General features: G+C 43.6%; 4 pseudogenes across 4 annotated transcripts; all 4 read right to left on the bottom strand.

Annotated features, from left to right (window-relative positions):
- Positions 1 to 35,904: 35,904 nt before the first annotated feature.
- LOC308248264 (protein SPT2 homolog) lies at positions 35,905 to 36,445 on the bottom strand (annotated as a pseudogene). Its single transcript has one exon. The product of its transcript is annotated as a protein SPT2 homolog (transcript).
- An 8,510-nt stretch (positions 36,446 to 44,955) lies between these two features.
- Positions 44,956 to 45,547, bottom strand: LOC308248263 (protein SPT2 homolog; annotated as a pseudogene). Its single transcript has one exon. The product of its transcript is annotated as a protein SPT2 homolog (transcript).
- Positions 45,548 to 54,192: 8,645 nt separating this feature from the next.
- Positions 54,193 to 115,995, bottom strand: LOC308248262 (protein SPT2 homolog; annotated as a pseudogene). The gene is made up of 2 exons: positions 115,423 to 115,995; positions 54,193 to 54,381 (listed from the first exon to the last, which is right to left on the bottom strand). The product of its transcript is annotated as a protein SPT2 homolog (transcript).
- A 90-nt stretch (positions 115,996 to 116,085) lies between these two features.
- Positions 116,086 to 140,304, bottom strand: LOC308248261 (protein SPT2 homolog; annotated as a pseudogene). The gene is made up of 2 exons: positions 139,786 to 140,304; positions 116,086 to 116,866 (listed from the first exon to the last, which is right to left on the bottom strand). The product of its transcript is annotated as a protein SPT2 homolog (transcript).
- Between the last annotated feature and the right edge of the window lie 3,875 nt (positions 140,305 to 144,179).

Here is a 144,179-nt window from a genome sequence, read left to right as displayed (position 1 = left end):
AATAAGCCAGTCAATGAAAGAAAAATACCACATGATCTCACTCATTTAGGGATAATGAAAAACATTATAAACTGATGAACCAAAAGATAGTTACAGAGGCAGTAAAGCATCAAACAGAGTGCCTAATTACAGCGGTAAGGTTAGGGAGAGGTGGGGGAAATAAGAGATCAACTGAAGGACTTGTATGCATGCATATAAGAGTAACCAACGGATGCAAAACATTGGGGGGTGAGGGCAGGTATGGTAGTGGGGTGGGGGGGGGGCAATGGTAAGATATGTACACATATAATACCTTAATAAAAATTTGAAAAAAAAAAAGTAGACTACCAACTTACATGATACACAAGAATAAACTCAAAATGGATAAAAGACCGAAATGTAAGTTGCGAAACCATAAAAATCTTAGAAGAAATGATAGGCAGCAAAACCTCAAGACATCTCTTGTAGCAATATGTTTACCGATACATCTCCTAGGGCAAAAGAAACTAAGGAGAAAATAAACAAATGGAACCATGTCAAAATAAAAAGCCTATGCACAGCAAAAGTAACCATCAATGATATGAAAAGGGAGCCCACTGCATTGGAGAACATATTTGCCAATGATAAATCTGATAAGGGGTTAATTCCAAAAATATATAAGGAACTCATACAACTTAATAAAAGGAAGACAAACAACCCAATTTAAAAATGGGCAAAGGACCTAAACAAAGTAGACATACAAAAGGCCAAGAGACATATGAAAAAGTGCTCAAAGTCACTAATCATCTAAGAGATGCAAATTAAAATGACAATGAGGTGTCACCTCAAACCTGTCAGAATAGCTAGCACTAACAAATCAACAAATGACAAGTGCTGGCGAAGATATGGAGAAAAGGGAACACTGCTGGTGGGAATGCATACTGGTGCAGCTACTGTGCAAAATAGTATGGAGTGTCCTCAGAAAATTAAATATGGAACTGCCATATGAGCCAGTGATCCCATTTCTAGGAATATATTCTAAGAAATCCGAAATACCAATCAGAAAGCATATACCTACACCCCTATGTTCATGGCAGTGCAATTTACAATAGCTAAGATTTGGAAACAGCCTATGTGCCTATGAGTGGATTAAAAACTGTGATACATCTATAGAATGTAGTACTACACAGCTGTAAAAAAGAAAGAACTCTTACCATTTGCAGCAGCATGGATGGACCTGGAGAGCATTATGCTGAGAGGCATAAACCAGTCAGAGAAAGGTAAGTATCACATGATCTCACTCATATGTGGGATCTAATGAACAAAATAAACTGATGAACAAAAATAGATCTGGAGACAAAGAAACATCAAACAGACTGTTAAAACTCAGAGGGAAGGCAGGGGAGGATGGGTGGGTGTGAAGCGATCAACCAAAGAACTTGTATGTATTATATGCCTAACCCATGGACACAGACAATGGAGTGATGAAGGCCTGGTGTGGGGGGTGGGGGCGGGCTGGGAGAGGCCAATGGGGGAAAAAGGGAACATATGTAATACTTTCAACAATAGTGATTTAAAAAACAAACAAATAAATAGTGGAGTTCAGCCTCTCTCTTTGAGAATATTAGTGAAGCTCAAAGGATTAGCAGGCAAGTCTCTTGGACTCTCTCTTAGATAGTCCAAGCAAGGCCCAAGACCGAGGCAGCCTTAGCCCTGGGCCTCTCTCTTACAGAGTTTGAGTAAAGCAAGAGGTAACCCTAGAAGCTAAGCTCCATAGAGACCCTGGCTCCCCAAAGAACTGGGGGAGGCACCATTTCCAGTCTCTGATTGAGGTCCATCTGGGCATCACTGGTGGCTTCCATCCCCTCTTTAGACCAAAGCAGCACTAGCTAAGATGAGCTAATATGTATGGCACGGGCCTGTAATTGCCCTGAAGATAGGCTCTAATTGGTCACCAAGAATTATCTCAGGTGCTAAACCATGGGCTATCAAGTTACCATGCAACCTGAACTATGCATAATGACCTGGGTGTGATGTCTACCATAGGGGTCACAAAGAGGTCATGTACAAGAAGACAACATCAGCTTAAAGTAACCCATACAAGATCGAACCTGGGGGGGATCAAAGCAGTTATAGAGAGGTGTTCCAAATTCCCACCAGCCCTACTGCCAACAATGAATCCTTCTCTCAGCCTAGGCCTGTGGACTCATGGAAGGCTCCATATGACCTTTTGGCAGAGGAAGGAACGTCAAGGCCTGGGTACCAATGATTTTGCATGAATTTGATGACCCACCAGAAAGTGCGCTGCTGCCGCATCGCCGACCCTCTCTGGACATTCGTGAAGGATCGTGGGTAATGAAACATTTACAACAGGTGGATTTGGGGGCTATTCATCTCCACATTCACTTTGCAGGGATGACAAATGTCCAGATGTGTAAGGAGATACTGATTCATGGTGCTGGCCATTATTTTGCAAAAATAGGAACATGAAGGAAACATGATTGGAAGATCCTTCACAATGACATTGGGCATAAGTTTGTTGGACAGTTCTCACTTAATGGGCAAAAGTATACAAGGATATTTGTGTCTCCTATACTATTCCTCACAATAAATTCTCACAGTTGAGTATTTCATTAAACAAGAGGATAAAGTGGCACATTCTATATTTTTCCTCATCTATGGAATATAAAACCACACACAGTAGAAAAAAACAAACAAATAAAATATCTTCTATACAGCCCAAATCATAGTGGTTACAAGAAAAGGAAAAGCCTGAGAAAGGATAAGGATGGTCTTGAAGAAGACAGAGGAGACCACACTTTCCTGGTAAGCACATAACACCGTGTGCCATCTTGTACCATAAACTGGAACAACTGAAATTTATATAATCATGTTAACCATGTTACCCCCCAAATTGTAATAATGAAGTAATATTTAAAGCAACTCTCTTAGTCCCACATGCGCTTAAGAAAAGAGGAGATACTTTTTTCAGGTTTTGAATAACATAAATATATTTTTATTTACCTACCCTTTGTTCAACAAGGGTCAGCTAAGTCATCTGTTGAGACTGAGCAGTAGGTGTGCTGTAGGGTATCAGCCGTCTGATAATTATGGTGGAATCGTGTCTAAGAAAAGAAAAAAGAACAAATAGCTAAGGGTTACCAAGCCCAGCTCTGATCCCAGACTCCTACCAAGCAAGGCAGTTTTTAAGTCCTGGGCTATAGCATCGGTAGGTGGGGAGTGCGGAGCACTATATAGTTGCCCCTGGTTCTATGCATGACTGAAATAACCAGGATGCCAGAATGATCTCCCATAATCATGACTGATGAGTGAGGGCTACTATGAGAGAGTCTAATCAGAAGCCATTAGAACTGCCTGTAACTAGGTAAGTAGTAAATGAAAAGCTGTAACACATACCTGGATGAATAGAAGAGAGTTGTGCCACCAGGAAAGTTTTCAAAGATGCAGGAAGTGCCGATTGCAACACACTCTCAGTAAGCTTTTGATTTGGCTTGTGCAAAAGGAGGAAGAAAAATGAGGAGAAGGAAGAAGAGTGGGAAAGGGAGGAGGAGAAAAATAAATAGAGGAAACAACATAGAAAAGGGTTGTTTATTCACCCAGACTGTAAGTACAGGTGACCTGAGCTGCTGCTGCTGGACCAATGTGGTTACAGTGCAGGCAATGCCTCCTTCTTGTGTTTCATGGTTCAATCTAAGTTGCCTTCCCTCCGCTGGCAAGGCCAGCATATACCTTCATTATCTCATTTCTGGGGTGAGTCAGCTCTACAGCTTTATGCTCTTTGCAGAGGTCTTGAATGTCTTTTCCATCCACAGGATGTACTTCCTACTGGACCTAGTGAGTGGGAACCAACTCTAGACGTGTTAGACTTTTAGAGAGAGAAGTTAAAGAAGAAATCTGACTAAAATTCAGAATTCCTCTCACTCAGTGAAATATTTTTGTGTCCAGTGGTATTCAGCAGGAGAAGTAACTGTTTTGAGGTAGAAAATAATTGCTACCACCCGGCCGGCATGGCTCCATGGTTGAACATTGGCCTGCGAACCAGAGGGTCATGGTTTGATTCCTAGTCAGGGCTCATGCCGGGTTGTGGGCTGGATCTTCAGTGTGGGGCATGCAGAAGGCAGCCAATCGATGATTCTCTCCCATCATTGATGCTTCTCTCTCTCTCTCTCTCTCTCTCTCTCTCTCTCTCTCTCTCTCTCTCTCCCTTTTTTTCTGAGATCAGTGAAAATATATTAAGAAAAAATAATTGCTGTCATCCAGCCCCCGCAGAGACAATATGGAGGCACAGTGCCCAGTACGCCTCTGGATTTTAGAGGCAGTAGATTCCTCAGTGGAGCATGCGACTCTAGCAAATTTATGGAGAGATGATAAGGTCTGCTCCAATGAAGCTGGACCTGTAGAAACACAGGGCACTGAAACAGGTCCAGGCTGCTGTGCAAGCTGTTCTGTGACCGGGTCCATATACCCAGCAGACTTGATGGTCCTCTGAGTATCTCTGGCAGAGAGAGATTCTGTCTGGGACCTTAGAAAGACCTGTGGGTGAAAAAAAGTGTAAATGCTCAAACTTTACAACCAAGGTCTTGAGATCCTCAACAAATAACTATTGTTCTTTTGAGGAACCACTGTGGCCTCCTTTGTGTCAAATTGGGCAAATAAAGTTCTTTTTAAAAAAATATTTTTATTGATTTCAGAGAGGCAGGGAGAGGGAGAGGTAGGAAGAAACATCAATGATGAGAGAGAATCATTGGTTGGCTGCCTCCTGCATGCCCCCTGTTGGGGATCGAGCATGTGCTCTTGACTGGAATTGAACCTGGGACCCTTCAGTCACAGGCTGATGCTCTATCCACTGAGCAAAACCAGCTAGGGTAAAGTTCTTTCTTAATTAGGAAGCCACATGCTTACACCATCAATCCTCATGCAAAATCTTTCCCACCCAGTAAATCAGCATTTAAGAGTTCCCTCTTTTGTCACTTTAGTGTCCAGAATGAGAAAAATAAAGAAGACAACAACACAGGGCAGCAGAAGCCCTCCACGATGTTCTCACCTCCTGAGCCCCAGAGAAACAGCAGGAACTGAGTCAGAAGCTGGCAAACCAGAGCCCCATGTTGCACTGTGCTGCGCAATGCTTGGGAGAAGTAACCCCAGATGCCATGGTCCTTCAGGGGCCTCCAAGTGTCAAGGGAAACATTCCCTTTCTCAGTTCCATGAGCACCACACAGATGGTTTCCAAACGCCCTTCAGCCCTAAGTCACCCTGGTATGAGGGGCAAAGAGGCAGGGGACAGGCCTGTTGCCCCTCAAAATGCACTGAGGTTTGTCTCAAAGGGTTTCTTTGGTTTCAAAGAGGAAAAGTCTAACCATAGGCCTCCAAGTGACCAGGCAACCCAGCTGTCCATTATGACATGGGTATGATGGAACCCATGGAGCCATAAGGTTGGTGACACACAGAATGACTACAACATCCATCTAAAGAGGTTCATACGTGATCTCACCTGGGAGGACTCAGGAAGCTCAGGGAAGTCATGTAAGTGCTGGCCCAGTTGTCCTCGATCCCGCTTGCAGCCTAACTTTGGACTCATGAGAAACTCCTGATGACCTGTTGACAAGGGGCGAAATGATGTGGCCTGGCTTAGCAATAAGCTAGCGTGATCTTGATGACCAAGCAGAGAGTGAGCAGCTGCAGCCAGACAGAGCCCTATAGACATTCCTGAAGGGCAGGGCCCGGTAACCCATCCCAGGGGCCAGAGTTCCCAGCAGGTCACTGTCACTCACTCTGCTTGAACAACAAATGATCTGAGATGCAAGTACATGCTGATTCATGGCTCTGGCCAAAATGTCTACCATAGAGATAGGCAGAAAAGAAGCATGAATGGGAAATTATTCACATTGGAATATGACAGACGCGTGAGGACAGTTTTCACTCAATGGGTACGATATAAGAGATTTTGGTGAACAACTGCAGAGTGCATAGCTACAGCTTGACAGAGGCCCTGTAAGTGTCCTTGAACAACAGGGGTGAGGAAACTATCACAGTGGGCAGCTTCCTGCAGATCACCTGCTCACTCACTGTGCTTGAAGGTCAAATGATCTGACATGACAGCATATGCTGATTCATGGCTCTGCCACTATTTCCCATCAACAGCGAGGGACAGAGGTGTGAGGACAGCTTTCACTCAATGGGCAAAAATATAAAAAGCTATTTGTGCCTCCTATGATGCTTATCACAAAATATCCTTAGAGTGGAGGACTTAATCCAGGGGGTATGTTGGCACATTCTGTATTTTCCCTCATCTATGGAATGTAAAAGCCAGAAGCAAAACAATGCTACAAATAAAATCACTTTTTAGTTTTGGAATAACATGAGTATAATTTTGTTTACTTTCCTTTTGGCAACTAAGGATCAGGTGAAGTCTCTGCTACAACTGGGCAGCAGCAGGTGTACTGTTGGGCGCTAACCATCAGATATTTAAAGAGGAACACTGTCTAAGAAAATCCTTCATTATGAGTTAACACCAAGTTGAGATTCTAGAGTCAAGCCAAATAAGACAATTTCTAATATGTGGTCATAGCATCACTAGATGGAGGAGTGAGGACCACTGTAGCAATCCAATGTGCTTTTTCGTTTCTAGTTTCCATGTCTGTGGTAATGACATCAACGTTCTGAAAATTTTTTGAGTGGTCTGCAACAGCAGACATGGATTGCTTATTTGCTTTACACCCAAGGTCCCAGGTTCAGCTTGAAGATCTTCAGGACATGAGCAGATACTTGTCTAAATGGTTCCAAAACAGATGTGATAGATAAATTGGAAAGATTCATGGTAGAAAGCTGGCAACTGCCAGCTTCCCTGGGTTGGAGAGAGCTGGGCTAGAAGAAACCCTAGAGGCCAAGCTGCATAGGTGTCCTGGATCCCAGACCTGTAGGGCAAAAATGATTGCAGTCTCAGGCTGATGTCCACCTGGGCATCACTGATGGCTTCTATCCCTTCTTTAGCCCAAAGTAGTCTTAGCCAGGAGGGGCAAATATTCAGGGCAATGAGCTGTCATCACACTGAAAATGGACTGAGATTTGTCCCCTTGGTTTGAAAGAAGGAGTGTTTAAAGATGGGTACCCAAGTTTTCATGCTACCTGAATTGTCCATTATGGCCTGGGTGTGGTGTCAAGCATGATCAAACCTGGGAGGACCAAAGCAGTAATATAACCTGTGACCCAATTTACTTCAGTACCAACTTCTATACAATGAATCTATCTTTCAGCCTAGACCTATGGATTCCTATGACCTCAATACAAAGGAAGTAAAGTTGTGGCCTGGATTACTAATGATTATGCATGGTATTGATGGCCAACCAGAAAGTGGACAGCTGCAGCACGACAGACCATCTCTGGACATCTGTGAAGGACAGTGGGTAACAAAACCTTCACAATGGGCAGGGGTTGGGGCAGTTCACCTTATCATTCACTCTGTCCAGCTATGGAAGGAGATACTGATTATGGCTCTGTTTAGTATTTTGCAACATTAGGCAGAGACATTGAAAAGGGCATAATTAGAAGATCCTTCACAAACTTTTTGAGCAAAAGTTTATTGGATGTTCTCACTCAGTGGTCAAAAATATTCAAAGATATTTGTGTCTCATTTAATGCTCATCAGAGTGAAACCTCAAAGTGGAAGATTTCATTACTCAAAAGTATAAAGTGGCAGATTCCATATTTTCCCTCATCAATGGAATGTAGAAACACAAACAAAAGAAACAAAATCTCCTACATACAAATGGAATCATGGTGGTTAAAAAAAGGAAAACATGAGGGAGGACCAGGTGAATAAAAGGGGTCAACTGCCTGGGGACAGAGGAGACAGACATTGGGTGGTGAGCACATAGCTGAGTGTGCTCTGTTGCACTATAAAGTTGTCAAGTGAAGTTTTATAATGTGATTAACCCAAAAATGTAATAATGAAATAATTTTTAAAATAAACTTTGTTAGTCTCATGCTTGCTTAAAAAAATGAAGAGACATTTTTCTGTGTTTGAAAACTATAAACATATTTTTATTTACCTATCATTCATTCAATAAAAATCAGGTGAATAAGCTGTTGAAGCTGGGCAGTAGCAATTGTGCTGGAGAGCACTAACCTTCAGAGAATTAGTGAGGAACTGTGTGTGTCTGAAAAGGAAAGAAATCATGATTAATTGTTGCAAAACCCAGTTTAGATTCCAGGCTCATGCCAAGCAAGGCAATTTCTACACACGGGGCTACAGCATCACTAGATGGAGACATGAGGACTGCTGCGGGAACCCAGCAGGATTCCTACATCCAGTTCCTATGTCTCTGGTGATGACATGCAATCTGAAATAGTTCTGAGTGGTCCCCTCAGCACACATGGACACACTCCTTCTCATCACTTGAGATTGCTTGCTGAACTCATGTCCAGGGCTCCAGCTGCTGCTTGAGGAGCTTCAGGGCATGAATAGCTTATTTCCATGCTTCCAGCCAGATGTGGAAAAACATTGGAAAGTTTCCTGGTAGACACACAAGGGGAATCACTGTGGTGATCTCTCCTGTGGCAACTGCCAGCTTGACTAGATGCCCATCAGAGCAGGACACTCAAGATGAGAGACAAAGTGTGGCCCTTGAAAAAGTGTGCCGCTCTTTGGAAGAACTATGTGAGTTCTCTAATACACAAAAGCAGAAAAATATGAAATAAGTGTGGAATTAATTAATGGTGGAGGGCAATGTTCATAAGAAACATAAATTTGGATGAGGAATAGAGTTTATAACATAAAAAGAAAATCAATCATTTAGTGTTAAATAAACAAGTCTAATTCCAGAGTCCACTCAAGACAATGTCTAAATACTGGGTGGGCTACAGCATCACTAGATGGAGGAGTGAGGGCCGCGGTGAGAATCCAATGGGTTTTTTGGTTGTTGTTTCCATATCTGTGGTGATGACATAGACATTCTGAAAATTCCTGAGTAATCCGCAACAGCAGACAGGGATGGTTTCCCTGGTTTATAGCCAGCACACCTCATTCAGCTTGAAGAGATTCAGGACATGAATAAATCTATTTTCACAATGGCTTCAAGCCAGATCTGAGAAAAAATGGGATGGATCATGGGAGTGTTGTAACCGATATGGGATAAAACTGGAATAATTCAGGATTTGTCAGAGACTGGAGAAATGTGCAAGAGGGAACACATAAGGGTAATAAAGGCAGTGACCTCTCCTGTGGCAGCTGCCACCTTGACTAGACTCAAATCCCCACAGGAAACTAAAGGTGAGGGGAAAGCATGACCTCTGAAGTAGTGTGCTACTCTGTGGAAGAACTATGTGAGTACTGTAACTTACCCAGGAAGAAAGATATACAATGTGTGTGGAAATAATTAATGGTTGAGGACATGTTGAAAGAAACACAAATTTGGATGAGAGGGAACCTATTAATTCAAGTCCACAAGAAAGAATCTGCATTTATATCGGCAGCATGGCTCATTACAAAGGCTCTACAAGTTGATCCACATGGAGAAGCTAGGCCACAAAGGGATGGGTGTAGCTAGTGTGGAGGCCCAGGGAGGAGAGGTTCAAAAAGGAAGGTCACCGGGGTGGATGCCCAGAGGTGCCCTAGGGCTGAGAAGCAGGTAGATCAGTTGACAAGCCCCTTCGAAGACCCAGGGACAGGGGTGTGTGTGGACTTGGCATGAGAACAGTCAGCTAAGATGGGGCAGGCAGATTCCAGACCCATTCTCAGGTTCAAGGGACCTATCAAATGTGTGTGAAGTGGAGAGAGGAGGGATCAAGCCTGCATCACACACTTTTGGCTTCTGTGATTGACAGCTGGTGTCCTTGGATAAGTAGGGAGCTCAGAGGAGCCAGGGAGAGTGGAGGAAGCCTGCAGCCCAGGCAGTGGGCCTAAGGCAGCCGACCTCAGGCCTGAAGCTCAGGAGTGTCAGTGCTAGGGGAGCAGGTGGGTCAGCCCTGCAGAGGGGGCAAGGAGGGAGCTGCCTCCATGGTGCAACACAGGAGTGACAGGAAGCTTTCAATGAGTGTTTGTGGAAGGCATGAGGGAGTGACTAAGGGACTAGCAAGTGTGAGCCATGAAGAGCCGTCCCAGAGGGGAGACAATCATGGGACAGAGGTTGAGAGCTCCAAGGGGTGACTGGCCAGTGTCAGACCCTCCAAACCAAAGGCGCAGGGGAGGAGGCCTGCAGGGGTTGCTGCTCAGTTTGGCTCCAAGCATTGGGGAGGGCAGCTCGCAGAGTGGGCGACTCCCACAGATGCAGGGCCTCGGGAAAGAAGGGGAAAGGAGGCCAGAGGAGGAACCTTACAGAAGGGCTTTGGTGAGGAAGGAAGGGACATGCAGGTGGCAGCTGGACAGGCCACCATGAGATTAAGTCAGGTGGGGATCTTCACATGCCATCCTCCTCCCTCATCTGGCTCATCCTAGTTGAGTAGCCTTGGAAAATCCAAAGGATCATTTTAAGCTGAGCTCCTGCTGTGATATAAATCCCATATCAAAATGGGATTCAACTTATGGGAATATAAAATACACACAAGTCTGGAAAAAGCTACTGCCTGGTAAACAGGAAACCTCGCTTCGCCATTCTCTGACCTCGTGGCCAAGAAAGGTCAGGATTCCAGGGGCCCAGGAGCCTGGGGGGCTGATGTGAGGAACCTGGGGGACTGATGCGGGGAGCCTCGGGGCTGAGGCAGGGAGCCCAGAGCCTGACAATGCTGCCAGTGACAAGCGGCGAGGAAAACTAGGACTCACTTCTACTCCATCTCATTTTATTACAAACCCATCCTTGTGTTCCAGAATCAATGGCTATTTAATACACACCTCAAAGTACTCAGAAAACAGACCATGTTAGCATACCCAATTCTCTCTCAGTACATTAACTCAAAAGGAAAACATATTTATAAAACCCAAATCACCAGGTTTAGTACATCCCAGGAAGAGCCCCTTAGTAAACAACAGGAAACAAAATGCTGTATCAGGAACCCAGCCACCTACACACAGCAGGTGAGATTCCCCAAGAGTAAGATTGCCAATTGATGTAAATATAGGGTGTCCCCCAAAAAAGGTACACACTGTAACAGCTGATAACTTAATTTTCACTCTTTTTCAGGTTTAACTGATTTGAAGAAATGGGTGAAGACAAACTAAGCTTTGAATGAAGAAAATTTCTCCGTGAGGCTTTTTATGGGGATACACAAAAGTTAAAGTTTAGGGTACACAACGCACAACAGTTGAGGAATTGAGGGAAGCTGTTGAAAGAGATGCGCACAAATACCAACCGAAGGAAGGATTCTTGGTGTTTGTGACTCCGTGGCTCGCGTGAGTTCTGGCCCAGGTGCTGCTGATGTTCTGTGTTTCTGTGCACCCTCTGTCCACAGCAGCTCTGGATGCCTGGACTGTGGCCCGCTCTGCACCATACACTTCATCCTGTATGTGTCCCCATAAGAAAGTCCAGAGAATACATCTTTGTTCAGAGCTTAGCCTGGCTTCACCCATTACAACAATTCCATTAGCCCTGAGAAGGAGTGAAAATTGAGTTATCAGCTGTTAAAATGTGTGTACATTTTAGGAGGACACCCTGTAGCACATATATTTTGGGGACACCTTGCAGCACATATATATATCACGAGTGTGTATATCTGTATTTAATATATTAAAGTTGGTTTCTACCCCAGGAAGTCACTCAGAAATACTACTACTCGCCTCTTCTATAGCAGAAGCTGGAGCATGAACTGGCTGAGCAGTTTATCCCCCTTTAGCCCGCAGCCTTGCCGACATGGGAACCTCTGTGGACTTAACTATTTTCTCCCTGCACTTAGCAGGCATTTCATCAATTTTGGGTGCTATTAATTTTATTACCACTATTATTAATATAAAACCACCAGCCTTTTCTCAATATCAAACACCATTATTTGTCTGATGAGTTTTAATTACAATTGTTTTACTCCTGTTCTCTCTCCCAGTCATAGCTGCTGGAATACTAGTAACAGACTGGAACTTAAACACTACTGTTTTTTATCCTGCTGGAGGAGGAGACCCCATTTTATATCAACATTTATTCTGATTTCTTGGTAATCCAGAAGTTTATATCCTTATCTTCCCTGGATTTGGGAGAATAGCTGCGTTCTGTGTTTCTGTGCTCCCTCTGTCCACAGCGGCCCTGGATGCCTGGACGGTGGCCCGCTCTGCACCATACACTTACTTCATGAAGTAGCACATTTGCACTATGGCTTTCCTATGGAAGCTGTACTTGCTATTAAAGGTGGATTGATGCACTGATTTCCCTCATCTTCAGGTTGTACATTAAACACAACTGGACAGCAAAGATCCATTTATTGATTACATTTGTAGTCCTTAATATAACCTTTTTCCCTCAACATTTCTTAGGCTTATCAAAAATACCATGATGCTACTCTGATTACTCAGACACTTATACAACTTGAAATACTGTATCATCTATAAGGTTCATTCATTTCACTAATTACTGTTATACTTACAGTCTTCATGATATGAGAAGCATTTGCGTCTAAATCAGAAGTCTTAATAGTAAAATTACCAACAACTAATCTTGCATGGCTACACAGATGTCCTCCACCTTAGCACACATTTGAAGAGCCTACAGACATAAATCCCAAGAAAGAAAGGAAGGAATCAAGACCTCTTAAATTGATTTCAAGCCAATGTCATAGGCATACTGTCTTTCTCTAAAATTGAGATATTAGTAAAATTTATATAACTTTGTCAAAATTAAATTATAAGTGGAACCCCTATATATCTCTATGACACATTCATTTTAACTAGGCTTTCAAGACACACCATCATCAGTTATGGAAGAATTATCACACTTCCAGGATCAGACCTTAATTATTGTTTTCCTAATTAGCTCTCTTGTACTATACATTATTTCACTTATATTGACATTGTAGATGCACAAGAAGTAGAAACTATCGGAACAATTCTACCAGCTACTATTCTAATTACAATTGCCCTACCTATGAATTCTTTATATAATAGACAAAATTTACAACCCTTCTATAACTATTAAAACAATAGGCCCCCGATGGTACTGAAGCAATGAATATACAGATTATGAAGACCTTAATTTTGACTCAAACATAATCCCCACATCTGACCTAAACCCAGAGAGCTCGGCCTTCTAGAGGTTGATAACCAAGTAGTATTGCCTATAGAGATTACAATTTGAATATTAATCTCATCCAAAGATGTACTACACTCATGAGCTATCCCTCCACTAGGTTTAAAAGCAGATGCTATTCTGGGCCCTGCCCAAATCAAACAACACTCCTATCCACCCGACATGGCTTATATTACGGGGAGTGCTCTGAAATCTGTGGATCTATCATAGTTTTATGCCAATCATTCTTCAAATAATCCCACTAAAATATTTCAAAAATGATCATCCTCCTTACTATAATTTCATTAAGAAGCTAATTAGCATTAACCTTTTAAGTTGGAGATTGGAAGTTTAAACCTTCTTTCTCTCTTTCTTAAATCTTTATTGTTGAAAATATTACATATGTCCCTTTTTATTTTTAACCTATTAATGATATGCCTCAATGAGATACATCAACTTATTTATCACAATTTTATCAATAATTCTTAGATTATTAATAACTAGAGGCCCAGTGCATGAAATTCGTGCACTGGGTGGGCGGTGTCCCTCATCCCATCCTGCACCCTCTCCAATCTGGGACCCCTTGGGGGATGTCTGACTGCCGGTTTGGGCCCAATCTCTCGGGCCTAAACCGACAGTTGGACATCCCTCTCACAATCTGGGACTGCTGGCTCGTAACTGCTCACCTGCCAGCCTGCCTGATTGCCCCTAACCGCTTCTGCCTGCCAGCCTGATTAACACCTAACTGCTCCCCTGCTGGCCCAATTGCCCCCAACTGCCCTCTCCTGCCGGCCTGATCTTGCCCCCAATGTCCCTCCCCTTCCAGCCTGATCTCGCCCCCAACTGCTCTCCCCTGCCAGCCTGATCACCCCTAACTGCCTCTGCCTGCCTGATCACTCCTAACTGCCCTCCTTTGCCGGCCAATTTGGTTCTGATTGGTCAGTTTCTATGCCAGTCAGCGTCAAAAACTCCACCTCCTACGCAGCCATTGGCTCCTCACAATTCTCCCAGATTTGGTTCTGATTGGTCAGTTTCTATGCCAGTCATCATCTCTGGGCCTATCTCCAGGCCTGATCATAGAGGCACGGCTGATTATCAGCCGCCCCAGGCTGCTGGTGAGCAGCTGAACTGCTGACCTCTGAGAGAGAGAGAGAGAGAGGCTTGGCTGCTGTCGAGGGAGGGAGAGAGAAGCAGGGTGAGCTGCCACTGCTGATCAGCCCCGCCTCTCTCTCTCTGAGAGGTAAGCAGTTCAGCCCACTCACCTGCTGCGTGCGCAGCCTAGTGAATGGTCAAGCCTCCCAGTTGTTGTGGATGTGACGGACCCAGGGTTTTTATATATTAGGATAATACAACTTAAAATTTCAAAACACTTACTATTCAAACCAAGAACCTCGAACAACTAAATCGCTAAAACTTTCAACCCTTTGAGAAACTAAATGAACTCAAATCTATTTGCCTCTTTCATTACACCTATGATAATAGGTTTACCCTTTGTCATTTTAATTATATTTCCAAATATGCTCTTTCCATCAACTACATAGCTTATATTAATAACCTCCTAGTTGCAATTCAACAATGACTTATTCACTTAACAACAACACAAATATTAATTCATAGTAAAAAGGGCCACACTTGAAAGCTTATATTAATCTTACTAATTATATGTTTTGGCTTAACAAACATTAGATCTTTTAGCCCATTCGTTTACTCCTTCTGCTCAACTCTCAATGAATCTTGGAATAGCTTTCCCTCTACTAGTATGAGCTCACAGTAATTTTTGGCTTTTGACATGAAACCAAAGCACACTTGCACACTTTTTACTACGAGGAACCCCAATTCCCTTTATCTCCATATTAGCAATCCTCAAAACAATCAGTCTATTCATGCAACCAATAGTACTAGCAGTACAACTGACAGCCAACATTACTGCAGATCACCTACTTATCCACTTAATGGGAGAGCAACCCCAGCTGTAATAAGCATTAGTATAACCAGCGCCCTCATGACATTGATTGTTCTTATCCTATTAACTATTCTAGAATTTGCGAGTAACGCTAATTAAAGCTTATGTATTTACCTTACTGGTTAGTCTTCATATTCATGACAATGGTTAGTGACCCACAAAATGCACACATACCACATAGTCAACTCAAGCCCCTTATGACTTACAGGAGCCCTATCAGCCCTCGTCATAACAGCAGGCTTAGTTATATGATTTCACTTTAACTCACCATTATTATTAACTGTAGACCTGGTTACTAATATATTAACCATTTACCAGTGATGATGAGATATTGTTTGAGACAGCACATTTTAAGGCCATCATACACCAATTGTACAAGAAGGACTCCATTACAACATTTTTTTTTTTTATTTATCGTCTCGGAAGTATTTTTCTTTTCAGGATTTTTCTGGGCTTTCTATCATTCAAAGCTAGTCCATACTCCAGAACTAGGTGATTATTGATCCCCATCAGGCATCAATCCTCTTAATCCCTTAGAAGTACCTCATCTACATACATCTGCTCTGGCACCTCTCTCACTTCAGCTCATTATAGTTTAATATTAGGGAGTTGCAAGAACATGGTTCAAGCACTATTCATTATGATTTGTGTAGCCTTGTACTTCACATTACTTCAAACCTCAGAATATCACAAAACATAATTTTCTATCTCAGACGGTGTCTACAGGTCAACGTCCTTTATAGCCACAGGCTTTATTGGCTCTACCTTCCTTATTGTATGCCTCCTACAACAACTAAAATTCCATGTCACATCACATCATTTTGGATTTGAAGCTGCTGCCTGATAATGACACTTTGTAGATGTCATATGACTACTCTTATATGTCCCTATTTATCGATGAGGATCCTATTCTTTTGGTATTAATTAGTACAACTGACTTCCAATTAGTTTGTTTTGGTAAAATCCAAAAAAGAATAATTACCCTTGTACTTACTTTATTTATCAATACTAGCATCTTTACTTGTAATAATCACATTTTATCTTCCCCAAACAAATGTTTATGCCAAAAAAATCAAGCCCTTATGAATGTGGTTTTGACCCAAGAAATGCTAAAGGGGCTGTTGTAAAAAGAAGAAATAGAAAGAGAAGGAGGAACACAGGCTTAAAGAATAAAAATGGCAACGAACAAGTACCTATCAAGTACCTTAAATGTAAATGGATTAAATGCTCCAATCAAAAGACACAGGGTAGCTAAATGAATACAAAAACATGACCTATATATATGCTGTCTACAACAGACCCACCTTAGAAAAAAGGACTCACACAAACTGAAAGTGAAGACATGGGAAAAAAATTTCAGGAAAATAGAAATGAAAATAAAGCTGGGGTAGCAATACTCATATCTGACAAAATAGACTTCAAAGTGAAGGCCATAATAAGAGATAATGAAGGCCCCTTCATAACACTAGGGGATTGATACAACAAGAAAATATAACTCTGGTAAACATGTATGCACTCAATACAGAAGCACCCGAATACATAAAAAAACTCCTGGATGAGATCAATAGTAATACAATCATAGTAGGGGACTTTAACACCCCACTGACATCACAGGATAGATATTCTAGACAAAAACAATCAATAAGGAAATAGCGACCTTAAGTGACACACTAGATCAGATGGAATTAATTGACATTTTCAGGACATTTCATTCTAAAGCTAAAGAATATACACTCTTCTCAAGTGCACATGGGACATTTTCAAAGACAGGCCACATGTTAGGACACAAGCTAAGTCTCTACAAATTCAAGAATATTGAAATCATATCAAGCATCTTCTCAGACCACAATGGCATGAAATTAAAAATCAACTACAATAAAAACACTCAAAAACAATCAAACACATGTAGACGAAATAGCATGCTATTAAATAATAAATGGGCTACCACAGAGATCAAAGAAGAAATAAAACACATACTGGAAACAAATGAAAGTGAACACACAACAAACCCAAATCTATGGGACACAGCAAAAGCAGCCTTGAGAGGGAGGTTCATAGCACTACTGGCCAACCTCAAAAAAAAAAAAAGAAGAAAGAAAGAAAGAAAGAAAGAAAGAAAGAAAGAAAGAAAGAAAGAAAGAAAGAAAGAAAAACTTGTAATCAGTTATATAACCCTAAAACTTAAAGAATTAAAAAGAGAACAACAAGAAAAGACCAGAGTAAGTAGAAGGAAGGAAATACTAAAGATCACAGTAGAAATAAATGACATAGAGACTAAAACAAAACAAAACAAACAAACAAAAGATCAATAAAACCAAGAGCTGGTTCTTTGAAAGGATAAACAAGATTGATGAACCTTTAGCCAGAATCATCAAGAAAGAAAGAGAGAGAGCCCAAATAAATAAAATCAGAAATGAAAGAGGTGAATTAACCACTGACCCCACATAAATACAAAGAATCATAAAAAATACTATGAATGCCTTTATTCCAAAGTAATGGACAACCTGGACAAAATGGACATATTCCTAGAAAAATTCCAATCTTCCAAAACTCAATCAGGAAGAATCAGAAAATTCTGATAGGCCAATAATGACTGATGAAATTGAAGCAATAATAATAATAATAATAATAATAATAATAATAAAACTTCCAGAAAACAGAAGCACTGGCCCAAATTGCTTCACAGGGGAGTTTTAGCAAACATTCTAAGAACTCCTCAAACTATTGCAAAAAATTCAAGAAGAAGGAACACTTCAAAGCTCTTTCTATGAGACCAGCATTAACTTAATTCCAAAACCAGATAAAGACACTGCAGAGAAAGAGAACTACAGACCAATATCCCTGATGAACATAGATGTTAAAATCCTCAACAAAATATTAGCAAATTGGATCCAGCAATGAATCACAAAGATCATACACCATGACCAAGTGGGATTTTTCCACTTGGGTATGGAAGCTGGTACAATATTCACAAATCAATAAACGTGTTGCATCACATAAATAGATTGCAAGACAAAAATCACATGATCTTATCAATCGATGCAGAAAAGGCATTTAACAAAATCCACCACCATTTCTTGATAAAAACTCTTGGCAAAGTGAGAGTAGAGGGATCATATCTCAACATAATAAAAGCAATATATGACAAGCTTACATCATACTCAATGAAAAAAAACTAAAACCATTTTTCCTAAGAACAGGAACAAGACATGGATGCCCTCTTTCACCACTCTTGTTCAACATAGTATTAGAAGCCCTAACCATAGCGATTAGACAATAAAAAGAAATAAAAGACATCTAAATGGGAAAGGAGAAAATAAACTGTCATTATTCACAGTTGACATGATACTGTACATAGAAAACCCTAAAGACTCCATCAAAAAATAACTAGATTCAATACATAAATTCAGAAATGTAGCAGAATACAAAATTAACACCCAGAAAGCAATGGCATTTTTATACACCAACAATGAACTCTCACAAAGAAAGAGCAAGAAAACAATCCCATTTACCAAAATATTTTTTAACAAAAAATTAAGATAATTAGGAATAAACTTAACCAAGGAGGTAAAAGACCTGTACTAAGAAAACTATAGGATATTGAAAAAAGAGATAAGGAAGATATAAACAAGTGGAAGAATATACCATGTTCATGGATTGGTAGAGTCAACATATTAAAATGTTCATACTACCCAAAGCAATCTATAGATCCAATGCAATTCCTATTAAAATACCAAATACCTATTAAAATACAAGGAAAGTGAAAGAGAAACAGCACTAGCCCTGGCCTGGCTGTTCCACTGCCCCCTCTGCCCCCCCCCCCCCCCCCCCCCACTGCAGGCAGGAGCAGCACCTCTCCAGTACTAATTACTTTTAAAACTCTTTTTGTAAAGAGAGAGATTAAATTTTGGAGGTATTTCAGGAACCATTGGAATAACTTACGTCATTTTTCAGTCAACTAAAAACTCTCTTAAATTTTAAATTTGAAAAGGTTGTAAAACAAGCTTCTGTAATAATAAAAGCTTAATATGCTAATTAGACCAGATGTCCTTCCAGACAACCTTCCGGATGAACACAAGGCTGCAAGGGAAGCCTGGGTTCCAGGTGCCAGAAGGAAGCCAGTGCCGACAGCTGGGGGAAGAAAGGCCTACTCTTGTATGAATTTTGTGCATGGGGCCTCTAGTAATTATTATGATATACATTTTTTTAAAAAATATATTTTATTGATATTTCACAGAGAGGAAAGGAGAGGGATAGAGTGTTAGAAACATCGATGAGAGAGAAACATCGATCAGCTGCCTCCTGCACACCTCCCACTGGGGATGTGCCAGCAACCAAGGTACATGCCCTTGACTGGAATCGAACCTGGGACCCTTCAGTCCGCAGGCCAATGCTCTATCCACTGAGCCAAACCGGTTTCGGCAATTATGATATACATTTTGTAAAAACTGGGTAAGACATCAGTTAAACTTTAAAATAGTGTTAGTATTAAATATTTTATCCAGACTGCAAGATTTTCTTTAATTTACATAAGTATTTAATTTTTTTTTAGGCCAGTGAATGATTATATCTTGTAATGCCATTTGGAGAGAGAAAATGCACAACACATAATAAGATGAATACATATAATACAAATGCTACAGACCATATACATAATTCAAGAGTAATTCACCTTTTTTCCTTAAATATATATTTCCATATTTTTTAATCCTCACCTGAGCAGCGAGGATTTTTTTTCCCATTGATTTTTAGAGAATGGGAGAAGTGAAGGGGGGAGAGAGGGAAACATCAATGTGACAGAGACACATCTATTGGTTGCCTCCCACACATGCCCTGACTGAAAGTGGGATCCAACCTGCAGCCCAGGTACATGCCCTTGACTGGAAATCAAACCTGCAACCCTCTGATGCATAGGACAATGCTGTAACCACTGAGCACACCAGACATGACTGTATTTTCATTTTTTAAATTAAAAGTAATTTAATGCATGAGAATTTTTAATGTTTGGAAACCTCAATTTTCAATGATAGTGAAACATTAAGCAACCAATATTTCCTACAACTTTTATTAACATATTTTAGTATTTTAAATTTAGGCACCCAGAGACCACTGCAATATGGCCATTTTAAAATGAGATTTCTAGTGAGATCTTGCTATTTCTGTAAAGCAATTACCAGTAACAGGATTTCTTTCAGGAGTATTAATTAATGAGAGCTGGGCTCCGGAAGTTTCTGGCCTTGGAGGCACAATTTCCCATATTAATTGTAGTGGGTTTTTTGTTTGAACATTGGCAGTCTGAGTAAATTCTGTAGGGAGGTAATGTAGTGGGTCAAAGTCTGCTGCTTATGAGTACCATGAGGCTCTTAGTCCTCAAGTGGCATTCAACCTTCTTACATGCCTTGGTTTCTCTCCCTGGCTATCTCATACAGCTGTGAGTGAGGATTCGGACCAGTAGGTGACCAACCTTTATACGGGCATCCCTGGATGAGTCAATTTCTTAATTGCAGTTGAGTTGGAGGTTCCCTATAGGGACCCTACACATCGTGAGGTATGACCTCTGACACCTCCATAAAGATTCTTACTCATCTCAGAGCATCTGAGATTCGGGCTGGAGGGAGGACGTGCCCCTTATCTTCAGAGCTGAATGAGTTCAGCTCTCATTTATACTGCAAGGGCATTTGCTCAGATTCTCAGAAAGCAATTCCAATGGAAAAGGCAAATTTAAATACCAGCCAACCATTTTTCCTCCTGTCTCACCTTGTAGCCTGGGTTCTGTTAACCCTTAACCTTGTCAGGTTAGCATTGTGGCCCATTTTCATCCACATAGTGAAACAAAGGGAGGGATTAAAATAGAAGAAACAAGATCAAGGGGGCGGTGGAGACAGGTTCAAGGGATTAGCCTGGGACAAGCTGCTGCTGCCCACTGATCCCCTGGTAGCAAGTCTCATAGGGACCTTTAGAGCTTAGGAGAAACAAAGTAAAAGTAGGAATTAAGAGAAGGGAATACAAGGTGTAAGGAACAACACACACCTTTGTCTTAAGGGTTTTACCTGTTTTATTTGTTTGATTTTTTAAATATGATTTTATTGATTTCAGAGAGAGAGGAAAAAAGAGAGAAACATCATTGATGTGAGAGATATATCAATCAGTTGCCTCTTGTTGAACCCACAACCTGGACATGTGTCCAAACCTGGAATTGAACAGGTGACCTGTTGCTGCATGGGACAACATTCAGTGAAGGTAGTCACAATGGCCAGGACAAATATTTTACCTGGTGTTTAACAGTGGCAATTTTAGAGGAGGCCTCAATGGAATATCTCAATAGAATATTCATCAACTCTCCAGGTGTGTCATTTGATATGCTGATGAATTACAATGAATGTACACAGTGATGTGGGTCATTCTCTGATCAGTTTCACCTTAAAAATGTCACTGGAAAGGGATTTGAACCAACATGGGTCTGCTGGGCATGGTCTGGAAGATGTACCCCATTTGCTCCTAAGCATCCTAGGTTAGGGAAGATAAGTTCTTGTGATTTAGTAGTTGTGCCTATAAATTACTAGGCCCTGTTAGAGTCTCAGATTTCCCATTCCACTTGTCAAGGAATTTTCCTAGCTTTTCAATAACATGCCTCAACTCTATAAACTTGGGGACTCTTGTTAGTATAGAACTCAACACAATGACCATCAGTTGACAGACACTAGACACCAGAGCCAAAATCAGGACCCCAAACACACACCCTGGACTCCAGAAGCTGTACCCTACAGCAACTACAAACCAAAAGCTGGACCCCGGCCCTGGGACTCAAACTCGAAGCGATTCCCCTGACTCAAGCATACTATGCAGCACAAAAGCCAGAAACCAGATGCCAGAGACTGACAGCTAATTCTGAAGACCAGATTCCATACACCAGAATCTGAATCTATAGCTGCACTTGGACTCCACACAAGAACTGCGGACACAAAGTCATACCCAAAGAGACCCAAAACGCCAGACACACAGCCAAATACATATTTGATCCGAAACCACAGACCCTGGACATATAACAGGGATCTTTAACTAAGACGCCATAGCCACAATGTGGAGTTAGAGACAGACAGCAGACCTCAGTTGTCAGATGCCAGATGCATGAACTGAACCAGATCCTCATGTTGTACACAAATCCATGATTCCATAAAGGGAACCCATGTCACTCTAAGCCCAAGCAGCTAGTTTCACAAATACTTTTTGTATGCCAATGTGAATGTATAAGAGGAAAAAGTACCTTGCAGACCTTCAAAATTCTACCAAACCCTGCAGTACTACACACAAAAGGCTAACAGAATGAAAAAATAATAATAATGCTTACCTTTGCTGGCAGGTATCCATGATCTCTTGGCTGTAGTGGTGTCAGAAGTTAACCATGTCACAGCTCATAATTTCACAAGGCCGGCTCTTATTTACCTCATACCTTATAAATTCTAACAACTGGGTTAATAACCAAATTGACATGATCAAATTAACAAGACATGTACAACGCTTAATCCATGCACAAGGAAAACTCACATACAAATGAATTCCAAAGACAATGACGTAATATTAGGAACAGAAAATGTTGGAAAATGGAGAAACAGGGTCTTAGATTGTAGAGGTGAAATGGGTAATATTTAGGAAAAGTACAGGCTATGTGGCATGTTAGTTTTAGTTAGGTAATCCCAAAAACTGTATGATGAGGGGGGTAAGATTGGCATATCAAGAAACTCCTGGTAGCCTGGCTGGTGTGGCTCAGTGGTTGAGCATCAACCCATGAACCAGGAGTTCATGGTTTGATTCCCTGTTAGTGCACATGCCCAGCTTGTGGGCTTGATCCCCAGTGTGGGGTGTGCAGGAAGCAGCCGATCTCCCATCATTGTTTCTATCTCTCCCTCTCCCTTCTTCTCTGAAATCAATAAAAAAATATATTTTAAAGAAACTCCTGACCTTCCCCACACACAGACAGCACCTTTACTCAGTGTGTGCTCTACCCTCAGGCTCCCCACAGAGCTGTCACACAGCACATGCCCTACCCTGAGCCCAGGTCAGAGCTCCTGGTGTGACCTGGTATGCCCAGCCACAGGTCACAAGACCATGCTGCATGTGCGAGAGGGTCCTAGGGCGCCATCCTGCCTTGAGTGCTGGGGCTGCAGAGTGAATTGCATGCCACAGGGCTCTGGGTCCTCATGGGGAGTTGCACGCCAGAGGAACTGTGTATGCACCCCCACCACCCCGAGAATCTGAAGTGAACAACTGAAGGACTAGAATCATGGGAGAAGGGAGTACAATTCAGAGCAGATGATAAAGGCACACCCAGCCTCTGGTCAAGCGAGTCCCAGATCACTGGACCACTAGGGGATTCAACCCCTTGGATCCCAAGCAGGGAGTCCAGGGCCAGGAAGAGGAGACAGCAAAAAGGAGGAGACAAAGAAAAACCCCCAAAAGATAGAAAAGGAGAAATCACCAGAAAAGGAACTAAATGAAATGGAGGCAAGCAATATGTCAGAGAAATAATTCAGAGTAAGGGTCATGCAGTTCCTAAACCGACTGGATGAGAAAATTACCAACATAGGTAAGAATCAAGAAAAAAATGAAGAATGATATAGCTAAAATAAAAAACAACAATGGAAGGTTTCACTAGTAGACTAGAAAAAACAAAGGACCGAATCAGTGAGTTAGAAGACAGGGTTTAAAACATATCCAATCAGAACAGCAATTAAAGAAAAACTTTTAGAAATCAGGAGAAGAGCCTAAGGGAGATTTGGGACAACATGAAATGAAGCAACATCTAAATAATAAGGGTATCAGAAGGAGAGGAAGAGGAGCAAGGATTAGAAAACCTATTTGAAGAAATAATGACAGAAAACTTCACTAACTTGGGGAAGAAAAAAGTCACACAAACAAAGAGAGTCCCAAAGAAGATGAACCCAAAAAGACCCACACCAAGACACATCATAATTACAATGGTAATTGTTAGTGACAAAGAGAGAATCTTAAAGGCTGCAAGAGAGAAAGGAGTTACCAACAAGGGATCTCCCATTAGACTATCAACTTACTTCCCAACAGAAACACGTCCGGCCAGAAGGGAATGGAATGAAGTATACAAAGTGATACAAAGCAAGGGAATGACTTCAAGAATACTCTTTCCAGTGAGGCTATCATTTAAATTAAAAGGGAAATCAGGAGCTTCACAGACAAGAAAAGGCTAAGGAAATTTATTACTATCAAGCCAGTAATGCAAGAAATGCTAAAGGGACTGGCATAAAAAGAAGAAATAGGAAGAGAAGAAGGAACATATGCCTAAAAATTAAAATTGCTACAAACAAGTGCTTATCAATAATAACCTTAAACATTGATGGATTAAATGCTCCAATCAAAAGACATCAAGTGGCTGAATAGAAAGAAAACATGACCCATACATATGCTGTCTACAAGAGACCTACCTCAGAACAAGGGACTCACAATACTGAAAGTGAAGGAATGAAAGAAATTTTTTTTCAGGCACATGGAAATGAATTAAAAAAAGCTGGGGTAGCAATACTTATATATCACAAAATAGACCTCAAAGTGAATGCCATAACAAAAGATAAGGAAGGCTACTTCATAATACTAAAGGGATTGGTACAACAAGAGTATATAACTCTGGTAAACATATATACACCCAATGCAGGAGCATCCAAATACATAAAAAACTTCTGGAAGATATTAAGGGAGAAATCCACAGCAATACATTCATAGTAGTGAACTTTAATATCGCATTGACAACACTGGATAAATCTAGACAAAAAATCAACAAAGAAACAGCAATCTAAAGGACTCACTAGATCAGTTGGAATTAATTGACATCTTCAGAACATTTCACCCCAAAGCCACAGAATATACATTCTTCTCAAGTGCACATGGGACATTTTCATAGACCACATATTAGGACATAGGCTAAGTCTCTACAAATTCAAGAAGACTGAAATCATATCAAGAATCTTCTCAGATCAGGATGGCATAAAATTAGAAATCAACTACAATAAAAACAATTCTATAAAAATTGAACACTTGGAGACTAAATAGCATGTTATTAAACAATGATTGGGTTACCAAAGAGATCAAATAAGAAGTTAAAAACATCCTGGAAACAAATGACAATGAAAACACAACAATCCAAAAATGATGGGACACATTGAAAGCATTCGGGAGAAGGAAGTTCATAGCACTACAGGTCTACCTCAGAAAACAAGAAAAACAGGTAATAAATTATCTAACCTTACAACTTAAAGAATTAAAAAGAGAGCAACATGAAAGGCCCAGAGTAATCAGAAGGAAGGAGATAATAAACATCAGAGCAGAAATAAATGGCATAGAGGAAAAAAAGCTCAATAAAACCAAGAGCAATTTCTTTGAAAAGATACACAAGATTGTTGAATTTCTAGCGAGGACCACCTAGAAGTAAAGAGAGATTGCCCAAATAAACAAAATCAGAAATGAAAGAAGTGAAGTAATAACCAACCCCACAGAAATATAAAGGACTGTAAAAAAATACTATAAACAACTCCATTACAACAAACTGGACAACCTAGAGGAAATGGACATGTTCCTAGAAAAGTACCATCTTTCAAACCTCAATCAGGAAGAATAAAAAAATCTGAAAAGGCCAATAACTATGGAGGAAATTGAAGCAGTCATCAAAAACCTTCCAGCAAACAAAAGCCCTGAGCTGGACAGTTTCACAGGGGAGTTTTACCAAACATTCAAAGAACTAAAATTACCCTCCTCAGACTATTCCAAAAAAATTCAAGAGGAAGGAACACTTCCAAGCTTTTTCTATGTAGCCAGCATTACCCTAATCCCAAAAGCAGATAAAGACACCCCAAAGAAAGAGAATTACAGGCTAATATCCCTGATGAACATAGATACTAATATACTCAACAAAATTCTAGCAAATTGGATCCAGCGTTACATTCAAAAGATCATACACCATGACCAAGTGGGATTTATTCCAGGGATGCAAGGCTAGTATAATACCCACAAATCAATCAACGTGATACATCACATATACAAATTGAGAGACAAAAATCACCAAGTCATATCAATTGATGTAGAAAAAACACTTGACAAAATCCAACAACCTTTCTTGATAAAACTCTCAGCTAAGTGGGAATCGAGGGATCATACCTCAACATAATAAGGGCCCTATGACAAACCTACAGCCAACAGCATACTCAGAGGGCAAAAACTAAAACCATTTCCCCTAAGGACAGGAACAAGACAGGGATACCCACTTTCACCACTCATGTTCCACATAGAACTGAAAGTGCTAACCATAGCCATCATACAAGAAGAAAAATTAAAAGGCATCCACGTAGCCGAAACCGGTTTGGCTCAGTGGATAGAGCGTCGGCCTGCGGACTGAAGGGTCCCAGGTTCGATTCCGGTTGAGGGCATGTACCTTGGTTGCGGGCACACCCCCAGTGGGAGGTGTGCAGGAGGCAGCTGATCGATGTTTCTCTCTCATCGATGTTTCTAGCTCTCTATCCCTCTCCCTTTCTCTCTGTAAAATATCAATAAAAAAATATATTAAAGATAGACACAGCTGATCCTCACAGCCAACTGGCCTGCAGGTCAATTCCTCCCCGTGATACCAACAACAATCAAGACTTAACTACAACAAGGCTGTACACACAGTCCACAAAGGGGTGCACCAAGAGTGTCCACCTCAGGTTAACTGGGGAGGCAGACCCACTGGGCCATATAGGAAACCTAGCACACAAAGCTACTCTACCAACTCAGCAAAGCAGTGAAAAATGGGGAGACGAAGAAACAGATCACAAACGAAAGAAATGGAGGAAAACAAACGACTGGATATAGAATTCAAAACCACGGTTATAAGGCTCTTCAAGAATATCCTAGAAAAGGCCGATAAATACAACGAGACCCTCGAAGATATGAAAAAGGACCAACTAGAAATTAAACATACACTGACTGAAATAAAAAATATTATACAGAGACCCAACAGCAAACTAGAGGAACGCAAGAATCAAGTCAAAGATTTGAAATACAAAGAAGCAAAAAACACTCAACCGGAAAAGCAAAAAAAAGAAAAAAGAATTCAAAAAGTTGAAAATAGTGTAAGAAGCCTCTGGGACAACTTTAAGCGTACCAACATCAGAATTATGGGGGTGCCAGAAGAAGAGAGAGAGCAAGATACTGAAAACCTATTTGAAGAAATAATGACAGAAAACTTCCCCCACCTGGTGAAAGAAATAGACTTACAAGTCCAGGAAGCGCACAGAACCCCAAACAAAAGGAATCCAAAGAGGACCACACCAAGACACATCATAATTAAAATGCCAAGAGCAAAAGACAAAGAGAGAATATTAAAAGCAGCAAGAGAAAAACAGTTAATTACCTACAAGGGAGCACCCATACGACTGTCAGCTGATTTCTCAACAGAAACTATGCAGGCCAGAAGGGAGTGGCAAGAAATATTCAAAGTGATGAACAGCAAGAACCTACAACCAAGACTACTCTACCCAGCAAAGCTATTATTCAGCATGGAAGGTCAGTTAAAGAGCTTCACAGATAAGAAAAAGCTAAAGGAGTTCATCACCACCAAACCAGTATTATATGAAATGCTGAAAGGTATTCTTTAAGATGAGGAAGAACAAAAAAGTAAAGAGAAAAATTATGAACAACAAATACATATCTATCAACAAGTGAACCTAAAAATCAAGTGAATTAAAAATTTGAGGAACAGAATAAACTGGTGAATATAATAAAATCAGGGGCATAGAAAGGGAGTGGACTGATAATTCTCAGGGGGAAAGGGGAATGGGGGGTGCAAGAAGAGACTGGACAAAAATCGTACACCTATGGATGAGGACAGTGTGGGGGGAGGTAAGGGCAAAGGGTGGGGTGGGAACCAGGTGGAGGGGAGAAAAAAAATATATATATATATATTAAAAAAAATAATAATAAAATAAAATAAAATAAAATAAAATAAAAGGCATCCACGTTGCCAAAGAAGAAGTAAAACTGTCATTATTCACAGATGACACTTCTATTATAGAGAAAGGTCAAATAGCAATATTAAAATATTTCCTCTACTTAATTCCCTTTCAATGTGCATGAATTTCATGCACCAGGCCACTAGTTGTAAAAAAAAAAAAAAATTACTATGAACAACTCTATTCCAACAAACTAGACAACCTAGAGGAAACGGACATATTCCTAGAAAAATACAAGATTCCAAAACTCAATCAGGAAGAATCTAAAAATCTCAATAGGCTGATAACTATGGAGGAAATTGAAGCAGTCATCAAAAAGCTTCCCGCAAACAAAAGCCCAGGTCCAAGTGGCTTCACAGGGGAGTTTTACCAAACATTCAAAGAAGAACTAAAACCAATCCTCCTCAGAGTATTCCAAAAAATTAAAGAGGAAGCAACACTTCCAAGCTCATTCTATGAAGCCAACATTACCCTAATACCAAAACCAGATAAAGACACCACAAAGAAAGAGAATTATAGGCCAATATCCCTCATGAATATAGATGCCAAAATCCTCTACAAAATTGTAACAAACTAGACCCAGCATTACATCAGAAAAATTCATATATCATGACCAAGTAGGATTTATCCCAGGGATGCAAGGATAGTACAATATCCACAAATCAATAAACATAATACATCATACAAACAAATTGAGAGATAAAAATCACATAGTCATATCAATTGATGCAGAAAAAGCTTTTGACAAAATCTAACACTCTTTCTTGATAAAAACCCTCAGCAAAGTGGGAATAGAGGGATCATACATCAACATAATAAAAGCCTTCCTTATAAGACAAACCTCAGCCAACAGCATACTCAATGGGCAAAAACTAGAACCATTTCCCCTAAGAACAGGAACAAGACATGGATGCGCACTGTCACCACTCCTGTTCCACATAGTACCAGAAGTGCTAGTCATAGCAATTAGACAACAAGAAGAAATAAAAGATATCCAAATTGGAAAAGAATACATAAAACTGCAATTATTCACAGGTGACATGATGCTGTACGTAAAAAAACCCAAACACTCCATAAAAATTATTAGACTTAATAAATGAATTTGGCAATGTAGCAGGATACAAAATTAATGCCAAGAAATTTATGGAATTTTTATACACCAATAGTGAACTTACAGAAAGAGAGGTTTAAAAAATCCCATTTACCATTGCACCAAAAACATTAAGATACCTAGGAATAAACTTAACTGAGGAGGTAAAAGACCTGTACTCAGAAAACTACAGGACACTGAATAAAGAGATAGAGGAAGACATAAACAGATGGAAGAACATACCATAGAATCAACATCATTAAAATGTCCATACTACCCAAAGCAATCTATAGATTCAATGCACTCCCCATTAAAATGCCAATGGCATAGTTCACAGTCCTAAAACGAACTATCCAAAAATTCATCTGGGAAAAAAAAAAGACTCCAAATAGCTGCAGCAATCCTGAGAAAGAAGAACAAAGTAGGAGGGATCTCAATACCAGATATCAAGCTGTATTACAAACTTACTGCTCTCAAAACTCCCTGGTACTGATACAAGAACAGACATATAGATCAATGAAACAGAACAGAGAACCCAGAAATGGACCCAAGCCATTATGTTCAATTAATATTTGACAAAGGAAGCAAGAGCATACAATGGAGTCAAAACAGTCTCTTCAATAAATGGTTGGGGAAATTGGACAGATAAATGCAATAAAATGAAACTAGACCACCAACTTACATCATACACAAAAATAAACTCAAAATGGATAAAGGACTTAAATGTAAGATAGGAAACCATAAAAATATTAGAGGAATCCACAGGCAGCCATATCTCAGACATATGCCAAAGCAATATCTTCACTGATATAGCCCCTAGGGCAATGAAAACTAAAGAGAAAATAAACAAATGGGACTACATCAAAATAAAAAGCTTCTGCACAATAAAAGAAATCATCAAGAAAACAACGAGAAAGCCCACTGCATGGAAGAACATATTTGCCAATGTTATCACTGATAAGAGTTTAATCTCCAACATTTACAGGGAACTCATACAAATTAACCAAAGGAAGACAAACAACCCAATCAAAAAATGAGCAACAGATCTAAATAGATATTTTTCATAGGAGGACAGAAGGAAGGCCAAGAGACATATGAAAACATGCTAAAAGTCACTAATCATCCGAGAGATGCAAATCAAAACGACAATGAGGTACCATCTCACACCTGTCAGAATGGCAATCATCAAAAAGTCAACAAATGACAAGTGTTGTCAGGATGCAGAGAAAAAGGAACCCTCATGCACTGCTGGTGATAATACAGACTGGTGCAGCCACTGTGGAGAACAGTATGGAGTTTCCTCAAAAAACTAAAAATGGAACTGCCATTTGACCCAGTGATCCCACTTCTAGGACTATATTCCAGGAAACTAGAAACACCAGTCAGAAAGAATATATGCACCCCTATGTTCATAGCAGAACAATTTACAATAGCTAAGATGTGAAACAGCCTAAGTGCCCATCAGCAGGTATGTGGATTAAAAAACTGCGGTACATCTACACAATGGAATACTATACTGCTGTAAAAAGGAAGGGACTCCTACCATTTGCAACAGCATGGATGGTCCTGAAGAGAAAGATAAATATCACATTATCTCACTCACTTGTGAAATATAATGAACAACATAAACTGATGAACAAAAATAGATCCAGAGACTTAGAAGCATCGAACAGACCATCTAACCTCAGAGGGAAGGCAGGGGAGGGTGGGAGGGTGAGGTAAGAGATGACCAAAGGACTTGTATGTGTGCATAACGAATGGACAAAGACAATAGGGAGTGAGGGCATGTGCTGAGGGGGTGGGAGCAGCCAGGGAGAGGCCAATTGGGGAAATGGAGACATATGTAATACTTCAAACAATAAAGAATTTTAAAAAATTAAAAGAAACCTCTGGTAAAGTTCTCTTCTTACACCAGTGTTTTCCAACTAAATCTTTTAGAAAGGAATGGGAGACAATTTTTATTTCTTAACAATGAGCTTAAAATCAGTACATCCAATGTAAAATTTTGGTACTCTTTGAAACTTTATTTATTTATTTGTTTATTTTCTCTTGATACGCATGAATTTAGCTTTTGTTTAATTGCCATTAATTGCTAAGGAATTTTAAGATAAAAATACAAAGTCATTAACATCAAGAGACACAAGGACACTTTGGATTCCAAAATATCTTTATGATGGGGGAGTGAGGGGAACCTCACGTGTCACTTGCTTAGTTTTTAAACTATTACTCTTTCAATTCTAATCTTTGAATAAAATATTTTTTCTACAATATAAAATGACTTTTTCGATAAAAATCAGCACAGTAACATTGTCTATTTTACAATAAATCTGAAAGGAAAATTTGGAAAATAATATTCTTACACCATATAACATAACTTGTTTTTTTACTTGAAATTTTTTTGTTAATTGTCTAATCACCTAAATCAGTGAATAAGAATGCTCAGCTTCCAATCCACAAATAAAGAATACAATATAATTTATTCTACATTTTACTTCAAAGTCACAGAGATGAGTAAGATTTTTGACTGTTAGCAAAAAAATCAATATGAACTTTTGTTTCTTCATCATATAAGCAAGTATTCAGACATTTTGGGAGTACATGTCTATCACCATTTCCTGAACAAAGATTTTAAAAAATATATGGTAATACTGATTTTCAGAGAGGGAGGAAGGGAAAGGGAGAGAGAGGGTGAAACATTGATGAGATTGAGATATCACTTCAATTGGCAGCCTCCTGCATGCCCCTTTCTGGGGATTGAACCCACAACCCTGGCATGTGCCCTGACCAGGAATCAAACCAGCAGCCTCTTGGTGCCTGAGAGAATACTCAATCCACTGAGCCACACCAGCCAGGCCGAACTGAAGTTTAACAATTAAACTAAAGTAACTTATTCTCAACTGAATGATTATGTCAATGAATGAGGACCAATCTACTAATTTATCTTGTGGGTGTAAAACTTTTATTTAAAGTTTCAAAGGTGGGAATGCAGCATTGGACTTGTAAGGATATGGGCTGCTTGAGGAAGGTGGCAGGCAGACCGCCTGGGACAGCGCCGGAATTGGTCGTGCTGAGTAGAGGTAGGAAAGAGGCGGCCAGCCAGTTCATTTGGCTGCAGCTGGCCATTTGGTAAGATGCGCTTTCATTCCCCTTTGAGAGCTGGCCCATTTTATCCAGTTTGGTCAACATGGATTTCAGGGAAATTCTCATGATAGCTTCTAAAGGACAAGGAGCCAACAGCATACTGAAAAGGTATAGTTTGGCAGTGGGTCCTCCCCAAAAAGACCCCAAAGTTAAGGGTGTCCAATCAGCATCATATAGGATGACATCCATCCTATCTAATAAAAGAGTGATATGCAAAATGACCGTACCTCCGCTATGCCCACAAGCCACGCCCACCAGCCAATCAGGAGTGAGTATGCAAATTAACGCAACCAAGATGGCTGCGGCCACAGAGAGAGCAGGAAGCTTGGGTTTCCCTGGCAATGGAGGAAGCCAAGCTTTCCTGCAGACCCTGGCCAGCCCCAGCCTCTGCTCAAGGCTACAAAGTTTCAGTTATAGAAGATAAATAAATCCCAGATACCAGGGCCTCTGCTTGGGTTGCCCGGGGGCATGGCTGGCCTGCAAACCACCACAGGCCCCTCACCCAGGCTGCCCCATACCCCAAGAGAACCCCCACCCTGATCCGGGACACCCTTCAGGGCAAACCAGCCGGCCCCCACCCGTGCACCAGGCCTCTATCCTATCTAATAAAAAAGTAATGTGCAAATTGACCATCACTCCAACACACAAGATGGCTGCCCCCATGTGGTCAAAGATGACTGCCCCCATGTGGACACAAGATGTCCGCCACAAGATGGCCAGCAGGGGAGGGCAGTTGGGAGGGACCAGGTCTGCAAGGGAGGGCAGTTGAGGGCGATCAAGCCTGCAGGGGAGGGCAGTTAGGGCTGGCAGAGGAGGGAAGTTGGGGGTGATGGGGTCGGCAGGGAATGGCAGTTGGGGGGGACCCAGGCCTGCAAGAAAGAGCAGTTAGGGGTGACCAGGCCTGCAGGGGAGGGCAGTTAGGGGTAAACAGACTGGCAGGGGAGCAGTTAGGCATCAATCAGGCTGGCAGGGGAGTGGTTAGGGGCAATCAGGAAGGCAGGCAGGCGAGCAGTTGGGAGCCAGCAGTCCTGGATTGTGAGAGGGATGTCCTACCAGGATCAGGCCTAAACGGGCAGTCGAACATCTCTCAAGGGGTCCCAGATTGGAGAGGGTGCAAGCTGAGCTGATGGACACACACACCCCTGTAAGAATTTCATGCACCGGGCCTCTAGTATAATTATAAAGCCTACTCTTCATTTTCAAGTTCTCAATCCAAATATATAGACTAGAACAGGTCACTTTATTACTGACAACATTCATGGAAGGGCCAGATTCCTCATAAAAACACAAAATAAGTTTGATTGGGAGCTGGCCATTGCCCTACTCACCCATCAACAGAATTATGGAAGTCAAGAGGCAATATTTTTTCCTTTTTAAAATAGCAAAGGAACAAAAGAAGATTGGCTGTCTGTTGAGTGGGCCCCACATTAGAGTGCATAGCTCATCAGGATCAAAGCTGGCACCTGTGAGCAGTTAACTTCCTAAGAGCACTCACTGGGCATTATGTCATCTGCACTACAGCTTTCACCGTGGAAGGTATTTGAAAATACTTTATGCTCAAAATATACACTGAGTGGCTAGATTATTATGATCTCTAAATGCATAATAATCTGGTCACTCAGTGTATATCCTATATTATAAAAAGCTAATATGCAAATCGTCCCCTTGACCAGCAGGCAGGCCAGCCAACCACCCATGTCCCCTCCCCTAGCCAGGCTGGCTGGACCCCACCCATGGACAAATTCATGCACTCACTGGGCCATATATATGAGTGTGTGTGTGTGTGTGTGTGTGTGTGTGTGTGTGTGTGTATGTATATATATATACTAGAGGCCCAGTGCATGAAATTCTTGCATGGGGGGGTGTGTCCCTCAGCCCAGCCTGCACCCTCTCCAATCATGGACCCTTCGAGGAATGTCCGACTGCCCGTTTAGGCCAGAACCTAGGATCAGGCCTAAGTGGGCAATCAGACATCCCCCTCACAATCCAGGACTGCTGCTCCCAACTGCTAGCCTGCCTGCTTTTCTGATTGCCCCTAACCGCTTCTACCTGCCAGCCTGATCACCCCCTAACTGCTCCCCTGCCAGCCTGTTTGCCCCTCACTGCCCTCCCCTGCAGGCCTGGGTCCTGCCCAACTGCCATTCCCTGCCAACACCGTCACCCCCAACTTCCCTCCTCTGCCGGCCTGGTCACCCCCAACTGCCCTCCCCTGCTGGCCATCTTGTGGTGGCCATCTTGTGTCCACATGGGGGCAATCATCTTTGACCATATGGGGGCAGCCATCTTGTGTATTAGAGTGATGGTCAATTTGCATATTATTCTTTTATTAGATAGGATTAGATAGCATAGAGGCCTGGTGCATGGGTGGGGGCTGGCTGGTTTGCCCTGAAGGTTGTCTCGGATCAGGGTGGGGGTTCTCTTGGGCTGTGGGGCAGCCTGGGTGAGGGGACTGTGGTGGTTTGCAGGCTGGCCACGGCCCCCGGTGACCCAAGCGGAGGCCCTGGTATCTGGGATTTATTTATCTTCTATAATTGAAACTTTGTAGCCTTGAGTGGAGGCCAAGGCAGGCCAGGGCTGCAGAAACTTGGCTTCCTCCATCGTCAGGGGCAACTCAAGCATCCTGCTCTCTCCAGCTCCGAGGCTGCCGCCATTTTTGTTGGGATTTATTTATCTTCTATAATTGAAACTTTGTAGCCTTGAGTGAATGCCTGGGCCAGCCAGGGCAAGCAGAAAGATTGGCTTCCTCTGTTGCTGGGGAAACCCAAGCCTCCTGCTCTCTCTGTGGCTGCAGCCATCTTGGTTGGGTTAATTTGTATACTCGCTTTTGATTGGCTGTTGGGCATGGCTTGTGGGAATAGCGGAGGTATGGTCAATTTGAATATTACTCTTTTATTAGATAGGATATATATATATATATATATATACACTGAGTGGCCAGAAAATTATGCATTCAGAGATCATAATAATCTGGCCTCTCAGTGTATAGTATCCATTCCTTGTCCTCGAGGATCCAAGTATCTATACTAATAAAAACCTTGGTGGCACTCGCATGTGACATTGCCACAAGATGGCTGCCACAAGATGGCAAAGTGCACAGAGGAAGTGAGGCCCAGCAGCAATTTCGTGTGGTGAGGCCTGGGGGGTCCCAGCATCTCCTCCACTTCACGCAGAGCAGGCGGGTCCCGGTGGAGAAGGCAGGTTGTGCCCAGGGAGGGCAGTTGGGGGGAATCAGGCCGGCAGGGGAGTGGTTAGGGGGTGATCAGGCTGGCAGGCAGAAGTGGTTAGGGGCAATCAGGCAGGCAGGCAGGTAGGAAGGCAAGTGGTTACGAGCCAGCAGTCCTGGATTGTGAGAGGGATGTCCAACTGCCGGCGTAGGCCCGATCCTGTACATCCCCCAAGGGGTCCCAGATTGGAGAGAGTGCAGTCCGGGCTGAGGGACACCTTCCCCCACCCCTGTGCACGAATTTCATGCACTGGGCCACTAGTAAATCTAAAATGGTAATGGGCTTCTTCAGTGCAAAGGCAGGACTTCTTTGCAGTAGAGTGTCTCCAGTGTTTCACAAAAGTAAATAAAAGCAGCAGCTAACGTCTTTTCAGCTTCTTGACCACTCCGCATTTTGTTGCTTCTTCCTCCCATCTCATTTCCTCTAAGTCATCTTGCATACCTGGTCTTAAACTCTTTGCTTCTTCATCTTTGTATTTTTTTTTCATCATAGCCAAAGAATATGCTTAGATATTTCTTCCTGAGATTCTCCTTCATCTTTGATAAAATCTTCCATTTTGGAGTCATAGTTCTCATCTTCCTCCTTTTCATATTCTCACTGTCTTTTGTAACCACCATGGAAGGGAAACCCTTGAGAACGTTGGGCAGATCTGTAGCCAGCTCCATTCATCTGTTCATTGGTGGGCCGGGTAATGATATTCTTAGAAGATATTGTTTCTGAGACAAAAGTGCATTTGGGCTTATGGGGGGATCTAAGCTACTAACTATTCACCCAGGTCCCAAGCTGCTCACTGGTCTTCTAGGGCCTGAACTGCTGACAGTCTGTCCAGCTGAAACTGTGCCACTTACTGATTGCCCAGAGCCACTGACTGACCGCTTGGGGGGCACTGAGCCACTCATTGGTCGTCGGTTATGTGGATTGTGCACAGGCCACCACCCAGAGTCACCAGAACTGACCACTGACTTCCTAGAACCACCTGAGCCACTGATGGGTCATCCAGAGCCACCTGTACTGCTGACTGTCCTTCCAGGAGGATTTAAGTCACTGGCTGGCCTCTTGGTCCCACTGATTGATCGCTCAGGTCCTGAGCTGGAGCTGCCATTCTGGTGCCTGGGCATGGAGCCAGAACTAACCATAGGCTGAAGACTCCCTGTGATGGGCTGCCCAGGAGCTGGGCTGGAGCTGCTGCCTGACGGCCTGACACTTGGACTCTTAGCCTTATGTGGGGAGACCAAAAGTCCAGGTCTGGAATGGCTAGGATAGAGAGGAGATTTTTGGCTGTGTGCTCAGTAACAGATTTCTGAGTCCCTTCAGCAGAAGTCTTTGGAACACTTGGTGAAAAGGTGCTCAGTGGGTCTTTCCAGCCCCATTGAAAACAGGCCTGTCATGGTCCTTCTGAAGTGAGGCTTGGGAACAGTTGCTAGATCCTACTTTGGTCCTCTCTCCTGGCATGGATTTGGATGAAAACAAACCTAAATGTTTCTTATTATCTGTGTGGGGTCTGGAATTATTCTCAGCATGAGGAAGGGGAGTACCTTTGGAAGAAGGATGCTTGTCCCTGGAAACTCTGCTAGGTATTGTGCCCATACTTTCAGTATGAGAAGGCACCATTTTGGTCAGAGGTAGTCCTGCATCTGCTTCAGACTTCTTTTTCATATGTCTTCATTCAAGAAGTTTTCACTCCCTAAGTTCTTGTGCAATCATAGGCCACTTTTCTGTGTGTTTTTTTTTTTCACTACCTTGATTTCCACTGGTTCATACTGTTGGAAGCTAGCCATTGTCTTCCCTATCAGAAAAGTGTAAACAAGGAATGCAGAAGGCTCATCAACCTTGAGCTCTGGCAAGGGCCAAAGCTATGCACTGATTGTTTAGTTGAGACAATGGTGGCTCAAGCAATTTCCTGACGAAATAGACTCAAAGATTTCTTTACTAATATTTACTGGCCTTTAAGATAGTCTTTCTGTTACCAGAATTGCCTGCCTGACTAAGGGCAATATGTGTATCTAAAATTGAATAAAAGGCTGGCAGGGCCTTGGCACCAGTGAACTCCTTGCCCTTGCATTGGACTCTCTGCCTGGCCCCCCATTATTTCCCAATTATTATTTCTTGTCTTGTCTCATCATTTGACCACGGCCATTCTCCAGATCCCAAACCCTGAGCCATGCGGGATGTGGACTCTCACATCTGGCACCTTGAATGATGGATGTCTGGAAAAGAAGATTTGCCTGGAGCACAGAAACTAAGTTTCACCAGCAAGGTGGGGAAAAAGAATTCACTGGGTAGGTGGGGAAATTTGCCGCGTGCAAAGCCCACAGCCAGCTGCAGAAGTCGAGATCTGTAAGTAGGGTGGGAATATCTTTTTTTAGCCTGGCTAATAGGGCAGAATTTGTCAAAAGGGGAGAAGCTTTATTGTAGACTTTTGATTTGCATGCTTAAGGATAAAGGAATTAAAGTGTCAGAAGGTATTCTCTTACAGTTTTTGCATATTATTATAGAACATAATCCCTGGTTTCCTGAAGAAGGTACATTAGATGTTGAATGTTGGGAAAGAGTTAGTCAGAACTTGAAAGAACCTCAGCAGCAGGGGAAAAATTTGCCTCCAAATTGTTTCTCCTTGTGGAACATGGTATTGCATTTGCTAGAGCCTTCTAGAAAAACAAAAGAGGATAAAACCCCTCCCCTTGCACCTTCCACTCCTAAAGTGGAGCAAAAAGAAAAATTGGAAGAATGGCCTTCATGGCCCCCTCCACCTCCATGTCCTAATCCTGAAACATTTAATTCACCATTAATAGAATCACCTATGCAAAGAGCTATCCGAGAAGGATTAAAGGACATGACAGTGGAGGACCAACTTGCTTTTGCTGTTATACAAGTATCTGACCCACAGCTCCTGAACCATATAATAAGACAGATGAAAAATTTTATTTTAAAATGATAAAGGCCTTGCATGAAAGCATAGTCCAGAATGGTCCTATAACTCTTTTACTGGAGAAATTATGACTAATATTTCTGAAGCATTCTTAGCTCCTTATGATTGGTATTCTCTGGCTCACGGAGGAGATTATTTACTATGGAAGGGAGAATTTTTGGAGAAATGTCAGGAGCAAGCCCATGCAAACTGCGGGCTAAATGCTCAAATAACTTATGAAATGCTGACAGGACTGGGACAATATAATGACATGCAAAATCAGCTAAATTATGTGCAACAGGCGTATGAGCAAATTAGACTTTGTGGAAGAAGAGCTTGGTGGGCTTTACCATCAAAAGGGGACCCTGAGGGAGCTTTTAGTAAATGTATGCAGGGGCCTACAGAGTCATTTTCTGACTTTATGGCTTGCCTCACTAAAGCAGTGAGATGACAGATTCAACATGAAACAGCAGGAGACATTTTAATTCAGCAATTAGCTTATGAAAATGCCAATGCTGATTGTAAGAAATGCCTGACGCCTCTGAGAAAAAATAGTACCATTACAGAAATGATTCGAGCATGTCAGAATGTGGGGTCAGGCACTTTTCAAGCAAACTTACTCGCTGTCACTGTAACAGTGGGGAATAAAAGGTGTTATAATTGTGGAAGAACAGAACATTTTAAAAAAGAATGTAAGCAACCAAGAAGGACACAAGGTGGTGATCTAGGGAAAGGCGTGAGCATTCTGCCTCCCAATTCAATCAACACAGATTGAACTCTCTGTGTCCTAGAAGTCAGAAGGGAAACCATTGGGTTGGTTAATGTAGATCGAAATTTCATAAAAATGGGCAGCCATTAGATCAAGACGTAGAGAATGGCCAACCGCAGGGAAACGGCCCCCCCACCCCATATCAATAGGGGAAATTTGCCCTGCAAGGCCCACAGTGGACTCCCTCATCTGAGCCACTCCAGGGAGCGCAGGCTTAGTTTTTAACAGTACTATAGCGGTCACTTTGACCCCTGATATGGTTCAGCAAGCTGTTCCAACTGGAATCTGGGGACCTGTGCCACCAAGAACTTTAGGATTAATCTTAGGGAGAAGTGGAAAAACTCTGAAAGGACTAACTGTTCTGCCTGGAGTCGTAGATTCAGACTGTTGAGGGAGAAATTAAGGTAATATTAGAATGTAATCATACTATGCAAATTACTTCAGGACAAAGAATTGCTCAGATACTACTTGTACTTTTTATTCAGCAAGGTGAAGCTATAAATAGGAAAAGAGGAACACAAGGATTTGGAAGTTCAGATATCTATTGAATACATGAAATTAGCAAAACCTATCCTATGATTAAGAATAGAGAGAAAATAGTTTAAAGGTTTAAGAGACACTGGAGTGGATGTCAGCATTATCAGCAAAGAATTCTGGTCTCCAAGTTGGTCCATGGTAGAAGCTATAAGCTCTATCATGGGGGTCAGAGTTCCTGATAATACACAATGCAGTGCTGCAGTGTTAAGGTGGCAAGGTGAAGAAGGACAGACAGGATGGTTTCAGCCTTACATAGTCTCTGGGATTGCAGTCAACTTATGGGGCTGGGATGTTTTAGAACGTTTACGAGCTTGTATTATTACCAGCAAAGGACAGCAGTTAATAACTCAGATGGGATATTAGACTGGTCAAAGCTTAGGAAAAAATAATCAGGGAATTAAAGAGCCCATCCAAGCCAAAGGAAACCCAGGAAGATGAAGATTAGGATATCAACCTTTTGAGGAATGGTTACTGCTCAATCTCCTCACCCTCATGCAGATCCTATACAATGAAAAGATGATAGACCTATATGGCTGGATCAGTGGCCATTAACCAAGGAGAAATTAGGTCATATTCATGAATTAATACAAGAACAAATAGAGCGTAGAGCCTTCCAATATTCCTTGGAATACACCTATATCTACTCTACCTAAGAAGGCAGCAGGAAAATGGCAATTGTTACATGATCTTAGAGCGGTTAACACTACTATGCATACCATGGAAGCTTTACAACCTGGACTCCCAGCGCCTTTGCAAATCCCTCTAGATTGGTCTCTTACAGTAGTAGATCTTAAGGATTGTTTCTTCACCATTCCCTTGGCACCTCAAGATAAACAGAGATTTGCATTTTCAGTGCCAGCTATTAATAATATAAAACCCATGAAAAGATATCAATGGAAAGTTTTGCCTCAAGGAATGGCCAATGGCCCCACCTAGTGTCAAAAATATGTAGCTCAAGCTGTTCAGCCTTTAAGGGACAAATATTCCCAATGTTACATTTTTCATTACATGGATGACTTGCTCTTAGCAAGTCCATGGGAAGAGCAGACTTTGGCGATGTAAAAATTGCTCCAGAAAAGGTACAGAAAGAAACGCCTTTCAAATATCTGGGAACCATAATGGAAAACCAACGTATTAGGCCTCAAATGGTGGAAATAAGATTGCCTTAAAACTTTAACTGACTTTCAAAAAGTATTAGGGGACATTAACTGGTTAAGACCTTATCTGAAAATCTCTACAGGAGAAATGACAAATTTATTTAATATACCTACGGGTGACTCTAATCTTTCCTCATCCTGAACATTAACAGATGAAGCTAGGAAGGAGTTGCTAAGAATTGAGCAGACAATCTCCTCAGCCCAAGTAGCATGGGTAGAGCCTGAATTGCCTTTATTGGGACAGATTAACCCTACTGCAAATAGTCCCACTGGAGTCATCTTCCAAAAAACTCTCCTGCTATTATTGAATGGGTCCACCTAGGGCATCAATCCTCTAAAACTGCAGTTAATATATAGAACTTATGGCTCAGTTGATACCTCAACTTAGAAAGCACTGCGGGCAGCTTAGAGGAGAAGAACCCCAATGCATTTACCTTCCCCTCACTGGGAAGCAATTAGAAATATTATTTCAAACTGATTTGAATTGGCAAATTGGACTAAGTGGATACTCAGGGGAACTTAGTTGTCACCTATTAAAAGACAAATTACTACAATTTTTATATTATACCCCCTTATTATACCAAAAAATACTAGGCAGGAACCTATTCCTGGAGCACTAACTGTTTTTACTGATGGATCATCGAATGGTAAAGCTGCCTATCATACAATGAATTCAGACTGAGTCGGACTGACCAGTCATACTTCTGTACAAAGAATTGAATTAGAGGCTATTAAGGTTGCATTGCAGGATTTCCAAGAGCTTGTTAATATTATCTCTGGCTCTTCTTATGCTGCAGGCCTAGTGAATAGAATTGAAACTGCTCAGTTAAAATGGCTCAGTGTCCAAAGTTTATTTTTTACAATTTAAACAAGTTCAGCAGATTGTACACTCACATCAGGGCTCACAGTGTATTACCTGGCCGGCTAACAAAAGGAAATGCACATGCTGATCAATTGGTTGCTGTATTAAAACAGGCTTCAGAATCTCATCAACCTGCCAAAATGTTGTTCAAACAATTCTCGATCACTCCACAGCAGACAAAACAGATTATCAGAGAATGTTCCACTTGCGTATTACATCTGCCTCAAGGGTCTAATACAGGAATTAACTCTTGAGAATTGATAAGGGAACATATCTAGCAAATGGATGTAACACATTATACTCCTTTTGGACACCTTGGGGCATTGCATGTCTCTGTATATACCTTTTCAAAGGGCCTATGGGCTACTGCATGTACAGGGGAAATGGCAAAACAGGTTATTAATCATTGCCTAGCTGCTTTTGCCGTCATGGCCATTACAAAAATCATTAAAACTGACAATGGACCAGCTTACACAAACTGTCATTTCCAGCAATTTTGTAAAAAGTGGAAAATTCAGCACATTACATGAATACCATACAATTCGCAGGGACAGGCAATTATAGAACGCCAGCATCATAGGCTAAAATCCCAACTTGAAAAACAGAAAAGGGGGATATGCAGAAATCGCCTGTAGGTAGACTACACTAAGCCTTAATTACTTTAAATGTTTTCACTTGTGATGCCGATGGCAAGACACCCATGGAAATAAACTGGTGTCAGAATAAGCCAAAGGAAAATGGCCTGGTTAAATGGAAAGATCCCAAGTCTGGTTTATGGAAGGGCCCCAACCCCCTGTTAACATTTGGTCAAGGCTACGCTTGTATATTTCCAGAAAATGTCTCAAAGCCCATGTGGATTCCCACAAGAAATATTAAACTTCAACATGGATCCGAGGGAGGAACTGGCCAGGTTAATGAGGACCTTGCACCTGGAGCCATGCCTTACAGCTGCAGACAATCGACTACCAGAGCCGCAGATAGCAGCAGCCCCAAGCAACCCACTGAAGATAAGGAATGGGAGGAGAATGAGACAAATAGCCCAGAGGTCACCTGCGGGATGGTGAAGAAGATGGTCCAGAAAGCTGAGAGAATTTGTGAGGAGACCAGAACCCCAAGAACGTCTGAGAACGTCTTTCTTGCCCTGCTAGCAGTCATCAGCTGTGCGGTAATGCTACCGGGGTAAATGGGGAAGTATTTTGGACTTATGTTCCTGACCCTCCATGGGTAAGACACCTTACGTGGGCTGATCCCCCGCCTAATGTAGTCACCAATAACACCAAACACCTTGGTCACCCAGGAGGACCACGGGTGGGGCAAGGAAGTATATGGGCAAAGTATAATCACATGGGTATCACCACCTAGCTTCCCTTTTGTATGACACAGAACCAAACCACAGCTCCTTTGTGTGTAAAATTAAAAAGAGGCTTCTGGCTAACATGGACACCAAAGGAGGGGGAAGCAAAAGCCCAAATACATCTACTATCACTACTTGCTCTGGGGAGAGGTGCAGAAAATGTAACTTTACTAAAACACCCCCCCACACACTAAGCCGTTATGTAAAAAGTCTTATGAATGGCACCCCACCAAGGAAGAAATTAATTGGCAAGACTGTTATAGTGACCACCCCACCAGCAGCAAACTTAATAACAGTTTTTTTCTTTGTGGATTGGAGCCCCTATGGGTTTGCATATAGTAACAATCGCACCCTAAAATGGAAGGGGAATGCATCCTATCTATATGTTGAAGCTAATCACTCCATTTCATGGCATGGGGGAGGATTTGTTGGATCTCAGTTTCAACATGACAGTTGGCCCCTAAAAAATACATAATGGAAATTACCTGCTGCACTTGCACCTATTAAATAGTATAGTTTTAACTATAGCTCAAATAATTCTATTCGTACCTTATGGGGAACTCCCAATAAGACAGTATTTGCCACCGCCTGTGTGTTTGATCCGTTTGTACTCCTCTCAGGCCCCATCCAGATGCACCTTAATATTACAAGCCATCTGTATGAGGTGTCATGCGCAGGCTGCACACTATCCCATTGTATTAATTTTACATTCCAAAAGGATTCCCTCATGATTTTAAAACAACAGGCTTTCGCTTAGTTTCCTACTCACCTAACCGAGCCTTGGGAATCTCATCAAACCTACTAACTGTTACATGATCTGGTAAAAATCTTAAAAAGACGAAAAAGATTTCCTGGAATGTTAATTGCAGGACTCTTTGCCCTCGTAACATTACTTACTTCTGTGGGCATTGCTGCTTCATCCATGGTACAAAATGTTCAAACTTCTCAGTTTGTACAACCGGTCTATACAAAAAAGAATTGATAGCCAGTTTGAGATAGAATTATCACCATTAAAGTCTACAGTCTTGTGGATGGGTGATAAAATCCACAGCTTAGAGCAAAGAATATCTTTGTAGTGTCATTATAATTTTTCCCAGATTTGTGTTACACACCCCCCCCCATTCCCTATTGGGAATCAATAAAAAAAATCACCTTGGTGCTTGGGGTAAAGATAACACAACCCTTGATATTTTAGAATTACAACAGCATATTGTACAATTATGCCAGACAAACTTATAAACTAATTCCTTAGATGCCTGGCAGAAATTTTAAAAAGACATGAACGAATTTAATCTCTTCCACTGGATCTCCTTACATTTGTCTCTCAGCATAACCACTATTGCTTGTCTCATTTTTATTCATATGTTTATTTCTAGTCTGCAGATGTGGAATGAAGAGTCTTAAAAGGACTTGAACCCTTCAGGTGGCATTCACTTTTCAACATTTATTAAGAAAAAGAGAAGGGGGAGATGTTGGAAGCTACCCATTGCCTTCCCTATCAGAAAAGTGTAAACAAGGAATGCAGAAGGCTCGTGACCCTTGAGCTCTGGCATGGGCCAAAGCTATGCACTGATTGTTTAGTTGAGACAATGCTGGCTCAAGCAATTTCCTGACCATATAGTCTCAAAGTAAATCTTTACTAATATTTACTGACCTTTAAGATAGTCTGTCTGTTACCAGAGTTGCCTGCCTAAGGGCAATATGTGTATCTAAAATTGAATAAAAGGCTGTCAGGGCCTGGGCACCAGTGAAGTCCTTGCTCTTGCATTGGACTCCGAGTGGCCCCCATTATTTTCAAATTATTATTTCTTGTCTTGTCTCATCATTTGCCCACAGCCCTTCTGCAGATCCCAAACCCAGAACCTAGCGGGATATGGACTCTCACATCATACTGCTTTTTCACAGCCAGCCTGAGTAGGTCAGTGATGTTCATGATGGTGGGGCACTTTTAAGGGGGACCTTTGGTTTACTTTCAACTTTGGGAGGAGGTTCTTGCTCTGATGCTGCTTGATTGTATTCTAAGAATTCTTCCATTTCATACTCTTGGTCTGTTCCCTGACTAGTGGCTTTCCATTGCCTGTCTTTTCTTTAACTTTTCCTCAACAGGAATCCCATTTAACCATGGAAATTGTCCTTTGTCCTCTTGGCCATAGCTCTTGCTTTCTTCGCATGTTCTAGCTCAATTCACTTTTTCACTAGTTCTTCTTTTCTCCTTTTTTTTTTTTTTTTTTTCTCTAAGGCTGTTTGTCTGAGCTCCTCCACTTTTCTTCTGAGAAAAGCTTGTATGCTGCTGATTGGACACCCTTAACTTTGGGGTCTTTTTTGGGTGGACCCACTGCCAAACTATACCTTTTTGGTATGCTGTTGGCTCTTTGTCCTTTAGAAGCTATCATGAGAATTTCCCTGAAATCCATGTTGACCAAACTGGATAAAATGGGACGGCTCTCAGAGGGGAATGAAAGCGCATCTTACCAAGTGGCCAGCTGCAGCCAAATGAACTGGCTGGCCACCTCTTTCCTACCTCTACTCAGCACGACCAATTCTGGCGCTGTCCCAGGCGGTCTGCCTGTCCCCTTCCTCAAGCAGCCTATATCCTTACAAGTCCAATGCTGCGCTCCCACCTTTGAAACTTTAAATAAAAGTTTTACATCCACAAGATAAATTAGTAGGTTGTTCCGCATTCATTGACATAATCATTCAGTTGAGAATAAGTTACTTCAGCTTAATTGTTAAATCTCAGTTCAGCCTGGCTGGTGTGGCTCAGTGGATTGAGTATTCTCTCAGGCACCAAGAGGCTGCTGGTTCAATTCCTGGTCAGGGCACATGCCAGGGTTGTGGGTTCAATCCCCAGAAGGGGGCATGCAGGAGGCTGCTGATTGAAGTGATATCTCTATCTCATCAATGTTTCAGTCTCTCTCTCCCTTTCCCTTCCTCCCTCTCTGAAAATCAGTATTACCATTTATTTTTTAAAATCTTTGTTCAGGAAATGGTGATAGACATGTACTCCCAAAATGTCTGAATACTTGCTTATATGGTGAAGAAACAAAAGTTCATATTGATTTCTTTTGCTAACAATCAATAATCTTACTCATTTCACTTTTTTTAATTTATTTCAGAGAGAAAGAGAGATAACATGCATATAAATACATATCCTTTAAAACAGTACATGAAATATATAATCAAAGAAAATGTACAATGGCAACAAAACATAAGATGCCTAGGAATGATCTTAACAAAAATGTGCACAATCTGTATAAATAAAATTTTTAAATGCTACCCAATAACTGACACTTGAACAACTGGACAGTAACATCGTATTCTTGGGTAAAAAACAACAACAAACCATAATGATGTCAATCTCCCAATGTTGATTATAAATTTATTATGATTTGATTAAAATATCAGCAAGATTTTTAAGACCAAAACAAGCTCATTTAAGTTCACATGTTCAAATGAAAAACATAAAAGAAAATTCTGGCCTGGCCAGCATGGCTCAGCGGTTGACCCATTAATAAGGAGGTTACAGTTTGATTCCTGGTCAGGTCACATGTCCTGATTGCAGGCTTAATCTCCCTAGTGGGGAGCATGCAGGAGACAGCTGATCGATGATTCTCTCGCATCATTGATGTTTCTCTGTCTCCCTCTCTTTCCTCTCTGAAATTAATAAAAATATTTTAAATAAAATTCTAAAAAAAATGAATGAATAAAAGCTACCCAAACAGATAGAATAATGTATCTACACTAATAAAAGAGTAAGATGCAAATTGACCATACCTTTTGATGCCCACCAGCCAATCAGGAGTGAGTATGCAAATTAACCCAACAAAGATGGCGGGTTAATTTGCAGGCGCTGAGCAGCCAGGGGTGGGGCACGACACTTGCATCATTGTCATGGCGACAATGCAGGTGTTCTGCACTGCCCCAGCCACTCCGGGCAACTGGGCAGTGTGGCAAGGCAGAAAGGCGGCTCCAAGCCAGAGCAAAAAGGCGGCTCCAGAGCGAAGGCAGTGCTGGCAGCCATGGTAAGGAAGGCCCATTCTTGCACAAATCTTCATGCATCAGGCCTCTAGTTGTGTTATAAAGCTACAGTAATTAAAAAACTTGGATAATGTCCTGTGAATAGATAAACTGATAGAACAGAAAACAAAGTCCAGTAATAGACTCAAATACATATGGAAATTTGGTAAAACAAAAGTATCTCCTTAGATCAGTGGGAAAATATGCATTATATAATAAAGAGTGTTGGAACAACTGAATGGTGAAAATTATTGAACCAAAAATTAACTCATTTTACTCATAACTAATATAAAAACTGAAAGCTACCGAAAACCTAAGGGTACAAAGATATCAAAAGTGAGAGAACGGAAAAAAATATATTAAGCGAATATAAACCAAATAAAAAGTATATGATAACACAGGAGACTTGAAGGCAAAAAGCATTACTATAAATAAAGAGCACTTCATATGAATAATTGCATTTTACCAGGAATATCCAAATTCACAAGCACTTCATAACATGAAATCAAAGTACATAGAAGAGACCTACAAGGGAAACTAGTTACATTTGTAATCGTAATAAGTTTAACGCACCTCTCTCATTCAGAGACAGAGCATACCTCTTTCAGAACCAATAGCCTCACACAAAGACTTCAGTAAGAATGTAAAACACTTCAACAACCTGAGCAGCAAACTGCATTCAACAATCAGATAACCCACTGTACCCAACAACCTTTCCTGCTGAAAGGCACTAAGGTATTATTCCCTAGTTGCACATGCATACAAATCCTTTGGTTGATCTCTTCCCTTCCCCCCACCCTCCCCTGCCTTTGCTCTGAGGTTGGATGGTCTGTTTGATGCTTCTAAGTCTCTGAATTTATTTTTGTTCATCAGTTTATTTTGTTCATTATATTCCACAAATAAGTGAGATCATGTGATATTTATCTTTCTCTGACTGGCTTATTTCACTCAGCATAATGCTCTCCAGGCCCATTCATGCTATTGTGAATGGTAAGAGTTTTCTTTTTTTACAGCTACATAGCATTCCATTTTGTAAATGTACCATAGTTTTCTAATCCACTCATCTGTTGATGGGCTGTTAGGCTGTTTCCAAATCTTAGCTATTGTAAATTGTGCTGTTGTGAACATAAGGGTGCATATAATTTTTCTGATTGGTGTTTCTGATTTCTTGGGATATAGTCCTAGAAGTGGGATTACTGGGTCAAATGGGAGTTTCATATTTAAGTTTTTTAGGAAATTCTATACTGTTTTCCACAGTGGCTGCACCAGTCTGCATTCCCACCAGCAGTGCACGAGGGTTCCTTTTTCTCCACATCCTTGCCAGCACTTGTCTTTTCTTGATTGGTTGATGATAAGAAAGTTCTTAGTTTTAAAAGTTCTGAAATACACTCCTAAATAGCATTTCATTTAGCTCTTAGAGATGCTCCACTATAGCCACCCCCTTGTCCTGCTGACCTGCACTGACCTACTCCCAAGATGCACACGAGATGGCAGTGGAGGAGCATTTCAATTATTTTTCAAGTGAACCTGCTGGACTATGAAGCAGGTATAAACTAACTTCAAAGAATTGAAATTATACACAATATGTTTCTTGTTGTCATTGTAGTTAATTCAAAAATCAGGAACTGAAGTACCTAGAAACTCCTGAGCCTCTAGTTTATAAATAATAAGCTAGACTGTTGTGATAGCAACACAAGTTTTCCCTTTGCTCACCAAGGCTGGTCTCTTAGACTAAAGAGAATAAAAATTCTTCCTAATTTTTTAGCCCAGAGTGGCTCCTTTCATAATCTGCACCTCTTCCTGTGCAATCCCAGCAGTTCTGAGAAAGGGAAACCCTAACGCTTGGGGTCCCTGGAATCTACCTGAGCCTGGTTCTAAGATTTACAAGCAATGTTCTTTTGAACACAGAACAGATTTCTCAGGGTTTTTATTTTGTAACTTGGAAAAAAAAACCCTTTTTTTTGGTTGATCCACAACCTGAGGATATTTTCTCCATTGATCTTTTAGAGAGTGGAAGGGAGGGAGGGAGCAGGAAAAAGAGAGAAAAATCAATATGAGGGAGACACATCAATTGGTTGCCTTTTGTACTCATGGGGTATCAAACCTGCAACCCAGGTACATGCCCTTGACTGGGAATAAAACCTGCAACTCTTCCCAGTGCGGGCTGACCCTCTAACCACGGAACAACACCGGTCAGGCCAAATTCTCCTATTTTATAGTGTAGTTCATTCATTGCTGACAGTCCAAGCCTCAGCACCTTGGCTCTGCCTCCAGAGAGACTGTAAGATGGGACCACGCAGCTCAGGTAAGCAGTGCACTCCAGAATTCTGGTGTTCAGCCTGCAGTATATGCTCATTAAAAGTGTTCCCTCAGGAAATGCTCACTAATGGCTACCCCATCTCTCAAATCAGAAAAAATCCTGCTGGTTGTCCTGTATCTGTGACCTGCGGTTTGCCCCATGTCCCAACACTACTTATTTTATAAAGTACATTTTCACAACTGATCTAAGGAGACATCTTTATCTTACAAAATTTACTGACAGATTTCGGTAACTTACTAAACCTTATATTCTGTTCAATTAATTCACATACAAATGAATGTGAAAAACAATGAGGAAACATTTGGTATATAAAACACTTTGGGACATGGTAGAGTGAAGCATAATAGTAATTCCTCCTCTGGAAAACCTGCTATTTGAAATTCTCTGCTATTTTTAGATAGTCCCTTGCTCTGTAAGTCAACTCTGTCATTTTTAGATGGTCTCTTATTCTGTAAAATAACTTTGCTTTTTAGCTTAAATAATAGGAAAGATAAACTTAACTGCCTGACCTTCCAAGCTAGCCATCCAACGTAAGGGGCTGATACAATGATACTGATATATACTCCTATACCAGGTGTCTGTATAGATATGATATGTACTCAAGGTTACAAGTTGTCTGTATAGATATGACAGGTGTTTGTTAGATATGATATATACTCAAGGTTACAAGCTGTCTGCAAAAAAACCTTACACAGAGACCTAGAATGATATAATAAGGGAATACTCCTTCCTGTGATTGTTCAGAATTTGACAGAGGTATTCTGCTCTGAACCTGTGCGAAATAAAGATGACTCCTAACTAATTGACCCATTATGGTGATTTGTCTAGCTCGCTGATTTATGATCCAACATTTGGAGGCCCCAGCAAGATAAGAGACAGGTGCCTACCGGCACCTGGTATCAGATGCCTGGATGGACGGCCTCGCCTGCCTGGCTACTAGGCCATGAGGATTTCTAAGGGGAGGTACCACCTGATGAAGTACCAGGGCCCTGGAGACGCTTCTTGGTGGTCTTGACAGCCAGACAAGGGACACCTGACATGCCACTACATTCTTTATGAGTCATCAGAAAGAAAGCTGCCTGAGGTGAGTGAATTCAAATTCCACCTGTTGACCTGGCAGCAAGCCTTTGGCCACCTGAGCACTTTTAGGTGCTCACTGGGCCAAGCCCAACCACTGGGGTTCGTCACCACTTCTGGCTTTCCACGTGGCCCCTCCAATTGATGATGTCGGAATTTCTGGCCGGTCCCCGGGCCCCAAACCCTTGTCCACTAGAGCAGTTCAGGCTGTCCATGTGGCCCTGCACCTTGATGACGTCACCACTTCTGGCTGGTCCCTGGGCCAAGTCCTTATCCACTTGAGCACTTTTGGCTGTCCACGTGCCCCCTCCCCCTTGATGACGTCAACACTTCCTGCTGGCCCTTGGGGCCCAAACCCTTATCCACCTGAGCACTTCTGGCTGTCCCAATGGCCCCTCCCCGTTGAGGATGGCAGCACTTCTGGCCCAACATCGGGCACCAACCCTTATCCACCTGAGCGTTTCTGGCTGTCCATGTGGCCTCTTCCCCTTGATGACGTCAGCACTTCAGGCTGGTCACCGAACCTCAAGCCCTTGTCCACCAGAGCATTTCTGGATGCTCACCTGGGCCAGACCATATCCTTGGTCACCTCAGCATTTCTGGCTGTCCACCTGGCCCCACCCCATTGATGACATAAACACTTCCTGCTGGTCCTTGGACCCCAAGCCCTTATCCACCTGAGCACTTTTGGCTGTCCCAGTGGCCCCTCCCGCTTGTTGACAGTAGCACTTCTGGGCCAACATCGGGCACCAAGCCCTTATTCACCTTAGCGTTTCTGGCTGTCCATGTGGCATCTCCCCCTTGATGACATCAGCACTTTAGGCTGGTCACCGAACCTCAATCCAATGTCTACCAGAGTACTTCTGGCTGCTCACCTGGGCCAGCACATATCCTTGGTCACCTCAGCACTTCCAGCTGTCAAACTGGCCCCTCCCCATTGATGATATGAACACTTTAAACTAGTTACCGGCCCCAACCCTAGTTCATGTGACTATTTCGCACTGTTTCCCAGGCCCTTGTTTGCTTCACCAATGAGTCACAGAGGCTGGCTACTTAGTTACTAAGAAGAGGGGTGACTTCCCAATCTCTGGAAGTTGGCTTCAGGGCTTAACACCCGAAGCCCCAGGTCACCTTGTGCTCACGGATTGCCTCTTTCCTGGTGGGAGAGTGGCAAGCAGGAAACCAACAGCACTCCTTTAAGAGAACCCTGGATGTCCATGAGGCCAGGGATCCCCCATGCTCCCCAACATGGGGGCATCTCACCCTGGAGTGACCTGTGACTATGACAGCCCTGCCTATGGGCATTGAAATCTGGGAAACAGCAGGGTTGAGGCCCTGAAAACCTTTTCCAAACTGGGAAAAAAGACCTGCCCCCGCCAATGGTCACTTAAATTTCATAGCAAACTGAGGGCCAGCTTTTTGCTGTCCTTCCGTTAGGAGAGCTACCTTCTCACTGCCTTCCAGAGTATGGACCACAGGACGTTCGGCAGTTTCCGACCTCTTGGGATCCTTCAATGTATTCTCCTGGCTCTAATAGCGTTTACACTTGACCACTTTCAGCTATTGACCTGGCAGCAAGCCCTGGTTTACCTGAAGATTTCTGGCTGTTCACTGAGACAAGCCCAACCACTTGGCCTCCTTACCACTTCTGGCTGTCCATGAGGCCCCTGCCCCTTGGTAACGTCAACACTACAGGCAGGTCCCCGGGCCACAAACCCATAACGAACTGAGCACTTCAGACTCTACACGTGGCCCCTCCCCCGTGATGATGTCAGCATTTCCTGCTGGTCCCCGGTCCCCTAGCCTTAATCCACCAGAGCAATTCCAGCTGTTCACCTGGGCCTGACCATATCCTTGGTCACCTCAGCACTTCTGACTGTCCACCTGGCGCCTCTCCATTGAGGATATGAACACTTTAAACTGGTTACCATGTCCCAACCCTTGTTCATGTGACTATTTCCCGCCGCTCCCCAGGCCCTTGTTCGCCTCATCAATGAACCACACTGACTGGCGCTTAGCTCATAAGAAAAGGGGTGAAAGTTGGCTTAAGGGCTTAACACCCACAGCCTCAGGTAATTTCTGCTCACAGACTGCCTCTTCCCCAGTGGAATTGTGGCCAGCAGTGCGCCCCCAGCACTCCTTTAAGACAACCCTGGATGTCCAGGAGGCCGGGATTCCCCATGATCCCCAACATGGGGGCATCTCACCCTGCATTGGCCTGCGACTCTGACAGCCCTGCATATGGGCTTTGAAATCCAGGAAACAGCAGTGTTGAGACCCTGAAAACCCTTTCGAAACTGGGGAAAAGACCAGCCCCCTCCATGGTCACTTAAATTTCGTAGGGAACTGAGGGCCAACTTTTTCTATATTTCTGGGGAACTGTCCTTCTGAGAGGAGAGCTACCTTCTCGCTGCCTTCCAGAGTATGGACCACAGGAAGTTCGGCAGTCTCCGACCTCTTGGGATCCTCCAATGTATTCTCCTGGCTCTATCAGCCTTTACACTTGACCACTTCCAGCTGTTGACCTGGCAGCAAGCCCTGGTCTACCTGAGGATTTCTGGCTGTTCTCTGGGACAAGCCCAACCACTCGGCCTCGATATCAATTCTGGCCGTCCACGTGACCCCTACCCTTGATGACCTCAGCAGTCTCAGGTGGTAGTAGGTCCCAAAATCTTAACCACCTGAACACCTCAGGCTGTCCATGTGCCCCTCCCCCTTGATGATGTCAGCAATTCTGGCGGGTCCCAGGGCCACTAACCCATAACCACCTGAGCACTCCAGCCTCTACACGTGGCCACTCCCTCGAGATGACGTCAGCACTTTGTGCTGGTCCCCGGTCACAAAGCCTTTACCCACCAGAGCACTTCTGGCTGTTCACCTGGGCCTGACTATATCCTTGGTCACCTCAGTCCTTATGCCTGTCCACCTAGCACATCCCCACTGATGATATGAACACTTTAAACTGGTTAACAGGTCCCAACCCTTTTTCATGTGACTATTTCCCCCTGTACCCCAGGCCCTTGTTCGCCTCACCAATGAGCCACAGTGGCTGACTCTTAGCTAGTAAGAACAGGGGTGATTTCCCAATCTCTGGAGTTGGCTTAAGGGCCTAACACCCAAAGCCACAGGTAACCTTCTGCTCACAGACTGCCTCTTTCCCAGTGGGATGGTGGCCAGCAGCGCGCCGCAGTACTCCTTTAAGACAACCCTGGGTGTCCATGAGGCCAGGGATCCCCCATGCTTCCCAACACGGGGGCATCTCACCCTGCAGTGACCTGCTACTCTGACAGTCCTGCATATGGGCTTTGAAATCCGGGAGACAGCAGTGTTGAGGCCATGAAAACCCTATATAAACTGGGAACAAAGACCTGACCCGTCCATGGTCACTTAAATTTTGTAATGAACTGAGGGCCAACTTTTTACTTAATTCCTTGGGAACTATCCTTCCGTGAGGACTGGTACCTTCCCGCTGCCTTCCAGAGTATAAACCACAGGAAGTTGGGGAGTTTCCGACCTCTTGGGATCCTCCATTGCATGCACCTGGCACCACTAGCTTTTACAATTGACCACTTCCAGCTGTTGACCTGGCAGTAACCCCTGGTCTACCTGAGGATTTCTGGCTCTTTACTGGACAAGCCCAACCACTCAGCCTCGTTTCCACTTCTGGCTGTCCATGTAGCCCCTCTCCTTGATGACGTAGGCAGTCTCATCTGGTCCTGGGCCCCAAAATCTTAACCACCAGAACACTTCAGGCTTTCCACATGTCCCCTCCCCTTTCATGAAGTCAGAACTTTTGGCCAGTACCGGGGTCCCAATCCCATAATCAACTGAGTACTACAGCCTTTCAATGAGGAACTCAACCTTTATGACGTCAGCACTTCCGGAGGGTCCCCAGGTCACAACCCATAACCATGTCAGCACTTCAGCCTCTACACATGGCCCCTCTCTCGTGATGACATCAGCACTTCCTGGTGGTCCCCGGTCCTCAAGCCTTTACCCACCAGAGCATTTCCGGCTGTTCCCCTGGGCCTGACTATTCCTTGGTCACCTGAGCCCTTCTGACTGTCCACCTGGCACCTTCCCATTGATGACATGAACACTTTAAACTGGTTACCGGGTCCCAACCCTTGTTCATGTGACTATTTCCTCCTGTTCCCCAGGCCCGTGGTCGCCTCACAAAGGAGCCAAACTGGCTGGCGCTTAGCTCATAAGAACAGGGGTTATTTCCCAATCTCTAGAAGTTGGCTTAAGGGCCTAACACCCAAAACCTCAGGTAAACTTTTGTTCACAGACTGCCTATTCCCCGGTGGGATGGTGTCCAGCAGCGCGCCCCTAGCACTCCTTTCAGACAACCCAGAGCGTCCATGAGGCCAGCGATCCCCCAAGCTCTCCAACATAGGTGCATCTCACCCTGCAGTTACCTGTGACTCTGACAGCCCTGCAAATGGGATTTGAAATATGGGAAACAACAGTGTTGAAACCCTGAAAACGCTTTCCAAACTGGGAGCAAAGGCCTAGCCCTCAATGGTCACTTAAATTTTGTAGGGAACTGAGGGCCAGCTTTTTGCTTAATTCCTGGGGAAATGTCCTTCCATGAGGAGAGCTACATTCCTGATGCCTTCCAGAGTATGGACCACAGGAAGTTCGGCAGTTTCCGACCTATTGGGATTTTCCAGTGTATTCTCCTGGCTCTACCAGACTTTACACTTGACCACTTCCAGCTGTTGACCTGGCAGCAGGCCTGGTCTACCTGAGGTTTTCTGACTGCTCACTGGTACAAGCCCAACCACTCGGTCTCGTTACCACTTCTGGCTGTCAATGTGGCCCCACCCCTTGATGACGTCAGCAGTCTCAGCTGGTCCTGGGCCCCAAAATCTTAACCACCTGAACACCTTGGGCTGTCCACGTGGAACCTCCCCCATGATGACGTCATCACTTCTGGCCAGTACCTGGACACAAACCCATAACCACCTGAGCACTACAGCCTCTACACGTGCCCCGCACCACCTCCCCCCTTAAATGACATCAGCACTTCCTATCGGTACACGATACCCAACCCTTAATCCACCAGAGCACTTCCGGCTGTTCACCTAGGCCTCACCATATCCTTGGTCACCTCAGCAATTTTGACTGTCCACCTGGCGCCTCTCCATTGATGATATGAACACTTTAAACTGGTTATTGGGTCCCAACCCTTGTTCATTTGACTATTTCCCACTGTTCCTTAGGCCCTTTTTCACCTCACCAATGAGCCACACTGGCTGGCTAGTTATCTCTTAAGAAGAGGGCTTATTTCCCAATCTCTGGAAGTTGGCTTAAGGGCCTAACACCAACAGCCCCAGGTAAACTTCTGCTCACAGACTGCCTCTTTCCCGGTGGAATGGTGGCCAGCAGTGCGCCCCCAGCACTCCTTTAAGACAACCCTTGGTTTCCATGAGGCCGGGATCTCCCATGCCCCCAAACACGGGGTCATCTCACCCTGCAGTGACTTGCGACTCTGAAAGCCCTGCATATGGGCTTTGAAATCCAGGAAACAGCAGTGTTGAGGCCCTGAAAACCCTTTCCAAACTGAGAGAAAAGACCAGCACCCTACATGGTCAGTTAAGTTCGTAGCTAACTGAGAGCCAGCTTTTTGCTTAATTCCTGGGGAATTGTCCTTCCGTGAAGAGAGCTACCTTCTCGCTGCCTTCCAGAGTATGGACCACAGGAAGTTCGGCAGTCTCCGACCTCTTGGGATCCTCCAATGTATTCTCCTGGCTCTATCAGCCTTTACACTTGACCACTTCCAGTTGTTGACCTGGCAGCAAGCCCTGGTCTACCTGAGGATTTCTGGCTGTTCTCTAGGACAAGCCCAACCACTCGGCCTCGATATCAATTCTGGCTGTCCACGTGACCCCTACCCTTGATGACCTCAGCAGTCTCAGGTGGTAGTAGGTCCCAAAATCTTAACCACCTGAACACCTCAGGCTGTCCATGTGGCCCCTCCCCCTTGATGATGTCAGCAATTCCGGCGGGTCACAGGGCCACTAACCCATAACCACCTGAGCACTCCAGCCTCTACACGTGGCCACTCCCTCGAGATGACGTCAGCACTTTGTGCTGGTCCCCGGTCACAAAGCCTTTACCCACCAGAGCACTTCTGGCTGTTCACCTGGGCCTGACTATATCCTTGGTCACCTCAGCCCTTCTGCCTGTCCACCTAGCACATCCCCATTGATGATATGAACACTTTAAACTGGTTAACAGGTCCCAACCCTTTTTCATGTGACTATTTCCCCCTGTACCCCAGGCCCTTGTTCGCCTCACCAATGAGCCACAGTGGCTGACTCTTAGCTCGTAAGAACAGGGGTGATTTCCCAATCTCTGGAGTTGACTTAAGGGCCTAACATCCAAAGCCCCAGTTAACCTTCTGCTCACAGATTGCCTATTCCCCGGTGGGACGGTGGCCAGCAGTATGCCCCCAGCAACCTTTAAGACAACCCTGGGTGTCCATGAGGCCGGGATCCCCCATGCTCCCAAACACGGGGTCAACTAACCCTGCAGTGACCTGCTACTCTGACAGCCCTGCCTATGGGCTTTGAAATCCAGGAAACAGCAGTGTTGAGGCCCTGAAAACCCTTTGCAAACTGAGAGAAAAGACCAGCACCCTACATGGTCACTTAAGTTCGTAGCTAACTGAGAGCCAGCTTTTTGCTTAATTCCTTGGGAATTGTCCTTCCGTGAGAAGAGCTACCTTCTCGCTGCCATCCAGAGTATGGACCACAGGACATTTGGCAATTTCGGAACTCTTAGGATCCTCAATGTATTCTCCTGGCTCTCCCAGCCTTTACACTTGACCACTTCCAGCTGTTGACCTGGCAACAAGGCCTGGTTTCCCTGGGGATTTCTGGCTGTTCTCTGGGACAAGCCCAACCACTCGGCCTCGTTATCACCTCTGGCTGTCCACGTGGCCCCTCCCCTTGATGACCTCAGCAGTCTCAGCTGGTTCTAGGTCCCAAAATCTTAATCAGCTGAACACCTCAGGCTGCCCACGTGGCCCCTCCCACTTGATGACATCAGCAATTCTGGCCTATACAGGGGCCACAATCCCATAATCAACCGAGCACTTAAGCCTTTCGATGTGGCCACTCCCCCTTGATTATGTCAGCACTTCCGGCAGGTGCCCGGGCCACAAACCCATAACCAACTGACCACTTCAGCCTCTAGACGTGGCCCCTCCCTCGTGATGAAGTCAGCAGTTCCTGCAGGTCCCCGGTCCCCAAGCTTTTACCGAGCAGAGCACTTCCGGCTGTTCACCTGAGCATGACCATGTCCTTGGTCACCTCAGCACTTCTAACTGTCCACATGGCATCTCCCTATTGATGATATGAACACTTTAAACTGCTTAGCGGGTTCCAACCCTTGTTCATGTGACTATTTCCCGCTGTACCAGAGGCCGTTGTTCGCCTCACTAATGAGCCACAGTGGCTGGCTATAAACTGCTAAGAACAGGGGTGATTTCCCAATCTCTGGAGTTGGCTTAAGGGCTAACACCCATAGCCCCAGGTAACCTTCTGCTCACAGATTGCCTATATCCCGGTGGGACGGTGGCCAGCAGTATGACCCCAGCACCCTTTAAGACAACCCTGGGTGTCCATGAGGCCGGGTTCCCCCATGCTCCCCATCCCGGGGTCAACTAACCCTGCAGTGACCTGCTACACTGACAGCCCTGCCTATGGGCTCTGACACCAAGAAAACAGCATTGCTGAGGCCCTGAAAACCCTTTCCAAACTGGGAACAAAGACCTGACCCCTCCATGGTCACTTAAATTTCGTAGCGAACTGAGGGCCAGATTTTTACTTAATTCCTGGGGAACTCTCCTTCCGTGAGGACAGAGACCTTCTCGCTGCATTCCAGAGTATAAACCACAGGACGTTTGGGAGTTTCCGTCCTCTTGGGATTCTCCAATGCATTCCCCTGGCTCTACCAGCCTTTACATTTGAACACTTCCAGCTGTTGGCCTGGCAGCAAGCCCTGATATACCTGAGGATTTCTGGCTATTCACCAGGACAAGCCCGACCACTCGGCCTCCTTTCCACTGGCTGTCATTGCGGCCCCTCCCCTTGATGATGTCAGATGACTAAGCTGGTTCTAGGTCCCAAAATCTTAAGCAGCTAAACACTTCAGGCTGTCTACGTGGCCCTCCTTCTTGATGACGTCAGCACTTCTGGCCTGTACCAGGGCCACAATCCCATAACCAGCTGAGCACTTCAGCCTCCCGATGTGGCCCCTTCCCCTTGATGACGTCAGCACTTTCGGCTGGTCCCCGGGCCACAAACCCATAAACACCTGAGCACCTCAGCCTCTACACGTGGCCCCTTCCCCGTGATTACGTCTGCACTTCCTGCCGGTCCCGGATCCCCAACTTTTTATCCATCACAGCACTTCCAGCTGTTCACCTGGGCCTTACCATATCCTTGGTCATCTCAGCCCTTCGGACTGCCTCCTGGCAACTCCCGATTGATGATATGAACACTTTAAACTGGTTACTGAGTCCCAACCCTTGTTCATGTGACAATTTCCTGCTGTTCCCCAGGCCCTTGGTCGCCTCACAAAGGAGCCAAACTGGCTGGCCCTAAGCTCATAAGAACAGGGGTGATTTTCCTATCTCTGGAAGTTGGCTTAAGGGCCTAACACCCACAACGTCAGGTAAACTTTTGTTCACAGACTGCCTCTTCTCCGGTGCAATGGTGTCCAGCAGCGCGCCCCCAGCACTCCTTTCAGACAACCCAGAGTGTCCAGGAGGCCAGGGATCCACCAAGCTCTCCAAAATGGGGGCATCTCACCCTGCAGTTACCTGTGACTCTGACAGCCCTGCCAATGTGATTTGAAATATGGAAAACCACAGTGTTGAAACCCTGAAAACCCTTTCCAAACTGGGAGCAAAGGCCTGGCCCTCAATGGTCACTTAAATTTTATAGGGAACTGAGGGCCAGCTTTTCCCTTAATCCCTGGGGAAATGTCCTTCCATGAGGAGAGCTACATTCCTGATGCCTTCCAGAGTATGGACCACAGGAAGTTCGGTAGTTTCCGACCTCTTGGGATCCTCCAGTGTATTCTCCTGGCTCTATCAGCCTTTTCACTTGACCACTTCCAGCTGTTGACCTGGCATCAGGCCTGGTCTACCTGAGGTTTTCTGACTGTTCACTGGGACAAGCCCAACGACTCGGTCTCGTTACCACTTCTGGCTGTCAAGGTGGCCCCTCCCCTTGATGACGTCAGCAGTCTCAGCTGGTCTTGGGCCCCAAAATCTTAACCACCTGAACACCTTGGGTTGTCCACGTGAACCTCCCCCATGATGACGTCATCACTTCTGGCCAGTACCCGGATGCAAACCCATAACCACCTGAGCACTACAGCCTCTACATGTGCCGTGCCCCCCCCACCCCTGTGAATGGCATCAGCACTTCTTATCAGTGCACGATCCCCAACCTTTAATCCACCAGAGCACTTCCGGCTGTTCACCTGGGCCTCACCATATCCTTGGTCACCTCAGCAGTTCTGTCTGTCCACGTGGCGCTTCCCCCTTGATGACATGAACACTTTAAACTGGTTATCGGGTCTCAACCCTTGTTCATTTCACTATTTCCCACTGTTCCTTAGGCTCTTGTTCACCTCACCAATGAGCCACACTGGCTGGCTACTTAACTCTTAAGAAGAGGGCTGATTTCCCAGTCTCTGGAAGTTGGCTTAAGGGCCTAACACCCACAGACCCAGGTAATCTTCTGCTCACAGTCTGCCTCTTTTATGGTGGGATGTTGGCCAGCACTTTGATCCCAGCACTCCTTTAAGATAACTCTCGGTTTCCATGAGGCCGTGATCCCCCATGACCCCAAACACGGGGTAATCTCACCCTGCAGTGACCTGCGACTCTGACAGCCCTGCATATGGGCTTTGATATCTGGGTAACAGCAGTGTTGAGGCCTTAAAAACCCTTTCCAAACTTGGAGAAAACACCAGCACCCTTCATGGTCACTTAAAATTCGTAGCGGACTGAGAGCCAGCTTTTGGCTTAATTCCTGGGGAATTGTTCTTCCGTGAGGAGAGCTAGCTTCTCGCTGCCATCCAGAATATGGACCACAGGAAGTTCGGCAGTCTCCGAACTCTTGGGATCCTCAATGTATTCTCCTGGCTCTCCCACCTTTCCATTTGACCACTTCCAGCTGTTGGCCTAGAAGCAAGCCCTGGTCTGCCTGAGGATATCTGGCTGTTCTCTGGGACAAGCCCAACCACTCGGCCTCGTTATCACCTCTGGCTGTCCACGTGGCCCCTCCCCTTGATGACCTCAGCAGTCTCAGCTGGTTCTAGGTCCCAAAATCTTAAGCAGCCGAACACAACAGGCTGTCCACGTGGCACCTCCCCCTTGATGATGTCAGCACATCTGGCCTGTACCCGGGCCACAATACCATAATCAACTGAGCACTTCAGACTTTCGATGTGGCCCCTCCCCCTTGATGATGACAACACTTCCAGCAGGTGCCCGGGCCACAAACCCATAACCAACTGAGCCGTTCAACCTCTACACGTGGCCCCTCCCTTGTGATGACTTCCTGCGGGTCCCCAGTCCCCAAGCTTTGACCCACCAGAGCACTTCCGGCTGTTCACCTGGGCCTGACTATATCCTTGGTCACCTCAGCCCTTCTGACTGTACACCTGTCATCTCCCTGTTGATGATATGAACACTTTAAACTGGTTACCGAGTCCCAACCCTTGTTCACGTGACTATTTCCCGTTGTACTGCAGGCCGTTGTTCGCCTCACCAATGAGCCACAGTGGCTGGCTATTTACTCCAAAGAACAGGGGTGATTTCCCAATCTCTGGAGTTGGCTTAAGGGCCTAACACCCACAACCTCAGGAAACCTTCTGCTCACAGACTGCCTCTTCCCCAGTGGTATGGTGGCCAGCAGCATGCCCCCAGCACTCTTTTCATACAACCCTGTGTGTCCATAAGGCCAGCGATACCCCATGCTCCCCAACTGGGTCGCATCTCCTCCTGCAGTGACCTGCGACTCTGTCAGCCCTGCTTATGGACTTTGAAATCTGGGAAACAGCAGTGTTGAGGCCCTGAAAACCCTTTCCAGATTGGGAGCAAAGACCTGCCCCCTCAATGGTCACCTAAATTTCGTAGCGAACTGAGGGCCAGCTTTTTGCTTAATTCCTGGTGTACTGTCCTTCCATGAGGACAGCTATGTTCTAGCTGCCTTCTGGGGTATGGACCACATAAAGTAGGGGAGTTTCCGAACTCTTGGGATCCTGCAATCCATTCACCTGGCATCACCAGCCTTTACAATTGACCACTTCCAGCTGTTGACCTAGCAGGAAGCCCTGGTCTACCAGAGGATTTCTGGCTCTTTACTGGGACAAGCCCAACCACTTGACCTCGTTTCCACTTCTGTCTGCCCACGTGGCTCCTCCCCCTTGATGACGTCAGCATTTCCTGGGCAATCCCCGGGCCCCAAAGATATAAACAGGTGAGCACTTCAGTCTGTACACGTAGCCCCTCCCATTGATGACATCAGCAATTCCCTCTGGTCTCCGATCCCCAATCCCTTATCCATCAGACAACTTTCGGCTGTTCAGCTGGGCCTGACCATATGCTTATTCACCTCAGCCCTTCTGACTGTGCAACAGGCACCTCCCCATTGATGATATGAACACTTTAAACTGGTTACCTGGTCCCAACCCTTGTTCATTTAGCTATTTCCCACTGTTCCCCAGGCCCTTATTCACCTCACTAATGAGCCACACTGGCTGGCTACTTATCTCTTAAGAAGAGGGGTGATTTCCCAATCTCTGCAAGTTGGCTTAAGGGCCTAACACCAACAGCCCCAGGTAAACTTCTGCTCACAGACTGCCTCTTTCCCGGTGGAATGGTGGCCAGCAGTGCGCCCCCAGCACTCCTTTAAGACAACCCTGGGTGTCCATGTGGCCGGGATCCCCCATACTCCCCAACATGAAGGCATCTCACCCTGCAGTGACCTGCGACTCTGACAGCCTGTTATATGGGTTTTGAAATTCGGAAAACAGCAGTGTTGAGGGCCTAAAAACACTTTACAAACTGGGAAAAAATCCAAGCCCCCTCCATGTTCACTTTAATTTCCTAGCGAACTGAGGGCCCAGTAAGCCCTGCATATGGACTTTGAAATCCGGGAAACAGCAGTGTTGAGGCCCTGAAAACCATTTCCAAAATGGGAGAAAAGACCAGCACCCTCCATCGTCACTTAAATTTCATAGCGAACTGAGAGCCAGCTTGTTTCTTAATTCCTGGGGAACTGTCCTTCTGTGAGGTGAATACGAATGTATTCTCCTGGCTCTACCAGCCTTTACACTTGACCACTTCCAGCTGTTGACCTGGCAGCAAGCCCTGGTCTACCTAAAGATTTCTGGATGTTTTCTAGGCCAAGCCCAACACCTCCGCCTCATTATCACTTCTGGCTGTCCACGTGGCCCCTCCCCTTGATGACCTCAGCAGTCTCAGCTGGTACTAGGCCCCAAAATCTAAACCAACAGAACACCTCAGGCTGTCCACCTGGCCCCTCCCCCTTGATGACGTAAGCACTTCCGGCAGTTACCTGGGCTACAAACCCATAACCACCTGAGCACTTCAGCCTCTAAACGTGGCCCCTCCCATGTGATGATGTCAGCACTTCCCTCTAGACCCTGGTCCCCAAGCCTTTACCCACCAGAGTACTTCCGGCTATTCACCTGGGTCTGACTATATCCTTGGTCACCTCAGCCCCTCTCATTGTCCACCAGGCACCTCCCCATTGATGACATGAACACTTTAAACTGGTTACCATGTCCCATCCCTTGTTCATGTGACTATTTCCCCCTGTACTCCAGGCCCTTGTTCGCCTCACCAATGAGCCACAGTGGCTGGCTCTTATTTCCTAAGAACAGGGGAGACCTCCCAATCTCTGGATTTGGCTTAAGGGCCTAACACCCAAAGCCCCAGGAAACCTGCTCACAGACTGCCTCTTCCCCGGAGGGATGGTAGCCAGCAGCGAGCCGCAGTACTCCTTTAAGTCAACCCTGGGTGTCCATGAGACCAGGCATCCGCCATGCTCCCCAACACGGGGGCATCTCACCCTGCAGTGACCCGCGACTCTGACAGCCCTGCTTATGGACTTTGAAATCTGGGAAACAGCAGTGTTGAGGCCCTGAAAACCCTTTACAAACTGGGAGCAAATACCTGACCCCTAAATGGTCATTTAAATTTTGTAGCAAACTGAGGGCCAGCTTTTTACTTAATTCCTGGGGAACTGTTCTTCCGTGAGGACAGGTACCTTCTCTCTGCCTTCCAGAGTATAAACCACAGGAAGTTGGGGAGTATCCGACCTCTTGTATCCTCCAATGCATTCCCTTCGCTCTACCAGCCTTTATACTTGACCACTTCCAGTTGTTGACCTAGGAGGAAGCCCTGGCCTACCTGAGGATTTCTGGTTGTTCATTGGGACAAGCACAACCACTCAGCCTCGTTTCCACATCTGGCTGCCCACATGGCCCGCACCCTTGATGACGTCAGCAGTCTCAGCTGGTCCTAGGCCCCAAAATCTTAAACACCTGAACACGTAGGGGTGTCCACGTGGCCCCTCCTCCTTGATGACATCAGCACTTCCAGCGGGTCCCTGGGCCCCAAATCAATAATCACCTGAGCACTTCAGCCTCTACACGTGGCCCCTCCCCCGTGATAACCTCAGCACTTCCTGCCGGTCTCTGGTCCCCAAGCCTTTACCCACCAGAGCACTTCCGGCTGTTCACATGGGCCTGAAAATATCTTGATGACCCCAGCCCTTCTCACTGTCCACCAGGCACCTCCCCATTGATGATATGAACACTTTAAACTGGTTACCATGTCCCATCCCTTGTTCATGTGACTATTTCCCCCTGTACTCCAGGCCCTTGTTCGCCTCACCAATGAGCCACACTGGCTGGCTCTTAGCTCCTAAGAACAGGGGTGATTTCCCAATCTCTGGATTTGGCTTAAGGGCCTAACACCCAAAGCCCCAGGTAACCTTCTGCTCACAGACTGCCTCTTCCCCGGTGGGATGGTGGCCAGCAGCGAGCCTCAGTACTCCTTTACGTCAACCATGGGTGTCCTTGAGGCCAGCCATCCCCCATGCTCCCCAACATGGGGGCATCTCACCATGCAGTGACCTGTGACTCTCAAAGCCCTGCATATGGGCTTTGAAATCTGGGAAACAGCAGTGTTGAGGCCCTGAAAACCCTTTCCAAACTGGGAGCAACGACCTGACCCCTCCATGGTCATTTAAATTTTGTAGGGAACTGAGGGCCAGCTTTTTAATTAATTCCTGGGGAACTCTCCTTCCATGAGGACAGTTACCTTCTCGCTGCCTTCCAGAGTATAACCTCAGGAAGTAGGGAGTTTCCGACCTCTTGGAATCCTCCATTGCATGCACCTGGCACCACCAGCCTTTACAATTGACCACTTCCAGTTGTATAACTGACAGAAAGCCCTGGTCTACCTGTAGATTTCTGGCTCTTTACTGGGACAAGCCGAAGCACTCAACCTCGTTTCCACTTCTGGCTGTCCACGTGGCCCCTCTCCTTGAGGACGTCAGCAGTCTCATCTGTTACTGGGCCTCAAAACCTTAACCAACAGAACACTTCAGGCTGTCCACGTGACCCCTCCCCCTTGATGACATCAGCATTTCCGGGCAATCCCCGGGCCCCAAAATATAACCACGTGAGCACTTGAGTCTGTACACGTGGCCTCTACACAGTGATGACATCAGCAATTCCCTCCGGTCCCTGATCTCCAATCCCTTATCCACCAGACAACTTCTGGCTGTTCACTTGGGTCTGACCATATCCTTGGTCACCTCAGTTCTTCTGACTGTCCACCTGGAACCTCCTCATTGATGATATGAACACTTTAAACTGGATACCGGGTCCCAACCCTTGTTCATGTCAAGATTTACCCCTTTACCCCAGGCCCTTGTTCGCCTCACCAATGAGCCACAGTGGCTGGCTTTTAGCTCCTAAGACCAGAGGTGATTTCCCAATCTCTGGGGTTGGCTTAAGGGCCTAAACACCCACAACTCCAGGTAACCTTCTGCTCGCAAACTGCCTCTTCCCCGGAGAAATGGTGGCCAGCAGTGCGCCCCCAGCACTCCTTTAAGATAACCCTGGGTGTCCATGTGGCCGGGATCCCCCATGCTCCCCAACATGGGGGCATCTCACCCTGCAGTGACCTGCGACTCTGACAGCCCTTTATATGGGTTTTGAAATCCAGGAAACAGCAGTGTTGAGGCCCTGAAAACACTTTCCAAACTGGGAGAAAAGACCAGCCCCCTCATGTTCACTTTAATTTCGTAGCTAACTGAGGGCTTGGTAAGCCCTGCATATGGACTTGAAATCCGGGAAACAGCAGTGTTGAGGCCCTGAAAACCATTTCCAAAATGGGAGAAAAGACCAGCACCCTCCATCGTCACTTAAATTTCATAGCGAACTGAGAGCCAGCTTTTTTCTTAATTCCTGGGGAACTGTCCTTCCATGAGGAGATTACGAATATATTCTCCTGGCTCTACCAGCCTTTACAATTGACCACTTCCAGCTGTTGACCTGGCAGCAAGACCTGGTCTACCTAAGGATTTCTGGATGCTCTCTTGGCCAGGCCAACCACTCCGCCTCATTATCACTTCTGGCTGTCCACATGGCCCCTCCCCTTGATGACCTCAGCAGTCTCAGCTGGTACTAGGCCCCAAAATCTAAACCACCAGAACACCTCAGGCTGTCCACGTGGCCCCTCCCCCTTTATGACATCAGCACTTCTGTCCAGTACCCAGGCTCCAATCCAATAACCACCTGAGCACTTCAGCCTCTCGGTGTGGCCCCTACCCCAGGGAGGACGTCAGCACATCCAGCGGGTCCCCGGGCCAAAAACCCATAACCACTTGAGCACTTCAGCCTCTAAACGTGGCCCCTCCCATGTGATGATGTCAGCACTTCCCTCTAGACCCTGGTCCCCAAGCCTTTACCCACCAGAGTACTTCCAGCTATTCACCTGGGTCTGACTATATCCTTGGTCACCTCAGCCCTTATGACTGTCCACCTGCCACCTCCCCACTGATGATATGAATACTTTAAACTGGTTACCGGGTCCCAACCCTTGTTCATGTGACTATTTCCCCCTGTACCGCAGGCCCTTGTTCGCCTTACCACTGAGCCACACTGGCTGGCTCTTAGCTCTTAAGAGCAGGGGTGATTTCCCAATCTCTGGAGTTGGCTTAAGGGCCTAACACCCAAATCCACAGGTAACCTTCTCCTCTCAGACTGCCACTTCCCCGGTGGGATGGTGGCCAGCAGTGGGCCCTCAGCACTCCTTTAAGACAACTCTGGGTGTCCATGAGACCAGGGATCCCCCATGCTCCCCAACATGGGGACTTCTCACCCTGCAGTGACCTGCAACTCTGACAGCCCTGCATATGGGCTTTGAAATCTCCTAAACAGCAGTGTTGTGGCCCTGAAAACCCTTTACAAACTGGGAGCAAATACCTGACCCCTAAATGGTCACTTAAATTTTGTAGCAAACTGAGGGCCAGCTTTTTACTTAATTCCTGGGGAACTGTTCTTCCGTGAGGACAGGTACCTTCTCTCTGCCTTCCAAAGTATAAACCACAGGAAGTTGGGGAGTATCCGACCTATTGTATCCTCCAATGCATTCCCTTCGCTCTACCAGCCTTTACACTTGACCACTTCCAGTTGTTGACCTAGGAGGAAGCCCTGGCCTACCTGAGGATTTCTGGTTGTTCACTGGGACAAGCCCAACCAATCGGCCTTGTTACCACTTCTGGCTGTCCACATGGCCCGCCCCTTGATGACGTCAGCAGTCTCAGATGGTCCAAGGCCCCAAAATCTTAACCACCTGAACACGTAGGGGTGTCCACGTGGCCCCTCCTCCTTGATGACATCAGCACTTCCAGCGGGTCCCCGGGCCCCAAATCAATAATCACCTGAGCACTTCAGCCTCTACACGTGGCCCCTGCCCCGTAGACACGTCAGCACTTCCTGCCGGTCCCTGGTCCCCAAGCCTTTATCCACCAGAGCACTTTCGGCTGTTCACCTGGGCCTGACCATATCCTTAGTCACCTCAGCTCTTCTGACTGTCCACCTGGCACCTCCCCATTGATGATATAAACACTTTAAACTGGTTACCTTGTCCCAACCCTTGTTCATGTGACTATTTCCCGCTGTTCCCCAGGCCCTTATCTGCCTCTCCAATGAACCACACTGGCTGGCGCTTAGCTCATAAGAAAAGGGGTGATTTACCGATCTCTGGAAGTTGGCTTAACACCCACAGCCTCAGGAAAACTTCTGCTCACAGACTGCCTCTTCCCCAGTGGTATGGTGGCCAGCATCGTGCCCCCAGCACTCTTTTCATACAACCCTGTGTGTCCATAAGGCCAGCGATACCCCATGCTCCCTAACTGAGGCGCATCTCACCCTGCAGTGACCAGCGACTCTGACAACCCTGCTTATGGACTTTGAAATCTGAGAAACAGCAGTGTTGAGGCCCCGAAAACCCTTTCCAAATTGGAAACAAAGACCTGCCCCCTCAATGGTCACCTAAATTTCGTAGCGAACTGAGGGCCAGCTTTTTGCTTAATTCCTGGTGTACTGTCCTTCCATGAGGACCACTATGTTCTAGCTGCCTTCCAGGGTATGGACCACAGAAAGTAGGGGAGTTTCCGAACTTTTGGGATCCTCCAATCCATTCACCTGGCATCACCAGCCTTTACAGTTGACCACGTCCAGCGGTTGACCCAGCAGGAAGCCCTGGTCTACCTGAGGATTTTTGGCTCTTTACTGGGACAAGCCGAACCACTCGACCTCATTATCACTTCTGGCTTTTCACGTGGCCCCTCCCCTTGACGACCTCAGCAGTCTCAGGTGGACATAGGCCCTAAAATCTCAACCACCAGAACACCTCAGGCTGTCCACCTGGCCCCTCCCCCTTGATGATGTAAGCACTTCCGGCAGTTACCTGGGCCACAAACCCATAACCACCTGAGAACTTCAGCCTCTAAATGTGGCCCCTCCCTCGTGATGACATAAGCACTTCCTGCTGGACCCCGGTCCCCAAGCCTTTACCCACCAGAGCACTTCCGGCTGTTCACCTGAGCCTGACTATATCCTTGGTCACCTCAGCCCTTCTCACTGTCCACCAGGCACCTCCCCATTGATTATATGAACACTTTAAACTGGTTACCATGTCCCATCCCTTGTTCACTCCTTTAAGACAACCCATATGGCCGGGATCCCCCATGCTTCCCAACATGGGGGCATCTCACCCTGCAGTGACCTGCGACTCTGACAGCCCTTTATATGGGTTTTGAAATCCAGGAAACAACAGTGTTGATGCCCTGAAAACACTTTCCAAACAGGGAAAAAAGACCAGCCCCCTCCATGTTCACTTTAATTTCGTAGCGAACTGAGGGCACGGTAAGCCCTGCATATGGACTTGAAATCCGGGAAACAGCAGTGTTGAGGCCCTGAAAACCATTTCCAAAATGGGAGAAAAGACCAGCACCCTCCATCATCAATTAAATTTCATAGCGAACTGAGAGCCAGCTTGTTTCTTAATTCCTGGGGAACTGTCCTTCCGTGAGGAGAGTACGAATATATTCTCCTGGCTCTACCAGCCTTTACACTTGACCACTTCCAGCTGTTGACCTGGCAGCAAGACCTGGTCTACCTAAGGATTTCTGGATGTTCTCTGGGCCAAGCCCAACCACTCTGCCTCATTATCACTTCTGGCTGTCCACGTGGCCCCTCCCCTTGATGACCTCAGCAGTCTCAGCTGGTACTAGGCCCCAAAATCTAAATCATCAGAACACCTCAGGCTCTCCACGTGGCCCCTCCCCCTTGATGAGGTAAGCACTTCCGGCAGTTACCTGGGCCACAAACCCATAACCACCTGAGCACTTCAGCCTCTAAATGTGGCCCCTCCCTCGTAATTATGTCAGCACTTCCCTCTAGACCCCGGTCCCCAAGCCTTTACCCACCAGAGCACTTCCGGCTGTTCACCTGGGCCTGACTATATCCTTGGTCACCTCAGCCCTTCTCACTGTCCACCAGGCACCTCCCCATTGATGATATGAACACTTTAAACTGGTTACCATGTCCCATCCCTTGTTCATGTGAATATTTCCCCCTGTACTCCAGGCCCTTGTTCGCCTCACCAATGAGCCACAGTGGCTGGCTCTTAGCTCCTAAGAACAGGGGTGATTTCCCAATCTCTGGATTTGGCTTAAGGGCCTAACACCCAAAGCCCCAGGTAACCTTCTGCTCACAGACTGCCTCTTCCCCGGTGGGATGGTGGCCAGCAGCGAGCCACAGTACTCCTTTAAGTCAACCCTGGGTGTCCATGAGGCCAGCCATCCCCCATGCTCCCCAACACGGGGGCATCTCACCCTGCAGTGACCCGCGACTCTGACAGCCCTGCTTATGGACTTTGAAATCTGGGAAACAGCAGTGTTGAGGCCCTGAAAACCCTTCCCAAACTGGGAGCAACGACCTGACCCCTCCATAGTCATTTAAATTTTGTAGGGAACTGAGGGCCAGCTTTTTAATTAATTCCTGGGGAACTCTCCTTCCATGAGGACAGGTACCTTCTAACTGCGGTCCAGAGTATGGACCACAGGAAGTTCGGGAGTTCTGACCTCTTGGGATTCTCCAATGCATTCACCTGGCTCTGTGAGCCTTTACACTTAACCACTGCCAGCTGTTGACCATGCAGGAAGCCCTGGTCTGCCTGAGGATTTCTGGCTGTTCCTAGGACAAGCCCAAACACTGGGCCTCGTTACCACTTCTGGCTGTCCACGTGTCCCCTCCCCTTGATGATGTCAAAAGTCTCAGCATGTCCTGGGCCCCAAATTATTAACCTGCGACTCTGACAGCCCTTTATATGGGTTTTGAAATCTGGGAAACAGCAATGTTGTGGCCCTGAAAACCCATTCCAAACTGGGAGCAAAGACCTTACCTGTGCATGGTCACTTAAATTTCATAGCGAACTGAGGGCCGGCTTTTTGCTTACTTCCTGGGGAATGTCCTTCTTACAGGACTGGTACCTTCTAACTGAGGTCCAGAGTATGGACCACAGGAAGTTCGCGAGTTTCTGAACTCTTGGAATCCTCCAATGCATTCACCTGGGCCGGTGGGTGTTAGGCCTCCAATTCATTCACCTGGCTCTTCCAGCCTTTACACTTGACCACTTCCAGCTGTTGGCCTGGCAGAAAGCCCTGGTCAACCTGAGGATTTCTGGCTGTACCCTGGGACAATCCCAAGCACTTGGACTCATTACAACTTCTGGCAGTCCATGTGGCCCCTCCATGTCGAAGAAGTCAGCACTCCCTGCCGTTACCCGGGCCCCAAACCCTTACCCACCATAGCACTTTAGGCTGTCCATGTGGCCCCTCCCCCATGATAACTTCAGCACTTCTGGCAGGTTCCCGGTCCAAAAGCCCTCATCCAATAGAGCACCTCCTGCTGTTCACCTAGGCCAGACCATATCCTTGGTCACCTCAGCACTTCCGACTCTCCACCTTGCCCCTCCCCATTGATGATATGAACATTTTAAACTGGATACCGGGTTCCAACCCTTGTTCATGTGAATATTTCCCACTGTTCCCCAGGCCGTTGTTCGCCTCACCAATGAGCCACACTGGCTGGCTACTTATCTCCTAAGAAGAGGGGTGACTTCCCAATCTCTGGAAGTCAGCTTAAGGACCTCACACCCACAGCCCCAGTTCACCTTCTGCTCACAGACTACCTCTTCCCCGGTGGGAGGGTGGCAAGCAGGGAGCCTCCAGCACTCCTTTGAGACAACACTGGGCATGCATGAGGCCAGGGATCACACATGCTGCCCAAAATGGGGGCATCTCACCCTGGAGTGACCCGCACCTCTGAAAGCCCTGCCTATGGGCTTTGAAATCCCGGAAACAGCAGTGTTGATGCTCTGAAAACCCTTGCCTTATGGGGAGCAAAGACCTGCCCCCACCATGGTCACTTAAATTTCGAAACGAACTGAGGGCCAGCTTTTTGCTTAATTCCTAGGGAACTTCAATTGGAGAGGACAGGTACCTTCTCGCGGACTTCCAGAGTAAGGACCACTGGAAGATGGGGACTTTCGGAACTCTTGGAAACTCTAATGCATTCACCTAGCTCTAGCAGCCTTACATTTGAGCAGTTCCAGCTGTTGACCTGGCAGCAAGCCCTGGTGTACCTCAGGATTTCTGGCTGTTCACTGGGACAAGCCCAACCACTCGGACTCGTTACCACTTCTGGCTGTCCACGTGGCCCCTCCCCTTCATGACGTCACAGTCTCACCTGGTCCTGGGCCCCAAAATCTTAACAACATGAAACTTCGGGCTTTCCACGTGGCCCCTCCCCCTTGATGACGTCAGCACTCCCTGCTGGTCCCCGGTCCCCAAGCCATTATCCACCAGAGCACCTCCAGCTGTTCACCTGGCCCAGACCATATCCTTGGTCACCTCAGCACTTCCGACTCTCCATCAGGCGCCTCCCCATTGACTATATGAACACTTTAAACTGGTTACCGGGTCCCAATCCTTGTTCATGTGACTATTTCCCGCTGTTCCCCAGGCCCTTTTTGGCCTCAACAATGAGCCACACTGGCTGGCTACTTAGCTCCTGAAAAGAGGGGTGATTTCCCTATCTCTGGAAGTTGGCTTAAGGGCCTAAAACCCACAGCCCCAGGTAACCTTCTGCTCACAGACTGCCTATTCCTCGGTTTGATTGTGGCCAGCAGAGCACCACCAGTACTCTTTTAATACAACCCTTGGCATACATGAGGCCAGGGATCCCCCAAATTCACCAACATGGGGACATCTCACCCTGCAGTGACCTACGACTCTGACAGCCCTGCATATAGACTTTGAAATCCGGGAAACAATAGTGTTGAGGCCCTGAAAACCCTTTCCAAACTGGGAGCAAAGACCTTACCTGTTCATGGTCATTTAAATTTTGTAGCGAACTGAGGGCCGGCTTTTTGCTTACTTTCTGAGGAATGTCCTTCTTAGAGGACTGGTACCTTCTAACTGAGGTCCAGAGTATGGACCACAGGAAGTTCAGGATTTTCTGACCTCTTGGAATCCTCCAATGCATTCACCTGGGCCGGGGGGTGTTAGGCCTCCAATGCATTCACCTGGCTCTACCAGCCTTTACACTTGACCACTTCCAGCTATTGGCCTGGCAGCAAGCCCAGGTCTACCTGAGGATTTCTGGCTGTTCACTGGGACAATCCCAAGCACTCGGACTCATTACAACTTCTGGCAGTCCACGTGGCCCCTCCACGTCGAAGAAGTCAGCACTCCCTGCCGTTACCCAGGCCCCAAACCCTTACCCACCATAGCACTTCAGGCTGTCCATGTGGCCCCACCCCATGATGACTTCAGCACTTCTGGCAGGTCCCCGGTCCAAAAGCCCTTATCCAATAGAGCACTTCCTGCTGTTCACCTGGGCCAGACCATATCCTTAGTCACCTCAGCACTTCCGACTCTCCACCTTGCCCCTCCCCATTGATGATATGAACACTTTAAACTGGTTACCGGGTTCCAACCCTTGATAATGTGACTATTTCCCACTGTTCCCCAGGCCCTTTTCTGCCTCACCAATGAGCCACACAGGCTGGCTACTTATCTCCTAAGAAGAGGGGTGACTTCCCAATCTCTGGAAGTCGGCTTACAGACCTCACACCCACAGCCCCAGGTAAACTCTGCTCACAGACTACCTCTTCCTCGGTGGGAGAGTGGCAAGCAGGGAGCCTCCAGCACTCCTTTGAGACAACACTGGGCGTGCATGAGGCCAGGGATTCCCCATGTTGGCCAACATCGGGGCATCTCACCCTGCAGTGACCTAAGACTCTGACAGCCCTGCATATGGTCTTTGAAATCTGGGGAACAGCAGTGTTGAGGCCCTGAAAACCCTTTCCAAACTGGTAGCAAAGACCTGCCCCCTAAATTTCAAAACGAACTGAGGGCCAGCTTTTTGCTTAATTCCTGGGGAACGTCCTTCCGAGAGGACAGGTACCTACTCAATGCCGTCCAGAATAAGGACCACAGGAAGAAGGGGACTTTTCGAACTCTTGGAAACTCTAATGCATTCACCTAGCTCTACCAGCCTTACATTTTAGCAGTTCCAGCTATTGACCTGGCAGCAAGCCCTTGTGTACCTCAGGATTTCTGACTGTTCACTGGGACAAGCCCAACCACTCAGACTGGTTACCACTTCTGGCTGTCCACGTGGCCCCTCCCCTTCATGATGTCAGCAGTCTCAGGTGGTCCCTGGCATTAAATCTTAACCACCTGAACACTTTGGGCTGTCCACATGGCCTCTCCCCCTTGATGACTTCAGCACATCGTCAGGTCCCTGGTCCCCAAGCCCTTGTCCACCACAGCATTTCCGGCTGTTCACCTGGGCCAGACCATATCCTTGGTCACCTCAGCACATCCAACTCTCCACCTCGGCCCTCCCCGTTGATGATATGAACACTTTGAACTGGTTAACACGCCCCAACCCTTGTTCATGTGACTATTTCCCGCTGTTCCCCAGGCCCGTTTTTGCCTCACCATTGAGCCACACTGGCTGGCTACTTAGCTCCTAAGAAAAGGGGTGACTTCCCAATCTCTGGAATTTGGCTTAATGGCCTAACACCCACAGCCCCATTCACCTTCTGCTCACAGACTGCCTCTTCCCCGGTGGGAGAGTGGCCAGCAGGGAGCCACCAGCACTCCCTTAAGAAAACACTTGGCGTCCATAAGGACAGGGATCACCCATGCTGCCCAACATAATGGCATCTCACCATGGAGAGACCTGCGACTCTGACAGCCCTGCCGATGGGTTATGAAATCTGAAAAACAGCACTGTTGAGGCCCTAAAAACCCTCGATACTGGGAGCAAAGTCCTGACACTAAGGTTCTACAAAGGTATTCCCAGAGTTTCATACACATTCCTTGACATTTCCCTGGTCTGTCATTTTTACCTGTGAGAGTTTTAACATTTTCATATGGGTGTCTGAGCCCTATGAAATAGAATGTTAAAGTGTTTAACCAACCTTATTTCAAAAACACCAACTCATTTAGACTAAGTTAGAAATGTTACCAGTATGAAACTCAGTTCTCAGCTCTTTGAACATGATTTCCCAGTAACTAAACAGTTTCCTTCAGATATTAAAACTCTTTGAACATGTATTCCTAGTGTATGAAGCACATTCCTAAATATTTTCCTCATCTATCATAGTTAATTCACAGTGTAATATCGAATTTTGTCCAGTGATTCAAGCTCATTCATTGTGAATTCCAAATGTTTATACACCATAACCCTAACCCTAACCCTAACCCTAAACCTAACTCAACACTAACCCTATACCTGACCCTAGCCCTAACAAAAACCGTAACCCTAATATTAGTCCTAACCCTAGCCCTAATTCTAGCCTTAACCCTAACCCAAATCCTAGCCCTAACACTAGACTGAACATTAGCCCTAGCCCTAAGCCTAACCCTAACCCTAACAATGACCCGAGCCCTAACCCTATTCCTAACCTTAAACCTAACCCTAACCCTAACCTAGCCCTAAACCTAACCCTAGTCCTAGCCCTAACCATAACCCTAACTCTAACCCTTTCCCTAACCTTAACCCTACCCTAATACTAGCCCTAAACCTAGCCCTAACCCTAACCCTAACGCTAACCGTAATCCTAGCCATAAACTGAACACTAACCTTAACCCTAACCCTAACCCTAACCCTAACCCTAACCCTAGCCGAATCCCTAGCCCTAGCTCTAGCCCTAACCCTAACCCTAAAGGTAGCCATATCCCTAGCCCTAGCCCTAGCCCTAACCCTAACCCTAACCCTAACCCTAGCCCTAACACTAACCCTAATACTAGCCCTAAAACTAGTCCTAACCCTAGCCTTAACCCTAACCATAACCCTAACCCTACCACTAACCCTAACACTAACCCTAACCCTAGGACAACCCTAACCCTAAACCTAATCCTAACCCTAACCCTAACCCTAGGACAACCCTAACCCTAAAACTAATCCTAACTCTAACCATATCCCTAAACCTAATAAAAGCCCTAAACCTAGCCCTAACACTAGCCCTAACCATAACCCTAATACTAGCCCTAATCCAAGTCTTAACCGTACCCTTAAACCTAAGTCTAACCCTAACCCTAACCCTAACCCTAGCCCTAAACCTAGAGCTAACCTTAGCCTGAACCTTAGCCCTAACCCTAGCCCTAACCCTAAACCTAATTCTAACCCTAACCCTAACCCTAATAAAAACCATAAACCTAGCCCTAACCCTACTCCTAACCCTAACCCTAATACTAGCCCCAAACCAGCCCTAACCCTGGCCTTAACCCTAACCCTTACCCCAACCCTAATCCTAACCCTGGCCCTATCCCTAGCCCTAGGTCTAGCCCTAACCCTAACCCTAAAGGTAGCCATAGCCCTAGCCCAAGCCCTGGCCCTAACCCTAACCCTAACCCTAGCCCTAACCCTAACCCTAATACTAGCCTTAACCCTACCCCTAACCATAGGCTAACCCAAACCCTAAACCTAATACTAGCCCTAAACCTAGCCCTAATGCTGGCCTTAACCCTAAACCTAAACCTAACCCTAACCCGACCCCTAAACCTAGCCTTAAACCTAGCCGTAACCATAACCCTAATGCTAACCCTAACCCTAATCCTAGCCCTAACCCTAGCCTTAACCCTAACCCTCAACGTAACCCTAGCCTTAACCACAAAGCTAACCCTAATCCTTACCCGAAGCCTAACACTAACCCTAACCCTAACCCCTGCCCAAACCCTATTCCTAACCTTAAAACTAACCACAACCATTAACCCTAAACCGAGCCCTAACCCCTCAATCTAGCCCTCGCACTAACCCTAACCCAAGGACAACCCTAACCCTAACCTAGCCCTAACCCTAACCCTAATGCTAACCCTAACCCTAACCCTAGCCCTAACCCTAGCCTTAACCCTAACCCTCAACGTAACCCTAGCCTTAACCATAAAGCTAACCCTAATCCTTACCTGAAGCCTAACACTAACCCTAACCCTAACCCCTGCCCAAACCCTATTCCTAACCTTAAAACTAACCATAACCATTAACCCTAAACCGAGCCCTAACCCCTCGATCTAGCCCTCGCCCTAACCCTAACCCTAACCCTACCCCTAACACTAGCCCTAACCCTAACCCTAATACTAGCCCTAATCCGAGTCCTAACCGTACCCTTAAACCTAAGCCTAACCCTAACCCTAACCCTAACCTTAGCCCTAACTTTAACCTAATGTTAACCCTAACCCTAGTCCTAACCCTAGCCCTAACCCTAAACCTAACATTAACCTTAATGATAACCCTAACACTAATACTAGCCCTAAACCTAGTCCTAACCCTAGCCTTAACCCTAACCCGAACCCTAACCCTAACCCTAACCCTAGGACAACCCTAACCCTAAACCTAGCCCTAACCCTAACCCTATGCTAACCCTAACCCTAATACTAGCCCTATACGTAGTCCTAACCCTAGCATTAACCCTAACCCGAACCCTAACCCTAACCCTAACCCTAATCCTAACCTTAGTACAACCCTAAGCCTAAACCTAGCCTTAACCCTAACCCTAATGCTAACCCTAACCCTAATCCTAGCCCTAACCCTAGCCTTAACCCTAACCCTCAATGTAACCCTAGCCTTAACCACAAAGCTAACCCTAATCCTTACCCGAAGCCTAACACTAACCCTAACCCTAACCCCTGCCCAAACCCTATTCCTAACCTTAAAACTAACCATAACCATTAACCCTAAACCGAGCCCTAACAACTCGATCTAGCCCTCGCCCTAACCCTAACCCTAACCCTACCCCTAACACTAGCCCTAACCCTAACCCTAATACTAGCTCTAACCCAAGCCCTAACTGTAGCCTTAAACCTAACCCTAACCCTAATACTAACCCTAGCCATAAACCTAGAGATAACTTTAGCCTGAACCTTAGCCCTAACCCTAGCCGTAACCCTAAACCTAATACTAGCCCTAAACCTAGCCATAATGCTGGCCTTAACCCTAAACCTAACCCTAACCCTAACCCCAGCCCTAACCCTAACCTTACTGTAATGCAAATACTAGCCCTATCGCAAGTTCTAAACCTAGCCTTAAACTTAACCCTAACCCTAGCCCTATCCCAAACCCTAACCCTAATCCTAACCCTAGCCCTAACCCTAACCCTAGGCCAACCCTAACCCTAACCTTAGCCATGGCTCTAACCCTAGCCCTAGCCCTAGCCAAACCCTAACGCTAACCCTAACCCTAACCCTAACCCTAACTCTAAACTGTCATATCAGCTGTGTGAAAATAACTATTTAAGCTATGTGAGCCCTAAGAAAATGAATGTTAAAATGTTTAACCAACCTTCTTTCAAAAACGCCAACTCACTGAGACTGAATTATGAATGTAACGAGTATCCAAATCAGTTCTCTACTCTTTGAACACGATAACCCAGTGATTAAACAGTGTCCATCAGTTATTACATCTCTAGAAACAGGTATACCTAGTGTATCAAGTACATTCTTAAATATTTCCCTAGTCCATCATTGTGAATTCTCAGAGTTGGATTGACTTTTTCCGATGATTCAGGCTCATTCATTGTGAATTCCAAGTGGTTATACAGGGTTTTTCCATATATACCAGATCTTTTCACTGTTGTCCAGTGTTTCAAGCTCCTTCATTGTGAATTCCAAGTATGTATACAGCGTTTTTCCATATATACCAGCTCTTTTAACGTGAGTGATTACTATTTTAAAGACTATCCTACCTTTCACAGCTCTTGGAATACAAATTCTAAGTATTTCAACAGTGCACTAGAGGTATTAATGTTCTACAAACGTATTCCAAGGGTTTCGTACACATTCCTAGACATTTCCCAGGTCTGTCATTTTTAGCTGTGAGAGTTTTAACATTTTCGTACAAGTATCTGAGCCCTATGCGATAAAATATTTAAGTGTTTAACCAACCTTCTTTCAAAAACACCACTCATTTAGACTAAATTATAAATGTTACCAGTATCCAATTCAGTTCTCAGCTCTTTGAACACGATTTCCCAGTGACTAAACAGTTTCCTTCAGATATTAAATCTCTTTGAACATGTATTCCTAGTGTAGGAAGCACATTCCTAAATATTTCCCTAGTCTATCATTGTGAATTCTCAGTGTTAGATTCAATTTTGTTCAGTGATTCAAGCTCATTCATTGAGAATTCCAAATGTTTATATACGATAAACCTAACCTTAACCCTAACCCTAACCCTTAACCCTACCACTAAACCTAACTTTTGCCCTAACCATAGCCCTAGGCCTAACCCTAAACCTAACCCTAACCCTAACCCTGACCTTAGCCCTAACTTTAACCTAATGTTAACCCTAACCCTAGTCCTAACCCTAGCCCTAACCCTAAACCTAACCCTAACCCTAACCCTAGCTCTAACATAACCCTAAATCTAATACTAGCCCTAACCCTAGCCCTACCCCTAGCCTTAACCCTAACCCTAACCCTAACCCTAGCCCTAACCCTAGCCATAGCACTAGCCCTAACCCTAACCCTAACACTAACCCTAGCCCTAAACTTAACCTAACCATAACCCTAACCCAAGCCTTAACCCTAGCCCTAACCCTAACTTGTCATATCAGCTGTATGAAAATAACTTTTTAAGGTATGTGAGCCCTAAGAAAATGAATGTTAAAATGTATAAACAACCTTCGTTCAAAAACACCAACTATTGAGACTGTATTATAAATGTACCCATTATAAAAATCATTTCTCTATTTTTTGAACACGATTTTCCAATGATTAAACAGTGTGCATCACATATTATGGCTCTATGAACAGGTTACGTAGTGTTTCAAGTACATTCCTAAATATTTCCCTTGTCTATCATTGTGAATTCTGTGTTGGATTGACTTTTTTCCTGGGATTCAGGCTCATTCATGGTTAATTCCAAGTGTTTATACAGCGTTTTTCCATATATACCAGCTCTTTTAACGTGAGTGATTACTATTTTAAAGACTATTCTACCTTTCACAGCACTTGGTATGCAAATTCACAGAATTTCAATAGTGCACTAGAGGTACTAAGGTTCTACATATGTATTCCTAGTGCTTCAGAGACATTCCTAGACATTTCCCTGTTCTGTCATTTTGATCTCTGAGAGTTGTAACATTTTCATACAGGTATCTGAGACCTATGAGATAGAATGTTTAAGTGTTTAACCAACCTTCTTTCAAAAACACCAACTCATTTAGACTAACATATAAATGTAACCAGTATCCAAATCAGGTCTCAGCTCTTTGAACATGATTTCATAGTGACTAAACAATTTCCTTCAGATATTAAAACTCTTTGAACATGTACTCCTAGTTATATGAAGCACATTCCTAAATATTTCCCTAGTCTATCCTAATGAATTCTCAGTGTTAGATTCAATTTTGTCCAGTGATTCCAGCCAATTCATTGAGAATTACAAATGTTTAAATATGATAACCCTAACACTAACCTTGACCCTACCCCTAACACAAACCCTAACCCTAATATTAGCCCTAACCCAAGCCCTAATGCCAGCCTTAACCCTAACCCTAATCCTAGCCCTAACCCTAGCCCTAGCCCTAACCCTAAAGCTAACCCTAATCCTACCTGTAACCCTAACCCTAAAGCTAACCCTAACCCTGGCCTCACTGCTATTCCTAACCTTAAACGTAACCCTAACCGTAACCCTAGCACTAACCCTAGCCCTAGCCCTAGCCCTAACCCTAGCCCTAACCCTAGCCCTGGCCCTAACCCTGAAGCTAACCCTAATCCTACCCGTAACCCTAACCCTAACCCTAACCCTAGCCCTAACCCTATTCCTAATCTTAAACCTAACCCTAACCCTAACCCTAACCTTAGCCCTAGCCCTAGCCCTAACCCTAACCCTAACCCTAGCCCTAACCCTAACCCTAACCCTAAACTGTCATATCAGCTGTGTGAAAATAACTAACGTATGTGAACTCTAAGAAAATGAATGTTAAAATGTATAACCAACCTCCTTTCAAAAACGCCAACTCATTGAGAATGAATTATAAATGTAACCAGTATCCAAATCAGTTCTCTACTCTTAGAACATGATTTCCCAGTGATTAAACAGTGTCCATCAGATATTATGACTCTATGAACAGGTATACCTAGTGTTGCAAGTACATTCCTAAATATTTCCCTTGTCTATCATTGTGAATTCTCTGTGTTTGACTTTTTTCCACTGTTTCAAGCTCCTTCATTGTGAATTCCAAGTATGTATACAGCGTTTTTCCATATATACCAGCTCTTTTAACGTGAGTGATTACTATTTTAAAGACTATCATACCTTTCACAGCTCATGGAATACAAATTCTCAGTATTTCCACAGTGCACTAGAGGTATTAAGGTTCTACAGACATATTCTAAGTGTTACAGACACATTCCTAGACATTTCCCTGGTCAGTCATTTTTACCTGTGAGTTTTAACATTTTCATACGGGTATCTGAGACCTATGAGATAGAATGTTTAAGTGTTTAACCAACCTTCTTTCAAAAACACCACTCATTTAGACTACATTATAAATGTAACCAGTATCCAACTCAGTTCTCAGGTCTTTGAACACGATTTGCCAGTGACTAAACAATTTCCTTCAGATATTAAATCTATTTGAACATGTATTCCTAGAGTATGAAGCACATTCCTAAATATTTCCCTAGTCTATCATAGTGAATTCTCAGTGTTAGATTCAATTTTGTGCAGTAATTCAAGCTCATTCATTGAGAATTCCCAGTGTTTATATACGATAACCTTAACCTTAACCCTAACCCTAACCCTAACCCAAATTCTAGCGCTAACCCTAACCCTAACCCTAATCCTAACCCTAACACTAGCCATGACCTTTATCCTAACGCTAACCATAACCCTAGCCCTAACCCTAGTCCTAACCCTAACCATACCTCTAACCCTAATACTAGCCCTAACCATAGCCCTAACCCTTGCCTTAACCCTAACCCTAACCCTAAACTTAGCCCTAACCTTAACCCTAGCCCTAAATGTCATATCTGCTGTATGAACATAACTTTTTAAGGTTTCTGAGCCCTATGAAAATGAATGTTTAAATGTTTAATTAATCTTCTTTCAAAAACGCCAAGTCATTTAGACTAAATTATAAATGAAGTGAGTATCTAACTTAGTTCTCAGTGCTTACAACACGATTTTCCAGTGATTAAGCAGTGTCCTTCAGATATTAATCTCTTCAAAATGTATTCATAGAATATGAAACACATTCCTAAATATTTCCCTAGAATATCATTGTGAATTCTCAGTGTTAGTTTCACTTTTGTCCAGTGGTTCAAGCTCAATCATTGTGAATTCCAAGTGTTTATAAAGCGTTTTTCCATGTATACCAGCTCTTCAAACATGAATTATTACTATTTTAAAGACTATCCTACCTCTCACAACTCTCTGAATACAAATTCTCAGTATTTCAACATACACTAGATATATTAAGGTTCTACAAACGTATACCAAGTGTTTCAGACTCATTCCTAGACATTTCCCTGGCCTGTCATTTTGAGCTCTGAGACTTTAAACATTTTCATACAGGTATGTGAGCCCTATGAACCTGAATGTTTAAGTGTTTAACAAACCTTCTTTCAAATAAGCCAACACATTGAGACTGAATTATAAACAGTATGGTATTCTTTTCTCAGCTCTTTAAACACGGTTTCCCAGCGACAAAACAGTTTCCTTCGATTATAAAGCTCTTTGAACAGGTATTCATAGTGTTTCAAGCACATTCCTTAATATTTCCCTAGTCTATCATTGTGAATTCTCAGTGTTTGATGCACTTTTGACCAGTGATTCAAGCTCATTCGTTGTGAATTTCAAATGTTAATACGCCATAACTCTAACCTGAACCCTAACCCTAACCCTAACTTTGCCCTAACCCTAACTCCAACCCGAATCCTAACCCTAACTTTAAAATGTCATATCAGCGGTATGAAAATAACTATTTAAGGTATCTGAGCCTTATGAAAATGAATGTTTAAATATTTAACCAACCTTCTTTCAAAATCACCAACTCATTGAGACTGAATTACAAATGTAACCAGTATCGAACTCAGTTCTCTACTCTTTGAACACAATTTGCCAGTGGGTGAACACTGTCAGTCAGATATTGCAGCTCTATGAACAGGTGCACCTATTGTATCAAGTAGTGACTTAGTCTATCATTGTGACTTCACAGTGTTTGATTCAGTTTTGTCCCATAATTCAAGCTCCTTCATTCTTAATTCCAAGTGTTTATACAGCGTTTTTCCAGATACACCAGCTCCTTTAATGTGAGTGATTACGATGTTAAAGACTATCCTACCTTTGACAGCTCTTTGAATACAAATTCTCGGCATTTCCACAGTGCTCTAGAGGTATTAAGGTTCTACAAACATATTCCAAGTGTTTCAGAAACATTCCTAGACTTTTTCCTGGTCTGTCATTTGTAGCTGTGGAACTTTTAACATTTTCATGCAGTTACATGAGCCCTAGGAAAATGAAAGTTTAACTGTTTAACCAACCTCCTTTCAAAAAAGCCAACTCATTTAGACTAAATTATAAATGTAACGAGTATCCAACTCAGTTCTCAGCTCTTTGAACATGATTTTGCACAGAATAAACAGTTTCCTTCTATTGTAAAGCTCTTTAAGCATGTATTCCTAGTATATGAAGCACATTCCTAAATATTTCCCTAGTCTATCAATGTGAATTCTTAGTGTTGGATTCACTTTTGTCCAATGATTCAAGCTCATTCATTGTGCCATCCAATGTTCATACAGAGTTTTTCATTATACCACAGCTCTTTAAACGTAAATTATCACTAATTTGAACACTAGCCTAACTATCCTTGTGATGTCTAAGAGTTTCAATACTTTCATAATGTCATAACGGCTCTATGAAAATGAATTTTTCAGTGTTTAACCAACATTCTTCCAAAAACGCCAACTCATTTGGATGGAATAATAAATGTAAACAGTATCGCATTCATTTCTCAGCTCTTTGAACACTATTTCCCACTGACTAAATTGTGTCTTTCAGATATCAAAGCTCTTTGAACATGTATTCCTAGTATATGAAGCACATTCCTAAATATTTCACTAGTCTATCAATGTGAATTCTTAGTGTTAGATTCACTTTTGTCCAGGGATTCTAGCTCATTCATTGTGAATTCCAAGTGTTTATACAGCCATTCCCCATATAGAAGAGCTCTTTAAACGTAAATTATTACTACTTTGAACACTCGAATAACTATTATTTTGATTCCTAAGAGCTTTGAATACTTTCATGCTGTTATATCAGGTCCATGAAAGCAAAGATTTAAGTGTGTAACTTAAAAAATCCAACTCATTTTGATGGAATAATAAATGTAAACATTATAGCATTCACCTCTCAGCTCTTTGAACACGATTTCCCAGTGACTAAATTGTGTCCTTCAGATATTAATGATCTCTGAACATGTATTCCTAGTGTATGAAGCCCTAAATCTAAATATCTCCCTAGTCTATCACTGTAAATTCTCAGTTTGATTCACTATTGTCCTGTAATTCAAGCTCCTTCATTGTTAGTTCCAAGTGTTTCTACCATGTTTCTCCATCTATACCAGCCCTTTTAATGTGAGTGATAACTATTTTAAAGACTATCCTACATTTCACAGCTCTTTGAATACAAATTCAGTGTTCGATTCAGTTTTGATTCAGTAACCCTAGCCCTAACTCTAATCTTAACTCTAGCCCTAACCTTAGCTCTAACCCTTTTCCTATCCCTTGCCCTAACCCTAACCCTAGCCCTTACCCTTACCCTAACCCTAACCCTAGCCCTAAACCTAGCCCTAACCCAAACCCTAACCCTAACTCTAGCCCTCACCCTAACCCTAAGCCTAACTCTAGCCCTAACACTAGCCCTAGTCCTAACCCTATCCCTAACCCTAAAATTAACCCTAACCCTAAAATGTCATATCAGCTGTATGAAATAACTTTTTAAGGTATATGAGCCCTATGAAAATGAATGTTTAAATGTTTAACCAACCTTCTTTCAAAAAGTTTCTCTTTTTTTGTTTGTTTATTAATTTTTATTTATTTATTTTTCAGATGGTGTGATTTTTTAATCTATAAAGCATAGGAAGTCAACAGAGTTGTACAAGAATAACTTAAAAGTCCATAATGTTTTGTTTTGTTTTGTTTTGCTTATTTTTTATTGTTTGAGGTATTACAAACAGTAGTACATATGTCTCCTGTTTTTTTCCACAATGACCTCCCCCCGGCCTCTGCTACCCCCCAGTACATGCCTTTACCTGCCCCCACACCCAGTGTCTTGTATCTATTGGTTATGCATATATGCATGCGTAAAAGTCCTTCGGTTGATCTCTTACAGCCCACTCCCCAACCTCCACTGCCTTCGCGCTGTAGTTTGGCAGTCTGTTCAATGCTTCTTCGCCTCTGTATCTCTTTTTTCCCCATTTCTTTCCTTTAAAAAATTTTTGCCTCTGCAGACTAGAAATAAACATATAATAACAAAGAATGTTTGAGTCCCAATTTCAATGTCGAACAGTTCTGAGTCCCCGTTTCAATGTCAAACAGTTCCTTATGTGTACATGTCAGCAATGATATCTGTATGGTGGGTACATGGTGGCAATGCAGGTCCGACCCTCTCTGGTTTGGTCCTAGGCAACCTGCTGCTACTCACAGCTGCTGACTGCTAGAGTGGCAAGGCGTCGTCAGCATCTTCCATATCTAGACTGTTTCTCCTCTTGTCTTCGTGGTTGGAGCAGACCTGTCAATTCCTCTCTGTTGCAGGAATCCACATGGTCTTGGAGTTGTTTTCTGAAAATATACAAACATATTCTCGACCAAAAGTTAATAAAGGAATCTTTTCTATATAATTGATTTGGGATCCTTTTTATTTTTGCCTGAACGATTTTCCTTTGTCTTATTTAGATACCATGTGTGTTTTTCATGGGTGTCTTGCTATTAGCATTACAAATGAAAATTAATTTTGTAAAGTAAAAATTTTCTAGATGTAATTTACTTATAGGATATTTTTCCTTACATGGTATTACCCTACTATCCCCCCTTTTTTGATTAATGGAGGCTTTTGTAAATTTTATAATGCAGTCTTGATAACTTTAAATTTTAATTTTTTGCACAAAAAATATGACTGCTTTAGGTTCATTGCATATTCAGAAATTTTACCATGAGATGCACTACCAATAGAAATTTTAGTTACCACTTTAGGAACAGATTTTTGTCCAGTACAATTAAATTTTCTTGAATATTCACTTATTTCAATTAGCCTATTTAAATTAATCTGAAAACTTGATTATTATTTTACTGTCAAATTTAATACTCTACCAACAATCTTAGTTTACCCTGTAAATATTAGTGGAAAGGATTATTTGCATTCTTGAGTAGGCCCTGAGCATTCCTGGTGCTAGGCTGGAGTTAGATATAGGGCAGCTGCTGTCGGCCAAGTCTCTGTCTGTTACCTGGGTCCCAATCTGAGCTGGGCCAAGTCTCTGTCTGTCACCTGTGTTCCGATCTGAGCTGTGCATGGGAAGCAAAGCAGCCATTGGGGCAGAAGACTTCCTTCAGGCGGGGTGAGGGTTCAGGCCCCTGCAAAGTTGGGGGCGTGAGGGTCTGTGCCACACCTCTGTTGACCCTCAAGTTCTCTCCTGATGACCCCTTTGTGACTGTGTCTGTCTTAGATTGTTCCTTCCCTGAGGAATCTTACCCGTCTCTGGCTAACCAGTCACCCTCCGGGGCCAAGCAGGGTGATGTGAGGTTCAGTTCTGTCTCCTTGGTAGCCTATGCCCCCATGGCCTCCATGCCCAGCACCTGCCTTGGGATCCCCTGGTCTGCTGTCGGGGCCCCAGCACTGATCACATATCTCGGGGAACTCAGGTTTCTTCTCCAGGGAGGGCCCAGCTCACACGATTGGGCGAGAGACAGAATGTGGTCTATTTTTGAAAATGTCCCATGTGTACTTGAGAAGAATGTATATTCAGTGGCTTTGGGCTGAAATGCTCTGAAGATGTCAATTAGGTCCATCTGATCTAGTGTGTCATTTAAAATTGCTGTTTCTTTGCTGTTATTTTGTCTAGAGGATTTATCCAGTGATGTCAGTGGTGTATTAAAGTCTCCAACTATGATGGTGTTGCTGTCGATCTGTCCCTTAATATCTTCCAGGAGATTTTTTTATGTATTTGAGTGCTCCAGCATTGGGTGCATATATGTTTACCAGAATTATATCTTCTTGTTGAATTGCTCCCTTTAGTATTATGTAGTGGCCTTTTTTATCTCTTATTATGGCCTTTACTTTGAGGTCTATTTTATCAAATATAAGTATCGCAACCCCAGCTTTTTTCTCATTTCCATTTGCCTGAAAAATGTTTTTCCATCCCTTTGCTCTCAGTCTGTGTGAATCCTTTGTTCTGATGTGGGTCTCTTGTAGACAGCTAATATATGGGTCATGTTTTCTTATCCATTCACCTATCCTATGTCTTTTGATTGGTGCATTTAATCCATTTATGTTTGACGTGATTATTGACAAGTACATGTTTGTTGTCATATTTTTCCTTAGTGTTTGTGTTTCTTCTTGCCTTTCTCTTTCTTCTTCTTACAGCAGTCCCTTTGGCATTTCTTGCATTGCTGGCTTGGTAATGATAAACTCTCTTAGTCCTTTTTTGTCTGTGAAGCTCCTGATTCCACCTTCAATTTTGAATGATAGCCTTGCCGGGTATAGTATTCTTGGATTCAGTCCCTTGCTTTGCATCACTTTGTATATTTCATTCCATTCCCTTCTGGCCTGGTGTGTTTCTGTTGAGAAATCAGTTGATATTCTGATAGGAGATCCCTTGTAGGTAACTTTCTGTCTCTCTCTGGCAGCCTTTAAGATTCTTACTTCGTAGTTAGTGTTGGCCAATCTAATTATGATGTGTCTTGGTGTCAATCTTTTGGGGTTCAACTTGTTTGGGACTCTATGTACTTCTTGGGCTTGCATAATTTTTTTCTTGCCAATATCAGGGAAGTTTTCTGTCATTATTTCTTCAAACAGGTTTTCTATTCCTTGCTTCTCTTCCTCTCCTTCTGGTATCCCTATTAAGCGAATGTTGTTTAGTTTTGTGTTGTCCCAAAACTCTGTTAGGCTCTCCTCTTGCTTTTTAAGTCTTCTTTCCAGTTGCTGCTGTGTTTGTGTGTTTTTTCCTACCTTGTCTTCTAATTCGCTGATGCGGTCCTCAGCCTCTTCTAGTCTATAGACCTTCCATTGTGTTCTTTATTGCAGCTTTGTCGTTCTTCATCTCCTCTTGGTTTCTTTTCATGTTGGTGACATTCTCATTCAGCTCCTTATAGTTTTCATTGAGTTGTGTGTATTTGTCATTGAGTTGTGTGTATTTGTCATCCATCCATTTAGACATCCTTATAACCATTACTCTGAATTCTATCTCTGATAAGCTGTTAGCCTCGAATTCATTTAACTCCCTTTCTGGTGGTTTCTCTTTTTCTTTCCTTTGGGGATTGCTTTTTTGTCTTCCCATGTTTTCCTGTAATGTTTTAATTGAAGATCTAATTGCTTTGATACCCAGGTTCTTTTGGGGATGGTGCTACTGGCATAATCTCTCAGTTCTCCAGGGCTTGTTAATCCAGTGTAGCTCCCTCCTTGACCTATTTGGGTTCTCTTGATGTAGTCCTCCGAGCTTGAGAGGCACCACTGCGGTGTCTAGAAGTCAGCCTCCGTGGAGGGGAGTGTCCAAATTTTTGCTGTCTTTCACCCTTAATTGAAATCACGCGTGCCCAGCAGGGACTATCAGTGGCACCCAGGAAGCGTCTGTTGGGGTGATGGGGCTCAGGGGACCTGCTCTCTGGAAGGGTGTGACTGTGGTGCCCAGAGTTCTGTAGTATTGGGGTGGGCAGACCCAGCTTTTGCTGTTGCACCTGTGGTGGATAGGTGGTTACTCCCAGTGGCGGCTCACAGGAGCACCCATGGTACGTTTGCCAGCGAGGCACACTGAAGGATTCTGAAAGGCCCTGGAAGTGTAGCCTTGCAATTGAGGTGCCTGTGGGCCGGTATCCAGGATGAGTGAATTCAACACTTCTATGCTGGGGGGGGGGGGGGTAGTTCGCCTCCGCTTGTTCAAAATCACACCCAGGGAGAGCTCACAGTGGCTCCCACTAACGCCCTGTGGGTAGATGGGTTCAGGTTGCCTGCCTGTTGGAACTTCGCCTCTGTGGAGGTGTGCTTGCCGGGCACAGAGTTCTGATGCACTCTGAGTGTTCCTGGCACCGCAGTTGAGCTGCTGGGGTGAATGTGTGCAGTTATCCAGGAAGAGGGTATTCATAATTTCTACTGCAGGGCTGTGTGCCCTTGTCTGTGAAGAATCACACCCTCGGGGGCTCTCAGCGGCTCCCAAGCTCTGCCTAAGGAGTAGAGTGCCCTGTGCAGCTGGAATTGCACAAATCCGTTGGAATTGCACGAATCCAGAGTGAAGTGCCCTAGCTGCCTGCAGGGCTGGATAGGAGCAAATCCAGAGTTTTGCTGCTGGGGAAGGGGAGGTTACACTTACTGCTGCCAAGCGGTGCACCTTTGGAGGTGGAGGTCCCAGGGTCTATGGGTCTGCAGCTGGGGTAACAGGATTTTGGCTGAAGTGGCTGCTGGGTCCCGGCGCCGTTCCACGGCCTGTCTGGTTGGTGGTGTTGATGAGTTCCTAAAAAAGGCTGTTCTCCCCTTCAAGATGGCATGGGCTCCGTGCTGGAGTCCCACCGTCCTGGGAGTGCCCGCAGCGGTGGTAGTCTCTCCTTGTCAAGGAGAGCCTGTCTGCCAGCCCCTGCTGCTCCTGCACGATTTAACTTTCCCTCACTCACTCACACACACACACCACACACATCCACACACTCTCCTTTCATAGCCTCACTCACTTACTTCCTCTCCCTCACCTCCATCCTACCAGACATTGCTAGGCTGCCTTCTCTCTTTCAGTCCATTCAAAGGCCTTTCCCTCCTTGGTTGCCTCGTATAGGGGCCTGGCAATCTCTGCTAAACCCGGTATCCAGAGGCGGCAGTAGCCAGCCGATCCTAGGAATTCCCTTACTTCCCTTCGGGAGGTGGGGGATGGGATTTTCAAAACAGTCTCTTTTCTGGCATCCGACAGCTGCCGCTGTCCACCCTCCAGGATGTATCCCAGGTAACTCACCCTTTCTTTGCATATCTGAGCCTTCTTTGCAGAAGCCCGGTATCCAAGGGCCCCCAAGGAGGCCAGCAGGTCTCTTGTCCCCTCCTTGCAGTCCTCAGCTGTGTCTGCTGCAATCAGGATATCGTCCACATACTGAAGGAGAGTGAGGTTGGGGTGTGCTCTCCGGTACTCACCCAGGTCCTCATGCAGGGCCTCATCAAAGATGGTGGGCGAGTTCTTGAACCCCTGAGGCAACCGAGTCCACATCAGTTGTCCACTGTAACCCTCTTCCGGGTCATGCCATTCGAAAGCAAACAGGAATTGACTACGGGGAGCGAGCGGCAAACTGAAAAAGGCATCCTTCAAATCTAACACAGTATACCAGACACGGGAGGGTGCCAGAGAGCTTAAGAGAGTGTATGGGTTGGGGACCGTTGGATGTATGTCCATAACTCTTTTATTTACTTCTCGGAGGTCCTGTACCGGCCGGTAGTCATTCGTGTGGGGCTTCTTGACTGGCAGGAGGGGGGTGTTCCAGGCAGACTGGCAGGGGACCAGCACCCCTAGGCCCCTCAGTCTCCGAATGTGTGGCTGAATTCCCTTCCGGGCTTCCTGAGGCATGGGGTACTGTTTGATTCTCACAGGGCCTTCCCCTGGTTTTAACTCTACCAGGATTGGGGCCCTGTGGGCGGCGAGCCCCACTCCCCCTGTCTCCGCCCAAGCCGTGGGGAACTCCTGCAGCCATTCGTCTGTGCTGCCCTCTATTGGAGAGGCTTTTTGGTGAAGCCGGTACTCATCCTCCAGCCTTATGGTCAGGACCTGAATGGGGTGGCCCTTGCCATCAGTAACCTGAGGCCCCCCTTGTCTGAAAGTTATCTGAGCTCCAATCTTAGTGAGCAAGTCTCGTCCTAACAGTGGGTAGGGGCATTCTGGAATTACCATAAAAGAGTGGGATACCCAGCCCGTCCCTAAATCCACCGTTCTTCGGGTAGTCCATGAATACTGGCTCATACCAGTTGCCCCTTGTACCCAAGACTTCTTATTTGTTAATTTTCCTTGAGGCGTACAGAGGACCGAGTGTTGCGCTCCGGTGTCAACAAGGAAGTCAATGGGGGTCCCCTCCACTTTAAGAGTTACCCTGGGCTCGGGGAGGGGATCCGAACCCCGACTCCCCTAGTCACTCAGTTCATCTAGCTCCAGGACCTTCACTCGATCTGCTTCGCCTCCCTTTTTGCTGGCCCTTCTCGGGCACTCTTGTTTCCAGTGCCCTATCTCCCTACAGTAAGCACACTGATCTTTCTGCAGCTTCCGCCTCCCGCCCCGGGCGGTCCCCTTACCGTCCTCCTGGTTGCCGGCGAGTTGGCGGAGACGGCGGTTCCGTTCCTCGGAAGAGTCCGCGGTGGTGGCGAGCAGGATCTTAGCTAGGTCTCGGGTTTGTTTGCTGCTCGCAGCCGCCGCAGCGTGAGCCTGCCTTTCTTCCGGGGGCTCCCTGTTATTATACACCTTCTCGGCTACCTCCAGTAGGTCCTTTAAACTCTTCTCCCCCAGCCTATCTACTTTTTGCAGTTTCTTTTTAATATCCGCAGCCGATTGGTTTACAAAGCTTATGATCACAGCTGCCTTGTTTTCAGGAGCTTCTGGATTCATGGGGGTGTAGGTGCGGTATGCCTCCATGATCCGTTCTAAAAAGACAGCTGGAGACTCATCCCTTTCCTGCTGAACACTCCCTACCTTGGCCAAATTAGTTGGCTTTCTAGCAGCCATTCGGAGACCCCCCATTAGAGTCTGGCGGTAGACCCGGAGCCTCTCCTTACCTTCTGCCGTGTTGAAATCCCATTCAGGCCTAGTTAAGGGAAAAGAGACATCTATCTGGACCGGGTTGGTTGTTGGGTTCCCGTCCACGCCTGGAACCACTTTCCGGGCCTCATTGAGGATTCTTTCCCTCTCCTCAGTTGTGAACAGGACCTGTAAAAGCTGTTGGCAGTCATCCCACGTGGGCTGGTGGGTGAAAAGGACAGAATCTAACAGATCAATAAGCCCTGCTGGCTTCTCAGAGAACTTAGGATTCTGAGCCTTCCAGTTGTAAAGGTCACTAGTGGCAAAAGGCCAATAGTGATGGAGTTGATTGCCATCCGCATCTGGGGGCCCCGCGGCTCGTAAAGGTAGGGCTTTAATAGTGGAGTCAGGGGCTGTGACAGACAGTTCCCTCTGAGCCCTTTGTCTAGTAAGAGGCGGGCTTCCCACTGGAACCGCAGCTGCTTCCGGAACTCCGCCCCCAGACGCTCCCGGAACTCCGCCCCCAGACGCTCCCGGAACTCCGCTCCCAGACGCTCCCGGAACTCCGCCCCCAGACGCTCCAGGAACTCCGCCCCCAGACGCTCCCCTTTGCTTGGGAGCATCGCCCCCCTGTGAACTTCTAGGGGGCTGATATGAGGGAGGAAAGATTAGTTCCTCTTCAGTTCCCCCCTGAAAGACAGGGTAGAGGGGAGCTGAAGGCGGGATGAGGTCCTTCTTCTTCACCTTCTCCGTTTCCTGCAAAGCAAGTATGGGTTTCAGCTCCAGGGAGCGCGGGGACAGAAAGGGCTTAAGCCAGGAGGGTGGATCTTCCACGAGGTCCTGCCAAGTAATAATGTAAGGGAGTTGATCAGGATGTCCCTTCTTGGGCTGAGAGATGATGTCCCTCACCCGGTGGATGGTGGGGAGGTCGAAGGTCCCCTCCGGCGGCCACCCAACACTAAAAGTCGGCCATTCCCTAGAACAAAAAGTTTGCCACCGGCCCTTCCGGACCTCTACACTGAGGTTGCTAGCTCTTCCCTTAACCTCTTTGAAATGATCAACCATAATGCTTAAAGGAGTGGTTTGAGTCTGTCCCATGATGTCCGTCAACAGAGTCCACAAAACAAAACAGAAAAACACAGACACAGACAAACAAAGGGCCCTTTAGACAAGCTTTCCAATGCGAATCGTTGGAACAAAAACTGACAAAACCGAAAGTGCGGACGACGGCCTCACGCCGATCGGTGGGAGCGACCCACCTCGTCCCAGAGGTTTGAGGGGAATACTCGTCCCTCCTGAAGGAGGATCAGGACGTCTCCCGATTCCTCCCGCCCGTGGTCCTCCGGTGCGTCCACCTAGACCGCTTCGGGCACTACCAGAGATTAAGAAATGAGCTCACACAAAAAAGAGACAAGGAACAGACAGACACCTACCGTGGCCAGTCAGACTCTCCGGATCGGGGGTCCCTTGAGGTTCTTGGGGATCCCGGGCGAGCCCCCAAATGTTATGCCCAGATTTCGTGATTCCCAAAGACCATGAGGGAGCCGAGTCCGATGCAAAAGCAAAGAGCCTTTTAATCGAGCTAGCTCGAGCTCAGTCAGTCCCACACACACACACACACCGGCGCAGCGGCGAGGTGGAGAGAGAGAGAGAGTCAGCCCCCAAACGCGCTGATTTATAGGGGGCCTGGGAGAGGTAGGAGGGGTGAGGTAGTGTGGTCTCTGCTGATTGGTCGGGATCAGGTTGCACATGGGGCAGGGTGCGGCTTACCTTCCCCTTGCATTTCTATTGGCTAATCCAAAAGTGTGGGTTGGGCTCTTGAAGAGGTTCTAGGGCAGGAACCTGACTCCATGAGGTGGAGGACATAGAACAAAAGGAACATGGAGTCTCCCCGCCCTTTCAGTATTAAGGTTCTACAAATGTATTCCAAGTGTTTCAGACACATTCTTAGAAATTTCCCTGGTCTGTCATTTTGAGCTGTGAGAGTTTTAAGTTTTATACAGGAATCTGAGCTCTATGAAAATGAATGTTTAAATATTTAACCAATCTTCTTTCTAAAACGCCAACTCATTTAGACTAAATTATAAATGTAACCAGTATCAAACTCAGTTCTCAGCTTTTTGAACAAGATTTCCCAGTAACTACACTGTTTACTTCATATATTAAAGCTCTTTGAACATCTATTCTTAGTATATGAAGCACATTCTTAAATATTTCCCTAGTCTATTAATGTGAACTCTCAGTGTTTGATTTATTTTGTGCAGTGATTCAAGCTCATTCATTGTGAATTCCAGGTCTTTATACAGGTTTGTTCCGTATGTAGCAGCTCTTTTCACTTTTGGCCAGTAATTCAAGCACATTCATTGGGAATTCAAAATGTTTATTCACCATAACCCTTACCCTGGTCCTAACTCTAACGCTAACCGCAACCCTAACCTTAGCCATAGCCCTAACCCTAACCCTAACCCTAACCCTAATCCTAGCCATAACCCTAACTGTAGAGGGCCCCCTGGGAAGGCACATGGACATTCTTTAAATTGTTGTCAGCTGAGCCCGAGGCCACTGGCAGAGCCGCGTCTCGGTTACGCCCTCCCCAAAGAGGTGGGGGGTGTTATCAGTACTGACTTTTACCTTTGTCCAAGTGCCAGGAAGTGGGCTTTGAGGTGTAAATCCAGTCTTGCACCTAGCACCGGGGAATTTAGGGAATGAATAGGACCTGGGCCCATCCAAGCTCCTTTGATCCTAAGTTTTTTGGTGAAACCCCCTTTGTATTTTGGAATATAAATAAATGTGCTGTGTCGGCTCTGGCTGACCTGCCCCTCCATCAGAGGAAGCAGCGTCCCACCCGGCTCCCAGCTTTGCTTCTATTTCTGCCTCTTGTCTCTTTCTTTCTTTTATTCCTTAATCCCCAGCTCCTCCACTCAGGAACCGGACCTGTTCCTTTTCCGTGCTGGACGCGGAAAAGAGAGAACACCTCTACACTAACCCTAACCATAGGACTAACCCTAACCCTAACCTTAAACTTAACCCTAACCCTAACCCTAGCCCTAACCCAAACCCTAGCCCTAACCTTAACCTTAAGCCTAGCCCAAAATCTAGCCCTAACCCTAGCCATAACCCTAACCCTAGCTCTAACACTAGCCCTAGCTCTAACCCTAACCCTAGCCTTAACCTTAACCCTAACCCTAAACTGCCATATAGCTGTATGAATAAAACCTTTTAAGGTATCTGAGCTCTATGAAAATGAATGTTTAAATGTTTAACCAACCTTCTTTCAAAAACTTTCAATAACTCATTGAGACTGAATTATACATGTAACCTGGTTCCAATTCAGTTATATACTCTTTGAACCCAATTTCCCAGTGATTAAACAGTGTCCATCAGATATTATGGCTCTAAGATCAGGTATACCTAGTGTTTCAAGTACATTCCTAAATAGTTCCCTAGTCTATCATTGTGAATTCTCAGTGTTGGATTGACTTTTGTCCAGTGATTCAGGCTCATTCATTGAGAATTTGGAGTGTTTATACAGCATTTCTCCATATATACCAGCTGTTTTAAGGTGAATTTTTACTATTTTTAAAGAATATCCTACATTTCACAGCTTTTTTAATACAAATCTCAGTATTTCAAAAGTGCCCAAGAGGTATTAAGGTTCTACGAATGTATTCCAAGTGTTTCAGACACATTCCTAGAAATTTCCCTGGTCTGTCATTTTTAGCTGTGAGAGTTTTAACATTTTTATACAGGTATCTGAGCCCTATGAAAATGAATGTTTAAATGTATAACCAACCTTCTTTCAAAAACGCCAGCTGATTTAGATTAAATTATAAATGTAACCAGTATCAAATTTAGTTCTTAGCTTTTTGAATACGACTTCCCATGACTACACAGATTCCTTCAGATATTAAAGCTCTTTGAGCATGTATTACTAGTATATGAAGCACATTCCTAAATATTTCCCTAGTCTACTACTGTGAAATATCAGTGTTTGATTCACTTTTGTCCATTGATTTAAGCTCATTCATTGTGAATTCCAAGGGTATATACAGCCTTTTTCCATATATACCAGCTCTTTAAATGTAAATTATTACTACTTTGAACACTAGAATAAGTATCATTTTGAGTTTTGAATACTTTCATACTGTTATATCAGGTCTATGAAAATGAATTTTTAAGTGTTTAACTAACTTTCATCCAAAAAAGCCAACTCATTTTGACAGAATAATAAATGTAACAGTATCGCACTCACTTCTCCGCTCTTTGAACACGATTTCCCAGTGACTAAATATTGTCCTTCAGATATTAAAGCTCTTTGAACATGTATTCCTAGTGTATGAAACACATTCCTAAGTATTTCACCAGTCTATCATTGTGAATTCTCAGTGTTTGATTCACTTTTTTCCAGTGATTCAAGGTCATTCGTTGTGATTTCCAGGTCTCTATACAGTTTAGTTCTATATGTAGCAGCTCTTTTGACTTTTGTCCAGTGATTCAAACACAATCATTGAGAATTCCAAATGTTTATACACCATAACCCTTACCCTAACCCAAACCTCAACCCTAACCCTAGCTCTAGTCCGAAACCTAACCCTAACCCTAACCCTAACCCTACCTCTAAACCTAACCCTAGCCCTGGCCCTAACTCTAGCCTTAACCCTAACCCTAACCCTAGCCCTAACCCTAACCCTAACCAAAACCCTAACCCTAGCCCTAGCCCTATCTCGAAACCTAACCCTAACCTTAAACCTAACCCTAAACTGTCATATCAGGTGTATGAAAATAACTTTTTAAGATATCTGAGCCCTATAAAAATGAATGTTTAAATGTTTAACCAACCTTCTTCTAAAAACGCCAACTCATTGAAACTGAATTGTTAATGTAACCAGTATCCAACTCAGTTCTCAGTTCTTTGAACAAAATTTCCCAGTGACTAAACAGTTTCCTTCAGATATTAAAGCTCTTCGAACATGTATTCCTAGCATATGAAGCACATTCCTAAATATTTTCCTAGCCTACCACTGTGAATTCTCAATGTTTGATTCGCTTTTGTCCAGTGATTCAAGCTCATTCATTGTGAATTCCAAGGATTTATACAGCCTTTTCCCATATATACCAGCTCTTTAAATGTAAATTATTACTACTTTGAACACTAGAATAACTATCATTTTGATTCCTAAGAGTTTTGAATACTTTCATAATGTTATATCAGGTCTATGAAAATGAATTTTTAAGTGTTTAACCAACTTTCATCCAAAAACGCCAACTCGAGGAGAAAAAAGATGGTGGCTGGCAGGACGGAGGTGCGGGAGAGGAAGTGAGAGAGTGAGGGTATGAAAGGAGAGTGTGTGGATGTGCGTGGTGTGTGTGTAAGTGAGTGAGGGAAAGTTAAATCTCGCAGGAGCAGCAGGGGCTGGCAGACAGGCTCTCCTTGACAAGTAGAGACTACCACCACTTTGGGCACTCCCAGGACTGTGGGACTCCAGTACGGAGCCCACGCCATCTTAAAGGGGAGAACGGCCTCTAATAGGAACTTGAGGGCAGTCCTTGGAACTGCCCTGTGACCCAGCAGCCTCTCCAGCCAAAGTCCTGCTACCCCAGCTGCAGACCTGCGGACCCTGGGACCTCCACCTCCAAAGGTGCACAGCTCCGCAGCAGTAAGCCCAACCTCCCCCTACCCAGCGACAGAACTTTAGATTCACGAGAATCCAGCCCCAAAGGCGGAATCGCGCTTTTCCAGCCATGCAGGGCACTCCACTCCTTAGGCAGAGCTTGGGAGCTGCTGAGAACCCCCGAGGGTGTGATTCTGCACATACAAGGGCACACAGCCCTGCAGTAGAAATTCTGAATTCTCTCTTCTTGGATAACTGCCCATATTCACCCCATCAACTCAACTGCGGAGCCAGGAACACTCAGAGTGCATCAGAACTCTGCGCCCGGCAAGCACACATCCACAGAGGCAAAGTTCCAACAGGCAGGCAACCTGAACCCCTCTACCCACAGGGCGCTAGTGGGAGCCACTGTGAGCTCTCCCTGGGTGCGATCTTGAACAAGCGGGGGTGCACTCCCCCCAGCAGTAGAAGTTTTGAATTCACTCATCCTGGATACCGGCCCACAGGCGCCTCAATTGCATGGCTACACTGCCAAGGCCCTTCAGAATCCTTCAGTGTGCCTCGCTGGCAAACGTACCATGGGTGCTCCTGTGAGCCGCCACTGGGAGTAAGCGCCTATCCACCACAGGTGCAACAGCAAAAACTGGGTCTGCCCACCCCAATACTGCAGAACTCTGGGCACCACAGTCACACCTTTCCAGAGAGCAGGCCCCTGAACCCAATCACCCCAACATTGCTTCCTGGGTGCCACTGATAGTCCCTGCTGGGCATGTGTAATTTCAATTAAGGATGAAAGACAGCAAAAATTAGGACACTCCCCTCCACAGAGGCTGACTTCTAGACACCGCAGTTGTGCCTCTCAAGCTCGGAGGACTACATCAAGAGAACCCAAATAGCTCAAGTAGGGAGCTACACTAGATTAACAAGCCCTGGAGAACTTAGAGATTATGCCAGTAGCACCATCTCCAAAAGAACCTGGGTAGCAAAGCAATTAGATCTTCAATTAAAACATTACAGGAAAACATGGGAAGACAAAAAAGCAATCCCCAAAGGAAAGAAAAAGAGAAACCACCAGAAAGGGAGTTAAATGAATTCGAGGCTAACAGCTTATCAGAGATAGAATTCAGAGTAATGGTTATAAGGATGTCTAAATGGATGGATGACAAATACACACAACTCAATGACAAATACACACAACTCAATGAAAACTATAAGGAGCTGAATGAGAATGTCACCAACATGAAAAGAAACCAAGAGGAGATGAAGAACGACAAAGCTGCAATAAAGAACACAATGGAAGGTCTATAGACTAGAAGAGGCTGAGGACCGCATCAGCGAATTAGAAGACAAGGTAGGAAAAAACACACAAACACAGCAGCAACTGGAAAGAAGACTTAAAAAGCAAGAGGAGAGCCTAACAGAGTTTTGGGACAACACAAAACTAAACAACATTCGCTTAATAGGGATACCAGAAGGAGAGGAAGAGAAGCAAGGAATAGAAAACCTGTTTGAAGAAATAATGACAGAAAACTTCCCTGATATTGGCAAGAAAAAAATTATGCAAGCCCAAGAAGTACATAGAGTCCCAAACAAGTTGAACCCCAAAAGATTGACACCAAGACACATCATAATTAGATTGGCCAACACTAACTATGAAGTAAGAATCTTAAAGGCTGCCAGAGAGAGACAGAAAGTTACCTACAAGGGATCTCCTATCAGAATATCAACTGATTTCTCAACAGAAACACACCAGGCCAGAAGGGAATGGAATGAAATATACAAAGTGATGCAAAGCAAGGGACTGAATCCAAGAATACTATACCCGGCAAGGCTGTCATTCAAAATTGAAGGTGGAATCAGGAGCTTCACAGACAAAAAAGGACTAAGAGAGTTTATCATTACCAAGCCAGCAATGCAAGAAATGCTAAAGGGACTGCTGTAAGAAGAAGAAAGAGAAAGGCAAGAAGAAACACAAACACTAAGGAAAAATATGACAACAAATATGTACTTGTCAATACTAACATGTCAATAATAACACTAAACATAAATGGATTAAATCCACCAATCAAAAGACATAGGGTAGCTGAATTGATAAGAAAACATGACCCATATATTTGCTGTCTACAAGAGATCCACCTCAGTGCAAAGGATTCACACAGACTGAGAGCAAAGGGATGGAAAAACATTTTTCAGGCAAATGGAAATGAGAAAAAAGCTGGGGTTGCGATACTGATATCTGATAAAATAGACCTCAAAGTAAAGGCCTTAACAAGAGATAAGGAAGGCCGCTACATAATACTATAGGGAGCAATTCAACAAGAAGATATAACTCTGGTAAACATATATGCACCCAATGCTGGAGCACCCAAATACATTAAAAAATCTCCTGGAAGATATCAAGGGAGAGATCGACAGCAACACCATCATAGTAGGAGACTTAGTACACCACTGACATCACTGGATAAATCTTCTAGACAAAAAATCAGGAAAGAAACAGCAATTTTAAATGACACACTAGATCAGATGGACCTAATTGACATCTTCAGAGCATTTCAGCCCAAAGCCATGGAATATACGTTCTTCTCAAGTGCACATGGGACATTTTCAAAAATAGACCACATGTTGGGTCAAAAGCAAAGTCTCCCCAAATTCAAAAAGATTGAAATCATTTCAAGCAATTTCTCAGACCACAATGGCATAATATTACAAATAAACTACAATAAAAACATTCCAAAAAATTCAAACACTTGGAAGCTGAATAGCATGCTACTGAACAATGATGGGTTTTCAATGAGATCAAAGAAGAAATTAAAAACATCTTGGAGACTAATGACAATAAAAACACAACATTGCAAATCGTATGGGAAACAATGAAAGCAGTCCTGAGAGGGAAGTTTATAGCTCTACAGGCCTACCTCAAAAAACAAGATAAAATGGTAATAAATCATCTAACTCAACAACTCAAAGAATTAGAAAGAGAGCAACAAGAAAAGCCCACAGTGAGCAGAAAGAAGGAAATAATAAACATCAGAGCAGAAATAAATGACATAGAGACCAGAAATAACAATACAAAAGATCAATGAAACCAAGAGCTGGTTCTTTGAAAGGATAAACAAGATTGATGAACCTCTAGCCAGGATCACCAAGAAGCAAAGAGAGAGGACCCAAATAAACAAAATCAGAAATGAAAGAGGTGAAATAACAACAGACCCCACAGAAATACAAATGAGTGTTAAAAAATACTATGAACAACTCTATTCTAACAAACTACACAACCTGGAGGAAATGGACAGATTCCTAGAAAAATACAACATTCCAAAAGTTACTCAGGAGGATTCTAAACATCTCAATAGGCCAATAACTATGGAAGAAATTGAAGCAGTCATTAAAAAGCTTCCAGCAAACAAAAGTCCCAGGCCAGACGGCTTCACAGGGGAGTTTTACTAAACATTCAAGGAAGAACTAAAACCTATCCTCCTCAGACTATTCCAGAAAATTCAAGAGGAATGAACACTTCCAAGCTCCTTCTATGAAGCCAGCATCACTCTAATACCAAAATCAGATAAAGATAACACAATGAAAAAAATTACAGGCCAATATCCCACATGAACATAGATGCCAAAATCCTCAACAAAATTGTAGCAAATCGAATCCAGCAGTACATCAAAAAGATCATACACCGTGAACAAGTAGGATTTATCCTGGGGATGCAAGGGTGGTACAATATCCGCAAATCAATAAACGTGATACATCACATAAAAAATTGAGAGATAAAAATCACATAGTCATATCAGTTGATGCAGAAAAAGCATTTGACAAAATCCAACACCCTTTCTTGATAAAAACTCTCAGCAAGGTGGGAATAGAAGGATCATACCTCAACATAATAAAAGCCATATATGACAAACCTACAGTCAACATCATACTCAATGGACAAAAACTAAAACCATTTCCCCTAAGAACAGGAACAAGACAGGGATGCCCACTCTCCCACTCCTGTTCAACATAGTGCTGGAAGTACTAGCCATTGTGAACAGAGAAGAAGAAGAAATAAAAGGCATCCAAATTCGAAAAGAAGAAGTAAAACTGTCCTTATTCGCAGATGACATGATACTGTACATAGAAAACCCGAAAGACTCCATCAAAAAAATTACTAGACTTAATAAATGAATTTGGCAATGTAGCAGGATACAAAATTAACACCAAGAAATCTATGGCATTTCTATACACCAATAATGAACTTACAGAAAGAGAGACTAAAAAAGCAATCCCATTTACCATCACACCAAAAAATTTAAGGTACCTAGGAATAAACTTAACTAAGAAGGTAAAAGACCTATACATGGAAAACTACATGACCCTGAAAAAAGAGATAGAGGAAGACATAAACAGATGGAAGAACATACCATGTTCACGGATTGGGAGACTCAACATCATCAAAAAGTCCATACTACCCAAAGAAATCTATAAAGTCAATGCATTTCCCATTAAAATACCAACGGTTGCCAAAACCGGTTTGGCTCAGTGGATAGAGCGTCGGCCTGTGGACTGAAGGGTCCCGGGTTCAATTCCGGTCAAGGGCATGTAACTTGGTTGCGGGCACATCTCCAGTGGGGTTGTGCAGGAGGCAGCTGATCGATGTTTCTCATCGATGTTTCTGACTATCTATCCTTCTTCCTTCCTCTCTGTAAAAAATAAATAAAATATATTAAAAAAATAAAATAAAATAAAATACCAACGGCATATTTCACAGACCTAGAACAAACTTTCAAAAAATTCATCTGGAATAAAGAAAGACCCCAAATAGCTGCAGCAATCCTGAGAAAGAAGAACAAAGTAGGGGGGATCACAATACCAGGTATCAAGCTGTATTACAAAGCCACTGTTCTTAAAACAGCCTGGTACTGGCACAAGAACAGACATATAGATCAATGGAATAGAATAGAGAACTCAGATATCGACCCAAACCAGTATGCTCAATTAATATTTGACAAAGGAGGCATGACCATACAATGGAGTCAGGACAGTCTCTTCAACAAATAGTGTTGGGAAAATTGGACAGATACATGCAAAAAAATGAAACTAGATCACCAACTTTCACCATACACAAAAATAAACTCAAAATGGATAAAGGACTTAAACATAAGACAAGAAACCATAAAAATACTAGAGGGATCCACAGACAGAAAAATCTCAGACATATGCCGAAGGAACTTCTTCACTGATACTGCCCCTAGGGTAGCCTTGGGCAAACTACGGCCCGCGGGCCGGATCCGGCCCGTTCGGCTGTTCTATCCGGCCCATGGAGCCCAAAGAGCGGAGGTTTCTCTTGCTCTCCCCTCCGCTCCTTCACCAGCAGCAGTGTTAACATGGCAACGTCGGGAAACAGGGCCGCAGCTCCTTCTTCTGAGTGGGCAGATTTATATCCGTCCATTCAGTAGAAGGAACAACCTCTCAATCTTCCAGAGGCTCCTTGTAATGCCTGCGGACGCGTCCCCCGACATCACCCTGGGAATGCGTAGACACGTTATCGTGGTGATGTAGGGAGACACGCCCCTGGATAGCACAGTATCAGAGCATTAGCTAAAAAGGAGACCAACAACACTGTTCCCACTGAAGTTGATATTTTAAAGACCAAAAACCTTTCAACCCAGTCTACATTGCCATCTACATCTACGTCTCGGGCATAATTTGGAAGTTGCACTAAAGAAAATGTTTAATTTACTGTTTACACATTTTGTTCTTTTCTATTTGTTTTAGTTTTAAATTATTTTATTACATTTAAGTTTAATTTGAAAGGCTTTTGTACCTTTCCTTTGTTAGGCAATTTTATTTTGCCTTTGCTATCTTCAATATAAGGTTTGTTATTGTGCTATGATTCCTCCATTTTTTGAAGTTTCAAATTATAATAATTAGTGTTTACATTCTTCTTGTTAAAATATTTGAAATGAATAAAACTATTGAAATAAAAAAAGACCGTACCCTTTTATGTAATGATGTTTACTTTGAATTTATATTAGTTCACACAAACACTCCATCCATGCTTTTGTTCCGGCCCTCCGGTCCAGTTTAAGAACCCATTGTGGCCCTCGAGTCAAAAAGTTTGCCCAACCCTGCCCTAGGGCAATGGAAACTAAAGAGAAAATAAACAAATGGGACTACATCAAAATAAAAAGCTTTTGCACAGCAAAGGAAACCATCAATAAAACAACAAGAAAGCCCACTGCATGGGAGAACATATTTGCCAATGATATCAATGATAAGGGTTTAATCTCCAACATTTACAGAGAACTCATACAAGTTAACAAAAAGAAGCGTTTAATCTCCAACATTTACAGAGAACTCATACAAGTTAACAAAAAGAAGCTAAACAACCCAATCAAATAATGGGCAATGGACCTAAATAGACACTTTTCGAAAGAAGACAGAAGGAAGGCCAAGAGACATATGAAAACCTGCTCAAGGTCACTAATCATCAGAGAGATGCAAATCAAAACAACAATGCGGTACCATCTTACACCTGTCAGAATGGCTATCATCAACAAACGACAAGTGTTGGCGAGGATGAGGAGAAAAAGGAACTCTTTTGCACGGCTGGTGGGAATGCAGACTGGTGCAGTCACTGTGGAGAACAGTATGGAGTTTCCTCAAAAAACTAAAAATGATCCCACTTCTAGGAATATATCCCAAGAAACTAGAAACACGAATCATAAAGAATATATGCACCCCTATGTTCATAGCAGCACAGTTCACCATAGCTAAGATTTGGAAACAGCCTAAATGCCCATCAGCAGATGAGTGGATTAAAAAACTGTGATACATCTACACAATGGAATACTACGCTGCGGTAAAAAAGAAGGAGTTCCTACCATTTACAACAACATGGATAGAGATGGAAAGCATTATGCTAAGTGAAATAAGCCAGGCAGAGAAAGATAAATATCACATGATCTCACTCATTTTTGGAATATAATGAACGGCATAGACTGATGAACAAAGAACAGATCTAGAGACTGAGAAACGTCAATCAGAACCTCAAACCTCAGGGAAGGAGGGGGTCAGTGGGAGTAAGGGGGAGAGATCAACCAAGGGACTTGCGTGCATGCATATGAGCCTAATCAATGGACACAGAGAACAGGGGGGTGGGGCATGAGTGGGGGGTGGGGGGTAATGGGGGAATAAGGACACATATGTAAAAAAATAATAATAAAAATTGAAAGAAATAGAAAAGAAATTGTGAGGTAACCAGAACCCCAAGAAGGCCTGAGAACGTCTTTCTTACCATGCTAGCAGTCATCAGCTGTACAGTAATATTATCTGGGGAAAATGGGGAAGTATTTTGGACTTATGTTCCTGACCCTTCATGGGTAAGAGCCCTTATGTGGGCTGATCCCCCGCCTAATGTAGTCACCAATAATTCCAAACACCTTGGTCATCCAGGAGGACCATGGGTGGGACAAGGAAGTATAATTACACAGGGGTCGCCACCCAGCTTCCCTTTTGTATGACACAAAATCAAACCACTGCTCCTTTGTGTGTAAAATTTAAGAGAGGTTTCTGGCTTGCGTGGACACCAAAGGAAGGGGCTATCACTACTTGCTCCTGGGAGAGGTGCAGAAAATGTAACTAAGACCTTGTATATACACAAAAAAATTGACAACCAGTTTGACATGGAATGCCATGGACTAGAGCAAAGAATATCCTTAAATGATATTATTCTACAATGTCATTATAATTTTTCCCAGATTTGTACTACCCCCATTACCTATAATAGTACCTCGCACCCTTGGGAATCAATAAAATATTATCTTTTTGGTGCTTGGAGACAAAGGTAAGACATCTCTTGATATTTTAGAATTACAACAGCATAATGTACAATTATCCCAAACAAGCTTACAAACTAATTCTTTGAATGTCTGGCAGCAATTTAAAAAGGACATGAAAGGATTTAATCCCTTCCACTGAGTAGAGGCCCCCCTGGGAAGGCACCTGAGCATTCTATATTGGCCCCTCTTGCCCTTTTGGCCAAGAGGGATCCTCTTCTCACAATCCAATTGCCCAGAGCTGTTGGCTGTGCTTTCTGTTCATGCTGTGGTTGAAGCCACGTGGAGGCTGGTACTATGGATCTATCTCTCCCCAGTGGGGTGAGCTGGGCCCTCCCTGGAGAAGAAACCTGGGTTCCCCAAGATATGTGATTAGTGCCGGCGCCAAGCCAGCAGGCAAGGGGATCCCAAAGCAGGTGCTGGGCGTGGAGGCCATGGGGGCACAGGCTACCAAGGAGACAGAACTGAACCTCACATCACCCTGCTTGGCCCTGGAGGATGACTGGTTAGCCAGAGACGGGTAAGATTCCTCAGGGAAGGAACAACCTAAGACAGGTACAGTCCCAGAGGGGCCATCAGGAGAGAACTTGGGGGTCACCAGAGGTGGGGCACAGACCCTCACCCCCCCAACTTTGCAGGGGCCTGAACCCTCACCCCTCCTGAGGGAGGTCTCCTGCCCCCACGGCTGCTGGCTGCTTCGCTTCCCATGCCCAGCACAAATCAGGACCCAGGTAACAGACAGATACTTGGCAGACAGCAGCTGCCCTCTCACTGCAACAAGACTTGTTTGAGTTGTCTTGTACCCATGGTGTTGTGAAGTGGGTTTTTGATATCTAAATCCAACCTAGCGCCAGGAATGCTCAGGGCTGACTCAAGAAGGCAAATAATCCTTTACACTAATATTTACAGGGTAAAATAAGATTGTTGTTAGAGTATTAAATTTGACAGTAAAATAGTAGTCAAGTTCTCAGAATAATTAAAATTGGCTAAGTGAAATAAGCGAATATTCTAGAAAAATTAATGGTACTGGACAAAAAGCTGTTCCTAAAGTGTTAACTAAAATTTTTATTGGTAGTTCATCTCATGGTAAAATTGTGTAACATGTAATGAACCTAAATCAGACATATTTTAGTGCAAAAAAATAAAATTTAAGAGCTATCAAGACTACATTATAAAATTTCCAAAAGCCTCCTAATATTTAAATAGAAAAGGGGGGATAGTAGAAGAATATCATGTAAGGAAAAATATCCTGTAAGTAAATTACATCTAGAAAATTTTTACTTTAGAAAATTAACTTTCATTTGTAATGCTAACAGCAAGACACCCATGAAAAACACACATGGTGTCAAAACTAGCCAAAGGAAAATCGTTTGGGCAAAAAATGAAAAAGGATCACAAGTCAAATTTATAAAAAAGATTCCTTTATTAATTTTTGGTCAAGAATATGTTTGTATATTTTCAGAAAACACCTCCAAGACCATGTGGATTCCTGCAACAGAGAGGAATTGACAGGACTGCTCCAGCCATGAAGACAGAAGAGAAAGTGTCCAGAGATGGAACACGCTGACGACGCCTTGCCATACTAGCAGTCAGCAGCTGTGCATCATGGCAGGTTGCCCAGGACCAAACCAGAGAGGGTCGGACCTGCATCACCACCATTTGTCCACCATCCAGAACTGAAATATCATTGCTGACATGTGCACATAAGGAACTGTTTGACATTGAATTTGGGACTCAAAAGAACTGTTGTCCCAGAAAGAAACTCGCTACAGACTGATTCATTTGCCTCTCAGCATAACCATTATTGCTTGTCTCATTTTCGGTTCTTATACGTGTATTTCTAGTATCACATGATCTCACTCATTTAGGGGAAATAATGAACAACATAAACTGATGAACAAAAACAGACAGGGAAGCATCGATCACACTGTGAAAGCTCAGAGGGAAGGTAGGGGAGAGTGGGAGTAAGGGGGAGAGATCAACCACAGGACTTGTATGCATGCATATAAGCCTAACCAGTGGTCATGGACAACAGCGGGGTGGGGCATGCGTGGGGAAGGGTTTGGGATGGGAATTGGGGGATGAGGACAAATATATGATACCTTAATCAATAAAGAAATTAATAAAAAATAAATGTAACCAGTAGCCAATTCAGTTCTCTATTACTTGAACACAATTTACCAGTGATTGAACACTGTCCTTCAGATATTATGGTTCTAAGAACAGGTATACCTAGTGTTTCAAGAACATTTCTAAATATTTCCCTAGTCTATCATTGTGAATTCTCAATGTTGCATTGACTTTTGCCCAGTGATTCAGGCTCATTCATTGAGAATTCCAACTGTTTATACAGCGTTTTGCCTAAATACCAGCTCTTTTCACTATTGTCCAGTGTTTCAAGCTCATTCATTGTGAATTCCAAAGGTTTATACACCATAACTCTAACCTTAACCCTAACCCTAACCCTAACCCCAGACCTAGCCCGAACCCTAACCCTAACCATAGCACTAACCCTAACCCTTACCCTAACACTAGCCCTAACCCTAACCCTAACATTAACCTTAACCCTAGCCCAAGCCATAACCCTAACTCTAACCTTAACCCTAGCCCTAGCCCTAACCATAAGCCTAGCCCTACCCTAACCATCATCCTAACCATAACCTTGCCTTAACCCAAACCCTAATCCTAACCATAACCCTAGCCTGAACACAAACCATAACACTAACCCTAAACCTAGCCCAAACCCTAACCCTAACTCTAAACTTAACCCTAGCCCTAGCCCTAACTAACTTTAACCGTAACCCTAACCCTAACCTTAACCTGAGCCCTAACCCTAACCCTAACCCTAGCCCTAACCTTAACCCTAACCCTAATGCTAACCCTAATTCTAACCCTACCCCTAAACCTAAACCTAACACTATCTCTAGCCCTAAACCTAACCATAACCATAAGCCTAGCCCGAACCCTAAACCTAGTCCTAGCCCTAACTCTAACCCTAACCCTAACCTTAACCCTAACCCTAAACTGTCATATCAGCTGTATGAAAATAACTTTTTAAGGTATCTGAGCCCTATGAAAATGAATGTTTAAATGTTTACCGAACATTCTTTCAAAAACTTTCAATAACTCATTGAGACTGAATTATAAATGTAAACAGTATCCAATTCAGTTCTCTACTCTTTGAACACAATTTCCCAGTGATTAAACTGTGTCCATCAGATATTATGGTTCTAAGAACAGATATACCTAGTGTTTCAAGTACATTCCTAAATATTTCCCTACTCTGTCATTGTGAATTCTCAGTGTTGGATGGACTTTTGCCCAGTGATTCAGGCTCATTCATTGAGAATTCCAAGTGATAATACAGCATTTTTCCATATAAACCAGCTCTTTAAACGTAAATTATTACTACTTTGAACACTAGAATAACTATCATTTTGATTCCCAAGAGTTTTGAATACTTTCATACTGTTATATCAGGTCCATGAAAATGAATTTTTAAGTGTTTAGCCAACTTTCATCCAAAAACGCCACTCATTTTGATGGAATAATAAATGTAAACAGTATCAGACTCACTTCTCAGGTCTTTGAACACGATTTCCCAGTGACTAAATTATGTTCTTCGAATAATAAAGCTCTTTAAACATGTATTCCTAGTGTATGAAGCCCATTCCTAAATATTTCCCTACTCTATCATTGTGAAATCTCAGTGTTTGATTCATTTTGTCCAGTGATTCAATGTCATTCATTGTAAAATCCAGGTCTTTCTAAAGCTTTGTTCCACATATAGCAGCTCTTTTCAGTTTTGTCCAGTGATTCAAGCTCACTCATTGTGAATTTCAAATGTTTATTAACCATAACTCTAACCCTAGCCCTAACCCTAACCCTAACCCTAGCCCTAACATTAACCCTAACCCTAGCTTAAACGCTAGTCCTAAACCTAACCCTAACTCTAGCCTTAGCCCTAACCCTACCCCCAACCCTAACCTTAACCTAAGCCCTAGCCCTAACCCTAACCCAAGCCCTAACCCTTACCCTATCTCTGACCTTAACTCTAACACTAGCCCTAACCCTAACTCTAACCCTAGCCCTAACACTATCTCTAGCCCTAAACATAACCCTAACCATAAGCATAGCCCAAACCCTAAACCTAGTCCTAGCCCTAACTCTAACCCTAGCCCTAACCCTAACCCTAACGCTAACCTTAACCCTAACTTAGCCTTAACCATAAACATAACCCTAAACGTAACCGTAGCCCCAACCCTAGCCATAACACTAACCCTAACCCTAAACCTAGCCCTAACTCTAACCCTAGCCCTAACATTAACCCTAAACCCTAGCTTTAAAACTAATCCTAAACCTAACCCTTACTCTAGCCTTAGCCCTAACCCTAACCCTAACCCTAACCTTAACCCAAGCCCTAACCCTTACCCTATCTCTGAACTTAACCCTAACACTAGCCTAAACCTAACTCTAACCTTAACCCTAACCCTAACCCTAACCATAAGCCTAGCCCAAACCCTAGACAGTCCTAGCCCTAACTCTAACCCTAGCCCTAACCCTAACCCTAAACCTAAACCTAGCCGTAGCCCAAACCCTAAACCTAACCTAACACTAGCCCTAACCCTAACCCTAACGCTAGCCATAGGCCTAAACCTAACCCTAACTCTAACCTTAACCCAAGCCCTAGCCATAACCCTAACCCAAGCTCTAACCCAAACCCTAACACTAACCCTAATCCTATCCCTAACCCGAACCCTAACACTAACCTTAACCTTGCCCATCCCTAAGCCTAGTCCAAAACCTAGCCCTAGCACTAGCCCTGACCCTAAAGCTAATTCTTAATCTTACCCTAGGCCTAACCCTAGCGCTAACCCTAACCCTAAAGCTCACCTTAACCCTAACACTAGTAATCCTAAACCTATCTCTAAACCTAGCCCTAGAACTAGCCCTAACCCTAAACCTAACCCTAACCCTAACCCTAGCTTTAACCCTAAATCTGAACCTAAACATAACGCTAGCCCCAACCCTAGCCATAACACTAACCCTAACCCTAAACCTAGCCCTAAACCTAACCCTAGCCCTAACATTAACCCTAACTATAGCTAACACTAATCGTAAACTTAACCTTAACTCTAGCCTTAGCCCTAAACCTAACCCTAACCCTAACCCTAACCTTAACCCAAGCCCTAGCCCTAACCCTAACCCAAGCCCTAACCCTTACCCTATCTCTGACCTTAACCCTAACACTAGCCCTAACCCTAATCCTAACCCTAATGCTAACCCTAATTCTAACCCTAACCCTAACCCTAAACCTAGCCCTAACATTAACCCTAACCCTAGCCCTAACCCTAACCTTAACCCTAACCCTAAACTGTCATATCAGCTGTATGAAAATAACTTTTTAAGGTATCTGAGCCCTATGAAAATGAATGTTTAAATGTTTTCTGAACATTCTTTCAAAAACTTTCAATAACTCATTGAGACTGAATTATAAATGTAAACAGTATCCAATTCAGTTCTCTACTCTTTGAACATGACTTCCCAGTGATTAAACAGTGTCCATCAGATATTATGGTTCTAAGAACAGATATACCTAGTGTTTCAAGTACATTCCTAAATATTTCCCTACTCTATCATTGTGAATTCTGTGTTGGATGGACTTTTGCCCAGTGATTCAGGCTCATTCATTGAGAATTCCAAGTGATAATACAGCGTTTTTCCATATTAACCAGCTCTTTAAACATAAATTTTTACTACTTTGAACACTAGAATAACTATCATTTTGGTTCCTAAGCGTTTTGAATACTTTCATACTGTTATATCAGGTCTATGAAAATGAATTTTTAAGTGTTTAACCAACTTTCATCCAAAAATGCCACTCATTTTGACGGAATAATAAATGTAAACAGTATCAGACTCACTTCTCAGGTCTTTGAACACGATTTCCCAGTGACTAAATTATGTTCTTCGAATAATAAAGCTCTTTAAACATGTATTCCTAGTGTATGAAGCCCATTCCTAAATATTTCCCTACTCTATCATTGTGAAATCTCAGTGTTTGATTCATTTTGTCCAGTGATTCAGTGTCATTCATTGTAAATTCCAGGTCTTTCTACAGCTTTGTTCCACATATAGCAGCTCTTTTCAGTTTTGTCCAGTGATTCTAGCTCATTCATTGTGAATTACAAATGTTTATACACCATAACCCTAACCCTACCCCTAACTCTAACCCTAACCCTAGCTGTAGCCCTAAACCTAAACCTAACCCTAACACTAGCCCTAACCATAACCTCACGCTAGCCATAGCTCTAAAACCAACCCTAACCCTAACCTTAAACCAAGCCCTAGCCGTAACCCTAACCCAAGCCCTAACCCTAACCCTAACACTAGCCCAAACCCAAACCCTAACACTAACCCTAATCCTATACCTAACCTGAACCCTAACACTAACCTTAACCATGCCCATCCCTAAGCCTAGTCCAAAACCTAGCCCTAGCACTAGCCCTGACCCTAATGCTAATTCTTAATCTCACCCTAGCCCTAACCCTAACGCTAACTCTAACCCTAAAGCTCACCTTAACCCTAACACTAGTCCTAACCCTAATGCTAAGCCTATCCCTAAACCTAGCGCTAGAACTAGCCCTAACCCTAACCCTAACCTTAGCCTTAACCCTAAATGTAACCCTAAACATAACCCTAGCCCTAACCCTAGCCATAACACTAACCCTAACCCTAAACCTAGCCCTAACCCTAACCCTAGCCCTAACATTAACCCTAAACCCTAGCTTTAAAACTAATCCTAAACCTAACCCTTACTCTAGCCTTAGCCCTAACCCTAACCCTAACCCTAACCTTAACCCAAGCCCTAGCCCTAACCCTAACCCTTACCCTATCTCTGACCTTAACCCTAACACTAGCCCTAACCCTAACCCTAACCCTAGCCCTTACCTTAACCCTAACCCTAGCCCTAGCCCTAAATCTAACCTTAACCCTAACCTTAACCCTAGTCCTAGCCCTAACCCTAACCCTAACCCTAGCCCTAACACTATGTCTAGCCCTAACCCTAACCATAAGCCTAGCCCAAACCCTAGATCTCCTCATAGCCCTAACTCTAACCCTAACCCTAACCCGAACCGAACCCTAACCTTAACCTTAACCCTAAACTGTCATATCAGCTGCATGAAAATAACTTTTTAAGGTATCTGAGCCCTATGAAAATGAATGTTTAAATGTTTACCGAACATTCTTTCAAAAACTTTCAATAACTCATTGTGACTGAATTATAAATGTAAACAGTATCCAATTCAGTTTTCTACTCTTTGAACAGATTTCCCAGTGATTAAACAGTGTCTATCAGATATTATGGTTCTAAGAACAGAATAAGCAGCCCCACATCAGACACACAGATACACCAAAAAGTGGCCTGAGATCCTGAGATCCTGAGACCCTGCTCATAACTTGCTTTTTAACTTGAAAATTTTTTATTAATTGCCTAATCACCTAAATCAGTGAATAAGAATGCTCAGCATCCAATCCACCTTATCTAATAAAAGAGTAATATGCAAATTAACCATCTCTCCTCTACACCCACAAGCCACGCCCACCAGCCAATCAGGAGTGAGTATGCAAATTAACCCAACCAAGATTGCTGCGGGCACGGAGCTTGCAGGAGGCTTGAGTTGATCCAGCAATGGAGGAAGCCAAGCTTTCCACACACCCTGGCCGGCCCAGGCCTCCACTCAAGGCTACAAAGTTTCAATTTTAGAAGATAAATAAATCCCAGATACCAGGGCCTCCGCTTGGCTTGCCTGAAGGAGTGGCCGGCCTGCAAACCACCACAGGCCCCTCGCCCAGGCCACCCCATGCCCCAAGCGAACCCCCATCCTTCAGGACAAACCAGCTGGCCCCCACCTGTGCACCAGGCCTCTAACCTCTCTGATCCTATCTAATAAAATAATAATATGTATATTGACCATCACGCCAACACACAAGGTGGCTGCCCCCATATGGTCAAAGATCCTGCCCCCATGTGAACACAAGATGGCCACCACAACATGGCCAGCAGGGAGGGCAGTTGGGAGGGACCAGGCCTGCAAGGGAGGGCAGTTGGGGGCAATCAAGCCTGCAGGGGAGGGCAGTTAGGGGTGACCAGGCCAGCAGAGGAGGGAAGTTGGGGGCAACAGGGCCTGCAGGGAAGGGCAGTTGGGGGGGACCCAGGCCTGCAAGGGAGAGCAGTTGGGGGGGCCAGGTCTATAGGGGAGGGCAGTTGGGGGGGACCAGGCCTGCAAGGGAGGGCAGTTGGGGGAGATAAAGTCTGCAAGGGAGGGCAGTTAGGGGTGACCAGGCCAGCAGAGGAGGAAAGTTGGGGGCAACTGGGCCTGCAGGGAAGGGCAGTTGGGGAGGACCGAGGCCTGCAGAGGAGAGCAGTTACGAGTGACCAGGCCTGAAGGGGAGGGCAGTTAAGGGCAAACAAGCTGGCAGGGGAGCAGTTAGGCATCAATCAGGCTGGCAGGGGAGAGATTAGGGGGTGATCAGGCTGGCAGGCAGAAGCAGTTAGGGGCAATCAGGAAGGCAGGCAGGCAAGCAGTTGGGAGCCAGCAGTCCTGGATTGTGAGAGGGATGTCCGACTGCCCATTTAAGCCTGATCCTACTGGGATTGGGCCTAAATGGGCAGTCGGACATCCCTCGAGGGGTCCCAGATTGGAGAGGGTGCAGGCTGGGCTGAGGGACACACCCCCCTGTACATGAATTTTATGCACCGGGCTTCTAGTAAATATAGAATACAATATAATTTATTCTACTTTTTACTTCAAAGTCACAGAGATGACATCCATATAATTATAAAGCCTACTCTACATTTTCAAGTTCTCAATCCAAATATATAGATTAGAACAGTTCACTTTATTGCTGACAACATGCATTGAAGGGCCAGATTCCTCATAAAAAGACAAAATAAGTTTGATTGGGAGCCGGCCATTGCCCTACTCACCCATCAACAGAATTATGGAAGTCAAGAGGCAATATTTTTTCCTTTTTAAAATAGCAAAGAAACAAAAGAAGATTGGCTGACTGTTGAATGGGCCCCACATTAGAGTGCATAGCTCATCAGGATCAAGGCTGACACCTGTGAGCAGTTAACTTCCTAAGAGCACTCACTGGGCATTATGTCATCTGCACTACAGCTTTCACCGTGGAAGGTATTTGAAAATACTTTATGCTCAAAATATACACTGAGTGGCCAGATTATTATGATCTCTGAATGCATAATAACCTGGCCATTCAGTGTATATCCTATATAATAAAAGGCTAATATGCAAATTGTCCCCTCAACCAGGAGTTCCACCAGCAGGCAGGCCAGCCAACTGCCCATGTCCCCTGCCGCTGGCCAGGCTGGCCGGACCCCACCCATGCATGAATTAATGCACTGGGCCTCTAATACATACAAATATATATATATATATATATATATATATATATATATATATATATATGTATATATATATACACACACACACACACACACACACACATATATACATATATACATATATACGTATATATGTATATGTATATGTGTGTGTGTGTGTGTGTGTGTGTGTATATATATATATATATATATATATATATATATATATATACACACACACTGAGTGGCCAGATTATTATGTGTTCAGAGATCACATAATAATAGTGTATAGTATTCATTCCTTGTCCTTGAAGATCCAAGTATCTATACTAATAAAAGCCTAGGTGGCCCTCGTACGTGATGTCACCACAAGATGGCTGCCACAAGATGGCTGCCACAAGATGGCCACGTGCACAGAGGAGGCGGGGCCCAGCAGCCACTTTGTGTGGTGAGGTCTGGGGGTCCCAGCATCTTCTCCACCTCACACAGGGGAGGCGGGTCCCGGTGGAGAAGGAAGGTTGCAGCAGGGGAGGGCAGTTGGGGGCGATCAGGCTGGCAGGGGAGGGCAGTTGGAGGTGATCAGGCCAGCAGGGGAGCAGTTAGGTGTCAATCAGGCCAGTAGGGAAGTGGTTAGGGGGCGATCAGGCTGGCAAGCAAAAGTGGTTAGGGGCAATCAGGCAGGCAGGCAGGCAAGCAGTTAGGAGCCAGCAGTCCTGGATTGTGAGAGGGATGTCCAACTGCCGGCGTAGGCCTGATCCCGCACATCCCCCAAGCAGTCCCAGAATGGAGAGAGTGCAGTCCGGGCTGAGGGACACCCTCTCCCCACCCCTGTGCACAAATTTTGTGCACTGGGCCACTAGTAAATCTAAAATGATAATGGGCTTCTTCAGTCAGAAGGCAGGACTTCTTTGCAGTAGAGTGTCTCCAGTGTTTCCCAAAAATAAATAAAAGCAGCTTCTTGACCTCTTGGCATTTCATGGCTTCTTCCTCCCATCTCATTTCCTCTAAGACCTCTTAAACTCTTTGCTTCTTCCTTCTGCTGTTATTTCCAACTACTCTCCATGTAACATCTTTGGGGGGGGGGGCAGTCATAGCCAAAGAATGTGCTTAGATATTTCTTCCTGAGATTCTCCTTCATCTTTGATAAAGTCTTCCATTTTGGAGTCATAGTTCTCATCTTCCGCCCAGGGAAGGGAAACCCTTGAGGACGTTGGGCAGATCTGTAGCTAGCTAAAGAAGGCTTCATTCCATTCATCTGTCCATTGGTGGGCCTGGTAATGATATTCTTAGAAGATATTGTTTCTGAGACAAAAGTGCATTTGGGCTTATGGGGGGATCTAAGCTACTAACTATTCACCCAGGTCCCAAGCTGCTCACTGGTCTCCCAGGGCCTGAACTGCTGACAGTCTGTCCAGCTGAAACTGAGCCACTTACTGATTGCCCAGGGCCACTGACTGACTGCCTGGGGGGCACTGAGGCACTCATTGGTCATCAGTTATGTGGATTGTGCACATGCCACCCAGAGTCACCAGAACTGACCACTGACTTCCTAGAACCACCTGGGCCACTGATGGGTCATCCAGAGCCATCTGTACTGCTGACTGTCCTTCCAGGAGGATTTAAGTCACTGGCTGGCCTCTTGGTCCCACTGATTGATCGCTCAGGTCCTGAGCTGGAGCTGCCATTCTGGTGCCTGGGCATGGAGCCAGAACTAACCATAGGCTGAAGATTCCCTGTGATGGGCTGCCCAGGAGCTGGGCTGGAGCTGCTGCCCGAATGCCTGACACCTGGACTCTTAGCCTTAGGTGAAGAGACCACAGATCCAGGTCTGGAATGGCTAGGATGGGGAGGAGTTTTTTGGCTGTGTGCTCAGTAACAGATTTCTGAGTCCCTTCAGCAGAAGTCTTTGGAACACTTGGTGAAAAGGTGTTCAGTGGGTCTTTCCAGCCCCATTGAAAACAGGCCTGTCATGGTCCTTCCAAAGTGAGTCTTGGGAGCAGTTGCTAGATCCTACTTTGGTCCTCTCCCCTGGCATGGATTTGGATGAAAACAAACCTAAATGTTTCTTATTATCTGTGCTGGGTCTGGATTTCTTCTCAGCACAAGGAAGGGGAGTACCTTTGGGAGAAGGATGCTTGTCCCTGGAAACTCTGCTAGGTTTTGTGCCCATACTTTCTGTATGAGAAGGCACCATTTTGGTCAGAGGTAGTCCTGCATCTGCTTCAGGCTTCTTTTTCATATGTCTTTATTCAAGAATTTTTCACTCCCTAAGTTCTGTGCAGTCATAGGCCACTTTTCTGGTGGTTTTTCTTTTTTTTTCACTACCTTGATTTCCACTGGTTCATACTGTTGGAAGCTAGCCATTGTCTTCACTATCAGAAAAGTGAAAACAAGGAACACAGAAGGCTTGTGAACCTTGAGCTCTTTCAAGGGCCAAAGCTATGCACCGATTATTTAGTCGAGACAATGGTGGCTCAAGCAATAGTCTCAAAGTAAATCTTTACTAATATTTACTGACCTTTAAGATAGTCTGTCTGTTACCAGAATTGCCTGCCTGACTAAAGGCAATATGTGTATCTAAAATTGAATAAAGGGCGTCACAGCAGCTTTGCTCGCAGGGTCTCCCCGGAGCCCGGCGCGGTGCGGGGTCCCGGGCGGGCCCGGGCTGAGGATCAGCGCTGTCAGAGTGTCAAAGGCGCCGCTCGCCTTCCACGCCCACCGGCTTCTGTGGGACCCCAAAGGCTCTCTGGGAAACTAGGAGAGAGAGAACTACATAACCAGACACCCAGAGAAGAGAGACCATGGGGAGACAAAGAAGCAGCCCGCATATGAAAGAAAAGCAGGCATCACCAGAAAAGGAAGTAAACGAAATGGAGGCAAGCAACCTTCCAGAAAAAGAATTCAGAGAAATGGTCATAAGGTGGCTGAAAAGAATGGAAGACAAATTCGACAATATGAGCAAGAACCAAGAGGAAATGAAGAAGAACCAAGAAGAAATGAAAAATGACATCGCTGCTGTAAAGAACTCAATAGAAAGCATCAAGAGTAGACTAGAAGAAGCAGAGGACCGCATCAGTGAGCTAGAAGACAAGATGGAAAAAAATACCCAAGAAAAGCAACTTCTAGAAAAAAAAATTAAAAGGCAGGAGGAGAGTCTAAGGGAACTTTGGGACAAAACGAAACAAAACAACATCCGCATAATAGGGGTTCCAGAAGGAAAGGAAGCTGAGCAAGGAATAGAAAACCTCTTTGAAGAAATAATGACAGAAAATTTCCCAGATATAGGGAAGAAAAAACCCACACAAATCCAAGAAGCTCACAGAGTCCCAAGCAAAATGAACCCCAAAAGACCGACGCCAAGGCACATTATAATTAAATTGGCAAACACCAACGACAAAGTAAGAATCTTAAAAGCGGTCAGAGAGAGACAGAAAGTTACATACAAAGGAACCCCCATCAGACTAGCAACTGATTTCTCAACAGAAACTCATCAGGCCAGAAGGGAATGGAATGAAATATACAAAGTCATGCAAAGGAAGGGGCTGAATCCAAGAATACTGTACCCAGCAAGGCTGTCAATCAAAATTGAAGGTGAAATTAGGAGCTTCACAGACAAAAAAGGACTAAGGGAATTTATTACCACCAAACCAGCAATGCAAGAAATGCTAAAGGGTCTACTGTAAAAAAAAAAAAAAAGAAAGAAAGAAAGAAAGAAAGAAAGAAAGAAAGAAAGAAAGAAAGAAAGAAAGAAAGAAAGAAACAGGAAGCGAAGAAGTAACACAGGGGTAAAGAATAGGAATGGCGACAAATAAGTACCTATCAATAATAACTTTAAATGTAAATGGATTAAATGCCCCAATCAAAAGACATAGGGTAACAGATTGGATAAGAAAACACGACCCATATATCTGCTGTCTACAAGAAACCCACCTCAGAAAAAAAGACGCACACAGGCTGAGGGTGAAGGGATGGAAAAAGGTTTTCCAGGCAAATGGAACTGAAAAAAAAGCTGGGGTAGCAATACTTATTTCTGACAAATTAGATCTCAAACTGAAGGACATAACAAGAGATAAGGAAGGCCATTTCATAATACTAAAGGGAGCAATCCAACAAGAAGAAATAACTCTGGTAAACATATATGCACCCAATACAGGAGCACCCAAATACATAAAAAAACTCCTGGAGGATATCAAGGGAGACATTGACAGCAATACAATCATAGTAGGAGACTTTAATACCCCACTATCACCATTGGACAAATCCTCTAAACAAAACATCAGCAAAGAAACATCAATCCTAAATGACTCACTAGACCAGATGGAATTAATTGACATCTTCAGAACATTTCACCCCAAAGCCACAGAATATACATTCTTCTCAAGTGCACATGGGTCATTTTCAAAGATAGACCATATGTTGGGACATAGGCAAAGTCTCTTCAAATTCAAGAAGATAGAAGTCATATCAAGCATCTTCTCAGACCACAGTGGCATAAAACTGGAAATCAACTACAATAAAAACAACCCAAAGAAATCAAACACATGGAGACTAAACAGCATGCTATTAAACCATGACTGGGTTACCAGAGAGATCAAAGAAGAAATAAAAAACATCATGGCAACAAATGACAATGAAAACACTACAATCCAAAATCTATGGGACACAGCGAAAGCAGTCTTGAGAGGGAAGTTCATAGCTCTACAAGCCTACTGCAAAAAACAAGAAACAGGGGTAATAAATTACCTAACCCAACAACTCAAAGAGTTAGAAAAAGAGCAACAAGAAAAGCCCAGTGTAAGCAGAAGGAAGGAAATAATAAAGATCAGAGCACAGATAAACGACATAGAGACCAAAGAAACAATACAAAAGATCAACAAAACCAAGAGCTGGTTCTTTGAAAGGATAAACAAGATTGATGAACCTCTAGCCAGGCTCACCAAGAAGCAAAGAGAGAGGACCCAAATAAACAAGATCAGAAATGAAAGAGGTGAAATAACAACAGATCCCGCCGAAATACAAAGGATTGTTAAAAAATACTACGAACAACTCTATTCCAACAAACTGGACAACCTGGAGGAAATGGACATATTCTTAGAAAAATATAACCTTCCAAAACTCAATCAGGAAGAATCTAAACAGCTCAACATGCCAGTAACTATGGAAGAAATTGAAGCAGTCATCAAAGAGCTTCCGGCAAACAAAAGCCCGGGGCCAGACGGCTTCACAGGAGAGTTCTACCAAACATTCAAGGAAGAACTAAAACCTATCCTCCTCAGACTATTCCAAAAAATTCAAGAGGAAGGAACACTTCCCAGCTCCTTCTATGAAGCCAGCATCACCCTAATACCAAAACCAGATAAAGACAACACAATGAAAGAGAATTACAGGCCAATATCCCTCATGAATGTAGATGCCAAAATCCTCAACAAAATTCTAGCAAATAGGATCCAGCAGTACATCAGAAAGATCATACACCATGACCAAGTAGGGTTTATCCCAGGAATGCAAGGATGGTTCAATATCCGCAAATCAATAAATGTGATACATCACATAAACAAATTGAGAGATAAAAATCACATAGTCATATCAATTGATGCAGAAAAAGCATTTGACAAAATCCAACACCCTTTCTTGATAAAAACTCTCAACAAGGTGGGAATAGAAGGATCATACCTCAACATCATAAAAGCTATATATGATAAACCCACAGCTAACATCATACTCAATGGGCAAAAACTAAAACCATTTCCCCTAAGAACAGGAACAAGACAGGGATGCCCACTCTCACCACTCCTGTTTGACATAGTACTGGAAGTATTAGCCACTGCAATTAGACAAGAAGAAGAAATAAAAGGCATCCAAATTGGAAAAGAAGAAGTAAAGCTGTCCTTATTTGCAGATGACATGATATTGTACATAAAAAACCCGAAAGACTCCATCAAAAAACTAACAGACTTAATAAATGAATTCGGCAATGTAGCAGGATACAAAATTAACACCAAGAAATCTGTGGCATTTCTATACACCAACAATGAACTTACAGAAAGAGAGACTAAAAAAGCAATCCCATTTTCCATCGCACCAAAAAATTAAGATACTTAGGAATAAACCTAACCAAGGAGGTAAAAGACCTATATGCGGAAAACTACAGGACACTGAATAAAGAGATAGAGGAAGATGTAAACAGATGGAAGAACATACCATGTTCATGGATTGGTAGAATCAACATCATTAAAATGTCCATACTACCCAAAGCAATCTATAGATTCAATGCACTCCCCATTAAAATACCAACGGCGTATTTCACAGACCTAGAAAGAACTCTCCAAAAATTCATCTGGAATAAAAAAAGACCCCGAATAGCCACAGCAATCCTGAGAAAGAAGAATAAAGTAGGGGGGATCTCAATACCAGATTTCAAGCTGTATTACAAAGCCACTGTCATCAAAACAGCCTGGTACTGGCACAAGAACAGACATATAGATCAATGGAACAGAATAGAGAATCCAGATATCGACCCAAACCAATATGCGCATTTAATATTTGACAAAGGAGGCATGAGCATACAATGGAGTCAAGACAGTCTCTTTAATAAATGGTGTTGGGAAAATTGGACAGATACATGCAAAAAAATGAAACTAGATCACCAACTTACACCATACACAAAAATAAACTCAAAATGGGTACAGGACTTAAATATAAGACGGGAAACCATAAAAATACTAGAGGAATCCACAGGCAGCAAAATCTCAGACATATGCCAAAAGAACTTTTTCAGTGATACTGCCCCTAGGGCAATGGAAGCCAAACAGAAAATAAACAAATGGGACTACATCAAAATAAAAAGCTTTTGCACAGCAAAAGAAACCATCAACAAAACAACAAGAAACCCCACTGTATGGGAGAACATATTTGCAAATGGTACCACTGATAAAGGTTTAATTTCCAACATCTACAGGCAGCTTATACAACTTAATAAAAGGAAGATAAATGATCCAATAAAAAAATGGGCAACGGACCTAAATAGAAGCTTTTCGAAAGAAGACAGAAGGAAGGCCAAGAGACACATGAAAACATGCTCAAAGTCACTAATTATCCAAGAGATGCAAATCAAAACAACAATGCGATACCATCTCACACCTGTCAGAATGGCTATCATCAACAAATCAACAAACGACAAGTGTTGGCGAGGATGCGGAGAAAAAGGAACCCTCGTGCACTGCTGGTGGGAATGCAGACTGGTGCAGCCACTGTGGAGAACAGTATGGAGTTTCCTCAAAAAACTGAAAATGGAACTCCCATTTGACCCAGTAATCCCACTCCTAGGAATATATCCTAAGAAACCAGAAACACCAATCAGAAAGGATATATGCACCCCTATGTTCATAGCAGCACAATTTACAATAGCTAAGATTTGGAAACAGCCTAGGTGCCCATCAGCAGATGACTGGATCAGAAAACTATGGTACATCTACACAATGGAATACTATGCTGCCGTAAAAAAGAAGGAATTACTACCATTTGTAGGCACTTGGATGGAATTAGAGAACATTATGCTAAGTGAAATAAGCCAGTCAATGAAAGAAAAATACCACATGATCCCACTCATTTGGGGATAATGAAAAACATTATAAACTGATGAACAAAAAGATAGTTACAGAGGCAGTAAAGCATCAAACAGAATGTCAAATTACAGTGGTAAGGTTAGGGAGAGGTGGGGGAAATAAGAGATCAACTGAAGGACTTATATGCACGTATATAAGAGTAACCAACGGATGCAAAACATTGGGGGGTGAGGGCATGTATGGGAGTGGGGTGGGGGTGGGGGGCAATGGTAAGATATGTACACATATAATACCTTAATAAAAATTTGAAAAAAAATAAAATAAATAAAATTAAAAAAAAAAGAAAAAAAATAAAATAAAATAAAATAAAATTGAATAAAAACCTGGCAGGTCCGGGCACCAGTGAAGTCCTTGCCCTTGCATTGGACTCTCTGCCTGGCCCCCCATTATTTCCAAATTATTTCTTGTCTTGTCTCATCATTTGCCCACAGCCCTTCTTCAGATCCCGAACCCTGAGCCATGTGGGACATGGACTCTCACATCTGGCACCTTGAATGATGGATGTCTGGAGAAGAAGATATGCCTAGAGCAGAAAAACGAAGTTTCACAAGCAAGGTGGGGAAAAAGAATTCACCGGATAGGTGGGGAAACTCACTGCATGCAAAGCCCACAGCCAACTGCAGAAATCGAGATCTGTAAATAGGGTGGGAACATCTTTTTTTTTAGCCAGGCTAATGGAGCAGAATTTGTCAAAAGGGGACAAGCTTTATTGTAGACTTTTGGTTTGCATGCTTAAGGATAAAGGAATTAAAGTGTCAGAAAGTATTCTCTTACAGTTTTTGCGTGTTATTATAGAACATAATCCCTGGTTTCCTGAAGAAGGCACATTAGATGTTGAATGTTGGGAAAGAGTTAGTCAGAACTTGAAAGAACCTCAGCAGCAGGGGAAAAATTTGCCTCCAAATTGTTTCTCCTTGTGGAACATGGTATTGCATTTACTAGAGCCTTTTAGAGAAACAAAAGAGGATAAGCCCCCTCCCCTTGCACCCTCCGCTCCTAAAGAGGAGCAAAAGGAAAAACTGGAGGAATGGCCTTCATGGCACCCCTCCACCTCATGTCCTAATCCTGAAACATTTAATTCACCATTAATAGAATCACCTATGCAAAGAGTTATCTGAGAAGGATTAAGGGACATGACGGTGGAGGACCAACTTGCTTTTCCTATTATACAAGTAGCTGACCCACAGCTCCCAAATCATATAATAAGACATCATGAAAAATTTGATTTTAAAATGATAAAGGCCTTGCGTGAAAGCATAGTCCAGAATGGTCCCACAGCACCTTTTATGGGAGAAATTATGATAAATATTTCTGAAGCATTCTTAGCTCCTTATGATTGGTATTCTCTGGCTGGCACAACTCTGGATGGAGGAGATTATTTACTATGGAAGGGAGAATTTTTGGAAAAACGTCAGGAGCAAGCCCACGCAAACTGCAGACTGAATGCTCAAATAACTTATGAAATGCTGACATGACTGGGACAATATAATGACCTGCAAAATCAGCTAAATTATGAGCAACAGGCATATGAGCAAATTAGACTTTGTGGAAGAAGAGCTTGGTGGGCTTTACCATCAAAAGGGGACCCTGAGGGAGTTTTTACTAAATGTATGCAGGGGCCTACAGAGTCATTTTCTGACTTTATGGCTTGCCTCACTGGAGCAGTGAGATGACAGAGTCAACATGAAACAGCAGGATACATTTTAATTCAGCAATTAGCTTATGAAAATGCCAATGCTGATTGTAAGAAATGCCTGACGCCTCTGAGAAAAAATAGTACTATTACAGAAATGATTCGAGCATGTCAGAATGTGGGGTCAGGCACTTTTCAAGCATACTTACTCGCTGCCACTGTAACAGTGGGGAATAAAAGGTGTTATAATTGTGGAAGAACATGACATTTTTAAAAAGAATGTAGGCAACCAAGAAGGACACAAGGTGGCGATCTAGGGAAAGGCGTGAGCATTCTGCCTCCCAATTCAATCAACACAGATTAAACTCTCTGTGTCCTAGAAGTCAGAAGGGAAACCATTGGGTTGGTCAATATAGATCGAAATTTCATAAAAATGGGTAGCCATTAGATCAAGACATAGGGAATGGCCAACCGCAGGGAAACGGCCCCACAGCCCCATCATCAATAGGGGAAATTTGCCCTGCAAGGCCCACAGTGGACTCCCTCATCTGAGCCATTCCAGAAAGCGCAGGCCTAGTTCTTAACAGTACTATAGCGGTCCCTTTGACCCCTGATATGGCTCGGCAAGCTGTTCCTACAGGAATCTGGGGACCTGTGCCACCAAGAACTTTAGGATTAATCTTAGGCAGAAGTGGAAAAACTTTGAAAGGACTAACTGTTCTGCCTGGAGTCATAGATTCAGATTATGAGGGAGAAATTAAGGTAATACTAGAATGTAATCATATTATGCAAATTCTTCAAGACAAAGAATTGCTCAGATACTACTTGTACCTTTTATTCATCAAGGCGAAGCTATAAATAGGAAAAGAGAAACACAAGGATTTGGAAGCTCTGATATCTATTGGATACATGAAATTAGCAAAACCCATCCTATGATTAACTTAAGAATAGAGGGGAAAATGGTTTAAAGGTTTAGTAGACACTGGAGTGGATGTCAGCATTATCAGCAAAGAATTCTGGCCTCCAAGTTGGTCCATGGTAGAAGCTATAGGCTCTTATCAGGGCAGTCAGAGTTCCTGATAATACACAACACAGTGCTGCAGTGTTAAGGTGGCAAGATGAAGAAGGACAGACAGGATGGTTTCAGCCTTACATAGTCTCTGGGATTGCAGTCAACTTATGGGGCTGGGATGTTTTAGAAGGTTATAAGCTTTTATTATTACCGGCAAAGGACAGCAGTTAATAACTCAGATGGAATATTAGACTGGTCAAAGCTTAGGAAAAAATAATCAGGGAATTAAAGAGCCCATCCAAGCCAAAGGGAACCCAGAAAGATGAGGATTAGGATATCAATCTTTTGAGGAGTGGTCACTGCTCAATCTCCTCACCCTCGTGCAGATCCTATACAATGGAAAGATGATAGACCTATAAGGGTGGATCAGTGGCTATTAACCAAGGAGACAATAGGTCATATTCATGAATTGATACAGGAACAAATAGAGGCTGGCCACATAGAGCCTTCCAATAGTCCTTGGAATACACCTATATTTACTATACCTAAGAAGGCAAAAGGAAAATGGCAATTGTTACATGATCTTAGAGTGGTTAACACTGCTATGCATACCATGGAAGCTTTACAGCCTGGACTCCCAGCGCCATTGCAAATCCCTCCAGATTGGTCTCTTATAGTAGTAGATCTTAAGGATTGTTTCTTCACCATTCCCTTGGCATCTCAAGATAAACAGAGATTTGCATTTTCAGTGCCCGCTATTAATAATATAGAACCCATGAAAAGATATCAATGGTCGCCCTGACTGGTATGGCTCAGTGGATAGAGCGTCAGCCTGCAGACTGAAGGGTCCCGGGTTCGATTCCGGTCAAGGGCATGTACCTTGGTTGCGGGCACATGCCCAGTAGGGGGCGTGCAGGAGGAAGCTGATCGATCTTTCTCTCTCTTGGATGTTTCTCTCTATCCCTCTCCCTTCCTCCCTGTGAAGAAAATCAATAAAAGATATCAATGGAGCCCTAACCGGTTTGGCTCAGTGGATAGAGCGTTGGCCTGTAGACTAAAGGGTCCCAGGTTCAATTCCGGTCAAGGGCATGTACCTTGGTTGCAGGCATATCCCCAGTGGGGGATGTGCAGGAGGCAGCTGATCGATGTTTCTAACTCCCTATCCCTCTCCCTTCCTCTCTGTAAAAAAATCAATAAAATATATATATTTAAAAAAAAAGATATCAATGGAAAGTTTTGCCTCAAGGAATGGCCAATGGCCCCACCTAGTGTCAAAAATATGTAGCTCAAGCTGTTCAGCCTTTAAGGGACAAATATTCCCGATGTTACATTATTCATTACATGGATGACTTGCTCTTAGCAAGTCCACAGGAAGAGCAGACTTTGGCAATGTAAAAATTGTTCCAGAAAAGGTACAGAAAGAAATGCCTTTCAAATATCTGGGAACCATAATTGAACACCAACATTTTAGGCCTCAAAAGGTGAAAATAAGATTGCCTTAAAACTTTAAATGACTTTCAAAAATTATTAGGGAGGGGACATTAACTGATTAAGACCTTATCTGAAGATCTCTACAGGAGAAATGACAAATTTATGTAATATACTTAGGGGTGACTCTAATCTTTCCTCATCCTGAACATTAATAGATGAAGCTAGGAAGGAGTTGCTAAGAATTGAGCAAGCAATCTCCTCAGCCCAAGTAGCATAGGTACAGCCTAAATTGCCTTTATTGGGACAGATTAACCCTACTGCAAATAGTCCCACTGGAGTCATCTTCCAAAAAACTCTCCTGCTATTATTGAATGGGTCCACCTAGGGCATCAATCCTCTAAAACTGCGGTTACATATATAGAACTTATGGCTCAGTTGATATCTCAACTTAGAAAGCACTGCAGGCAGCTTAGAAGAAGAACCCCAATGCATTTACCTTCCCCTCACTGGGAAGCAAATAGAAATATTATTTCAAACTGCTTTGAATTGGCAAATTGGACTAAGTGGATATTCAGGGGAACTTAGTTGTCACCTATTAAAAGACAAATTACTACAATTTTTATATTATACCCCCATATTATACCAAAAAATACTCGGCAGGAACCTATTCCTGGAGCATTAACTGTTTTTACTGATGGATCATCGAATGGTAAAGCTACCTATCATACAATGAATTCAGACAGAGTCATACTTACCAGTCATACTTCTGTACAAAGAATTGAATTAGAGACTATTAAGGTTGCATTGCGGGATTTCCAAGAGCTTCTTAATATTATCTCTGACTCTTCTTACACTGTGGGCCTAGTGAATAGAATTGAAACTGCTCTGTTAAAATGGCTCAGTGACCAAAGTTTATTTTAACTATTTAAACAAGTTCAGCAGACTGTACAACAGAGACAATATCCTTTTTATATCACTCACATCAGGGCTCGCAGTGTATTACCTGGCCCGCTAACAAAAGGAAATGCACATGCTGATCAATTGGTTGCTTTATTAAAACAGGCCTCAGAATCTCATCAGCTTTTACATCAGCCTGCCAAAATGTTGTCCAAACAATTCTCGATCACTCAACAGCAGGCAAAATAGATTATCAGAGAATGTCCCACTTGCATGTTACATCTGCCTCAAGGGCCTAATATAGGAATTAACCCTCGAGGATTGATAAGGGCAATGGCAAATGGATGTAACACATTATACTCCTTTTGGACACCTTGGGGCATTGCATGTCTCTGTAGATACCTTTTCAAAGGGCCTATGGGCTACTGCATGTACAGGGGAAATGGCAAAACAGGTTATTAATCATTGCCTAGCTGCTTTTGCCATCATGGGAATTCCAAAATTTTTTTAAACTGACAATGGACCTGCTTACACAAGCTGTCATGTCCAGCAATTTTGTAAAAAGTGGAAAATTCAGGGGAGACAAAATGGCTGCAGAATAGAAGGACGTGTCCTGAGCCTTGTCCCGGAGCAAATAGAGGGAGAAGCTGAAACGAGTGGAATCCAGCCCGAATTGGCAAAGGAGGCACAGCTGGTGAGACAGTTTGTAGCCGGGAAGGGCAGAGATCTCCCCGATAAAGGTAAAATCAAAGATCTAGGCAGTAGAATCTGCTGGACTTCTGTGCCCAGAAGGTCAGGGAGAAACTACATGGCGCCAAGCCAAGTCCCTGAGGACAGGCAAAGTGTCTGACTGAAAAAAAAAAAAAAAAAGGGTCCATGGGACTGCAGGAGGTAGTGGATTTTAGAACTTGGAGTCTGGATTTGGGATCTGAACTCAAAGGCAGCCCTAAAGAGCTTCCGGACCGCGCAGTGCCAGCAAGAGAGGAACTTGCAGAGACGTGGTCCCTCCTTGCGCTGGGGCCTGCGCCTTTCTCCACTGAACCTAGTTCGTAGGACCTTTCGGATACAGACACTTGTGGCTGAGGTGCAGAAGAAGGGGTGAAGTTGTGGAGTCTGAGGAGAGTAGGCAGCGGACAGTCCAGAAGAGGGAGTAGCGAGTCTGGTGCTGAGTCATATCTAAACCCCGGTCACCATTTTCTCTTGAGAGATAGTCCCTCCCTCCAGTCTCCAGGCAACCAATAGAGCCACACCCAGATCCCACCCTGAATAACACCTTGGAATCTGAATGCTCCATGAGGCCATAGGATCTGCCCTAAAGAGAAATCTTTAGAAGCTAGGCACCTCAATTACACGGCTACACTGCCAGGGCCCTTCAGAGTGCTTCATTGTGCCTCGCTGGCAAACTTACCGTGGGTGCTCCTGTGAGCCACCACTGGGAGTAAGTGCCTATCCACCACAGGTGCATCAGCGAAAGCTGAGTCTGCCCACCCCATTACTACAGAACTCTGGGCACCAGAGTCACGCATTTCCAGAGTGCAGGCCCCCTGAGCCACATCACCCCGACAGACAGTTCCTTGGTGCCACTGTGAGTCCCCACTGGGCACATGTGATTTCAATTAAGGGTGCAAGACAGCAAAAATTGAGATACTCACCTCTACGGCTGCTGACTTCTAGACACTGCAGTTGTGCCTCTCAAGCTCACAGGACTACATCAAGAGAACCAAAATAGCTCAACTAGTGAGCTACACTAGATTAACAAGCCAAGGAAAACTGAGAGATTACACCAGTAGCACCATCCCCAAAAGAACCTGGGTAGTAAAGCAATTGGATCTACAATTAAAACATTACAGGAAAACATGGGGAGACAAAAAAGCAATCCCCAAAGGAAAGAAAAAGAGGAATCACCAGAAAAGGAGTAAAATGAAATGAGGCTAGCAGCTTAACAGAGAAAGAATTCAGAGTAATGGTTATAAGGATGTTTAAATGGATGGATGACAAATACACACAACTCAATGAGAACTATAAGGAGCTGAATGAAAAGGTCACCAACATGAAAAGAAACCAAGAGGAGATGAAGAAAAACAAAGCTGCAATAAAGAACACAATGGAAGGCATAAACAGTAGACTAGAAGAGGCTGAGAACCGCATCAGCAAATTAGAAGACGAGGTAGGAAAAAACACACAAACACAGCAGCAACTGGAAAGAAGACTTAAAAAGCAAGAGGAGAGCCTAACGGAGCTTTGGGACAACGCAAAACGAAACAACATTTGCTTAATAGAGATACCAGAAGGAGAGGAAGAGAAGCAAGGAATAGAAAACCTGTTTGAAGAAATAATGACAGAAAACTTCCCTAATATTGGCAAGAAAAAAATTATGCAAACCCAAGAAGTACAAAGAGTCGCAAACAAGTTGAACCTCAAAAGACCAACACCAAGACACATCGTAATTAGATTGGTGAACACCAACGACAAGGTAAGAATCTTAAAGGCTGCCAGGGAGAGACAGAAAGTTACCTACAAGGGATCTCCTATCAGAATATCAACTGATTTCTCAACAGAAACACACCAGGCCAGAAGGGAATGGAATGAAATATACAAAGTGATGCAAAGCAAGGGACTGAATCCAAGAATACTATACCCAGCTAGGCTATCGTTCATAATTGAAGGTGGAATCAGGAGCTTCACAGACAAAAAAGGACTAAGAGAGTTTATCCTTACCAAGCCAGCAATGCAAGAAATGCTAAAAGGACTGCTGTAGGAAGAAGAAAGAGAAAGGCAAGAAGAAACACAAATACTAAGGAAAAATATGACAACAAACATGTACTTGTCAATAATTACATTAAACGATAATGGATTAAATGCACCAATCAAAAGACATAGGGTAGCTGAATGGATAAGAAAACATGACCCATATATTTGCTCTCTACAAGAGACCCACCTCAGAGCAAAGGATTCACACAGACTGAGAGTGAAGGGATGGAAAAACATCTTTCAGGCAAATGAAAATGAGAAAAAGCTGGGGTTGCGATACATATATCAGATAAAATAGACCTCAAAGTAAAGGCCTTAACAAGAGATAAGGAAGGCCACTACATAATACTATAGGGAGCAATTCAACAAGAAGATATAACTCTGGTAAACATATATGCACCCAATGCTGGAGCACCCAAATACATTAAAAAATCTCCTGGAAGATATCAAGGGAGAGATCGACAGCAACACCATCATAGTAGGGGACTTTAATACACCACTGACATCACTGGATAAATCCTCTAGACAAAAAATCAGGAAAGAAACAGCAATTCTAAAGGACGCACTAGATCAAATGGTCCTAACTGACATCTTCAGAGCATTTCACCCCAAAGCCAAGGAATATACGTTCTTCTCAAGTGCACATGGGACATTTTCAAAAATAGATCACATATTGGGTCACAAGCAAAGTTTCCCCTAATTCAAAAAGATTGAAATCATATCAAGCATTTTCTCAGACCACAATGGCATAATATTACAAATAAACTACAATAAAAACATTCCAAAAAATTCAAACACTTGGAAGCTGAATAGCATACTATTAAACAATGATTGGGTGATCAACGAGATCAAAGAAGAAATTAAAAATATCCTGAAGACTAATGACAATAAAAACACAACAATGAAAATGCTATGGGCACAATGAAAGCAGTCCTGAGAGGGAAGTTTATAGCTCTACAGGCCTACCTCAAAAAACAAGATAAAATGGTAATAAATTATCTAACTCAACAACTCAAAGAATTAGAAAGAGAGCAACAAGAAAAGCCCACAGTGAGCAGAAGGAAGGAAAGAATAAAGATCAGAGCAGAAATTAATGACATAGAGACCAAAAAAACAATACAAAAGATCAATAAAACCAAAAGCTGGTTCTTCGAAAGGATAAACAAGATGATGAACCTCTAGCCAGGCTTACCAAGAAGCAAGAAGAGAGGACCCAAATAAACAAAATCAGAAATGAAAGAGGGGAAATAACAACAGACCCCACAGAAATACAAATGAGTGTTAAAAAATACTATGAACAACTCTATTCTAACAAATTACATAACCTAGAGGAAATGGACAGATTCCTAGAAAAATACAACCTTCCAAAACTCACTCAGGAAGATTGTAAAATCTCAATAGACTGATAACTATGGAAGAAATTGAAGCAGTCATCAAAAAGCTTCCAGCATGGGGGGTTAAGGCATGTATGTGAGTGGGTTGGGGAGAGGGGGGGGCCAATGGTAAGATATGTCCACATATAATACCTTAATAAAAAATAATAATAAAATAAAATAAATTAAAAATAAAAAGATTCTAGCAAACAAAAACCTGGGGCCAGACAGCTTCACAGTGGAGTTTTACCAAATATTCAAGGAAGAACTAAAACCTATCCTCCTCAGACTATTCCAGAAAATTCAAGAGGAATGAACACTTCCAAGCTCCTTCTATGAAGCCAGCATCACCCTAATACCAAAACCAGATAAAGATAACACAATGAAAGAATTACAGGCCAATATCCCACATGAACATAGATGCCAAAATCCTCAACAAAATTCTAGCAAATCGAATCCAGCAGTACATCAGAAAGATCATACACCATGACCAAGTAGGATTTATCCTGGGGATGCAAGTATGGTACAACATCCGCAAATCAATAAACGTGATACATCACATTAACAAATTGAGAGATAAAAATCACATAGTCATATCAATTGATGCAGAAAAAGCATTTGATAAAATCCAATACCCTTTCTTGATAAAAACTCTCAACAAGGTGGGAATAGAAGGATCATACCTCAACATAATAAAAGCCATATATGACAAACCTATAGCCAACATCATACTCAATGGACAAAAACTAAAACCATTTCCCCTAAGAACAGGAACAAGAAAGGGATGCCCACTCTCACCACTCCTGTTCGACATAGTACTGGAAGTACTAGCCATTGCGATCAGACAAGAAGAAGAAACAAAAGGCATCCAAATTGGAAAAGAAGAAGTAAAACTGTCCTTATTCGCAGATGACATGATACTGTACATAGAAAACCCGAAAGACTCCATCAAAAAAATTACTAGACTTAATAAATGAATTCAGCAATGTAGCAGGATACAAAATTAACACCAAGAAATCTATGGCATTTCTATACACCAATAGTGAACTTACAGAAAGAAAGACTAAAAAAGCAATCCCATTTACCATCGCACCAAAAAAATTAAGATATCTAGGAATAAACTTAACTAAGGAGGTAAAAGACCTATACGTGGAAAACCACATGACACTGAAAAAAGAGATAGAGGAAGACGTAAACAGATGGAAGAACATACCATGTTCATGGATTGGTAGAATCAACATCATCAAAATGTCCATACTACCCAAAGCAATCTGTAAATTCAATGCACTTCCCATTAAAATACCAATGACATATTTCACAGACCTAGAATGAACTTTCCAAAAATTTATCTGGAATAAAAAAAAAAAAAAAACCCCGAATAGCCACAGCAGTCCTGAGAAAGAAGAACAAAGTAGGTGGGATCTCAATACCAGATAGCAAGCTGTATTACAAAGCCACTGTTCTTAAAACAGCCTGGTACTGGCACAAGAACAGACATATAGATTGATGGAATAGAATAGAGAACCCAGAAATCGACCCAAATTACTATGCTCAATTAATATTTGACAAAGGAGGCATGACCATACAATGGAGTCTAGACAGCCTTTTCAACAAATGGTGTTGGGAAAATTGGACAGATACATGCAAAAAAATGAAGCTATATCACCAGCTTACACCATACACAAAAATAAACTCAGAATGGATACAGGACTTAAACATAAGACGGGAAACCATAAAAATACTAGAGGAATCCACAGGCAGCAAAATCTCAGACATATGCCGAAGGAACTTCTTCACTGATACTGCCCCTAGGGCAATGGAAACTAAAGAGAAAATAAACAAATGGGACTACATCAAAATAAAAAGCTTTTGCACAGCAAAGGAAACCATCAATAAAACAACAAGAAAGCCCACTGCATGGGAGAACATATTTGCCAATGATATCACCGATAAGGGTTTAATCTCCAACATTTACAGAGAACTCATACAACTTAACAAAAAGAAGATAAACAACCCAATCAAAAAATGGGCAATGGACCTAAATAGACACTTTTCGAAAGAAGACAGAAGGAAGGCCAAGAGGCATATGAAAACATGCTCAAAGTCACTAATCATCCGAGAGATGCAAATCAAAACAACAATGCGGTACCATCTTACACCTGTCAGAAGGGCTATCATCAATAAATCAACAAATGACAAGTGTTGGCGAGGATGCAGAGAAAAAGGAACCCTCGTGCACTGCTGGTGGGAATGCAGATTGGTGCAGCCACTGCGGAGAACAGCATGGAGTTTCCTCAACAAACTAAAAATGGAACTCCCATTTGACCCAGTGATCCCACTTCTAGGAATATATCCCAAGAAACTAGAAACACGAATGAGAAAGCACCCCTATGTTCATACCGTGTTTCCCCGAAAATAAGACATCCTCCGAAAATAAGACCTACTTACAGGTTTCCTTCTGAGTGAAATATAAGGCATCCCCCGGAAATAAGGCCCCAGGCTCTGTCTCAGAATGAAAATTAATTTACCGTAAACTGGTCGCTAGGGCCGCCCCGACTGGCGTTTAGCAACCAGTGACGTTACGTGGAGTCCTGACGTCACTGCTGGGTGGAGGCGGAGCGGAGGTCGGAGTGAGCGGTGAGGGTGGGGTGGGAGAGAGGAGGAGGCTTTCGTAGATGCGTGTAGAAGAACAGGAGGATTAGAGCAGACAGGACGCGGCGAAGGTGGTGAGTGCTGGTCTGTATCTGGTGACACTACCTGATGCTCGCGGCCGCCTTCATGATGACTGAAGGTTCTCAGTCAGTGGCAGACCCTGCTCCAGCCCATATCCAGGCCCCAGCAAGCCCAGTGACAGTTCCCAGGCAGGCCCCAGGGGGTAAATGCCTGATAAAGGGGTAGGGGGGATGTCTGGTGAAGGTGTTCAGTGGCACAGGGGTGGGGGGAGGGGGCAATCAAAATGACACAGGAGGATCAAAAGGGGTTACTAAAATGGTAATTCCCCCCTCTGATTCTCCTGTGCCATTTTGATTACCCCCTCTGATCCCCCCTGTGTCATTTTGAGTGATCCCCCTCCCCCCACCTTGATACCCCAATTCCTTTTTTTTTTACCACTAGAAATGAGCCCAAAAAGAAAAAGCTACTCCGTGGAGTACAAGAAAGGAATCGTGGAAGACTCTTGGGGCCAAAATCTTACTGCTTTCTGCAAAGAGAAGATGTTGAGTATCCGATTGGTCCGAAAATGGCGAGTAGAGTATGGTAACCTCATTGAGCAAGTGGACAAGGGAAATGCTAAAAAGCGCAAGTGTGGATCAGGTCGGCAACCATTATTTTCCGAGCTGGAAGACCTGAACTGTGAATGGGTTGTTGACAGGAGAGCAAAGGCTTTGGTTGTGAATAGGGCTCAGATTCAAGAATTTGCCCTTGCAATGGCACCACAGTTTGACATAGCCCCCAAAGACTTCAAAGCATCACAACACTGGCTGGATAATTTCCTTCAGCAAAGTGAACTGTCTTTAAGAAGATCTACAACATTGTCTAGGTTGGAAGATACTCAAGTTATTAAGCGAGCACTTGCATTCAAGTCCTTTATTGATGATGCTGACTTCTCTAAATACAATCTTTCCAACATGATTGCTATGGATGAAACTGCAGTGTTTATGGGCCAATCATCTCAAACAACAATTGAACAGGGGGTTGCCTCCTTAGCGTACATTCCCTCCACTGCTTATGAACGTGCACGTGTTTCCTGTATTTTGGCAATTCGTCTGGATGGCACTAAAATCCCACCTTTAATCATTTCTAAGGGCAAGAAGGAAAAGATTGAACGTGTTTTGGGCGTTTTTATTCTTGAAACTGAAAAAGCCTGGGCCACACAAGCAGTTATAAGGAAGTGGGTCGATTTAATGCTGCCACTTGTTATGCGAGGGAGCCAAAGAGGTCTGCTAGTCTGGGATGCAGCCAGCACTCACCGTGCTAAAGACATGAAGACATTTCTTCACGAAAAAAAAAAATAGATCAGATAATGATTCCAGCAGGAATGACGGCCTATCTCCAGACTCTTGATATTGCAATAAACAAGCCATTCAAAGACAATTTGCGCATGGAAATTAATGACTACATTGAAAATAGAATGGAGAGAAATCAGCATGGAAACTTTGTGAAACCTAAACTGCAAGAAGTTGTGACTTGGGTGAAGAATTCATGGGAGAAAATCACTGACAGTTGCATTGCAAATGCACTGCGAGCAGGCTACTTTGACAAGAAGTACTCATTTAAAGACAGTGCTATTGCTAAACATGAGAGATTTGGTCCACTGATTCTGAAAGAAATGGAGTCACAAGAAATTCACCAGGAAATTCAGGAATTGGATTGTTATGATGATGTTCCAAAAGATGATGACATAATTGTCATTGAATAAATGAGTAAATTCTTGATACTGTAGGATTCACAGTTTGTCCGGTTTGTGTTGACAACTACCGTACTACCGTACCATATACAGGTAATAAATTTCCTTTATTTTCATTTAACAATAAATGTGTACCGTATTCTTCTTCATGGAAAAATAAGACATCCCCTGAAAATAAGACCTAGCGTGACTTTGGGGGCAAAAATTAATATAAGACACTGTCTTATTTTCAGGGAAACACGGTAGAAGCACAATTCACCATAGCTAAGATTTGGAAACAGCCTAAATGCCTATCAGCAGATGAGTGGATTAAAAAATGTGGTATATCTACACAATGGAATACTACAATGTTGTAAAAAAAGGAGTTCCTTCCATTTGCAACAACATGGATGGAGATGGAGAGTATTATGTTAAGTGAAATAAGCCAGGCAGAGAAAGATAAATATCACATGATCTCACTCATTTGTGGAATATAATGAATGGCATAGACTGATAAACAAGAACAGATCCAGAGACTGAGAAATGTTGATCAGCCCATCATACCTCAGGGAAGGTAGGGGAGGGTGGGGGTAAGGTGGAGAGATCAACCAAGGGACTTGTGTGCATGCATATGAGCCTAATCAATAGACACAGACAACAAGGGGGTGGGGCATAAATGGGGGGTGTAGGGTTAAGGGGGATTAAGGACACATATGTAAAAAATAAAAATTAAAAAAATTTTTAAATATTATAAAAAAATAAAATAAAATATTAAATCTAATCCATACTAGTGGTCACCATAACCTTAAGAGAAATTGTTTCATGTGACAAAGATTTTTAAATGAAACTCTCTGTAGCCCGAAAATTATTTTGGAAGGAAACAAAAAGAAGTTTTCTTCAAAAGTCGTAAGGATTGTAATTGAAAGTCAATATATTTGGCCTCTTGAACTAAAGTAAGTAATTTGTGTTTTTGCCTCCCTGACAAAGTTTATATAAAGTTACAGAAAGAAATTGACAGCCAGTTTGAAATTGAATTGCCATGGCCTAGAGCAAAGAATATCCTTACATGATATTATTCTACAATGTCATTATAATTTTAGATATTTTACAACAGCATATTGTACAATTATCCCAAACAAACTTACAAACTAATTCTTTGAATGTCTGTCAGCAATTTTAAAAAAAGGACATGAAAGGATTTAATCCCTTTCAGAAGGAATTAAGGCACTGCGAAGGCACTTGAGCATTCTATATTGGCCCCTCTTACCTTTTGTGCCAAGAGGGACCCTCTTCTCACAATCCAATTGCCCTCAGCTGTTGCCTGAGCTTTCTGTTCATGCTGAGCTTGAAGCCTGGTGGTGGCTGGTACCATGGATCTGTCTCTTGCCCAATCATGTGAGCTGGGCCCTCCCTAGAGAAGAAACCTGAGTTCCCTGAGATATGTGATCAGTGCTGGGGCCCCGCCAGCAGGCCAGGGGATCCCAAGGCTGGTGCTGGGCGTGGAGGCCACGGGGGCATAGACTACCAAGGAGACAGAACTGAACCTCACATCACCCTGCTTGGCCCCGGAAGATGACTTGTTAGCCAGAGATGGGTAAGATTCCTTAGGGAAGGAACAACCTAAGACAGGCACAGTCCCAGAGGGGCCATCAAGAGAGAACTTGGGGGTCACCAGAGGTGGGGCACAGACCCTCATCTCCCCAACTTTGCAGGGCCTGAACCCTCACCCCGCCTGAGGGAGGTCTCCTGCCCCCATGGCTGCTTTGCTTCCCACACCCAGCTCAGATCAGGACACAGGTGACAGACAGTGACTTGGCCCAGCTCAGATTGGGACCCAGGTAACAGACAGAGACTTGGCCGACAGCAGCTGCCCTATATCTAACTCCAGCCTAGCACCAGGAATACTCAGGGCCTACTCAAGAATGCAAATAATCCTTTCCACTAATATTTACAGGGTAAACTAAGATTGTTGGTAGAGTATTAAATTTGACAGTAAAATAATAATCAAGTTTTCAGATTAATTTAAATAGGCTAATTGAAATAAGTGAATATTCAAGAAAATTTAATTGTACTGGACAAAAAGCTGTCCCTAAGGTAGTAACTAAAATTTCTATTGGCAGTTCATCTCATGGCAAAATTCCTGAACATGCAAAGAACCTAAAGCAGTCATATTTTTGTGCAAAAAAATAAAATTTAAAGTTATCAAGACTGCATTATAAAATTTACAAAAGCCTCCATTAATTAAAAAAAAAGGGAGGGGATAGTAGGGTAATATCATGTAAGGAAAAATATCCTATAAGTAAATTACATCTAGAAAATTTTTACTTTACAAAATTAATTTTCATTTGTAATGCTAACAGCAAGACACCCATGAAAAACACACATGGTGTCTAAATAAGACAAAGGAAAATCGTTCAGGCAAAAATAAAAAGGATCCCAAATCAATTATATAGAAAAGATTCCTTTATTAACTTTTGGTCGAGAATATGTTTGTATATTTTCAGAAAACAACTCCAAGACCATGTGGATTCCTGCAACAGAGAGGAATTGACAGGTCTGCTCCAACCACTAAGACAAGAGGAGAAACAGTCCAGATATGGAAGATGCTGACGATGCCTTGCCATGCTAGCAGTTAGCAGCTGTGCGTCACAGCAGGTTGCCTAGGACCAAACCAGAGAGGGTCAGACCTGCATTGCCACCATGTGCCCACCATCCAGATATCATTGCTGACATGTACACATAAGGAACTGTTTGATATTGAAACGGGGACTCAGAATTGTTGGACATTGAAATTGGGACTCAAATATTTTTTGTTATTATATGTTTATTTCTAGTCTGCGGAGACAAGATTTTTAAAGGAAAGAAATGGGGAAAAAAAGAGATACAGAGGCAAAGATGCATTAAACAGACTGTCAAACTACAGCGGGAAGGCAGGGGAGGTTGCGGGGGGCTGTAAGAGATCAAACGAAGGACTTGTATGCATATAAGCATAACCAATGGATACAAGACACTGGGGGGGGCGGTCAGGTAAAGGCATGTACTGGGTGGTAGGGGAGGCCCTGGGGAGGTCAATGGGGGAAAAAAGGAGACATATGTACTGCTATTGGAATGGTAATTGCAGGACTCTTTGCCTTCATAATGTTACTTACTTCTGTGGGCATTGCTTCTTCATCCATGGTACAAACTGTTCAAACTTCTCCTTTTATACAAACAGTTAAGGAAAATGTAACTAAGACCTGTCTATACAAAAAAGAATTGACAGCCAGTTTGAGATAGAATTATCAGCACTAAAGTCTACAGTCTTATGGATGGGTGATAAAAACAACAGCTTAGAGCAAAGAATATCTTTGTAGTGTCATTATAATTTTTCCCAGATTTGTGTTACACCCCCGCCCCGTTCCCTATTGGGAATAAAAAAAATATCACCTTCTTGGTGCTTGGGGTAAAGGTAACACAACCCTTGATATTTTAGAATTACAACACCATATTGTACAATTATCCCACGCAAACTTACAAACTAATTCCTTATATGCCTGGCAGCAATTTAAAAAAGACATCTAAGAATTTAATCTCTTCCACTGGATCTCCTTACATTTGTCTCTCAGCATAACCACTATTGTTTCTCTTATTTTTATTCTTATGTTTATTTCTAGTCTGCAGATGTGGAATGAAGAGTCTTAAAAGGACTTGAACCCTTCAGGTGGCATTCACTTTTCAACATTTATTAAGAAAAAGAGAAGGGGGAGATGTTGAAAGCTACCCATTGCCTTCCCTATCAGAAAAGTGTAAACAAGGAACACAGAAGACTCGTGAACCTTGAGCTCTGGCAAGGGCCAAAACTATGCACTGATTGTTTAGTCAACACAGTGGGCTCAAGCAATTTCCTGACCAAATAGTCTCAAAGTAAATCTTTACTAATATTTACTGACCTTTAAGATAGTCTGTCTGTTACCAGAATTGCCTGCCTAAGGGCAATATGTGTATCTAAAATTGAATAAAAGTCTGGCAGGTCCTGGGCACCAGTGAAGTCCTTGCCCTTGCATTGGACTCTCCGCCTGGCCCCCATTATTTCCAAATTATTATTTCTTATCTTGTCTCATCATTTGCCCATGGCCCTTCTCCAGATCCCAAACCCAGAACCTAGCGGGACATAGACTCTCAGATCATACTGCTTTTTCTCAGCCAGCCTGAGTAGGTCAGTGAAGTTCATGATGGTGGGGCACTTTTAAGGGTGACCTTTGGCTTACTTTCAACTTTGGAAGGAGGTTCTTGCTCTGATGCTGCTTGATTGTATTCTAAGAATTCTTCCTCTTCTTCCATTTCATACTCTTGATCTGTTCCCTGGCTAGTGGCTTTGCATTGCCTGTCTTTTCTTTGACTTTTCCTCAACAGGAATCCCATTTAACCATGGAAATTGTCCTTTGTCCTCTTGGCCATAGCTCTTGCTTTCTTCTCATGTTCTAGCTCAATTCACTTTTTCACTAGTTCTTCTTTTCTCCTTTTTTTCTCTAAGGCTTTTTGTCCAAGCTACTCCACTTTTCTTCTGAGAAAAGCTTGTATGCTGCTGATTGGACACCCTTAATTTTTGGGTCTTTTTTGAGAGGACCCACTGCCAAACTATACCTTTTCGGTATGCTGTTGGTTCCTTGTCCTTTAGAAGCTATCATGAGAATTTCCGTGAAATCCATGTTGACCAAACTAGATAGAATGGGCTGGCTCTTGGAGAGGAGTGAAAGCGCATCTTACCCAGTGGCCAGCTGCAGCCAAATGAACTGGCTGGCCACTTCTTTCCTACCTCTACTCAGCATGACCAATTCTGGCGCTGTCCAAGGCAGTCTGCCTGCCCCCTTCCTCAAGCAGCCTATATCCTTACAAGTCCAATGCTGCGCTCCCACCTTTGAAACTTTAAATAAAAGTTTTACATCCACAAGGTAAATTAGTAGATTGTTCCACATTCATTGACATAATCATTCAATTGAGAATAAGTTACTTTAGTTTAATTGTTAAATCTTAGTTCAGCCTGGCTGGTGTGACTCAGTGGATTGAGTATTCTCTCAGGCACCAAGAGGTTGCTGGTTCAATTCCTGGTCAGGGCACATGCCAGGGTTGTGGGTTCAATCCCCAAAAGGGGGCATGTAGGAGGCTGCCGATTGAAGTGATATCTCTATCTCGTCGATGTTTCAGTCTCTCTCTCCCTTTCCCTTCCTCTCTCTCTGAAAATCAGTATTACCATATATTTTAAAAAATCTTAGTTCAGGAAATGGTGATAGACATGTATTCCCAAAATGTCTGAATACTTGCTTATATGGTGAAGAAACAAAAGTTCATATTGATTTTTTACTAACAATCAATAACCTTACTCATTTAATATCTTTTTTATTTATTTCAGAGAGGAAGAGAGAGATAACATGCATATAAATACATATCCTTTAAAACAATACATGAAATATATAATCAAAGAAAATGTACAATGGCAACAAAACACATAAGATGCCTAGGAATGATCTTAACAAAAATGTGCACAACCTGTATAAATAAAATTTTTAAATGCTACCCAATAACAGACACTTGAACAACTGGACAGTAACATCATATTCTTGGGTTAAAGAAAAAAAAACAAACCAAAAAGCAAACAAAAAAAAACCCATAATGATGTCCATCTCCCAGTGTTGATTATAAATTTATTATGATTTGATTAAAATATCAGCAACATTTTTAAGACCAAAACAAGCTTATTTAAGTTCACATGTTAAAATGAAAAATGTAAAAGAAAATTCTTGCCTGGCCAGCATGGCTCAGTGGTTGACCCATGAATCAGGAGGTTATAATTTAATTCCTGGTCAGGGCACATGTTTGTGCCCTGATTGCAGGCTTGATCTCCCTAGTGGGGAGCATGCAGGAGACAGCTGATTGATGATTCTCTCTCATCATTGATGTTTCTCTGTCTCCCTCTCCTTTCCTCTCTGAAATTAATAAAAATATTTTTAAATAAAATTCTGAAAAAAATGAATGAATAAAAGCTACCCCAACAAGATAGAATAATGTATCTACACTAATAAAAGAGTAAGATGCAAATTAACCATACCTTTGTGACGCCCACCAGCCAATCAGGAGTGAGTATGCAAATTAACAAAAAATGGGTTAATTTGCATATGCAGGCGCCGAGCAGCCAGGGACAGGGTGGGACGCTTGCATCATCGCCATGGCGACCATGCAGGTGTTCTGCACTGCCCCAGCCACTCCGGGCCTCTGGGCAGCGTGGCAAGGCAGAAAGGCGGCTCCAGGCCAGAGCGAAAAGGCGGCTCCAGAGCGAAGGCAGTGCTGGCAGCCAGGGTAAGGAAGGCCCATTCTTGCACGAATCTTCATGCATCAGGCCTCTAGTTGTGTTATAAAGCTACAGTAATTAAAAAACTTGGATAATGTCCTGTGAATAGATAAACTGATGGAACAGAAAACAAAGTCCAGTAATAGACTCAAATACATATGGAAATTTGGTAAAATAAAAATATCTCCTTACGTCAGTGGGAAAATATGCATTATATAATAAAGAGTGTTGGAACAACTGAATGGAGAAAAATATTGAACCAAAAATTAACTCATTTTACTCATAACTAATATAAAAACTGAAAGCTACCGAAAACATAAGGGTACAAAGATATCAAAAGTGAAAGAATGGAAAAAAATATATTAAGCAAACATAAACCAAATAAAAAGTATATGATAACACACGAGACTTGAAGGCAAAAAGCATTACTATAAATAAAGAGCACTTCATATCAATAATTTCATTTTACCAGGAATATCCAAATTCACAAGCACTTTATAACATGAAATCAAAGTACATAGAAGAGAGCTACAAGGGAAACTAGATACATTTATAATCGTAATAAATTTAACACACCCCCTCTCTCATTCAGAGACAGAGTATACCTCTTTCAGAACCAATAGCCTCACACAAAGACTTCAGTAAGGATGTAAAACACTTCAGCAACCTGAGCATCAAACTGCATTCAACAATCAGATAACCCACTGTACCCAACAACCTTTCCTGCTGAAAGGCACTAAGGTTTTATTCCCAAGTTGCACGTGCATACAAGTCCTTTGTTTGATCTCTCCCCTTTCCCCCACCCCACCCCTGCCTTCCCTCTGAGGTTGGACTGTCTGTTTGATGCTTCTAAGTCTCTGGATTTATTTTTGTTCATCAGTATATTTTGTTCATTATATTCCACAAATAAGTGAGATCATGTGATATTTATCTTTCTCTGACTGGCTTATTTTGGTCAGCATAATACTCTCCAGCTCCATCCATGCTATTGTGAATGGTAAGAGTTCTTTCTTTTTTATAGCTACATAGTATTCCACTTCGTAAATGTACCATAGTTTTCTAATCCACTCATCTGCTGATGGGCTTTTAGGCTGTTTCCAAATCTTAGCTATTGTGAATTGTGCTGTTGTGAACATAGGGGTGCGTCTATCTTTTCTGATTGGTGTTTCTGATTTCTTGGGATATATTCCTAGAAGTGGGATTACTGGGTCAAATGGGAATTTCATATTTAAGTTTTTGAGGAAATTCCATACTGTTTTCCACAGTGGCTGCACCAGTCTGTATTCCCACCAGCAGTGCACGAGGGTTCCTTTTTCTCCACATCCTTGCCAGCACTTGTTTTTTCTTGATTGGTTGATGATAGGAAAGTTCTTAGTTTTAAAAGTTCTGAAAACACTCCAAAATAGCATTTCATTCAGCACTTAGAGATGCTCCATTATAACCACCCTATTGTCCTGCTGACCTGCACTGAGGTGCTACTCCCAAGATGCACACGAGATGGCAGTGGAGGAGCATTTCAATTATTTTTTAAGTGAACCTGCTGGACTATGAAGCAGGTGTAAACTAACTTCAAAGAATTGAAATTATACACAATATGTTTCTTGTTGTCATTGTAGTTAATCCAGAAATCAGGAACTTAAGTACCTAGAAACTCCTTATATTTAAAAGTTGTGAAATACACTTCTAACCCCAAAAATACATCACAATTCAAGTTAGAAAATAAGTTGAACTGAATGATAATACCACATACCAAAACTTATGAAAAATTGTGCACTCATAAATGCACATATTAGGAATAAAAGTTGAAAATTTACATGTTTTGCATCCATATTAAGAACCTAAAATAGTAAATTATATAGAGATAAAACAGAAGAAAGGAAATGTGCGCATGTAGAGATGTCTGAAGGTGGATATACTTAAAATGATAGTTTTTTTAACTCTTGAGGTAGAATTTTGAATTAACTATATTTTATTGCTTAAGTAAACTGCACACAGAAAGCCATTTTCATTTTAGGAAAAATGTTCTAGAGGAAAACATGGGATAATCACAGATAATAAAGAGGTAATATGCAAATTGACAGCCATGCCCTAGCACAAGATGGCCACCCCTATGTGGTCATAAGATGGCCACACCCATGTGGTCACAAGATGGCTATGCCCATGTCATCACAAGATGGCCACACCCATGTCATCACAAGATGGCCACCACAAGATGGCCAGCAGGGGAGGGCAATTAGG

This window comes from Plecotus auritus (assembly GCF_963455305.1).
Source record: "Plecotus auritus genome assembly, chromosome: 5".
NCBI classification, from domain to species: Eukaryota; Metazoa; Chordata; class Mammalia; order Chiroptera; family Vespertilionidae; genus Plecotus; species Plecotus auritus.
Note: the sequence above shows the minus strand (reverse complement) of the source record. Positions and strands in the feature narration are given on the sequence as shown.